This window comes from Nuphar pumila, chromosome 16, assembly GCF_984573655.1.
Source record: "Nuphar pumila chromosome 16, dmNupPumi1.hap1.1, whole genome shotgun sequence".
NCBI classification, from domain to species: domain Eukaryota; kingdom Viridiplantae; phylum Streptophyta; class Magnoliopsida; order Nymphaeales; family Nymphaeaceae; genus Nuphar; species Nuphar pumila.
Genome location: NC_143264.1, coordinates 8,709,499 through 8,853,677, shown reverse-complemented (window position 1 = coordinate 8,853,677; position 144,179 = coordinate 8,709,499). Strand labels below are relative to the sequence as shown.

Genomic DNA, 144,179 nt, shown 5'->3' with positions numbered 1-144,179 from the left:
CACAAGTTTTTATCATAGTGTCAGCCTTAAAAAAAATATTCCTACGAAATTGCATGATATTATCAAAATATCGGTGATATTTTGTGATGAGCACATGGAACATGGATGTAAATACATTTTTTTTTATCGCCAAGTGGACGGATTAAGAGCTACTTTGTATTGATGAAAGTGTTAATTTGCTCGACTTCTTTACAAGAAATCCAGTCAAGATGCTTGTCTTTTCCAGCGTGCATTCACCACTTACATTATGTTAGCTAACAATTATACCAAAGCATAGATAATTTTTATGAAAAATGATAATATTGTCCTTGTAAAATGGCATGTTCTAAAAAAAACTACAATTATGAGAAAATTTATTGCATGTCTAAAATAATTGTTTTTGACTTATTTAGGACAATTTTACCCTTCACAACATATTTGTGTGGACCTCCTGATGTTTATACAAATATGTTGCAAACCTCCAAATATGGTTAAAATCATTAAGGTTCGCACCATATTTGCATGAACCTCTTGACGTTTGTACAAATATGTTACAAACCTCCATATACAGTTAAATCATTGAAGAGGTTCGCACCATATTTGCGCAGACCTCCTAATGTTCACACAAATATCAAATATGTTGTGAACCTTCAAATATGGTTGAAATTACTGAAGAGATTAATAATATATATGTACGGACCTCCTAATGTTCGTACAAATATGTTGTAAAGTGTTGAATATATTTGTGCAAACCTGTGCAGATGTTCACATGCGAACCTCTGAATATATTTGCGTGGACCTCCTAACGGTTCCATGTGAACCTCCAAACTTTAATTAAAATCAAAAGGCCTACAATATATTTGTGAGAACATCAAGAGGTCTGCGCAAATATGTTGTGAACCTCCTCAGTGATTGTTAACCGTATTTAGAGATTTGCAACATATTTGTGTTAACGTCAGGAGGTCCATGCAAACATGTGAATCTCATCAGTAATTTTATCTATATTTGGAAGTTCACAATATTTGTGCAAATGTCAGGAGGTTCGCAACACATTTGTGAGAACGTTAAGAGGTTTGTACAAATATATTGTGAATGGGTAAAATAATCTTAAATACGTCAAAAATCAATGATTTTGAACATGCTAAAAACAAATTAACATATTTATGGTTTCCACGAGAACACTCCATTTTTAGAGGACTATATAATCATTTTTGGTACTTTTGAAAAAAACATGAGATTTTTGAGAGATATAGAGGGATCAGTTATATATGAGAGTATTCTTGGTAGGCAGAGGAGGAGCCTGGTCTCCCTCCATCTTTGGCTGACAGCCTTGTCAGTTTTGGGGCTCAACATCATATAGAAGACAGCCAATTGCAACGGCACACTCAAACTGTGCAATGTGATTGCACCTGATCTGTCGTCTAAGAGAAACCTTAAGGGTTTTACTAACTGGAGGCCTGCCAATATGGCGATCAATGAATTTGAATTTGAATTTGAATTTGAATTTGGAAGGGTTGATTGGTGTTTACATTGGCCTAGCCAAAGAAAGAAGTGTTTTTGCTATGCTACTTCAAGAAAAGCTTTTACACTAGATTCACTGAGTAGTTAGTATTACGTAACTACATATAGACGCCTAATATATGGTGAATTGTTTGTTTTCAAATGCTTAAAACAATTGTGTATGTTACTGGAATCCTTTAAATTTACTTGTTTACCCTTTAACAGGCAGAGAAGCTGAAAAAGTGACATTTAATAATTTAAAGAAAGAAAAAGGTCAAATTTGTCATCTTAAAGAGTTAACTAGAGAGGCAATATAAAAAGTAACTCAAGTGGAACAATTTATTTAAAAGGTAGGCAATTATCTTAAATATTTGAAAATTAAGGCAGTTAAACTCAATTTTACCATACATTAGGCGCCTATATGTAAAATTATTCTTTTCCTTGCGATGCCTATACATATGAAGACAAGCAACATGCGGCAAAAAGGAAACGAAAAAGACTTTCATAAGTGAAAAGATCAGGAGCAATGAGGGATTCGATCCTGGGACTTCAGCTTGACACAGGACCCCACTTACCACATGGGATACCAGCCCACTGGTGGCTTTTGGTTTCTTTGCTCGCTTAAACATCACTAAAATTTAGATTTAAAACGGTCATTGGAAAAACAGCCAAATGTCAGTTTCAATCTTTCGCATAATTTTCTCACGGAAATGTTTGAAACACCATGTGATTCTTGGATTTTCTCAAGATCAACATTTTGGCTTCAAGAAACCTTGTTAACTTGGTGCAGTGGTGTAAATTAGGGCTGGTAAACGTGCCAAACGAACCGAACAGAAACGGTTTGGGCTTCCACTTATTTAAGTCTAGACCTAGCTTGGACCCCTGACGAGCCCGAGCCAGATGACCTGAGCCCTAACTGGTTCATGCAAAAAAACTTTTACATTTGCGCCATGGAATTCAAACACAACCACATTCTTGCAAGCCGTGTACCCTAACCGTCTTATGTTGTTTTCTCTAACATATGTTACACTCCAATCAGATTTGGCATAGTGGGATGGGGCCTAGACCATTTGACGGGCAGTCTAGGGTCAAATCCCATTGGTGAAACCCCCGGAGTAAGTCGAAGCTTGGTGACCCCCTGGGGTCGAGGGGTAAGCCCTCGGAGTTTTATGCTGACATGGCCAGAGACCACGGCAGGCTGAGCCAGCACGGCTAGGTCTCTGTGCCTGGAGTGGTTTCTCCGAGTAAAAACAAATATGTTGCACTCAATCATATATATTATATTTACACTATCTCACATGAGCCAAGATGAGTGAAGCTGAACACCTTTATTCGTGCTTGACTCATTTATACTAAACAACTAACTCGTGGCTTGGCTAGCGAGCCTACTTGATGAGCTTCGTGCCAGCCAAAGCTGAGCCACCTAGTCTCAGGAATGCAATGTCATGATTTTTGGCTGTATATATCTTTTATAATTTCGTGTTCTCTTGACAGGTCAAATAGCATAAGAAATGGCTGTATTCTATATGGGGAAGTTAAGAAAGTTAATTTAACAAAAGAATTAGTTATAATGGGTTGAGAGGAGATCGTACATAGCAACAGGAAACGAATATTCTGGACGGTTGGAAACATGATCTTGCTAGCAAAGACTGAGTCATCATTAGGATGGCAAAATCTTATTTACAAATAATCAAGGTATTTTGGAACTCTAGAAAAGGTGGTCATGGAATCAATCACGGGCACCAAGCCCACCAGGTTGAACAGTACATAGCAGTAACATCACACAAGAAACAAGCATAAAAAAACAGAGAATATAGCAATCTGGATGTTGAAGTTACTGACTGAAGTTTATCTTTATGCTAGCTGTAATACCCTTATCTGGTAAAATATGCTAAACAACACTATGTCATGAAAAATAGACCTATCAAAATTTCTCAAACTAAAAACATTATCTGTTGTGCACTTTGGAAGCTGTAATGTTGCCTGACAGTCAACATCTTAAATAGTATTTTAGGCTTTTAACAAACTTTTAGAGAACATGTTAGTTACTTGTAATTACCAAAATAAAGCCAATAATATAATTTTTATCTACAAGGCCTTAAATATGCAATAATTAAGGCAAATCAGTAGTAGTAGTTCGAGGTGAGGCATATGCCTTGAAATGAAGCAAGTTGCAAGTATAAGACAAACATAATAGTCAATATAAAAAAATGAAAAGAATAGCCTACAAGTTTCTTGAAATTAACATTAAATAAAAACAAAATCAAAATAGACAGCATAATTTCATAAAAAAAGGTGAAGTTGGAGTCGGAATATTTAAAAGCAATCCAAACAATGAATAAAAACCTTATCAACCAATGAAGATAAGAAATCAAAACTGAAAGTATATACCTCGAGGTATAGAGATGCAAACATCTAAAAACAGTGTTTACATAAATTATTCAATTGCCCATAAAGGTGAAAATTGGTATGAAACTATTATGGTATTTCAAATTTTGTTACGCAAGAAAATCTGATCAACTCATGAAATTCAATAAGGCTGGGTAAGTTATAAAAATAGCCCTTATCTAATATATATCATTCGCTTTCTTAAGGGCCTGATAGTATGCCAAAACCAACCAATCGTAGAATGATGAATGCTAACAAATAAAGTGAATGGGTAGCAAACTAGTTGAATCTTTAGATTGGATCCTTGATTTGACTAGATAACACTATCCAATATCCTTCACTGTTTCTTGTGAGTTGTCAAAATCAAAACTTTGCCAAATGTGCAACAGAATCATTGGGTATCAATAATTCAACAGCAAATTTCCTTGGATGTTTGCATGTGATGGACAGTGGACTCTGTCCATTACATCATACACAGTGGTACCATTATCACTAATATTAAGTAGACCACCAATGTAAAGGACCACTCACAAAATCAATCACATGCATAAGATAAAACGTGTATAATGCATCTGTAGATCAAGTGCCAATGACAAGTATTCAAGAGCATTCTGCTGACAGTTACAGCTACAGCACTTGATGTTAGCAAAACATGAACCATAGATACATTCTTTTGGTATATGTTTGGGTGACATGCAATGTAAGAAAATAAAAACTCTATTCCTTTTCTGGATTATTACCCGCATGCATTCATGTCAACCCTATTGAAAAGAAATTGCAACCATGGGATCCACCCATTCTAGTGTCAGACCAATTGTTACAGTTTCCGTTTTCTAAAATTTCAGTAAGAGAATGAATGATGGTGTGGTACAGGCATCTTAAAAAACAGTCAACCCAATGCCAACTTGATTAGAGTTTGCCCCCATAGTAGTATGCAGTACCAAGCATTAGTGCGACAGTAGCACCCTGGGCGACCACACGAGCTTGCATCAATTTCTGACCAAGCTGAGAGTTTCCTTGTCGGAAACTAATCAAGCCTGCTGTTAGAACTCCAGCAGTCAAAAGTGCACCTACAAAATTAAAATCATCAATAACAAAGCCAAAGTTTTTTACATTATTACCTTTAATGCTTTAGAAAAAAGAACACCTCCTACATTATTTCTTGAACTACTAATGAAGCCAAATTTCCTTAATAACTTTGTTCATGTGGTGAAAACAACAAAGAATAAATAGACATAATGCTGCTAATAAATTCCAGTGTCATTTGCCTGTAATACCTCATGCAAGTGACTGAACATGCCAATTATGCAAGTCAGATATAGAAGGTTCATGTCATGCACAGAAGAGGCGAGGATTCAAAATCTATATAGAAGTAAAAGAAAATAAATAAATAAATAAAAGATGATGGATTAGAAAGAAAATTCATTGGAACCAAAATTCAGGTAACTATCTGCAAATTAATAACATAGGATTTTTTCTTTTTCACACATCACCTCCAGGAATTGCAGCCTAATGGAGGGATTAAGACTGGCTACATTACTCCTAGATGTGCATACAAGAAAAAGTGCATGTATGTACTGGATGTGCATACTTTTCTCAAGATGCGTTTGCATTTTCACCTCTTTAATGATCTTATGTTGGTGGTGTCCCTTGCTGCATGATCGAAGCTGGGTGTACTCCCCCCCCCCCCCCCCCGTGGGCAAGGGGGGACCTCAAGAGTTTTAGCAATCGGAGGCCAGCCAATGTGTGGTTGGTGACGAAGGGTATTTTTCCTTGGTCTATCCAAAAAAGAATTGTTGGGGAATTTTCCATTCACTTTTGTTCGAGGAATGTATACCTATTCAGTTTTAAGTTAGAACCCACTTTATTATGCCAATGTGAACATAAAATTAGGTTTCCTATCGCATTCTCCTCTTGAATTTACAAGCTAGAAAAATCAAGGACTTCAAAAGTTTGTTCATGTTGGACCTGGACATAGGTCTAATATGAGGTTATATGAAAATCCTTGAGAGTGGGAGGTGAGCCACTTCCAATATCTAATAAGAAATCAAAAGACATGAGGCACGTGGGTGGATACTCCCCCATACAACTTAACATTGTATAAAATTGGAAACAGTTATTGCATGTAACACACAAAACGGATGTAGAGAAGTATCCAAAATTGATAGGTGACCACTTGACCATGTTAATGGTATGATAGTATAGTCTCTCAGTTGCATATGTAAAACCATGACCATGGCATACAAAATGAGCAAAGAAAAAAATATACAAACACAGAGGTAGAGACCATGACCACCTACAACTCGGAGATCAAAGCTCTCATGACAAGGCCCTTGTTTCAGCAATTTGCTTCATAATAAATTGGTTTTCTATTATGTATATCAACCTGCTTAACGCAAAAACATTATTTTGGACTGGATATCATGATTTCAAGCTGGGTACAGGGCCTAGCTGCAATTGATTCTAGGATCCATTTTTTATATTTACATGGAGAAACTACCCCCAGGAACAGATACCTAGCTGATCTGGCTCTGCCTGCCATAATTACAGTCACTGTCCTGGCAGCGTAAAACTGTCGTACTTATGGTCACACGCGGACACTTCATTTTTTTCTCCGTACCCATGTCGACGTGTGTCCCCGTATCAACACACCTCAACACCAGGACATGCCATTTTACCCTTCGTACATACAAGTTTGCATTCAATTTAGAATTTATAGTTATATTTTCAGTTTATAACTTTATATTTTCAGTATAAAATATATATTTTAGATATAGCATATATATTTAGATTATATTCAGTCTATTTTGAATTTATTTTGTATTTATGTGATATTTAATAGATATAGCCATATCCCCATACCCACATTTTTTGGAATTGTTGTGTCATACCCTCTATACCCATACCCGCACACACACCCGTACCCGCACCCTCACCCGTACCCAGATGACATAGCTGCCCTGGCAGTGTAAAACTCCATGGCCTTACCCCTTACCCCCAGGAAGTCGCCACGCTTCGGCTAGCAGTGATCCACCATTTCTCAAAAATCCTTAACGGCTCTCATTGAGCCATTTTGCAAGCTTTCCACATGGTGCTGCATACACTACGCTGCAGTGCATCTGGCAGCTGGCCAGATCACTGGAGTCAACTGCCAACTCTAATTGCACCTTTGGCACATAGAAGGATGCAGAAACAAGACATGATGTAGATATTGTTGCTATGATATGCCAGTTCTTAATCAAAAGTAATATAAAGCATGAATGATGAATATCATCCCAAATGCAAATTCTTGAACAGAAATTCTAAATCACTATGATTAAGAATATCAAACGATAAAACTAAGTTGAAATTGAAAGGTAATGTAATTTATAATACTTTTTTTAAAATAGAAATAAATAATCAAGATCACAAAAGGAAATAGATAAAGTTAATGACACTGTTGATTGTTCTGACACTAGTTTGATTGTGTCCTAGTGTTTCCAAGTGTCGTGTCATGTCAACACGGGATACACACGTTAAATGAAGTCTGTGTGACATAGGTCTCAATTACATTTGTAGATACTGAGATCAACAACTTTTACCATCAATCCTGTTGTATATTTTCTCTTTTGAGGAGTATCATGTAGTTGCTATAAGGCCACATGTTATGCAAAGCAATCCATCACATGATAAATCAGAGGAATCTCGATTAGGTATCATGGTTACCATATTCATTTCCTTTTGCCACAAGTCTGTGAAGAGCGTCATAAAGTAGGCAACTGAACACTAAATTTTACACCTCTAATCTGCATCAGTTTGTTGGTTGTAAGTTTATAATTCATGGAAGCATGCTCACATCTTGTTGGGAGTATGGTAGAGACTAAAATATGTTTCTGATTTGCTAAATCATGAACCAAGAGATGGATCATGACCACAGCAGAAGAATCTCATGTTTATGTTGTGGATCATGGTATATCAAATAGCTTAACTTTCAATGAGTCCTCTGTAAACCATGCAGCTCATTTTGATTCTCAAGTTGATGCCTATTACAGTTCACTGGAGCAGGGTTGTAGTCATGCCAACTCTGGTTGGCTTGAGTTTTATGGGTAGAGTCTAGTTGAATTGAAATTGATGTAATCGGGTTTTGAATCTTTGGTTTGGGTCTATTATTTGTTTAGATTGGTTTGAGTGGAGTCCGGGTCAGTATCCATTAGGGTTCAGTAAAGATCCAAGTCTAATTAGGGTTAGGGATTGATGACACTTATAAATACTAGCATTGTAGTGTGTTTTTAATCAACGAATGAAGTTCTTTCTTATAGGCTGGAGCAATCCAAAGCAGGAGGCCTGGGTTCCTCAAAAACCCTAATTCTCTTCTTCTCCTGTCTTTCTCCCTCTCCCTCATTCTTCTCTTGATATGACCTTGAAGTTTGTATCAGTGCCCTATTTCTGGTTATTAGAAATAACAATCCTAACATAATACTAGGATAAGAGAAAATCAGCTAAATGGATTTCCTTGATTTGCTTGATCCCTAGGTCCACTTTAATTTTGGTGTAACAACTTCATTTTAGGCCCCGATTGGATGACATTTTTGAAAAAATCATTTTTGGTAAATCCATTTATTGCAAATGAATTTATTGACAATTTATTTTCTAAAATTAAGTTTTGCATTTTGACAACTTAATTGTGTTTGGGTGACAAATGCTTTTGGCAATTTAAATGCAGCACCTAAGGAATGACAACCAAGTGGAGAGAGACCTGACAAGTGGTATCAAAGGAGAGGGTGAAATGAATTGCAGCTAAAAGTCAAGCCATTTGAATTCATAGAATGTCATAAGGTTTTTGGGCAAGAATGAGTTCACTATATCTTGCTTCAATCAGGTAAACATATTTTAACTCAGTTTAGTGCAATCTCATCCCAAATAGATGACTATGATCTTTAGTTTGGAAACCATAAGGCAGTCTGTGTTAATGAAAATGATGTCTTTCCTTTAAGAAGGATGACAAAAGATTAATTTGTTTTCTTTGAGAACAAGAAACTCACCTAATATTCAGAAAAAGATTAAAGTAATTCTGGTAACCAAAGTTTAACACATGAACATATAGAGACCATTGCTACTGACATTCCAGTAGAGATAGATGTTGGTCTCTAAAATACATAATGGCTACAATAGTGAAAGCAGAAGTCATTGTGTTTATTCCAATAAAATGCCATGATTGAATCTTTTGAGATTAAGTTCTAAAGTCCTAGAAATGAAAACTTGATCCAAATTAAAGAATCAGTTACACACTACCAGCAAAAAGCATACTATACTTTTACCTCATCCTACAAGTAGATCTAGGCAAAACAAGCCATATCCAATTGCATTCCAAAGTTTGCAATAACTTATTAATACAAGTGAAGCAAATGTGAAACAAACAGTTTTTCAAGGGGTACCTGAACTCTCGAATTGTGCCAGCAATATTGCTGCTAAAGAAGAATGAAAAGTGGCACATAGAGGAAGTCTCAGCTGGAAAGTGTAAAGCATTTAGAAAGACTAATCACATTTATTTGTTGGGGCTCTTTAAGGAATTTGACTTTTCACCAGCAGTGTTATCAGTATTGTATGATACAAGAGTGCGTCATACCGTATGGTACGTTGCACCTGTATCATACCAGTTGATTCACTTTTTTTTTATTCGGTGCCGGAAAAGTGGCGACTAGCCACTTATAGGGGATCCTTTTTAAGCCTCTAGGGGTCATTTTGACTCTATTTTTTCACATTCTCCATCTTCAAACCTTGTTTCTTGCTAACCCATTGATTTTTTAAATCAAATCAACTCTAAAATTTGGGCTTTTCATAGATCCAAGCCCTAGAGGTGTGATTTAACCTAAAGCCATCCCTTTCTATCCCAGACAATCCTTTTTTTTTTCTACCCCTCAAAACCAAGCTATAGGGGTTTGCTTAAAGGTGTTTAAGCATGGCTACTTAAAGAGACTCAGCATGAGACTATCGCACAAAGGTTTATGAAAAGAATAGGTTGCTTAACCAGTGCAATTATTGTAAAAAGAAGATTCATAGGAATTCATGCTTGAACCTCTAGGGTTAGCATGAAGAGAGGCAAGAGGGAACCAAAGAAGGAGATGAAGATGCAAAGCTTCATTAACCAAGAATGAAAAAGAGATACATCTTTATGGGGGACAACCCCTCATGGTTACACAAAAAGACGAAAACTACTGACTCTCTAACCAATTACTAAAGTATAGAAATACCCTCATAAATAATCTTATGTACATAGAAAGGGAGGGTGCACACTTCTAAAGATACATATGGTACATCTTCATATCAAGAAACCTACACTATTCAACACTCTCGCTCAAACTCGAGATGATGCTAACAGAACCATCCCAAGTTTGGAAAGAAATGACTGAGTGCAGAGGAGCTAAACTATTGTTGAACATGTCGGCAATTTTCTCTTTTGAGCTCACATGCTCAAATGATATGATCCCATCTTTGTAGGCTCTCATAGTAAATTGACAATCAATTTCAATGTGATTTATCCTTTCATGGAATTCTGGGTTTTCACCAATATGAATAACACTCATATTGTCACAATACAAAAATGTCCTCTCTAAAACCGACACACCAAGTTCCTTCAAGAGCCATCTAATCTAAATAATTTCTGCAGTAACTTGAGTCATGGCTCTATATTCTGCCTCTGCAGTGAACAAGGAAACTCTCTGATGCTTCTTTCTCTTCCAGGAAATCAAAGAGCTTCCAAGGAAAACAAAAAATCTGGTAGTTGAAAGAAGATCTCTAGTCGATCCTCCAAAGTCTAAAAGAACATCCAAAGTGCATAGTATCTCGCACATACCGAATTGTTCTCAGTACAGCAGCAAGATGAACTGAAATAGGTGCACTCATGAACTGGCGGACTACACGGACTGTATATGTAATATGAGGTCTAGTGATAGTCAAGTATATTAGTCTACCCACAAGTTGTCTGTACACCATTGGATCTTTAAACTTCTCATTATCTGTTGGTCATAGCTTAACATTTGCTTCCATTGGAGTAGTAACCTTTTTTAAGTCATCAGTTAGTTAGGCTTCATCACCATATCTGTTGCATTGCATACTTATGTTGTGACAAATAGAGTCCTCTCTTTGAATATGCAACTTTCAATCCCAAGAAGTACTTTAAATTGCATAGGTCCTTCATTTCAAATATGTGGGTCAACCTTTTCTTAGTGTCAACAATTTTCTGCACATCATCTCCTGTGATGATCATATTATCAACATACAAAACCAAAATACACTTCCCATAATTTGAGGACACAAACAAAGCATGGTCATGATAACTCTGCTCAAATCCAAGATATTTTACTGCACTACTGAATTTCTCAAACCATGCACAAGCTACCTATTTAAGCCCATATAAGGCTCTGAATATCCTTGGGGCAATTTCATGTAGACTTTCTCTTCCAAATCTCTATTTAGGAAAGCATTTTTCACATCCATCTGCCAAAGATTCCATTCCTAGGAGTAAAGGTTTCTGCAAAGTCAATGTCAATTTGTTGGCTATAACCTTTAACCACCAATCTAGCTTTGTACCTTTCAATCTATCCATCTGCTTTAGTCTTTAACTTGTACACCCACTTGCACCCAACTACATTTTTGTCTGGCGAAACATGTACAAGATCCCAAGCATGCATTCTTTCAAGCACTTCTAGCTCCTCAGCTATTGTTCGTTGCCACTCCTCTTTGGAAGTTGTTTTTGTATAAGAACTAGACTCAACCTAGGAGTAGATTAGAACTAAGAAATCACGATGATGAGGAGTAAAAGACTCATAAGAAAAGAATCGATCCGGAAGAACAGAGACTCTAGTACTATGACATACTTGAGGGGGAGAAGAAGATGTGGAAGAAGACTCCAAACTTATGTGCTCTAGATCAGCTAGAAGGGGATCAAAATTGGCCTTTATATCTCCTACTTCCTCTACTTAAACCTAATCTAAAAATGGCATTTTTGTCACATTCTCTTGCCAACTAGAATAAGTCTAACCAAATCTACCATCTCTCCCTTGAATTATCTCCTCTTGATCCTCCATATTTCTCTCGACTTCCTTTTCTACCGGACATGGTATCAAGAAGGAGAAATCAACTGAGCTCTTTCCTTGGTCTTCTCTTGACCAAAGTAAGGCATGTTCCCATGAGATACATGTCTAGATATCCACACTCGCTTCCCCACCGGATCATAACATTTATACCTTTTTTTACCATAAGAGAAGCCCAAGAAACAACATTTTAGTGGGCGAGGAAAGAGTTTATCCCTATATCTACTAGGTAGCAATACAAAGCAAGTATACCCTAATCCAAATACAAATAGATTGGTGCCAGAGGGTCACACTGGCGTTGATCCAGATAGAGCTAGATCCAAATCGGGTCAGGTTTGATACATCCATACCTTAATCCACATAGATTCGCGCCAGTGAAACCCACTGGCACCGATCCAGTGGACCAGGATCTGGATCAAGTGAAAACCCGAGTCAATTTAGACCCATTCTGACACAAAAAATTGAATATAACTTGAGATTTATAAGTTCATTTGATGAGCGGTTTGGTGCGTTTGAAAAACTAACATCCTCGACTATAATCAGTCTTTTAGACTTGAAAACAAATTCAACCATTTGAAAGGTCAAAATTTCACTTAAAGTGGGCCCTACTTTCCAAACAGGTTATTTTTTAAACCAAAAACATGTTTTGGCTATAACTTTTCACTGTGATGTGGATCAAAGTGATTTGTGTCTTGCTGGAAAGCTAGAAACCTCTATTTTTGGATGAAAGTGGTTGAGGATGTTATTTCACGAGTCAAAATACGGCTAAAACCAAATTTCTTTCAAAAAGACCTGAAAACACTAAAAACATTTATAAATAGTCTTTGAAATACATTTTATCAAATAGGACTTTAAAAATACCATTTAGAAATGTATGTGTGCTTGATTGGGTTGGAGATGGTCGAGAGAATATGAATTTCCTTCTTTTCCAGAGAAATACTTCATATTCTCAGCGAATGATGAAGTATAAGGTGTTCACACCCTGAATGTGAACCAACAAATCTCGATTTCCAATGAGTCATGGCATGACTATGAGCCGAGGACCAACTAATGATGTTGGTTCGGGAACCAAAAAACTTTTGGGTGTCAACAATACCCAAAGTGGGGGCCTTTAGAAGGAAGAATGCAATCCAATTGTGTAACTCATTACAGCTAGATATGCATTTGAAAATCACTTTTATTGTATTTAATTATGTATTTTTGTGTTGCAAGTGCTAATTTTCATGATATGTTACTTTGTTTTCATGGTTCATATCAATGATGAAATAGGTTTGCTCCCGCATTATATATGTTTGCTCAACATATATTGATCTAGTGATGCACCACGAGTGGATGCGAGAGAAATTGGAGTTCTTTTTAGTGCATTTACACAAAGAAAAGGAACAAGCACTCAAGATTGAAGGATCTTGTATATGTCACCTGCCACATGAGATTGAGGCAAAGGCAACATTAAGATATATGTTAGTAGATTAACTTATACAACTTGTATTATAAATTGATATTTTAATGTTGTATAAAAAATAAAATAAATAAATAAAAATCTAAAAGACAACACAGGAGCATCTACGACCCCATCAGCATTGACAATCTTGACATATTGGATGAGTAGATAAAAAAAAGCCAGGAATAATGAATGATGATATAGATTGGAGGCAGTTAGATGCAGAGATGGAGGTTGAGCTAGACGATGAAAATAATGATTATGTTAGCCCAGAGCAAAATGAAGAGGAAGGAGGAGACAACTCGAAAGAAGAGGATCCATCATTAAACTATTGTCTTAGTTATGATTGATGAACATAGATAGACTAGGAAGTTTTCTTTTGTTTTGTTATGTAATATTTGACTCTTTGATAGTAAATAATCATGCTTGTAGACTTTTTAGTTGTTAGCAGTGTTACCAGTTTCATTTTGAATGTTTTATTAGTGCATGTGTCTGTTTAATTATTCATAATGCTTACATTTGATTTCTTTTCTTGGTCACTTGCATTCTATGATTTTTCTTGAATTTTTCTGATTTTTTGGATATTTGCCTAATTTGTTGTGTAATTTTCTCAGTTTCGGTTGTGAGTTTTTTTCCATAACTTACAATATGATACGATACACCCATACATCTAGCCCATGCGACATAGGTTCCGATATGATAATTACAACATTATATGCCATCTCAGTGAGTAGGATAATTTTGTTTACAAGATTGTGAAAGCTAAATCTTCAGCCCAAAAATGATAAGTGTAGTTTATACTGGACAGTGTCAATAAATGTGTAGGATCATTGTTTGGGCAAGCTCTGAAATCAGTTGGTAGGAAAAATGTCTACTATATGCATGTGCATAGATTTATTTGTTTTGCCAAGTAGGGGTAAATCAATATTTATAAGGTATTAAGCACTTAAAACATTATAAGTAGGTGTAACTAAGAGATGACGTGAAAATTCTAATGTAACTTTTGAATGGAAAAGAGCATCCCTAGCTGCCACTGAATTCAAATTGGAAAGGATGCCCCTTCCCCTTCATGATTTGCCCATAACCCTAGAATTGAGTTTCCCTCTCCCTCTCCTGTTGTCGATCATGTTTGTTCCTCTTGTTCTTATTTTATATCAAGAGCCAAATCAGTATAAGAATCAAGTGTGCAAAAGATACATCTCATATAGTGGAGTGAATACTAAAGTCGCCAACATGATAAATCAAATCATCTTGATTATAGAAGTTTAAATTAATCCAGACGAATAACACTATCGATGAAACCATGTAATGACAAGTGACAAGCAACGATCCCAATCACCTAATCCTTGAAACCATGAACTAGGACAATGTCAAAAATACATGACCAGTAACTTTCGAATTTTTCCATGTTTGTGGTCCTTTTCCAACATTAATGATATAAACTCCACACCCACCTCCTTAGCTTCCGAACAAGTCCTGGATTCACATAGTATAGATATTCTCTTAATTATGATTTCCACATATGCTACCAATCTTCTCTCCTAGACTCACAACAATGCGGCACTCAATTGTAAAGCTTCTTCTTCTCCCTTTCCAAATAGAACCCTCCTCTACATCGGCTTAATTTCTGCATAATATACCCATACCCCAAAACGCATTTCTACTTCTCCCCTCAAAGACTTGGAAAAAGGAGAAACAAAAAAGAAATCCGACAGCACCACCCATCCAGGTAGCCAATTCAATCAGGTTGACTCGCAACAGGAGGCCTCCTTCCGAATCATGGAACACCATCTTCACGATTCTACTCAAAACAGTATAAACTTACAAAAAAAAATCAAAGAAACCAACATGAAACATATGTGATCGTTCAACAATTCAAACAATCCATGAGTGCCCAAAGGCAACAAGAAGAAAAACCGAGTTAAGACAAAGGAATCAAGCACCAGAAAACCGAAATGTACAAATCAATGACCAACCACAAAATGGAACTGAATGGGCGTTGCAGAAACAAGGAAACGAGAAGTTTCTGGAGATTAGATGAAAGGAATTTAATGGAAAAAAGGGGGCATTACCAATCGGGACCAATGGATTCTTGATGGGCTTCTTGTGATCAAGTAGATCCTCAAACTCGGGCACCCCAGATTCACTCGACCCCATCTCTTCTTGCTCTTTGTTTGTGCTCCTCTGTGCTCAAAATTGTTGGATCTGGTGATAAATAATAAGACCCGATTAAGACTCGAGTCTGGACCCAAAGGTCTGAATGCATGAACCCGAGTATAGTTTGTGAAATTTTATACCAGACACGGACCTGACCCGAGTTCTGATTAAAACCCACAATTTTTTAATGTAAAAAATGATAAAAAAAAATATGGTTTTACCTAGTAGTTCTTATCGGATCGGGGTATGGTTTTTCTTGTAGTGAACCTGATTAAATCCAGGTCTAGACCTGATATCATAACTGAAAACCGAATCCAAGTTTGGTATCACCTGTTCCGAACCAAACCTGACCCGTTGACACCCTAACTGTAGATAGTTACTGCTTTTAAACGAGCCTAACAGAGGGTGGCCAAGCTTGGCTTGTTTCTTGTGTCGAGCTGAGCTGAACTTTAGCTCATAAAAAATGCAGGCCAAACTAATTGAGCACAAGCAATCTCATTAACAAAAAGATATATATATTTTAAAAGTTGAAAACAATAAAATTTGGACTCTAAACCCATTAAGGCTTCCTTTAAAGAAAAAACCTATTGAGGCAATTTGCAAAATAAATAATTATTTCAAACTTGTAAGCAATAGGGTTTGATCTCTAAACTTATTGCCAAATACTTCAACCATCTTCATTCTATAATATAAAATATACTTATTATTAATAAATGAGACAGTACAGTTGAGCTGCGACGTTGTTCATGCTCAATTCAGGAGTTCAAACAAGCTCTTTATGAGCCAAACATAAGCCGAGTCATGAACAACTCATTTCATTTCCCAGCCCTATAGGCAGTATGTAAACGGTTAGGATTCAGGTTGGATATCCGACGGAATCCCAATTCATGTAGTGGGATCTTGTAACCAAAATGAGATCCTATTAATAATTGAATTCAGATTCAGTATCAAGTTTTATATCCAAATCCAAATATGAATCAGACTAAAATCCAAACTGGAATACATGTAAAAGTCTGATATTAAGCAAGTCAAATCCATATACAATTTTAGCTAATCCCTATCAAATTTTGAATCTGATTAAACTAGATCCAATCAAGGCAAATGGGTAATTGCCTAGATCCTACCTGAGTCCAACCCATTACATCATGCCCATAGTTACCAGAAGCATCTAAAACCTTGGAATCTTGCTTTGAAAATATCATGTGCTTGTGAAATTTCATGAGAACTCATTTTCTTAAGTGAGAGTGTGTTCCATGCCCTTTCCTGTTAAAGAGGCTTTCTTTCGTAGGAAATAGGGCATATTTCCTACAAGAGGTGAAACAAATATGTCTATGAGAAATATATGGTGAAACCTGTTGGATTTAGGATCGAGGTGTGCGCATAGAGGACTCGAGGAGAAGAGAAGAGGATTGTAAAGTTGATTAACGGCATACATCAGAGGGGATCTTTGAACTTCTTCAGATAATTTGCAGAGGCAGGGGCTAGAGAATTTAACCTCCCCTGAGTAGTCGTTATTCAGCCTAACTGTCTCATTGAATTTTCAAACATGCTAAAAATCCAATGTGTAATGGGTCCCACCATGATCCTAGTGGTGCATATCTCAATGATTTACTAAGTAGGTCATTGGATTCCATGTGAGATCCATTTGGCCAAATTGGATCCATACCAAGATCCCACATCTCCCACTTGGCCATATGGGGCGAACACCTATATTTATCATAATCAGTGCATTATTTATTGCACTCATGACATTATGAGGTTTACATATGTTAGTTGGATTTTTCTTTCATGATATATCTCTATCATGAGGTTATTCATAAACTAGGTTATTTTTCCATCATGTCATAAATTTCAAGTATTCACCATTTACTGTATATTAAGTCATGCAGTTCATGAATATATCATAATGTGGGTCCCACATAGTCATGGGGTACTTTGGCTCTTTCATGATTATACCATAAGCATGCACACTAGTGAAGTACCATGAAATTCATAAATTCATGATTTGCCAAACATAGCAAATACTCTCACTTTCCATGTGCATTATCACATATTAATCACTACATGATCATTTCAAATCAGTATATCTGGATCCAAATAGTTATAAATGTAACTGGTCAACATCATTTAGTATTTCATACAAAACTTTAAAACATGAAAAATATTCTTTCATGTATTCATATCAGCATACTATAGGGAGCATTATGATTATTTATCATTATTACAAATAAATGTCCTCACATGCATGTGCAAAATTATAATTTTGCTCTCATTTTTTCAATGCATTGCATTTAAGCAATATTTGCATTAAATTATGACATCATGTGGTTTTACATACACTAGTTGGATTTCTTCTTCATGATGTATCCCTATCATGAGGTTAGTCGCAAACTAGATTGTTTTTTCATCATGAAATAAGTCATAAATCTCATACCCAAATCTAATTTGGATATGCACAAGATCCATATCCAATGAGAGTTATCTCATTATCATTTGGATATGTTAAAATATGATAAGCCAATTACCAGGCTTTAATCAAACTACTAGTTTGAACAAAAATCATTATCAGATCCATATATATATATATATATAATTTTATTGGATTTGAAGGATTCTATATTCAAATCCGACTTGAGGTGTTATCTATCAAATCCAACACGATCCATATTAAAATGGATCTTCATACAGGTTTAAATAAAAACATGGATCTTACAGGATTTGACTATAATCCAAATCCATATCCAAAATCATATATTTCAAATGCCAATAGATTCATATTACACATCCAGTATTCTACTTATCTAGATTTAACCGTATCAAACCGAGATCCATACTAAATATATATCATTATTAGATCCAAATATCTCGCCTGATACTATCCATATTCAACATGGATCAAATTTAGATCCATGTAGTATATGTATATCTATTTAGATTTTTCTATGGATCAATTTTGGATCCATATCCCATATATACTTATTCGAATCCATCACAAAACTAGATCAAACTAGATCCATATCCCATATCCTGGCATAACATTTAACCAGATCCAATCATAAATCTTGAATTAAGTCAAGATCCATATTCTCTATATATATACTTAATTGGATTCAAAACATGAATCAAATCTAGATCCATGTCTCATATTTGGGCATATCACTCAACCAGATCCAATCTGAATCAAACTGGATCCAAAACTAATTAAACTGAATCTATACTAAGTCATATCATATCTAGATCCATATAAAATTAGGACCCACAAAATTGGATCGATGCCAGATCCAAAATATGAATCATAATGTGAAGCATAAAATCAATGCAATAACTCAAAGAATTTCATGATTCAAAAGTTTTACCAGATCCAATGAGTTCTTTTATAAAAATACATGTACCAACTGGATCCAAACCTGTCAGGATGGCACTCTGGGAGGTATTCCGCTAACCAAAAGCATTTTTCTGCAAAATTAGAAAAGTTAGAAAAAGTTTAAAAAAATAGAACATTAAAAACATAATATCTCTGAGTTAAACAAAAAACTTCAACTGGTCTTCTGTAATTTCAGAAAATATGTCTTTGTCTCAAGTATTAACCAAAAGACAAGCTTGTTTTAAAATTTTCAAAAACTGAAGCCTCTATTCTATTCTAAAAATAATAATAGAGGTATCAAAAATGTAATATCACATAAAATACAGACTAATGTGAAAAATGATCAAAAAAAGAGATAAAGGGTTCTCGAGTTTTCGAGAAACCCTAACTTTTTTTTATTTGTTTTCTTCGCTTTCATAGATTTTTCTGCGGTCGACGAAGCGGCTGAGATTTCTGACGAGTCTGGTGGAGATAAAACTTCGTCGAGAGATACGGAAACTACACCACTTTTGGCGCAACCATATGGGGCCACCACCTCCTAGGGATGGCAATAGACTGAGGCAAGGGCGAGGGATAGGGTCTCCACCCCCGCCTCGTCTTAAGATTAGAACCGCCATCCCCACCTCCATCCCTGCACGGGGATGGATTTTAACCTCCACCTCCGCCTTCATCCCTGTTTCATGTCCTCCATCCCCGGTTCAAACGGGGATGAGGCGGGGCGGGGCCCCTTTTCTTCGTAGTCTATTACCATCCTTTAGAAGGACTGGGGATGGAACTGGGGCAGGGCGGGGCTAGGTGGGGATCGTGGTGGGGACGGACAGTGCGGGGAAAAGTGTAAGTCCATCCCCGCCTCCATCCCTGAACGGGGATGGATTTTAACCTTCGTCCCCGCCTCCATCCCCGTTTCATACCCTTCATCCTCGGTCCAAACATGGTGAGGCAGGGCGAGGCCTCGCTTTCCCCCAGTCCACTGCCATCCCTACCACCTTCTGGTGGTCAGCCGGTCGGAGCCCCACTGAGATCCCTCCCCGGCGTCGCCTCACTGTTAAGGTAGATGCAACTCCTCCTCCCTTGGAGACGCCTTTCAGTTTCTCCTCGACCCTTTGCATCACTTGAAGAAAGAAAAGGAAACACCAATGGCGTCTCTGCCACTACCATACGACACAGGGGATCTTCACCACCTCCACCATGGCCTCTGCATCCGCCGTTTGAGGGCAACCACTACTGTCGATGAGAGAAAAAAAATTTATTTTGCACACAGAGGGGGGTTTGCCTCCTCTGATTTAAGTCAGGAAGTCGACCCTCTTTGAGTATGTTGTTCCACTAAAAATCGGTTGCAAACACCGATTCACGATTTAGGATGATTTTCCCTATGCCTCATATGCAGAGGTTTTCCTTCCCCTTCAGATGCTAGTGCCAGTAGTTTGGCTTCGTACTCACGGACCTCGACCATCATCGGAGCTACAAAAAAGAAGAAACAAAAAAAAGAGGAAAAATGGGAGTGATGGTCGTAGCCATCGCTGTGAAGTTCGGCAACCGCTCGGCCGACACAACCACCCCTAGAAAAGGGGTTTCTCCACCACCTTCCGGCTTGTCCTAGTGGAAGAACCTTCATCACTCGGTCCACCGCTGCCACCTGCTTCGCCAGCAAACAGATCAACGACTGAACGTCAATCCCCTACCTCTGCAGCATCCTTTTTTCTGACGCCTGCATCTCCTTGAGCTCTCCAACTGGGCGAAGAGATCGGCCAATTCGTTGATGCCGTCTCCTGGCTCGACCAGAGGTGCACCGAGCCCAACCTTTGTGGATTCGAACATGTCTATGCCTTTAACTTGATATTTTTTTCCGAAAATAGGAGCATACCTCAGATTCTTGTCGCTCACTCGTTCAGGCTAATGCCGGCTCCGGCATCAAGATCTAGGTCCTTGACCTCTCTGACCAGAGGTCGTTGTCTTGCGGCTTCATCCTAGAGCTTCAACTGAATCGTCGGTTCGCTGGACGCAGTGGAGGCGTTATGGCTGACGTTGGATCCTTCTTCGTCTGTTGACTGGCTCGTCGACAAGAGCTTTGAGGGTGCCGATCCAGAAGATGTGAGTTCCCGACAGAGGTGGCAACGATTCGGCATCATCCTTCTTCTTTGCAGTGTTGACCAATTCCCTTTTTCATTTTGATTTTTTTTATTAGGTGCATTGTTCCCTTTCAGCAGCCTCTTGACTATCGCTGCAACACAATCCAGTGACTTGCAGATCGCCATCCATTCCTTGGCTCACGACAAGAGGAGCTTTAGCACCGCCTTTTCCACCGTGTCTCCTAACGTGCAGTATGGGGATTAGCGAGTGTTTCACAGGCTGTGTAGGGTTTTCTCTTTTCCTCTTTGTTTTTGTCTGCTTTTTTGGGGGTTTAGCCAGGGCTCCAGCCTCGACGGTGTCTAAAGTCGAGAAGAGAGGCCAGCTCTGCTACCTCCTAACTAAGCTTTCGCCAGGGAGGGCTCTCTTCCCACTACTTGGCAGAGAGCTTCGTCCTCTCCGGCGTCGTTGACGATGATGACGACAACCTCTCTCTTTTTGTCGGGCTCATCGGTGATCAGTACAGGATGAGTCCAAGGATGGGTCACCCGTACCCAGAGGCAATGGTGTGTCAGGGCGTTGATTCGATCTCATCGATCTTCTAGTGATAAAGGATAATTAAGTTTATGCGCATACCAGAAACTTGGCTCTGATACCACTATTGGATTAAGGATCAGGGTGTGCGCATAGAGGACTCGAGGAGAAGAGGATTGTGAAGTTGATTAATGGCCTACATCAGAGGGGATCCTTGAACCTCTTCAGTTAGTTTGCAAAGGCAGGGGGCTAAAGAATTTAACCTTCCCTAGGTAGCCGTTATTCAGCCTAACTGTCTCATTGGATTCCCAAACATGCTAGGAATCCAATGTGTAATGGGACCCACCATGATCATGGTGGTGCATATCTCAATAGCCCACTAAGTGGGTCATTGGATTCCATGTGAGACCCATTTGGCCAAACTGGATCTATACCAGGATCCAACAAAACCCATATGATAAATGCAAAAAAGCAACTTTCCTATCAAAATGAGTTGATAGCTTCTATGGGGGAAATCATTTTCTCTCTAAAATGGCCCAGTCAAAGGAAAGAGGCACCCCCTAATATAAAATCTAACTTTCATTAACCTGAGTCCAACCCATTTATATCATGTCCATAGTTGCTCGAAGCGTCTACAACTTTGGAAGCTCATTTTGAAAATATCATGTGCTTATGGAATTTCATGGTAAACTCATTTCCTTAATATAAAATCTAACTTTTATTGATGTTGGAAACACAATTCTCAATACTCACAAAAGAGAGATTTTGGTTGACCCTACACTAGATATGACTTTTCATGAGTGCCAAATCAGCATATACTATGACCCTTCGTGACACTTATCTATTTAAAAAAAAAGACTACATTCCTGGTCCTTTACATGGTTCAAACCTAGGTTCTGGATGGGGATGCAAACGAAATGGATCCGGTTTGGCTAAATACATAAGAAAGTCAGATTTGAATCAGGTTGAAACAACCAAAAAGTCATAAAAGTGGTATACTGGATCTGGTCTATTTGCATCCCTAGTTCTGGACCTGTTTATTTGTTTCAATTTTAATCTGGATCCAACTGAGCCCAACATTACTTATTTTAAGTCTCCCATTTTTTAAACAAAAAATTGTTTTTTGGACCATATCCACCTATTTTTCTTTGCTCAGGTCAGAATCAAATAAAGATCCAACCCACTTGCACCTCTACTTTTCATGTTACAAGATTTTTTTTCTTTTAAAAAACTAAACTTTAGCATAAAACCTACATATGATGCATATTTTTTGGCCAAAAAAAGCTTCAAGAAGCATTTAAGCATTGGTTTTATTTGCTATTTTTTATATGTTATTGCTTCTAACTCCTCGTGATAAATATTTCATGCTTTATACATTAAGTAGGGATGTGAATGGGTCAGATCCAGTGTGGAGATTTTGCAAATTTTTGCTTTTTCAAATTCGACTGGATCTGAATCTCTAATGTATTTAGTTGTTTCGAATCTGAACCCCCTAACATTAGGGCATATTTTAAGTACTCACTCTTGCTTTCATGCTTCATGGATCACTTCTCCCACGTAGATTTACTTTAGTAACCATAAGAATATCAATGGTTCAGATTTGGATCTTATATATGATCAATTCTTGATCTATCAAATCAAATATTGTAATGAAGCTGGCATTCGGGTAATGTTTAGATTTAGATTCAATTTAGAGTTTTACTTTCGAATCCAACTGACATTTGGGTTTGTTATTATTTTCTTTTTGTAGTCAAGCTGGAGGATGGTCCCATAGTGGACCAATTAGTTAGGTTGATCAACTGTGCTTAAGATGAGTAAAGGAATATGAAGTAAAATTTTTCTTAAGTACATTTGAGTTTTTTGGTTGCTCATTAATAAATCCAGCAACTAATCATTATTAACAACCCAGCAAAACAAATAAAGAAAAAAATTGCCAACCTCTACCTTACTTAAAACCAAGGTCAGAGAGTTTAACAGTAAGAGGTTAGGAATTGTGAAGGCATTCCTAGACTTGGAGTTTTGCACTACTGGCACAATGACTATGGCAGGCTGAGCCAGCGCAACCAGATCTTCATGTTGGGTGCGGTTTTTTCAGGTTATAAATAAAAAAATTTATGAAGGTGTGGTTTTATTTTTTGGGGGAGCAATTGACTGCTGGAAGCACTACAAGAAATCTGACCTTTACTGGCACTATTTTAGTGCCAGTAAAAGACTAATTAGTGCTAGTAAAAAACCTTTGTTGATGCTATTTTGGTGCCAATATATGGTGTTGTCGGTAAATCTTTTACTGACATGGTTTTTTTAGCATTAGAAAATGAATTTTTTCTAGCAGCATTTTTGCATAAGGAAAAGCTTTCTACAACCAGAAAAACCCTTTTTGGTGCTATTTTAGTATTAGAAAATGTCTATTTTTTGGCGCTTTTTTAGCATAAAAAATGCCTCTTTTTTGGCATCTTTTTAGCAGCAAAAAAAATATTTTTTTTGCTAATTTAATTTTTTTCCCATTTAACCTGCTCATACATTCATTTAATAATAAACTTGCTCATATATTCATTCAAAATGAATTTTCTCATTCATTTAATTCATTCATAAATGAACATGCTCATATATATTCTTTTATTGTATTCAATATGAATCAACTCTTACAATCATTCATTCATCACCAAATAAATATACTTATACATACATTCATTCAAAAATGAACTTGCTCATATATACATTCATTTCATTCATTCGAAATAAACTTGTTCATTCATTTCATCCATTCATAAATGAATCTACTCATACATACATTCATTTTTTGCATTCAATATGAACTAACTCTTACAATCATTCATTCATTAAAAAATAAACATGCTTATATATACATTCATTTCATTCATTCTATTCATTTATAAATAAACATGCTCATATATACATTTTTTTTTTTGCATTTGAACCAACTATTACAATCATTCATTCATTGAAAAATGAAGTTGCTCATACATACACATGCAACTATATATATTTCTTCATTCAATTCTTCATAACTCCAACCTCCATAACTTCAGCATTTACATTTGAAGCCCTACAAAAAAAACAATATTTAAAACATACATACACACACAACTATATATATTTTTTATTCAACCCTTCATAACTCTAACCTCCATAACTCTCACATTTACATTTAAAATCCAACAAAAAATACAACATTTAAAGCATATATACACACAACTATATATATTTCTTCCTTCAACCCTCTATATAACTCCAATATTCACATTTGAAATCATGCAAGAAATATAACATTTAAAACATAAAAATGTATACAACTATATATATTTATTCTTTTAACCCTCCATAATTGCAATATTCACATTTGAAGCTCTACATGAAATACAACATTTAAAGCATACATATACACACAATTATCTATATTTCTTTTTCAACCTTTTATAACTCCGACAATTATATTTAAAGTCATACAAGAAATGCAACAGTTAAAGTATAGATACACACAGCTATATATATTTTTTCTTCAACCCTCAATAACTCCAACATTCACAATTGAACTTAATAATTTAAAATATTAAAAAAATCATAAATTCATATGTTAGATAATGTCAACTAACAAAAACATTTATTTTAAATATATACAATTTTTTTTATAGTTCATGAAATAAGAAAAAGATGATATCTCATAACTTGAAGTTTTATTGTTCAAAATAATGCATCAATTGTAACTACTGATGATAAAGGATGTAAGGTGAATATACTATCAGGCACTCATCGAGAGTACTATGCTACTTGAATATCTTTTTAAGCTTGTACCTGAAATTTTGCTAAGTTTTTGCATTTTCCTTCAACACCCATGCTTTTATCATCTCAAGAATATCAACTTTTCCTATACTAACATATATGTATATTACCTATAGTTGAATGAATATATACTAACATTCAAAAAATATATATTATATTATATATATAAAAGAATATGCATACTAGTACTAAAGTCTATGCATCCTCCTTGTAAGAATTTTATAATGCATGCTAGGAAAAAAATGTAAAGGTGTGTGGTTAGGATTTCATGTGATTGTTCCTATGAAGATACTTAGCATGTGTGTGTCTCAACCTGTGGGATGACCATACATATTAACGTCAACCTTATGCTTCTCTAATAATAAGTTAACAATATTTATGATAAAATAAGCATTAAAAATAAACATGCATTCAATAATATATTACAAAATATGGATATCATAATAAAGCACAAACATATCACCAAATAAATAAAAATTTATCACTGTCATGTAGATATTCTTTCATGGGTGCGTCAATTGGGTTTTCAATGTTTGTTCTGGGATATTTGTTTTGACCAAATCTATATTGGCATTGCCATTTACACTTTGAGGAACTTCAATAATATGTGGTTCACTAGCTCAATATGGTTCTGGCTCATCATTATGCATATCATGCAATTCATCTACTTGTTTGTTCTATATATCAAATAAATCTTGAGGTTTTGTTCTAATGACAACATGTCAATCTATAACAATATGATCTTGCATATAAAGGACTTATTCTACTTGAGATGCAAACACATAGGGTTTGTTCTCCAAGCAACGTAAGTTCATGTTGATAAGTGTAAAATTAAATTTATCTTTCCTTATCCCATTTACATAAGTACTTAAGACATCATATTATTCACACTTAAATAGAACAAATCACATATCTCTAGGATATTCAACCTCAATGGCATCAATAATGTATCCATAATATATAACATCACCAATTGTCAAGTTTTTATCTATTGCACTTGAATAACTTGAAGTTTGGGCACTAACATTACTACTATTTTGGGACCTCTTTCTTTCTTCATGTTGTTTTGTATGAAACTGGAAACCATTTACTACAAAACCCGTGTATCTCCTTGCAACTTTTCAAGGATACCAAGAAAGTTATACTATCTCATTCTGAACTTCATCGTAGGTACCTCCATCATGTAGGTGATAAATCTATTACATTAAAAGTGCAATTAAACATATTATTTCATGGACGTAATAAAAATATGAATGAAAAGATAAGGTAATTGTTTCTTACGTGGTCTTGAAACCAATCCGCAAATTTGGCCTTATAAAAGAGCTCAAGTTCACGCTGACTCCTTGAGTGTTGACCTTGAAGCAATATTAAGTGTTTCCTACAAGTCCAAAATTTGCCCAAACATCATAAACTTATTTCAAGAAATTATAAATAATAATTGAATATAAAAATAATTGGAATCTTACTAAAGACATGACAATACATATTCATGATTGAATAGAATGTTTGTATGAACTCGAAGATTAAACAATTCACTTACGCCCTATATATGACCCCTTCACAACATTGAATTACTACCAACTGCAACACCAACATCTTTATAATTTCTTTCTAGCTTATTGAACCTTGTCTCCGCACCATGTACTTAGAGTAAAATGTTAAACTTTCAAAAGCCAAGTATCCCTCATTGATTGATCCTTCAAGCTAGCTTTTGTTACACACATATGCTTTCAACTTACATAAGTACTTAAAATATGTACACATATTGTAATCATTAGCAATACACGATTAGTTAAAAAATAGCAATAGTGTAGAATTTATAAAATGTTGTTGTCTATACTTTTCGATAGGATATATCCATTGATATGCAACTGTTCCACCCAACCTAAAATCTTGTGCTAGATGAACTTTTAAATGCACCATGATATCAAAAAATGAGGGTGGAAAATTTTTTCTAGATGACACAATATCCAAACAATACGCTCTTACAGTTGTTGCAACTCATCCTCGTTTACAACCTTAGATCACAAGTCCTTGAAAAATATGTAAAACTCAATAATCACTGCATTGGCCTTATTGGGTAACATCCTTCTTAGCGTCAAAGGAAGAAATTGATACAATAATACAAGGCAGTCATGACTCTTCATGCCAAGAGTATTACGCTCTTTCGTGCATACACATTATGACATGTTTGATAAATAGCCATCTTGAACTTTTAAAATTTTTCAACACTTTATAGAAAGTGCTTTTCTCTCTCTTGCTTATAGAAAAGCATGTAGCACGTATGAACACTATAGTAGAATTAGCATGCCTTCGTAAATGAAGTACATGTCTTATATTCATTGATTGCAAATCAAGCCGAGCATTGAGATGATCCTTTGTCTTCTTATCAATGTTTAATAACATCCCAATGATGTTATTGCATATGTTCTTCTCGATGTGCATGACATCCAAGTTACGACCAAGCAAATTATGCTTCCAATAAGGCAACTCAAAAAATTTGTTTTTCTTCTTTCAGTTTCATGGAAGATTAAGTTCACCAACGACTGAAATATGTGCATCAATCAATTCCTATAATACATTTCTGCTTGAAAGAGGAGATGGAGTTGTATTTGTTTCAACTGTGCCATCGAATGTATATTTGTCCTATCAAAATCTATGATCTGTGGGCAAAAGCGTGTGATGCCCCATATAACATATGTTTTTATTATTTTTTAGCTGCATAAAACATGTGGCCTTATGGCATAATGTGCATGCTAACAATGTCATCAACATGAGACCAAGTCTTTCTATCATAGGAATCAGAGACTTGTCATAAAAGGGTAGAATCCATGCATTGAAGGACTCTATTGCATTTTATGTTAAGCAACCTATCATTTTTTCTGAGAAATACAAGTTCATCCAATACTTTGGTTCCATGTTTGTGGCAATTTAATCATATGTGACTTGATTGTATTCTCGTTCATTCTCAATAAAGTATAAGCATTATTTTTTTGTTGTTGCTTGTGTTATGCTCCACTAAAGTGCAGTTATAAGTGAACAAAATGTTAATATGAAATTGGTTGTCAGGCGCTTCATGCAATATCTGATGTGACACATACCTTGCCACACTATGAGAACAACATAGAATAACCCTGGATGCTTGTCCAAGATCATTGTCAAAAAAAAAAAAGAATCAAAGTAGGCGAGTTATTGCTTTATTCCTTCCAAAAATCATTCCCATGAATCTTTGAACTCATTATCTGCTACTACAAAAGCAGAAAAAAATAACTCACCATACATTTATACCAATCACAGACAATAATGTCATCATGTATTTTTTCAGGAATGTGCCATCTACCATAAGAACGGAGGACACTCTTAAAGAAAACTATCAAAAAGATAAGAAAAGGTACTTACATCTTTCTTGTCTTTCTCTCTCGATGGCTCCTAGAGTTTTATGGTTCACTATCATCAAGTGATCCAAAGAGGCAGAAAGCTTCATGAAGGATTCTTTGAATATACCATACAATGCTTCATTTGCACGTTCTCTTCCACACCATGTCTGTTTGTAAGTAACCTCCACACCTTCCTCACAACTAATTAATGATTTATCTTGGAGTCTTGTCTAGGTTAACGTGCAACCTATTATGAACGATATTGAGATCCACACAGAAGGGATGTTCTTTACTCGAAGGTTTTCAGATGAACCGCCATAATTGTGATCACTTACATATATTTTTACTTAAAAGAAAGAAGATTCGTGAACCCTGATGCAATAGATCATCCATGTACAGTCCTCCTCTCTTTGTTGATTTTTCCTCATGCATACAACAATCACTCTCTAGTTGTTTGCTCATCACATATTTTGTTTTGTATTTATTTTTCACTATGTGATTTTCCAAAAATTTATGACAATGATGCACATCATTAAACCTTTGACCAATATTAATGTATGTATCATTAAAGTGTGTTGGTAACCATTGAAAATCTTCTCAATTTTTTATTTATTCAATTTGCTTCTACTCTATGATTTTCAACTCCTCTTTATTGTAGGAGAAGCTAGTGAAGGAAAACCTATGCAAACAAATGCATAAAATAATCTTAGAAGTCAACTTTCTTGTTGCATAACTACTCATATACCTTAACATACCATGCACTTGGCTTTTCAACTGCCAATGTTAAGTTATCTTTTTTTGGCACTACAAATGCATAATCATCTATTCCTTCTAAATATCCTATTATTTTAAAGTCTCCCTCATCCTCGACTACATGGTCACTATCATTTTCATCTCTGTCTTCTTAATCATAGCTACCATTAGGTGGTTGTTTCGATGTTAAACCATATTATTCAACATAGCATTTAACTCATCTTTTGCTTGTAGGCTCTCATTATACCTGCATTTCCATCATAATGAATAACCACATAAAGAACACTGATAGATCAAGAATTCAATTTATGGTCAAAACAAGTATATTGCATGCTTTGTGCATCCACATTTGAACCATAGTTTATACTATGGATGTTCTCCATGCTCTGCACAGGATTGCACCCAATATCTATGCCATTAAAATTTTGAGACAATTGCACATTCTCCACTCGCCTGAGAGGATTATCTACAATAGTGATTGACTGTGAAATGTGCACATCGTGGGCATTTATTAGCTCTGCATCCCTAAAATATTGAAAAACATGCATGTTCATTACATCTATGTTGTCTACAACACTAACATTCTGAGAGAGCTGAACATCCATATGAGGATTGCCTTAAAGTTGGATATTCTTTATTGGCTGGGATAACTCCATATTTTGTAGGCGAATACCATGATTATCTTAAGCATTGGCTAATTTGTGCACATTTTGTGCTGCTCTAAACACATTTTGTTCATGATCCACTTCTTGAACATCAATTTCAAAACTAGCAATATTTTTTATTTGTTGGGGTGACCTTCATTGTCTCAACATCTCATTTACCACAACTAAGACAATTAAGTAAACATCCTCACCACAACACATGGAATCTATATCATCATCATATATAATGAGTATCAATCATTTTTGTTTTTTATGTCTTCAGAATAGCTATACTGGAAGTTTATCTACTCTTTGAGGTACCCAATTTTATGCAATATCATCGTTGCAAACTGATTAAACTTACTATTATTGAGTATCATTACAAACCTCCATGCAAGTGGGTTCTCAAAATTGTATTATATTTTAACCCTTTTAGAGTCCATAATCAATTCCTACACTAGCCACACAAACACCTCACACACGCCTACTTTTGAAATCTTGCATAACCACCTTCATCCAAATGATTTATGATTTATTGCATTCATTCAACATAAAAGAAAATAAAAAACATATCAAAACAACAAAGAATACTTTGTGGAAGTCCAAATAATCAAAGAAACCAACAATAAAGAATCAACTAAGCACAAATAACCAAAAGAATAAAAAAATATAGAAATACAACATAACATATGAACTCACCTTTTAGATCTGGGAGCAAAGCATTGGTCATAGAGTCATTGTAGGGCAAAGTAATGGATGCTCCCTTTATTCAAGCATAGGAAAAAAATAGCCTAATGCTTTGTGCATCCAAAGTTTTCGTACTGCCACCTGAAAGACGAATATTCACCTGAGAAGAGTCGCAGAGTATAAGAGGAGAACAACGTTAATTAGGATTAGGCTTTTAGGATTTTTTAGAAAGACACATAAAAAAAGAACCACCAATGTAGATTTTTTTAGGATATGGTTTCTTTTAGTCAAATCCCATATTTTAGTTCAACTTTCTTTTTTGGATATAATTTTTATGTAAAATTAGAATATGGATTTGGGTTGAATTCGAATATGTTCAATCGGATCACTTTCAAATTCAACATAGATTCAATTCAGCATTTTATGTTAGATATGGGGTTGTTCCAAATCGATATCTGACCCAAATGCATTTTTTACATGAAAATAGCTTCTTTTGTTCTCATTTTTTCTGAATCAAATATTACCATCTCTTCAAATATGATTCAAATCTGACTCTGAATTTATATCTATTTTTTTAATTTTGGGTCAAATTTAGATTAAAATGAAACTTTCATTTTGAGAGCTAACCTATTAAGTACTATCATATCTGAGACTAATAGATGTAAATATTTTTAAGTACATGTTTAATAGCTGCTAAATACCTATAAACAAGTGACTGAATTTAGAACGATCCAATGATTTTGCTAACCTTCTATGCAAAAACAATCACATCTGAGACTAATAGATGCACATCCCCTCAACTACATGTTTAATAGCTACTAACCTCTTATGAACGAGTGTGTGAATTTAAAATGATCCAATGATTCTACTAACCTCATATTAAATATTATCTGACCTTAAACTAATAGATGCAAATCTCCTAATGTGTGTGTTTATTAGTTGCTAACCTTCTATTTAATTGAATCACTTTTAGATTAAAGATGAAAATACTTTCTTGATGATTGCTTTTCATTAAGACAATCTTTGACTTTGTAGAACAATAATTAAAACTTTACAAAACATATTCAAATACATAAAAAAACTAAAACTAAAATACCTAAAAACCACAAACTTTACAAATTAAAAACTTATGCATCTAAGAATCATAAAATGAAACTTTAGAAATTATTTTTTAGTTTTTTCTGAGTAGAGGGGGCTGGCTACTAACGACTGTAACTCGAACTAGTGTTGGGGAAAGTGGTTTGGGAACTAGTCTTCCCAAACCTATAAAGTTTGTTCGGCGATAAGTGGGGCAATGAAGAATGCTCGTCTATATCTATATGACTACCTATATCCTCTTCCTCGTGTTCCTCCTCCTCACCGTCTTCTTTGTCATCCACCTCCATCTTATTCTCATTCTCATTCATATCCTCCTCCCCATGACCCCCTCTGAGCCAGGTTGGTTGTTGCCTCTTGAATCATAGTAGGGAGCCGAGGAGGCTAGTTTCTTTGGGTGACCCTCACTGAAATAATTGTTGAGTCTCCCTCTTCTGCCCACAGAAGAATGTTTGTGAAACTTTGACACATCTTCTGCAATTCAAGTAAGAGAAATAGAGAGGATGCTCAAGGTCAAAACATACCCTAGTACCATTCTTTTTGTTAATACAGTCATCATTGAGGAGGTCTTTCCCACCAATGACACATCCAAGTTGCTTTAAAATGTCATTTTTATAAAATTTACTCGTGAGACCAACACAAACCAACATAGGATGAGAAAGTGCAAAGACAAATTTCTCCACTTGATCCTTGAAGGAACATGATATTATTGACCATGTACATTGCGTCCTTCACTTTCTTCGCGTCGTCTATATACTCAAACGAGGCATGGATAACACAGATGTTAGGGTTGTCCTCCTATATATCAAAGATCACCAACCCTAGCAGTTGAATCATTTCCTTAATCCTTTAAGGATCTTTTGGTCTAGGAACGTGGACGACAAATGGCCAATCAATCAGAATTGAAAACCCCACTTGGACTCAAAATGGCATGAAGATGAGATGTTGATCACCACACAGTCAACCCAAGCATAAGACTATCTTGGCGGGTGACAGTATCTTTGGTAAGAGTTGCCAAATCTTGACCTTGAAGTAGAGGGGGTTGAGTTAGAATCCATTGTTGAGGGAACACAAACTGAAAGAGGAGAGTCAAGAAGAGCAATGGAGAAAGGAGAACCAGGGAGAGCTTGAGTGAATGAAGCACTCCATGCTGATTCCACTTCTTGATAAAGTGCATCATTGAAACACAAAGAGGCATGTCTTTTAACAAAACACGGGGAGACATAATATGAGATGTATGGCCCTATCACTACACCGATTCTTGATGCTGCTGAATACTCAGGAAACTCATATGACAGTGAGTAATTCACGAAAAAAGAATAGAGGGAAGATGATGGGAGACAATAAAATCTTCAATAAATTTGCACAAAACCCTAGACATTTACTCAAATATCAGGTGAATGTTCAACATTCTTGAATTAAAGAACGAGATCCTCTCAAAAAAGGATATTCACAATTATTTTGTGTGTACCTACTGACATTTACACCAAAACCTTACGAAGAAGAGGCTCACAAGTACTAAAATGTTACATGTGTAATATGTAACATCAGCTGAAACAAGCTATGAATCTCTTTGGGGAGATGCATACTAAATATACATTGACTAACATACTCGAATTAAAGAATGAGATCTGCAATTATTTTTGCATATACCTATTAACATTCACATTAAAAACTTATGAAGAAGAGCCCCACAAGTACCGAAACATTATCTGTGCAACATCTAACTTCAGCTGAAATAAGCTACAAATTTCACAAGGGAGATGTGCACTAAAGATAAACACATCCACATGTATTTCTTGTAAATGTGTGAATCCACTTTGTGTAAGATTCACGTCATCCTGGCGTGTGCAAAACACCTGCAAAGGATAAAATGGTCCAAGAAAAGTCAAGAATCAACATTTTTGGATATGCACAGAATTTTGATGAAATAGTAGGTATTTGCACGAATGTTCCAAATTTCGTAGATTGTACAATCATTTCCTAAAGCTTAAAGATGTATTTAAGTAAAAATATAGGTTACTCCTTACATGTTTTTTCATTGGGCCCTGTGTGCATGCTGAAAAATATTCGGAGGATGACTTAGATGGCCCTCATTTTTATTGGAAATACCATTGCTAATCGCAAATTAGAAAATATAACGAACATGGCCAATTTATTTTTTACTTGACAACTTAGCCCTTTGTCGCCTAAAAATTTAGGCATCTGATTTTTCACGCGGCAACTTACATGGTGCGTGATTTTTCAAGGCAATAATTGACATGACACCTCATTTTTTTAGGCGACAATTATATGATGCTTGATTTTTCAGGCGATAATTACTTGACCAAGGTGTCTAATTTGTTAGGCGACAAAAGAGTAAAACTGACAATAAAAAAGTAAGTGGTCATGTTTGACATATTTTGAGTAGTGAATTGGCCATGTTTGGCATATTTCACTAGTCATGGCCAAAAGGAGTGGTGCCAAAGTGAGTACCATCTACATCATTTCCAAAAAAATATTTGGAAGAAAAAAAAGTATGATAAAACTTTTTTGAGAAAAAGTCAGATCTTAACATCCAACTTTTGTTTTCCTGGAAAATGAGCAAAAACTTATTAAACAGTTCATATTAAAGTTTTTCATGTTTACTAAAATCATAGAGAAATGCAGTGGCGGAGCCACGGGTGGGCATGGGTGGGTGGTCGCCCACCCTAGATTTCGAAACCGAGTCGACTCGCGACTCGGGAAACCGAGTCGACTCGCGACTCGGGAAACCGAGTCGACTCGGGACTCGTGAAACCGAGTCGACTCGGGACCCGGGCTCTCGATGAGTCTGGAGCCTGCCAAAAGGGGGCGAGGGGTAAAACCCTCGCCACTTTTTCTCTTTCCTATGTGCTCTGCCCTTCTATTCCGGCATTCCGTCACCGGCAACCCCATTCGTCGGCTCTCCTCCCCTGTCCTCTGCAGCCACCGGCGACTGTCGCCGGCCTCCCTTCGGTGAACCCGCGGTGCCCCCCAAGCTCCGACGAAGCGAGGCACAGGTGTAGCAGTCGGACCTTCCTCCTCGTTCTCCGACGACCATCGCTAGCCGGCGTAGCCGCCGACCGTCGCACTATCGCAGGTAACCTCCCCTCTCTCTTGCTTTTCTAGTCGATTGGCAGACACCGCTCCGACATTGGTACTACTGTTTCTTGGTTTATCCCAAATTAGGGACAGTTCATTTGTTGCCTTGCCTTTTATTCACGGCTTAATGCATGATTCATCTTTCATCAAGGAAGCAAATCTGTTCATGACATGGTGGATTCTTTTTGTTTGGTCTGCTTTCACCTTCGTGTGTAGTGCACTTCATCATTTTGGCATTATATTTGTTTCTTAATATATTTTATTATATTAATCACAATTGTCAATTCAAGAATTTTATCCTTGTAGCATTTGGTTTCTTACCTTGACCTTGAACTGTGGCAATGATTTTTTTCTGTCTAGATGAAATCTCTGGAGGTGATTTTCATTAAAGATGTTTGATTTATGTATAGGTTTCATGTGGTGGAAATTCATTCATAATTGATATAAAGTCAATATGTTATTTCAGTTGTTGATCGTACCAAATGTGATTGCAGTTCATAAAAGTCATTCAATCTTAACAACCAACAGCAACCAAAAGCATAACAGACATCACAAATGGCAAAAACTACAAATTCAAAGAACTATCAGATATTATGTCCTTTAGTTCATGTAGCTTAGCATGAAATAGAATTTTGACAAAGTATGCAAAGCTGGGCCTAAAGAACGTTTCCTGCATTGATGAAGAAAAGCTAGGATATAAGGGATTTGAACTGATGATTGTGTGGTTACAACTGGTCTGTGGCTTTCTCTTTTCTCATGCTGTTCAGATTTTGTCCAGTTTTTACCTTTTCAGCCTACAACATATGCCCATAAGAGAATTATTTGACCCCTTTTCTCTCCTTGAAATATCAAGTAGCTACTAGTTAGGAACTTGCAATGCTATCGCCATGAACTCATGACTCTCATTGCTTGTGTATCAAGAGTAGTACAGTCATGACCACTTGGCTATTTTGTTCATACTTTTGTTGGTTGATTGTTGTCAAGTTTGGTTGACACTTTTCTCAACCATTTGTGAATTCATTCCCTCAGATAACTTGAGAAACCCGCCCACTAAAGCCTTGCTATGCTGCTGCTTTTTCTGGTCTTTTCTCTTAAGAAGACACCACGATAATTCTTGAGGCTAGTCTAGTTAGAATTGAGGCTGCAATGATTGTGTGCGCTTAGAGGAAACCCATTTGCCAGGATTAATTTAGCTCTGGGCTTTTTGGTGGCAGCAAATTGCTCAATGTGTCATAGACTGGTGTTAGAATGGAGCTCCCTTGTCAAGTTTTTAGGCGAATTCTGTTGGTTCTTTTGCACAAGTAGACTGCCTAAGGGTCTGAATGTTGTAGGCTCCATGTTATCAAAACTGGAAGGTGCATACTGTAAAGCAAAAGAGGTTGACAAAATCTACAGAAAAGTTGAGGCCCAAATAACAGGTAACCAAGAACTAAATATCCTGCTTGGAGAGGTGCCTCTTCAAAAGGTCATGAATATGGGGAACTCAATGGAAATAACTATTGCAGCTTTCTATTAGTCATAGTGGATGACTGCTTATTATGCCACACTAAGTACTTTGCTTGTAAGCAAACTTAAGACAAATTGCAAGAAATATACTCGTTAATCGAGTCATGTATTTGTTTCCTATAGTATATACAGAGTTACAATAAGGTGTTTTTTTTCCATCTTTTTGGAAACAAAACCAAATATTATGTAGAAACAATCCCATAATGACACTTAAAATTTTTGGATATGACAGGCTAAAGATAATGGTGATAGCTTTGACTTTAAATTCTGATAACTTCATTTCATATCCCTTTGATTTCACCATTTGCTGAAAAGAACCAAAGCTAACTTAACCAAACTAAATCTACTGCATGAGATAATGATGCATAAAGTTTTGAGAATTGTCCGTGTGTGTGACCATGTTGTTGTTTCTCTTCTGTAGTCTCTTGAATTAAGTGCTTCATGTTATGCAATACATTGTCATTTAAACTGCCCAACTCCTGGCTTGATTGCAGTCAAGATAGTTGGCAGGGAATATTTCATAGGATTTATGCCTCAACGGGGTCTCTTAGGATAATACTAGTGTTGTTATTATGAAGGATTAGCAAGAGTTTCAGTTATCTCAGAGTTCTTGAATGAAAGGAATCGGGTACACATGCACACACACACACACACACACACACACAATTGATCCTTAAGTATAGGACTACAATTCTCTGAGACTTCTGCTAGGTACTATTTGTGGTGTCAATGTTTTGCTTGGGGCTTAGGTTGGCCAGTGTGAATGCTTTCTGCTTGGTTGTGCTATCTGAGTAGGAAGATGTATAAGATTTATCCTGTCAGGTCATTGAATGGAAATGGTAGTTCATACATCATCTGAGTCGCTTGACTTTCCCAACTTGTGTTTTTCTGGTGGGGAGCTTCATCCCCCTTGCCTCTGCGATCCCTTCCCGACAGGAGGCTTTGCCCTCTGTCCCTCGATTATTGGTTGGGGCTTTGCTTCTGATTGCCAACAGGGGACTTCGCCCCCTGCCTTGTTCTTGTTCTTGTTGTCATTTCATTTTACTCGATCATTTTTTGCAATGAGATTTGGCTTATATAACATTGTCATATTTTTTTTTCGTTGCGTAGGAATGGATAAGTTTATAACGAAAGGGTCAATCTTTGATAAATCTTCTGTAACTCGAGATGGAGAACCAAGTCAAAAAATATGCAAAACAGAAAATGATGAATCAGAGTTACCTGCAGACCCTGCACTTCGTCCTTCTATTTCTAGTTATCATCCTAATATCCAAGATAATGTTCGTAGATCATATATGATCCGAGGTTCTTGTCAACCTCGAGATTGTATGTTTCAACTAAACCATAAAAAATGAAGGTTCATTTCAGCTTGGTATGATGAGTATAAGGATTGGTTGGAGTATAGTACAAGTAAGCATAAAGCATATTGTTTGCAGTGTTATCTTTTCAGGCCAAAAAGCACAGAGAAGATTAGTTTAGAGGCATTCGTATCTGAAGGATTTGATAACTGGAAAGACAAGAAGAGGTTTGATAAACATGTTGAAAGCTCTGGAAGTTTTCACAATTCAGCACGAATTGAAGTGTCAAAATTTGATGCAACAAAAACAACATATTGATTCTATACTTTATCAACAAAGTGTTCGACAGAAAGATGAATATAGACTTCGCCTTTGGGCAACTGTTAGTGCAATCAGATACTTGTTAAGTCAAGGATTGACATTTCGAGGGCATGATGAAGCTGAAGAATCTCTTAATAGAGGAAATTTTATTGAGTTGTTGAAGATATTTGCAAAGATCAATGATGACATAAATAAAGTTGTATTGAAAAGTGCTCCAGAAAATAACAAATTGATATCTCCTGATATACAAAAGGATATTGTCAAGGCTGCTTCTATACAAACCACAAATGCTATTATCATGGAACTTGGAGATACTTTTTTTTCTATTTTACTTGATGATTCTCGTGATGTATCAACTGAAGAACAAATGGCTATTGTTTTACGGTTTGTTAATGAAAAAGGTCGAGTGGTTGAGAGATTTCTTACACTTGTGCATGTTCTTGAAACAAGTTCTATGTCACTCAAACAAGCAGTTGAAGAAGCATTCTATAAGAATAAATTAAGCATATCAAGTTTGCGTGAACAGGGTTATGATGGAGCAAGTAATATGAGAGGGGAGTTTAATAGATTGAAAAGTCTTATATTACATGAAAATGCATCTGCATATTATATGCATTGTTTTGCACATCAACTTCAATTGGCATTAGTTGGTGTTGCTAAAAAAAAATCATTGCTTGATGTGTTTTTCAATATATTAGGCAGGTTGTCAACTTTTTTCTCCACTTCATGCAAGAGATCTGAGCTTATTCGAGAAGCAGAATTTATGCGAATTGCTGAAGCACTTGCATTGGGTGAACTTGAAACAGGACGAGGATTAAATCAAGAAATAAGTTCCAAACGACCTGGTGATACTCGGTGGGGTTCTCATTACGATGCTTTGGTTAATTTACTCAGTATGTATTCTTCTGTTATTCAAGTGTTAGATTTCATTGCAAAAGATACATATTCAGGAAAAAGTTCAGATGCAATTATTTTATATCATCAGTTGCAAGATTTTGAATTTGTGTTTTGCTTACATTTGATGTGTAAAGTTTTGGGAATAACTGATGATCTTTCACAAGCACTTCAGCAAAAAGATCAAGACATTGTGAATGCTATGAGTTTAGTCACTATATCAAAACAATGCCTTCAAGGTCTAAGAGACAATGGATGGGACTCTCTCATAAACAAAGTGTTCATATTTTGTAAGAGATTTGATATTCTGATTCCTGATCTAGGGGACTCATATACACCTCAAGGACGTATTGATGTGTTTTATATTATTATTGATTTGCAACTTCAAGAGTTGAATGATCGTTTCACTGAAGCAAATACAGAGCTCCTCCTTTCAATGGCATGCTTGAGTCCAAAGAATTCTTTTTCTGCTTTTGATAAAGATAAGTTGATTCATCTTGCTGAGCTTTACCCTAAGGACTTTTCTAACGTAAACATAATTAGACTGGAAAATCAATTGGATATATATATTGCAGACATGCGAAACAGTGATCAGTTTTTAAATTTAAAATCTTTAGCAGAGCTAGCAGAGATTGATGGTAGCAACTCAAAAGCACATTGTATTTTCTCATGTGTATCTATTGATTAAGTTGGCATTAACTTTGCCAGTTGCAACAGCAAGTGTTGAAAGAGCATTTTCAGCTATGAACAATATCAAAAGTCGTCTACGTAATAAAATGGGAGATGAATGGATCAATGATGCTTTGGTTACTTACATAGAGAAGGAGACATTTGATACCATCAGTGATGATGCAATTATGAATTGCTTTCAAAATATGAAAAATAGAAGATGTCAATTGTAAAATTTTCATGAATTTAGTTGTTTGTATTTCTTAAGTGAACAATTTTTATTTTAGTTTAAAAGTACAATTTAAGGTTTTATCTTATTATGTTCATAAATTTAGTTGTTTGTGTTTGTAACAATTGTTATTTTAATTCAAAGGCTTATTTAAGTTTTATCTCTCCACGAATGACTGTTCCTCCAGCGAAATTTTTTTGGCTCGATCGGTCCGAATAAATGGATCGTCCTTCAAGACCATAGCATTGTCTCCGAGACCCGAAGTCTGCCCACCCAAGGAAAAACTTCTGGCTCCGCCACTGGAGAAATGCACGGGTCCTGCCATTTTGGAATAAGTTTTTCTTTATTTCAAAACTTTATCCTACAATCAAACAGTTTCGTAGAGCTTTTTCCTGAACTTTTCATGCTTCAACATAAACTCTAGAACTCAGTGTCGTCAGTATTGATGTGAATCGGCCCAAAACCAATTTGATAAGAGCCCCATTCAACTCTTAGACGAGTTTTAATATTTTAATTATTTTTATATTAAAAAGGTAAAAATGACCAATTCAACTGGATTCGGTTAGAGTCTAAGGCTATGTTTGGGACCATGGTTCCCACCGATTTAGTGTTGCATTGTGGTTTTTAGGATACACTTTGGGTGTTTGGGAGGCATTGTGTTGTCAAAACCATGCGTTGGGGTTGGTGTTGGCAACACAACTCCATCCCCAACCCGCCATTTTGACTCCCTCCAAGAGAGATGGTCGTCGGCAACACAACAATGGGATGCAACTCTGGAATGTTTCCAACACCCAGGTATGACTTCTCTCTTTCTCTTCTTAAAAAAAACTGACTATTGATTATTCTTCTTTCTCTCTCCCTCTAAGAATAGGAATGGTCAGAGAGCCCTCTTTTCCTTTTATTTTTCTTTTTCAGTTTTTCTTTTTCTTTTTGATTGGGGCAGTGGAAGAAGGTCTCTGGGCATCTCCATGAGTCTAGTGCAGACGGAAAGAAAGTTTTTTTGAGGTTGGTGATTGCTGAATTTTGTATTTTTCTCTTCCTATTCTCAAAATTATGGTGTCAAAGTAAGGCTTCTACTATTCACTTTTCATATTGTATACTCAATGTTTGATTATTTGTTTGAAAGAGTAAAAATGGAGGGTTGCTTACTAACTATTTGATGATTTGCCTGAAAGAGTTTGATGATTGCTTTATTTTATTTGCTTGATTTTTTGTGGTGGCTGAGTTTGTCAATCAGTTGACCCTTGTTTGATGTTGCCTTGGTATTAGTAGGCTTTGAGGTGGGAGCTTTCATTCTTCTCCAATGAGCAAGCATTGCAGGCTAACCAACAAAGACCCAAAAGCCAAAGAATGTTTTGACTATTTTTTACTCCACTCATCAACCTCATAAAATGGCTAGATTTGTCCAAATTATACTTAAGTTTTGAGTCTCATAACCCACTACTATGTTAAACTGTTGACCATTTTTTACTCCAAGAATGCACATCTATTTCGAAGCCAACACCAATTCATGAAAATGTCAAAACCACCTGAAATTCATGATAAGGTCCCAAACATCTTGTGGAGTTAGGAATACAATGAATCCCAACTCCATGTGTTGGCAAGACATGGAAACCATGTTTCCATCCCAACACAAGGCTTCCAAACATATCGCCGATTTCCTGAATCTTGGTTAACGTCCCAAACCAAACCAATACTGAAGACATTGCTTAGAAGTCACATTTTACTCTTTTAAGTAACTATGGTATAAATTGGCAGATGATGTGAAACAGTGGGGCCCTAAAAAAAAAACTGATGTTGTCGTTAAACAAAGATGAAAGCTATAGACGGATGGTGATAGGACATAAATTTTTTGTATCATTACACGAGGTTGAAATTTCATCTTTGTTTAAGGTGATGATTTCAAAACACAAACTTTCTCATGTGATCAACCGGGTCTTGTGTCAAGCCAAAGGCTCAGGATCAAATTTTGCTGGCGCACGGAGACTGCCGTTGCTTTATCACAGCTTTTCTGGTGGGACCTACTGTTTGTACGGTAATTATTTAAAAAAAAACGTTGTGTTGTGTTTTGAAAGTATTACCTGATCTGACCTCTCTCTCTCTCTCTCTCTCTCTCTCTCTCTCTCTCTCTCTCTCTCTCTCGTGCTAATGGGACTGCTGTTGGTCTGAAAAAACTTTTGGGGAAGATGGGTATCAGAGTGGAGGATATCCTGCCCATGGCAGACTGCAATGGTGGTGGTGGTGGAATGCTGCGATCTCACAGGCCAAAACAGGCCCTTTTTTCTTTAAGGTTGTGAAATCTTTCCATGTGTTACAAATGTGATTCATTTTCTCATGGCAAAATGACCCAAATAAACCCATAATTTTCACAAGTAAAATTTTTCTGTGGAAGTTCCCTCTCCTTGGAGAAAGAATTCTCAAATGTCTCAAGGGTGTGATGGATCCAATCACACTGGAATGGATTTGGAGAAAATGCCCTGAAAATAACACATGCACAGCTACACACGTATGTGTGCACACACACACAATACAAACCAGAATTTTTGACATTTCTGATGCTCACCGGGAAAAAGGCTAAGCACAATGTTGTGATTTCACGATCACTCGACAACTTGCACTTAGTGCCAGCAACACATTCAAATTTCTGTTTTTGGATGGTAAACTAGTGACCTAAAACTGCACAAGTGCATCATCCTGTGTGTGTGTGTGTGTGTGTGTGTGTGTGTGTGTGTGTGTGTGTGTGTGTCCACGCGCATGAGCTCACATTTCTATTTGTAACAATGGATGAAAAAAAAAAGAGCGTATAGCCTTTTGGAATAAAATAGCTGGCCGCATCAAAGCTAACAAAGTATGCCACTTTCAAGCCAAATGGATTAAGCTGCTCCTGGTGAAACAACCTGATCCAGTATAAAAAGAATACCAGTCTGAAGTCAAAATTGTTGCCTTTGCTTAATTTATGGATCCCTTTCTGCACTACAAAATTCTTCTCCCCAGCAGACATGATTCTTCTACATGAGGTCCCTGCATAAAAGAATCATATACCAGCAGATGCAAAATGCATGCAGTGATACATGCTCAACATCTGAGAGCTTTCATAGTATTACACTCAATCATTTTTTTGCCAGTTATTTTCTCCAATATTCATGAATCAAGAATGCAAAAAATAAACAGTATAGAGGAATCCAATTTAAGTTGTGCCGAGGATTGAAAATGATGCACCACAGAATGACCCATGTAGCACTATCTAATAAAGTGCCAAAGCTCTCCAATTATGAAATGTTAACAACCCACTTCACGTCCTTAGATCTTCTGACATTGCCGATGGAATACAGTGTGTTGTGAGAATGTCAAGAGTTGCCGCCTTGGCCGTTTTAGTTTCCAAAACAACCATCTGCAAGAGGCCATTGTACAGATGAGAGAGAGAGAGAGAGAGACAGAGAGAGAGAGAAGGAGAGAGACCTGTTGGTAATCCAGATCAAACTGCAAAAATTCACCATCATAGTTTTCCACCATCTCAGCCAGATGCTTTAGATTCTTTATGGACTTCTTGTTGAAAGCAAGAACCTAAAATTGTTCATTCCGAATAAAGATGAGAAAAACCCATTAATCATGTTATGAGATATAAACCAAATAGAGGGGTTTCAGTGAGGGTCTAGTATTCACCTGAGTATTGACAATGTCTTCATATCCAATGTTGATATCTGACACCAGCACCTATATTTTTGCAAGATCAAATATCATGTTATTCTTTAATATCATACAGTTGCCATAAAAAAGTAGACATTGAAAGATGAAATGATCACGATTTTACTAAGGTTCATATTAAGCAAATTATCCTAACCTGAGACACTACAACCAGTCGTTCATCTTCTGTCTGCGCCATTGAGTGTAACAATTTATCAAGCAGTTTGACTGGTGCATCATAGTCATAATCCTTCCCATACTGCAAAATGCAGAGCTACAACTCAATAATGCAAGGTTATATGGATTCACTCAACTGATTTATGCAAGAAAAAAAATGGACTATTACAAATGCATGCACCAAGAAGTAGACTGTGTAAATGCCAAAAATTAGCACCTATGTAGACATAAGGGCCATGATATATAGCTCAAACAGTGATCTGCTTTGAAGCTAAACTAGAAATTTCATCTGTTAATCAAGTTTTTTATGAAGCCCATGAGCATTGAAAGAGGCCTAAAGATGATGATGAAGATGCTCAAAGGTTTTCCTTTTCCTTTTTTAAAAAGCTCAAAGTTTTACGGTTGAAGTGATGTTCTGATTTTACATAGATGAAGATTGAAGCTTTTGAAACAAGCATTCCATCTGGAAGTGTGAAAACCAAGGTTGTAAAAATGTATTGTAGCCTGTATCGGTCAGGCCCAAAATAAGATACATATTGTATCATAAAAAAACATTATTTTTTTAATAAAAAATCCAAAAAATAAGAAAATTCAAGAAAAAACCTAAAAATTCATTACACATGAAACAATGATGAATTGCACAATATACAACCATAGAATCACATATCAAGCATTTATGATAAGACATCATCAAAGATCAAATAATAAAGATAATAATGCATGCATATCTCACAAGAACAATACAAAATATGAAATATCATGCAATTAAAAACATGTCACAAAACTCATAGTTTCATAATACATAAAAAAACAAAATAACCAAGTTTTTTCAAACTAAGTTTTACATAACCAAGTTTTTCCAAAATATAAACAAAAGCAAATGTATATGATTTCAATCATCATCATCTTTCTCTTCTGCTTATTCTTCTCCTCCTCCTCCCTACTCATCATCCACATTCACATCCTCCCCAATATATATAAGATCTTCATCAGCTACCTTATGTATGTTTTTCACATTGATTCACTGAATGTCTTCTTCATTTAAAACACTTGGTTCTTCTTGAACTCATGCATCCAACACATCAAAATGTTATAGACTGATGGAATCAAATTGCTCTTTATGCCTCCTTGATGATACTTTCTTAATTTGCCTAAAAAGATGACACGAAAATATTAAAATTAGTTGGGTTTTGTATGACAAAAAAAATTAAATAAACACGTGAAAATGATAAATAAATTTGATATACTTCTAGCTTAGCCGCACGTTGTAGTGAACGTAAACAAAGTCATTTAGCCTTTTATGCTCCAATCTATTTCTTCTTTTTGTATGAATTTGCTCAAAGGCGCTTCAGTTTCTGTCGCAAACACTTACACTACATGTTTGACTAAGAACGCGAATAACAAAAGTTCTCAAACGTGGAACATCACTCCCAAATCTAGTCCACCACATGTTTAAAAGTAAAAAAAAATGCAAAAACAATAATAGAAACAAAATATCATAAATAAATAACAAAATAAAATTAAAATAGACAAAATAAATTATCTGGACACATCGTGGAATGATTCTGCACTACTGCATGTCTCCCCATATCATATATTGCATTGTCATACATATTTATTTTTCGTGAATTTTATATTGGATGCAATGATTACGGATCATCCTCTTAATGCAATCTAAAATTCTCTTGTTCACTTGTCCAATTTAAATGCAGTAGAATATCTAAATGCATAATTCAAATAATATGTTGCAAGATGAAGAGGTTGATGAAGTTTTCAAGTCCACTTATGATTAATGATGTTTTTCAATTCAAATTATCTTTAGTGGCCTCTTTTGCCCTATCTATGGTCTATTCAAATTATCTTTAGTGGTCTCTTTTGCCCTATCCATGGTCTATTCAAATTATCTTTAGTGACCTCTTTTGCCCTATCCATGACCTTGTAGAGATAACTTATAGTTGGTATGTTTTCATTGTCAACCAATCTAAGTACTTTCACCAAAGGTATCGTGATTCTCAACAACTTCATGCAAGAGTCCCAAAATTCACTTCTAAATATACTATCCACAAATTCTCTTGATTTTCTTTTTGTTGCATTGGGATATGCATCCCACTCATCTAAAAACTTTTTTTTAAGCGTAGTTCTATTCTTTACTAGACTTTGCATTGTCAAAAAATTGGTATTAAATCTATTAACTACACTACGAATCAACTCAGCACCATTGGTGTATTTTCTCATGAAGCTCAAAATCCATGCATAATTATAAATAAATTTTGTAATTTATTGGCAACATTCAATTGTTTGTCTCATCTCATCCATGTTGTCAATGTTCTCAAGCATGAGGTCTATGCAGTGGCAACATATGAAGTTCAAAAAAATGTCCCATCAATTTTTGTCAATTTTTTACTTGTTGCCCTATAATTTGTTACAATATCAGTGATAAATTGAACTATATTTTCAGGCTTCAACTCTTCCACAACCTCATCAAACATCCTAAGCACATCGGTTGTTTTGGACGTATCAGACAGGTTTATAGATTTCAAAAATATAGTTCCTTCCAGGCAATAGAAAAATAAATTTATCAAAGTCCTTGTCTTTCTGTCAATCCACCATCTGCCAAGATGATACACCTAGTTTTCTTTCGTGACTGCCTCATCTCATTACGATATGCCTTCACTTCACTCACATTAATATCTACATTTTTTTCTTTCAAATCACCAAATGAAGGCATTTTATATTCAAACCCGATATTAGTTATGGCATCTGTCGTAGCCTGGAAATAAAATGAATTTGCCGCATTGAAAGGAATGCAAGCGTCATAAAGGGCACACAAAAGAGGCTCATAAAATATAACAATAATATTTTATTGATGTTCAAAATATGTAAGGAGTATTACATTGAGAGAGGGGGTTTACCCCTATTTATATACAACATGGGAACACCATAGAGACGTTGGGGCTGGTCCAACGTCTCTATTGACTAGTCAACTTTAAGTTGACTAGTTCAAAAAAAACTAAAAATAAAAGAAAAAGAAACTAAACTATAGTTATAATAATATATATAAATATATATAGTACACATATATATACATATGTATACAAGTACATAATACATTTACATATAAATATATACACATATCTACAATATATATATAATGATATATACAATTTAACATGTGTATCATATCCATGTTGAATATATCATATGATACACACTCTTATCATGTGATACAAGTTGTATCGTGCGATATAGGGATATAGGCAGTATCATATGATACACCTTCGGTGCACTTTAAAAATGACCAAATCATATTTTTTATTTTTGGGTTTAAAGACCTCTTGAGGGTTGACTTCCTCATTTGTGTAGAGGACATTAGAGGGGAACCCACATACCCTATGAGCCGTGAGAGAGATTTAAGGGCTGATCCGTGCGCAAGGGAGAAGGCTTTTGCAGTTTGCTAAAGTAAGAGTATATTGCCACCATTTTTTCACTTAAAGAAGTGGGTTAAGGTAAAAAAAAAATATTCTTTTCTTTTTATTGAGTTTTTTTTAGAAAAAGATGGCATCAAATGACCCAACATGACAATGGAGAACTCAAGTATTGAGTGAAAACCGATTGAAAATCAAGTGATTTTTTGCCATAATACTTTATATGTTGGTATCTCCTGGTTGAAGCATCATTTGGTCGGGACACATCACAATGTTGCCCCATGCACGTTAAGGAATTTGCCGAAGGTCGTAAAATGACATTGCCATAAGTTGCTTACCACTTTGAGACAAAAAAATAATGAAGCGAAAATGAGGTATGTGCAACCATATGATAATGTAGATAATGAGCTTCCTACTTTTGATCCTACAACTCTTAGCATAACATCAGAAGTAGGAAGCTTTGAAGCGAAAGGAAAAGGTGCTAGCAGTAGTGATAAGAGTAGAAAGAGAAGAGGAGGAGGAGGAAGATGAGGGAGTTCCTTCAGAGGAGGTAGAGCTGGAGGCTCTATTAGGAGTTTTTCCCTCGTAGGATCGCCCCTGGGTCACAACCCGACATTCACACTACTATAACTCTAAAATATTTAGTCGAAAAAGCGAATGTCGCGGTTGGGGTGAGTGAGTCATTTTGTGGCTCTTTTGTGTGTCCACTTCAGTGATTTGGTAGACTTTGTTGGAGGTCCTCATTTCCTTTCATGGTATCAGAGCTTAGTGGTTCTAAGCATGGTTGCCAGTCGAGGAAGCGGGAGCGGGAAGCGAGGCACTTTCAAAATTTTAGGAAGCAAGAAGTGTGGGACGACTTAGAAGCGAATCACGAACCGTCTCGGAAGCGACCTAGAAAGCGAACCGAAAGCGACCCAGAAGCGGAAAAAGAAGAAAAAAAATAAAAAATAAAATAAAATAAAAAAGAAAAAAAAAGAGGGAAGTGAGGGGGAAGCGCACTTCCCATAAAAGGGAAACGCGCTTCCCATTTATGGGAAGCGCACTTCCCAAAAAAAAGGGACGCTTCCCCGTGCGTTTCGAAAGCGCGACGTTTCACGCTTCCGAAACACGTATCGGAGAAGCACGCTTCCCCTATGGTATAGGCGCTTCCGGTAACTCCGGTTCTAAGCTCCTTGTTGATGTTTGTGGGATCACGGTTGCACACTTGAAGATTCAGATCCAAGTGTTAGTGTGATTCATTGGTGGTGCTAGATCGAGGTTGCCTGCAACTTCAAAATATTTGAACGAGAAAGAAGTTCCCCTAATAGAGGGTGAAAAAACTAAAACCCTTGCTACTTATGAGAAAAAATGGAAGGAATAGAAGATAGGACATGTCAAGATCATGTATTGGCTCATTAGTACTGTTGATATCAAGAAATGCTTAGTGAAGTCTTGCAAAATTTAAGCATGTAAATAAAGCTTTGGAATACCTCAAGAAAATGTATTCCCTTAAGGATATTGCACATGTATGCAACTTACAAGATAAAATTCATGCTATAACTCAAGGAGATATAAGCTAATTAGAGAATTTTATAGTGAAGTATCTGATCTTTGAGAAGAATTAGCTCTTCTTGAGCAAAGATGACACTGCCTCGAGGATATAGAACTCCGTAAAAAACAAATGGATGTAGAGTATTTCTATCAATTTGTGAATGTCCTAAGACGGGAATTTTAGTCCACAAAATCAGCCCTTCTTCATAGAGGAAATGTTCCTTCTATTGAGGACACAATTGAGGAGTTAAGCATAAAAGAAAATAAGCTTAAAAGAGTGATGATAACTCGGTACTAGCCGTATCTAGGTCGAAAAACTATATGTGAACCTACAAATCACCTCATTATGGAAAGCAAAGCAATGAGTATTATGAAAAACAAGACAATGAATACGATAAGAAAAAAATTATGTCATTATTGCCATGAATTGGGTCACATCAAAACATATTGTCCTAAGTTAAAAAAAACATACGAGAAGAAGGTTGCCTCGGTTGGCCCTCTACAAGTGTCAAATGATGTTAGAACCACACAAGATTCATCTATTGGAAACATGTCCTTGACTCACATAGTGGAGGCTCTTCAACCTCTCCTCAAATGAGCATCTTCATCAACTGGAGTCATTGTTCCATCCTTCTCTGATCCCAGTAAATATCTTTGGCTTCTTGACTCAGGTGTCTCGTTTCATATGACATTGACACCAAATTGTGATATTTTATTAGAATGTCATAACTCAAGCGGGTCAAATGTGTTTTCTGCCGATGGAACATTTCTTAAGATAAAAGGAATAAAAAATTTCAAAAATGTTTCTCGATTCAAAAAAAATTATTCCAAACATTAGATATGTTCATAAATTAAATTCAAATCTTTTGCCATAGAGGAGGCATGGATTGTTTTGAAAATACCCGATAATAATTTTTCTTGTAATGTTCAAAAATTATATTCAGATTTGTAGCAAAACAATGAGTATTATGAAAAACAAGACAATGAGTATGAGAAGAAAAAAAGTATTTGTCATTATTGCCATGAACTGGGTCACATCAAAATATAGTATCCTAAGTTAAAAAGGACATGTGAGAAGAAGGTCACCTTGATTGGCCCTCCACAAGAGTCAAATGATGTTAAAACCACACAAGATTCATCTATTAAAAACATGTCCTTTACTCAACTAGTAGAGGCTCTTCAACCTCTCCTAAAATGAGTGTCTTCGTCAACTAGAGTTGTTGTTTCTTCCTTCTCTGACTCCAGTAAATCTTGTTGGCTTATTGATTCGGGTACATCATTTTATATGACACAAAATGGTGATATTTTATTTGAATGTCATAACTCAAGTGGGTTAAATGTGTTTATTGCTGATAGAACATTTTTTAAGATAAAACACAAAAAATTTCAAAAATATTTCTCAAAGTTCAAAAAAAAATCTATTCTAAAAATTAGATATTTCCTAAATTAAATTTAAATCTTTTGTTTGTTTTTCAAATGTTTGACCATAGATGTAATGTTTTATTCTCCTCTAATGGTTGTTGTGCAGGATTGCCAGTCTGAGAAGCTGATTGTGGGACATAAAGGAGGTTTATACTACATGAATTTTTTGAAAATACCTAAGAATATTTTTTGTTGTAATGTTCAGAAATTAGATTTAGATTTGTGGCATAAAAGGCTTGGTCATCTTAATGCATTTAAAAATCAGTATTTTTCAACTTTGAAAAAATTTGTAATTCTAAAAACTAAAGATTATATTCTTGGCAAAATGAAGAAATTGCCATTTTAAGAAAGAATTTTTGTTTCTTTTAGATTGCTTGAGTTAATACATTTAGATGTTTGGGGCCGGGCCCAATGCTTGTGACATTTAAAAGTGGATTTGCTTACTATGTAAATTTTTGTTGATAATTTTTCTACGCATACTTGGATCTATTTTCTTAACATAAATTTGAAGTTTTCTTACTCTTTCAAATATTTCCATAATTTGGTCACAAAAAAATTTAAAAATGATATTTTTTTAAGAATTTAAAGATTACCTAAACCTGAATGGCATCACACATAAAAAATCTTGTTCGTACACTCCACAGCAAATGGTTTGGCCAAAATGAAGCATAGGCATATTATAGAAACAATAAGAACCTTGCTTATAGCAAACCAAGTACCAAAAGATTTTGGGTTGAAGCTACGTTGATTGATGTTTATCTCATCAACAAAATGCCATCCTCCTCTTTGCAAAATGTGTCACCGATTGAAAAACTTTTTAAATTAATCACTGATTACTCTAGATTGAGATTTTTTAGTTGTAAATGTTTTGTCTTTACTAACATAAATGATAAACTTTTTCCCCGTGTTATTTCTTGTGTTTTTTTGGGTTATGCAAATAACCAAAAAGGCTATAGATGTTTTGATTTTAGAAATAAAAAACTATATGCAGTGTTGTAAAAGTGTTGAGGCGTAGTGAGGCGCTCCACCAAAATTTGAGGCGAGGCATAAGCCTCGAGGCGCAAAGCGTAAGCCTAAAAAAAAATTAAAACTTAAAAAATTATAAAAATTATACAAATTATCTAAAATTATAAATAAATAAGAAATGCTTTATTAATGAAGCAACAACCAACAAGAAATAAAAAATTTCAAATAAGTACGAAAAAATATGAGATTAACACGTAAAAGTAACATTAATGCAACAACTTGATCTATGTAAGTATCTAATAAATAAAATATGAGCATTCATTCAATAAAAAATTAACATTAACAACAAAATGCATATTAACACTAACATATAAATGGTCATATGAATTAGGGCCTAGGCTATTTTTGTGTCTCGTCATCATCAATATTTAAGACTTCAATGTTATCATCTAAGGAATCCATATAAATAGGTTTTATAAATGGTCATATGAATTAGGGCCTAGGCTATTTTTGTGTCTCGTCATCATCAATATTTAAGACTTCAATGTTATCATCTAAGGAATCCATATAAATAGGTTTTCCTTCATCTTCATTCTCTGACTCTTCATCATCTGCACTTTCTTCCTCCACGTCCTCGGTAACTTCTTTTGCTTTTTTTTCCTTCAATAAAAAATCATGTATTAAATACTTATCTGATGTAATTAAAAAAATACATTTATATTCATAACAAGGTAAAAGGAATATAGTTTTACCTCGATCTCTTGAAGACTTGGCTTGCCTAGAACCACTTTGTTAATCATGAGGTGAAATGACTCTTTCAATAGGCACATGCTTAATGGCATTTATGTCAAAGTTCGGATCCAACCATGAATCCTCCAACCAATTGGGATCACTAGGCAACACTGGATCTTCCTTCTCCACAATTCATTCATCGTCTAAGTCTATATAATCTAGACATATAGGGTCTTTGGTAGCCCTCTTCCTCATATTTCTCTCTTAATTTCATATTGTACATTACAAAAACCAATGCATTCATCTTCTCTTGTTCAAGTTTATTCCTTCGTTTTGTATGCACCTATAATTTCAATTCATTAATAATCAATTATAAGATAATTAAACTTATAAAAATGTATTTCAAAAATAAAATACAAAGTCACAAACCAATGAGAAAGTACTTTAATTCCTCTCACAGCCTGATGCACTGCACGTCAAACTTAGTATTCTAATTACAAAATTCATCAACTTAGGATTTTCGTGCCAAATGAACTCCACCAGACAGCTGCATTCAAATAAAACAATAAAAATTTGATAAAAACATTAAGAATGTCATAATTAACAAAAACATAAAAAATTATTAACAAATAACAACATAATTGCAAACTTACCAGGACTTTTTAATTTTCTTGTTGTAACAGCTGCCTCTCTACCAAACAACCCCTTTGCCTTTTTAAATGCATCGATTTGTGTTGTAATTTTCAACCAAATATTTACATCAGAAACCAATTTTTCAACACAATCATAGAAACCACTTATAACTTCTCCATCCGGGTTGAACTTGTCAGCATAATGAAAATATGAATTTAAATAATAGGCAGTTGCATGCAAAGGCTTATGAAGTTGCAAGTCCCATCGTCTATCAATGATATCCCAAATAGGTTTATATTTTCTTTCAACTTTGTCAAGGTTTGAAGCAATTTTCTCATTTGCTCTATCAATTGCCTCATACAAAAATCCCATAGCAGGTTCATCTGCATCAACTAATCGCAACACTTTCACAAGAGGAAGTGTAGCTTTAATTGCATATGATATGGCGACCAAAACTTATGATCATTAAGAACAATATAAGAAATGTTCTTAGCATTAGATTTCTTATAGTAATTAGATGATCTAAAATTTGAAAACAAGAACATCGACTTTAACACTTTCTTATAACATCCAATACTATAAAGTGTGAGATATGTTATGGCAAAACAAGTGACGGCTGGACGTAGAAGTTCTTTCTTCTTTGTGAACTTTCTCATTAAATTTAATACCCATGCATGACTATAAATGTATCGTGTAATTGTTTTTGCCTTTTCCACTGTATTTTTAAAAATTGATATTTTTTTAATATCTTCTAACATAAGATCCAAGCAATGCGCTGCACATAGTGTCCAAAAACATGTTTTTCCTGCTGTTAATATATTCTCAATTGCCACATAATTTGGTGCATTATCTGTAATGAATTGTACTACATTATTTTCACCAACTTCTTTAACTTCTTTAACTTCTTCAAACAACTTACACAAATTTGCACCAGTTTTTTCCATGTCGCTGATGTCAACGGACTTCAAAAATATTGTCCCTGATGAGTTGTTCACAAGAAAATTAATTAAGTTTCTTTTTTTTCCATATGTCTAACCATCTACCATAATGCTGTAACCAACCTTTGGTCGTTCCTTTTTTAACTCTTTTAAAATTTTGTGAGTACAATCTACCTCGTCCCCACGTTCTAATCTCGTGATAAGAAGGCGGTTTGAACCCTCGCCCATAATCTGCAATAGCTTTTACCATTGCACCAAAATATGGACTCTTGCAAAGATTAAATGATAACGCATTTGCATAAAAAAATCTACCAATGGCACGACATACATTTTTTCTTTCTTCCCTTTTGAAAGCAATGTTTATTGTGGTTTGTCATGCTTTTTTATTCACAAAGAGGTTCATAGGACCACTTATGTTTGTTTTGCATCACTACATGATTCACTGGTTTCTTTATTCACATTATCGCCTGTTGATGATCCAAAATAACACTTTTCCCAATATCCAACTTGTTTTGTTCTTCCTCTTGTTTATTTTGCTTCTGATCCTTTAGATGATTCTGAAAAAATCTTTTCACATCAGGTGGAACCGCTTCGCACATGCTTACACCATGTTTTGTGTCAGCTAAGTGATGTTTTAACCTATAAATGTCTTCTGTAGTCTGTTTATGATAATAATTGCAAATTACATGTCCTACGAGTTTGGGATCTTTAGTGGGATTTGGAACTTTAACTCCATGATCCCATCGTACATCTTTTCCCATTGTTCAATTGCAAAAATACATATAACAAAATATATATTAACACAAAAAATTAGATTCATATTCAATAAGAATCAATATATATAAATTGAAAACTAATGGAAACACAAACACACGAAGTCAGTGAGAATGTACATGTCTTCACCCTCACAATAACCTATAATGATGCATTAAAAACATCATGTCATAATTAGAAAATGCATCTTAGTTTTCTTTCTTTCTTTTTTTAAGTCAACTGAGAAAGTAAAGAAACCATACCTGACTTAATGTAGAGAAAAATAGAGTGTCCCTGCCTGACTTAATATTGAATGGCAGGGGCCAAGCCCCTACCTGACGGAACTTCAAACGGCACAGGCCTTCATCGGGCCTCAGCCCCTGCCTGACGGAACTTCAAACGGCACAGGCCTCGACCACTGCCTGCCTGAATCATCGAATGGCAGGGGCCTCGGCCCCTGCCTGACTGAATCATCGAATGGGAAACAATAAATTATTGGGTCTGGCATGTAAATTCCATGCTCATTAATGGCATGTTGTAAATTCCATACTTTGTGTAAAGGGTGTTTTTGTACCCTAATAAAAGTGTACGTGTGTATATCTAATAGAGAATGCAGCAAACCCAAATTGAGTGGGTTTTCTGCAGCCATCGATATCTCTCTCCCTCTATGCTTCTCTTTCTCTTGTGTTGAAGGTGGGATACCATTTCTAACATGGTATCAGAGCAACAGATCCCTTGAAGATTGTGTCCAACCTCCTTGTTATTCTCTAAAGGTATTTTTCTCTTGATTCTCATCGTCTCTTCCTTTCTTCCCAATCCAACGATTTCTTCTTATCCTGTTTGTTTCCTCTTTCTCTATTCCTTTCTTCATACAGCATATGCTTTTCTGATTTCACCCATAAAATATTTTTTTCTTTTTTAACCCCACAAATCTGAATTCATGTTTGCATGATTTCAAAGTTTGAAATCACGTCAAACCCGTTCCTTATCTTTCCTCATAATTAACGTTCGATGTACTTCCTTGATTGATTAATATCATTCTGTCTACCTCTTAACTTTGGAATTTTCCCTTTTAGAAAGAAAATACGATTAGATAAAACACGCTATTTTCATATTAACGTGCCTTCTTACTAATTGATCCATATTTCCTTTAGAGCAGTTTCTTTTCTTTCTCACTGCATATTTTGTTTTCTGTCTCGGCTCATTCCCTTCTTCTCACTCTGGCCTATCTTCCAACTTTCTCAGTCAGCTTGTGTCCGAGAAACTAAACAATTCCAACTTTTTAACCTGGAAGAGACAAATCATCTCATTCATAAGGTGTCAGGATCTTTTTGGACATCTGGATGGCTCTGTTCCTGTCCATCCAGAGTTCTTATCACAAGAAGGCAAGAATGGAGAGGGTGAAACTTCAATTACATTTGTTAGAAATCCAGAGTATGTATCCTGGATGAAGCGAGATCAGGCTTTGGTTGCCTACATCACTTCTACTCTGTCACAGGAGGTGCTTGTGGCAATCCCAGATGACTGCTCAGCTATGCAGTTATGGCATCATCTTGTTCAGACATATTCTCAAGTTTCTCAAGCTAGAATTTTATTTTTAAAGAAAGAGTTTCAAATGTTGAGGAAGGACTCCACGACGATCATGGAGTACTTAAACAAAAATGAAGACTATCACAGATCAGTTGGCCATCGCAGTCAATGACAAAGATATGGTGCAACAGACTTTGAGCGGGATGGGACCCGATTATCACATGATGGTTACTTCTTTGTTGTGTTTGTCAGACTTACCTACTTTTGAAAACCTTCGTGCTAAGCTCTTATAATATGAGATGACCTTGAAGGGATTCTCTGAAGGTATTCACAGTCCCATTAGAGCATATGAGGTCCTTGCTACAGGTGTTACTTATGGTCGAGGATGTGGCAGGTGTGAATATCGAGAAAAGAGAGGTCAAGAGAAGAATGGACAAGGAGCCCGTGGAATTTTACCTACTCCCAGTATGTCTCCTAACCTGCAAAGGCAAAGGACGATACCTACCTGCTTTCTCTGCAACAAAATGGGGCACATCAAAGCAAATTGCTGGTATAACCTGCAAAATCGAGGGAAACAACTGGAGACAAGAAAGGGACCAGATACATTGAAGAATACTGGGGAAGTCAAGGAGTTGTTACCTGCCTTGGTTGAATTGAACATCAAACAAAATGATCACGATACTTGGTATGTTGATTCTGATGCAACCACTCATGTTGCCGGTGATGCTGGTAAGCTCCTAAATCTTGCTCCTTATGTTGGTAGAAATAAGTACTATCACTGGAAATGGGTCTCATCACCATATTTCGCACATTGGAAATTCTGTAATTCCTATGTCCAACTCTTCTCTTGCTCTTTCAAATGTCATTCATGCTCCTAATATCAAGAAAAATATTGTTTTGGTCGCTAAACTTGTCGATGACATTAATGCTTCAGTCGAGTTTACCCCTTTTTCTGTTCATGTTAAGGACCTTCACACGAGGAAAATGTTCGTTGAAGAAAACGGCAAGAAAATGTGTACGTGTTTCAAGAGAATCCTTTCTCTCATGTTCAACCTGTTGATTCCATCTTGAAGCCCACATCATCATCTTCAGCTTCTCCTAATAGTGTTTTTAATCTTTCTGAATGTATTGAGCCGAATCTTTGGCATGGTCGTCTGGGTCATTGTAGTAGTTGTTTTATTGATAAGCTTGTTTCAAGCAGTCATATTCCAAAGTCAAGTTTGAATTTAAGTGTCGATAATAAAAAATGTTTCAGTTGTCTTCAATGTAAGAGTCATGTTCTCTCATTTTATTCCATTAATAAAAGAGCTTCAAGACCATTTGAAATTATATGTTCTGATGTTTGGGGTCCCGCTCCAGTTCCTTCCATGTCTGGCACTAGATATTATCTCATTTTTGTTGATAGCTATTCTCGATATACATGGATCTTCTTCATGAAAACTAAATCTGAAACCTTCAAATTGTTTCAGAATTTTCATACCTTTGTTCAAAATAAATTCTCTGAGAATATTACGTGTTTCCAATGTGATGGAGGGGGTGAGTTCTCTTCAAATGACTTTGTTAATTTCCTCCGGACAAATGGAATAAGTAGGCAGGTGTTTTGCCCTCATAGATCTCAACAGAATGGGATTGCTGAACGGAAGCATCGCCATATTGTTGAAAGTGCAATGAGCATGATGCATGATAGTAATCTTCATGTTACCTTGTGGGCAGAGGCCTTTCATACAGCAGTCTATGTCATAAATCGATTGCCCATGAATATCTTGGAAAACAAATCACCTCATTTTTCTTTGCATGGTGTGCATCCAAATTATCACGATTTGTGTATATTTGGGTGTGTATGTTATGTTCATGTTGACAGTTCAATGTGACACAAGTTTCAGGGTAAAGCCTTACAGTGCAGATTTGTGGGATATGCTGATGATTACAAAAGATATAGATGCTATGATCCCGTGAGCAAACGCATCAAGATATCCAGAAATGTTGTGTTTGACGAATCCAATTTTGGTTATAATGTAGACACACTCCTGAAATTAAAACTTACCACCCTTGGTTGAACTCAGATCTCTTTTCTAGTATTGACGGTGTTTGCTCTACAGACTGTAATCAAAGAGATGAGGCAAACGCGTCTACTGCTGTGCAAAGAACTCAGGAAAGTGTGATCTCTGAATCATCATTGGCTCTCGAAAGGTATAAAGGCATTGTTTACTCTCGACATGAGAAGGAGATCTTCCCCAACCCTAATCAGGAGCTGAATTCTCCTTCTGCTTTCATTCAATCACCTGTACACAGAAGGTCTACCCGAACTCGGCATCCTATTGATAGGTGGGTTAGTTATGAGAACTTCACAATAGATTTTCAACTTTTCTTAACTGCCTTGGGCAAAGAAGATCAACCCACCACGTTTTATCAAGCAGTAAATTCTAAAAGATGGATTGAAGCTACGAACGAAGAAATGGAGGCTCTTCATGAGTGTGGCACTTGGGATATAGTTCCCAGACCACACAATCGAAATATGGTTGATTCAAAGTGGGTGTATAAGATAAAGTATAAGCCGGATGGTATTATCGAGCGATACAAGGCTCAACTGGTTGCCAAAGGCTTCACACAGGAGCCCGGACAAGACTATGATGAGACCTTCAGTCCAATCGTGAGAATGGGTACTATCCGCATTATATTGTCATTGGCTATTGAGCACCAATGGACTCTTAGTCAACTGGATGTAAAAAATGCTTTTCTCCATGGAACTCTGAAGGAGGAAGTATATATCGAGCAACCCACTGGGTATGCTGAAGGGAACTCCAAAGAATACGTGTGCAAATTAAAGAGAGCCATATATGGTCTGAAACAGGCATCTCGATCTTGGTTTGATAGTTTCTCTCTTGAAGCAGGAAAATATGGTTTTAGTCGGTCTCTTCTTGACCATTCCCTTTTCATATTCAAATGCAAAGATATAGTTACCCTGTTATTGATATATATTGATGACATTATTGAAAGTTTTTTTACCTGTAGAGAAAAGAGAGAGAGGGAGGGAGAAAGAGACGAAGAGAAAACCCAAAGCTTTCGACTGTTACGATTTTTTTTTCATCTCGAATCGTGACCTAAATAGTGTGTTTTATAATGTTACAACACATAGGTATGGATCCGGGTCTGGTGTATCCAGACCCGACAGTCAAAGTGAGTTACAATGCATAAGTATACGTGGATCGGATCGGATCCGGATCCTTTTTCACCCCCCTCAAGTTGATCATGGTTTTGTACCATGAACAACTTGCCTTTAAGCATCCAAAAATGATCCTTTGTTAACCCTTTGGTAAATAGATCTGCAACTTGTCTTTCAGTATTGATGAACTCAGGCTCAATCTCTTTTTCTTCAACCTTCTGTCTCACAAAGTGTTGGTCGATCTCAATATGCTTGGCACGACTGTGATGTACTGGATTGAATGACATGTTGATTGCACTTTGGTTGTCACATAGCAAAGTAGTGTGAGAAATCTTTTCTCCTACTTCAGTTAGTAGATGCCTGATCTATGTGACTTCGGTAGTAGCAGCAGCCATAGATCTATACTCAGCCTCAGTGCTTGATCTAGCGATGGCCTTTTGTTTTCTGCTGCTCCAAGAGACTAAATTTTTTCCAATGAAGACGCAATATCCTGATGTAGATCTTCGTTCAACAGGATCTCCTGCCCAGTCTGCATCACAATATACAGTGAGTTCGTGCTCATCTTTGCCATATGACTGTGGTGAATATATCAATACATCCCCAATAGTCCCTTTCAGATATCTAAGGATCCTCTTGACTGCTTCCATATGTCCAGTACATGACGCATGCATAAATTGAGACACTTGATTGACTGAATAAACAATATCAGGTCTGGTGAATGTGAGGTACTGTAACATTCCTATTATGCTTCGATACCTGATGGGGTCATCATACAGATCTTCATCCTGAGCGCTAAGTTTTTGATGAAGCACACTCAGAGTTCCCAGAGGTTTGCAGTCTTGCATGCCTGCCTTGCTGAGAACGTCTACGGTGTACTTGTGCTGAGTGAGTGTCAAGCCATGAGCCTGGTTATCAACTTCTACACCAAGAAAATAACGTAGAACTCCAAGATCTTTCATTTTGAACCTCTGTCCTAGTAAGTCTTTTACTTCTTGGATGTGTCGCAGAGTTTCCTGTGATGACAATATCATCGACATAAATTAATAACAGAGTGTTCACAGTCTGACTTCTAAAAATAAATAATGAGTGGTCCAGCATGAAACGTGAAAATCCATGTTTCTGAATCTCTAGCGAGAAGCTATCAAACCATGAGCGAGATGCTTGCTTTAGACCATAGATAGCTCTTTTTAACCTGCACACATGAGTTTTACAATTTTGTTCTTGATACCCAAGGGGTTGCTCCATGTATACTTCCTCCTTTAAATCCCCATGTAAGAATGCATTTTTTACATCAAGCTGACTCAACTTCTATCCATGTTCAACAGCCAGTGAAGTAATAATTCGGATTATTCCCATTCTTACAACCGGACTGAAGGTCTCATCATAGTCTTGCCCTGCTTCTTGAGTGAATCCTTTTGCCACAAGTCGTGCCTTGTATCGTTCAATGGTTTCATCTGGCTTGTACTTTATTTTGTAGACCCATTTACATCCGACAACATTTTTGTCAGGTGGTCTGGGAACAACTTCACAGGTTCCACATTCATGCAAGGCTTGCATTTCATCATCCATGACTTCTACCCACTTGGTAGAAGTGGCTGCCTGGTAGTACATGATGGGCTCATCTTCCTTATTGAGAGCAGTTAAGAAGAGTTGAAGATCCAATGAGAAATTGTTATAGCTAACCCACCTGTCAATGGGATGTCGTATGCGGTTTGATTTTCTGACCTCAAGAGTATGAGAAGTAGTCGGATTGCCGTCTGAGACATAATCTGAATGGCTTGATTCTGTCGGTCTCTGTCTAGAGTAGACAATGCCTTTGTATCTGCCTGGTACTTCTGTTGTATTCTGTGATCTCGACATCCCAGTGTCTTCAAAACTCTCTTCTTCTTGCTGCACGCAATATGAGGAGCATGCTTTATTCGAGTTAACAAAAAGTTCTGAACTCAACCAAGGATAGTAAACTTCAGTTGGCATATTCGTTGCATCAGCTTCGTCATCAAAGTTTTGTTCATCAAAGACAACATTTCTTGAGATTCTGTACGTTTGTTGGTGAGATCATAACACCTATATCCTTTGTAGTCATCTGCATATCCTACAAACCTACATTTCTGGGCTTTGTCCTGAAACTTGTTTCTCAGAGACTGATCAATATGCACATAGCAAACACAACCAAAAACACGCAAATCATGATAACTAGGATGGACTCCAAAAAGACAGTGATAAGGAGACTTATTTTTCAGAACAACCATGGGCAGTCTATTTATCACATGCATGGCAGAATGAAAGGCTTTTGTCCATAGGTTGATAGGAAGATTGCTGTCATGAAGCATACTCATGGCACTTTCAACAATATGTCTATGTTTTCGTTCAGCAATCCCATTTTGTTGAGGAGTATGGGGGCAGGACACCCTTCTTCCTATTCCATTATTTCGAAGAAAAGAAACAAAATCACGGGATGAGAATTCCCCACCTCCATCACATTGGAAAAATTGAATGGACTCAGAAAATTGATTTTTGACCAAGGAAAGAAAATTTTGAAGACTTCCGACTTATTCTTTATGAAATATATCCAAGTGTATCGAGAACAACTATCAACAAAGATTAGATAGTATCTGCTCCCAGATCCAGAGACAATTGGGGCGGGTCCCCATACATCAGAACAAATAATCTCAAAAGGTTTTGAAGCTCTCTTATTAATGAAATGGAAAGGCAATACATGACTCTTACATGAAAGACAACTGGAACACTTAAGACTGCTCTCATTCCCATTAAGACTTTCTTTTGGAATGAGATTATTAGAGACAAGTTTCTCAATAAAATGACTCCCACAATGTCCTAACCGACTATGCCATAAGAATGACTTATTACATTCAAAAATACTAAAAACATTAGCGGAAGAAGGACGGACACGACTCTAACGAAGGCTTCGAATTCAGGTGAGCAGGGCGGATAGCATGACATGGAGCTTCTTCAAAGACATACATATTGCCTCGTCTTTTTCCTTCAGCGAATGTTTCCCTCGTGCGTAGGTCCTTGACCTGCACAGAGAAGGGAGTAAATTCAACTGAAGCATTATTATCATCAATAAGCTTGGAGACAGAAACAATGTTTTTCTTAATGTCAGGAGCATGAAGAACGTCAGAGAGAGTAAGAGTGGAATGTGACATAGGAATGACAGTTTTTCCAACATGAAAAACAGGATGGTGGGATCTATCTCCAGTAACAATCTTACTTTTTCCAAAATAAGGAATAGGATTAGAAATCTTACTTGCATCACCTGTCACATGAGTCGCTGCTCTTGAGTCCACAAACCAAGTGCCTTCATCATTCTGCTTCAATTTCAACTCTGATAAGGCAAATATTAGTAGATCTTTGATCTCTCCACTATCTCTGGTATTGGTGAACTTTCTTTTCGTTTCTGTCTGTGGACCCTTTCCTTTATTCTCTGGATTGTGCCAACAATTCGCCTTGATATGCCTCTTTTTGTTACAAAAGAAGCAAGTGGGAATGGATCTTGATCCCTGTGCATGAGCAGACATATTTGGAGTGGGGAGCAGACCACGCCCCCCGTATCCACTTCGCCCTTGTCCTCCTCGTCCTCGTCCTCTACCATAAGTCACTCCTGTGGCAAAAACTTCTTGAGAATTTGTGTGGATGTGAGTTTCTTCAGAGAATCCTTTCAGAGTCATTTCATACTGAATCAATTTCGCTCGTAATGCATCGAAGGAAGGAAGAGTAGGGAGACACAATAGTGAAGTGACTATCATATTGTAGTCAGATCCCAATCCACTCAGAGTTTGTTGCACCATGTCATTGTCGCTTACGGCACATCCTATAACTGCAAGCTGATCTGTGATGGTCTTTATCTTGTTTAAATATTTCATGATGGTCATGGATTCTTTTCTTAACAACTGAAACTCCCTTTTTAGGAAAACCATCCTTGCTTGAGAAACCTGCGAGTATGTCTGAACCAGTCGCAACCAGAGTTGTAGCGCTGTACAATTGTCGGGAATGGTAACTAGAACTTCTTGAGACAGGGTTGAGGTGATGTATGCGACAACTGATTGATCTTTCCTTTCCCAATTGAGAAATTCTACATTTTTGACATACACGATCGAACTCACCCCTTGATCATCTTTCTCTTCTCTCGGGACAAATTCTGGTGGAACGAGAGTGGTTCCATCCATGTGACCTAAGAGACCTTCACTCCTTATAAAAGGAATAATTTGTCTCTTCCAAATCAAGAAATTTGAGGTATTCAACTTTTCAGAAACGAGTTGGTTGAGAAAGCTTGAAGAAAGATTTGATTGAGAGAGGTAAGGATCCATTTGAGAATGAAAAACAGTAAGAATGTCAACCAGAGTGTTCGCAAAAAGTTCAGCCCGTTTTCTTCCTCTCTTTTTTTTTGGAGAATCGCAGGCTGTCGGATTCAGGAAAATCAGTTTCTGTGATGAAGAATGCCTTCACACGTTGAAAGAAACCCCCCCCCCTTTTTTTGACAAGAATAGATATAGATACTCAAGGAATAAGATTCACGGCATAGCAGTAAAGAAACATAAAAAAAAATAGACGAATATGCAAAGACAGACTTAGAGGAGATTAGGTAAAAGAAAAAAAATAGGGAAAGATTCGTGAAACACTGTCACCCACAGTCTGTGTTCACGTAAAAATGGTGCACGTGAATCGCAGATTCACCAAACGTGAAACCCACGTGAATAGAGTTCACGTGGATCACGGTTTCTCAAAGAAAAGAAACCCACGTGAGGTGTGGGTACACAGGAGATTTCAAAAAAGGGCTACTGTGATTTTCTGACCGAGGAGATGTTGTTGAAGGCTGTGGAGCTTGGACAGGGAGCAGTTCGAACAATATGTGAGGGGGTGGAGGATTTGGTCAAGAGGTATGGAAATGGATTTTCAAAAAAGGGAATGAATGAGCAAAGAGGGGAGGAAATGGAGAGAAACAGAAGAAAAGGGAGAGGGAGACAAAAAAACCTTGATTTTTCGAACTTTGCTCTTGCCGGAATCCTTAAACTCGATTTTCCAAACTTCGCTTTTGCCGGAATCCTTATCAGCCTTAGCCGGATCTATGCTTTGATACCATGAAAGTTTTTTTTACCTGTAGAGAAAAGAGAGAGAGGGAGGAAGAGAGAGACGAAGAGAAAACCCAAAGCTTTTGACTGTTACGATTTTTTTTCATCTCGAATCGTGACCTAAATAGTGTGTTTTATAATGTTACAACACATAGGTATGGATCCGGGTCTGGTGTATCCAGACCCGACAGTCAAAGTAAGTATACGTGGATCGGATCGGATCCGGATCCTTTTTCAATTATCATTACAGGTAACTCTAATGAACATATTAAACAGGTCAAAAAACTTTTGAACCATAGATTTAAGATAAAAGATCTTGGTAAACTGCAATACTTTCTTGGAGTAGAAGTTGATAGGACTCCTGAAGGTATGACACTTACTCAACATAAGTACATTGTTGATGTTCTTAGCAAGGCAGGTATGACAGATTGCAAGCCTCTAAGCACACAAAGTGTACTTCATCAGAAACTTAGTTCCCAAGATGGATATTTATATGAGGACCCTACAGGATATCGTAGGGTAGTCAGAATGCTTCAGTATCTTACCTTCACTCGAACTGACATTGTCTATTCGGTCAATCAGGTATCTCAGTTCATGCATGAACCACATATTGGACATATGGAAGTTGTTAAACGCATTCTTCGATATTTAAAGGGAACTATTGGCGATTGTCTTCTGTACAGAAAGAGTATGCATGACCATCACATGCATGAACTTCTTACTTACACAAATGCAGATTGGGCAGGAGATCCAGATGAGTGTAGATCAGTCTCAGGATATTGTGTTTTCATTAGCTTAAATCTTGTCTCCTGGAGCAATAGAAAACAAAAGGCCATTGTCAGGTCGAGCACAGAAGTTGAATACAGATCAATGGCAGCTGCTACAGCCGAAGTGACATGGATCAGACACCTATTGGCAGAAGTAGGAGAATCGATTTCTAAAAGCATTCTCTTGTGTGACAATCAAAGTGCTATCAACATGTCATTCAATCCCATCTACCATAGTCGTGCCAAGCATATTGAAATTGATCAGCATTTTGTAAGACAGAAGGTCAAAGAGAAGGAAATTGAACCAGAATACATTCGGACTGTTGATCAAGTTGCTGACTTGTTTACAAAAAGACTTATCAAGGACAGATCTTGGATGTTAAAAGGCAAGTTGTTCATGGTTCAAAACCATGTACAACTTGAGGGAGGGTGAAAAGATTATCACGACTGATCCAGACCCAATCTCTTTTAGTTATATTTAAACACATGCTCATTAATGGCATGTTGTAAATTCCTTACTTTGTGTAAAGGGTGTTTTTGTACCCTAATAAAAGTATATGTGTGTATATCTAATAGAGAATACAACAAACCCAAATTGAGTGGGTTTTCTGCAGCCATTGATATCTCTCTCCCGTTGTGCTTCTCTTTCTCTTGTGTTGAAGGTGGGATACCATTTCTAACAGGCCCCTGCCTGACGGAAATAATATATGGCAGGGGCTTGGCCCTTGCCTTGCTTAAAACAACGGAAACAATAAATGGCAGGGGCCTTAGCCACTACCTGACAGGGACCACAATCGGCAGGGGCCAAGGGCCCTACCTGCCGGAATAAATCGCACGACAGGGGTCGTGCCTATGCCTGATTGAAGAGAGGGAGGCAGACACGAAGGAAAAAGAATGAAGGGGGTCGGGGTTACCTGTGGTCTGGCAAGGGTTGCCAGCGAGGAGGAGGTCGAGAAGGGAGAGACGAGAGAGAGGGACAGCGAGAGACGAGATAGAGAGGTGGGAGAGACTGAGAAGAGAGGTGAGAGACTGTGAGAGAGAGGGGATGCGAGAGACGAGAGAGAAAAGGAGAGACTGTGAGAGATGAGAGAGAGAGAGGGAGAGACTATGAGAGACGAGAGAGAGAGAGGCTGCGAGAGACGAGAGAGAGGGGGATTGCGATAGACAAATTAGGGCCCCCGACCCTCATTAGGGTCGGGGGTAACATTTTAATTTTGGTCAAATGAGGGTCAAAACCCTCATTTGACCAACATGAGGCGTGCGCGCCTCACCACGAGGCATACGCCTCAAGGCGTATGAGGCATACGCCTCGATGCTTTTACGTTTCATGCATGCGCCTCAAGGCACAAAGGCCCTCGCCTTGAAGCGAGGCACGCTTTTTGCACCTTGAGGCGCGTTTTTAATAACATTGACTATATGTTTCAAAAAATGTGTCCTTAGAAAATGAAATATTCTTTGAATTTGAAAAGTCTAAGGAAATAACTGGGTATTCCTTTTTGTTGGATTTAATTCCAAAATATGATGATTGTGATTTTGATCTTGATAAATGTCATGAGCTTAGAAATGATGTGGTAAGTGAATAACATTCTCATGATTATGAGATTAGAGAAGAGCAATCTTGTAAGGATCAAAATTGTATATAGTATTATAGGCATAGTGATTCTAAACATCCATGTGCACTTGAAAGATATTTTGATATTGAAAATCAGTCCAAACTACAAACTAGAAGGTCATCTAGAATCTTAAAACCCCCTAGGAAATTTGTGTCTTCTGATTCTTTTTCACCTAAGTATCAAGCCTACATTGCATTAATACATTCCTATATAGAACCCTGGACCTATGCTCAAGCAAAAGAAAAATCTGAATGAGTAGAAGCCATGAGGATAGAGCTAGAAGTTTTAGAAAGAGCCAATACATGAATTATTCAAGACATTCCTCAAATAAATAAACCTATAAGTTGTAGATGGGTATATAAGGTGAAAACCCGGCATAACGGAACTCTTGAAAGATACAAAGTCAGATTAGTTGCCAAAGGATACTCTCAAGAATATGGCATACATTATGAAGAAACATTTGCTCCAGTTGGTAGGATGACCACAGTTAGAACCTTAGTAGCCCTAGTTTCTATTAGAAGATGACCTATATATCAAATGGACGTTAAGAATGCATTTTTTAATGAAAATTTGGTTGAAGAAGTTAATATGGAAGCACCACCTGGGGTAACTATTCTTAAAGGAAAAGATTTTTGTTTGGATAAAATCCTTTATAATCTTAAACAAGCATCAAAAGCTTGGTATGACAGGTTTAGTCAAGTTATGCTTGATATTGGATTTCAATCTTATTTGACTGACTCGTCATTGTTTGTTAAAATTTATGACGCAGGTATTATTATTCATCTCCTGTATGTGAACAACAGGATAATCACCGAAGGAGACAAATAGGGAATTGAAAACATTAAGAAACTCCTCAAGAAGCATTTTTAAATGACTGATTTGGGTTTTTTTTAATATTTTCTTGGAATTGAAGTTGCTTATTCTCCTAGAGGTTATCTATTAACTCAGTCTAAATTTGTTCTATATATTGTTTTCAAGTATGGAATCTCAGATGATAAGAAGGCTAACACTCATGAGGTTGTCAATGCTAAGATGAAAATTGTTGACGGAGAACCACTTGAAAATTTGACTCCATACAAACAGCTTATCAGAGCACTTTCTTATCTTTCAATTACGAGACCTGATATAATGCATGTAGTTCACACAATCAGCCAATTTCAGCATACTCCTACTTTTGTTCCCAAAGTTGTGTTGCGTATTATTAAATATATTAAGACTTCTATTTATCGAGGCATTTTCTTATTTGCTCCTTCCACATTATATTTAATTGCTTATAACAAGGTTGTACGTATCGTATGATACGATTCAATATATATTGTTACTATACAAAAAATCAATACAATATGCACTGGTATCACGATACGAGTGCATATCATATTGTATGATACAAGCCCGTCTCATACTGTATCATATGATATGGGATGTATCGTACGATACATACTTTACGCACATTAAAAAGGGCTAAATCGTAATTTTTTGTTTTGGGTTTTAAAGACCTCTTGAGGGTTGACTACCTCATTTGTGTAGAAACCATTAGAGAGGTATTCACACACCCTAGGACTCGTGAGAGCGATTTCGAAGTCGATCTGTGGAGAAAGGAGAGGGATTTTGCGCTTTGTTAAGAGTGCATTTTAACCATTTTTTCACTCGAAAAAGTGGGTTAAGGTAAAAAAACCCAATTCTTTGCTTCTTATTGAGCTTCTTTGGGAGAAGATGGCATCAAATGATCCAGCATGGAAATGGGGCACTCGAGTCATTAGTGAAAACCGATTGAAAATCGAGTGCAACTATTGTCATACTGTTATTTCGAGTGTTATCCCTCAGTTGAAGCACCATTTAGCTGAGACACATCTAAATGTTGTGACCTTTACGTCAAGGAATTTGTTGGATGTCATCAAATGGCAATGCCAGTAATTACTTACTGGTCTGAGATAAAAAAAACAAAAAAAATATGAGTGAAGTAGAAATGGGGTATGCACAGCCCTGGGAGGACGAAGATGAGCTCCCTACTACGGATCCTACTGTTAGAATGGCCCACTCGATCTTGCTTGAACGTGAGAATGAGGCGTGAGAGAGAGAGAGAGAGCTGCGGCAGCAAAAGGGGACTTCAATAATGAAGTCGTGCCCTACTTTATGTTTATATATACATTTACAAAACAGTAACTGGGTTGGACCAAGTATTTGGATCCATACCCAGACATAAACTTACAAGTTACATTGGAGAACCCGACCCATACTGGAAAACCCGATCCAGTTTATGATACAGTCTTAATACCCTCCCTCAAGTTGTGCATGGTCCTGTACCATGGACAACTTGCCTTTGAGATACCAAAACCGTGCACTCGTAAGTCCTTTGGTAAGTAGATCAGCAACTTGATCTTCTGTTGGTACATAGACTGGAATAACTTCTTTGTCCTCTACCTTCTGTCGGACAAAGTGTTGATCGATCTCTATGTGTTTCGTTCGACCATGATGGATAGGATTGAAAGCAATTTGAATGGCACTTTGATTATCGCAAAACAGATTCGCAACCTTCACTTTTTCTCCTATCTCTGTTAATAAATGTCTTAACCATGTAACTTCGGCAGTGGCAGAGGCCATGGATCGGTACTCAGCTTCTGTACTTGAACGCGCAACAGCACGTTGCTTCCGACTACTCCATGCTATTAAGTTTTCATCAACATACACACAATACCCAGAGACTGACTTTCTATCGTCTGGATCTCCTGCCCAATCTGCATCTGCATACACTTCTAGTGGTCTATGTTCTCCTTTTGCCTTTGATTGACGATAAACAAGCCCATCTCCAAGAGTACCCTTCAAGTACCGAAGAATTCTTTTAACTGCATTCATGTGTTCTGTACGTGGATCGTGCATGAACTGAGAGACTTGATTCACTGCATATACAATATCCGGCCTCGTAAAAGTAAGATATTGAAGCATCCCAACTAAGCGACGATAATATTTCGGGTCCTCATAGATCTCCCCATCTTGAGCACTGAGTTTATGGTTTAACACGCTAAGAGTATTCAATGGCTTGCAGTTCTTCATTCTTGACTTCTCCAGAAGATCCAGAGCGTACTTGTGTTGGGTCAACAAGAGGCTAGTATTTTGTCGATCCACTTCAACCCCCAAGAAATATCGTAGGACACCCAGGTCCTTCATCTTGAACTTCTGATTCAATAGGATCTTTGTAGCCTCTATATGCTTGCAAGAACTTCCTGTAATAATAATGTCATCTACATATATGAGAAGTAAGGTGTTGACCTGATGTTCTCGAAAAATGAACAATGAATGATCAAGTTGAGAACGGACAAATCCAAATCGCTGTACTTCAATGGAGAAACTGTCAAACCATGACCGAGATGCTTGTTTTAGTCCATAAATGGCTCGTCGCAATCTGCAAACATGTGTCTCAGGATTGTTTTCTGCATAACCAAGAGGCTGCTCCATGTAAACTTCCTCCTTCAGATCGCCATGTAAGAATGCATTTTTAACATCAAGTTGACTTAGAGACCATCCATGCTGAACCGCCAAGGATAACACAAGTCGAATGGTTCCCATTTTTACAACTGGACTAAAGGTCTCGTCATAGTCTTCTCCATATGCTTGTGTGAAGCCTTTAGCGACTAGTCTTGCCTTATATCTTTCAATGGATCCGTCAGGTTTGTACTTAATTTTATATACCCACTTAGACCCTACAACATTCTTATCCGGAGGCCTAGGAACTATTTCCCAGGTCCTGCATTCATGCAAGGCTCCCATTTCTTCATTCATAGCATCTGCCCATTTTGATGACAAGGAGGCTTGGGAGAAATCGATGGGTTCTTCTTGTTTTTCAACCTGTGCAACGAATAACTGCATTTCTGTAGAAAAATTCTCATAGCTTACCCATCTTTCAATAGGGTGTCTGATCCTTTTCGAACGTCTGACATGCTCAGTTATGTGGGGTGTGTCCCTTCTTCTGACATACACTGCCCCTTTGAATCTTCTGCCATCTGGACGAGCAGTACCTGATGTCAAGGTTTCTTCTGCGATGGGAGGCACAGTAGATCCCTGAGCAACTGTCAACACGTTCCCACTAGGTTCTGCATTGGTTTCCATGGGCTCACACTCATCTATTACTGTGTGACATGGAGCAGAGTTATCCATTTCTAGCTGATCAAATAATTCATTCGCTAGCCACGGCTGATAGCTTTCTTCCTCCTTAGTAACCCTTGCTTCTTTGTTCGAGATCTGAACATTGTTCTCATCAAAGACAACGTTTCGTGAGATTTTAATGCGTCGAGTGTCTGGATCATAGCATCGATATCCTTTATACTCTTCAGCGTACCCAACAAACCTGCATCTACAAGCTTTATCCTGAAATTTATTACGTTGGGAACTGTCAATGTGAACATAGCATACACATCTAAACACTCGTAGTTGACTGTATTGAGGTTGGGTACCAAACAACACGAAATAAGGAGTCAAATTATTCAACATTTTCATCGGTAAACGATTTATTACATAAACCGCAGAGTGGAAAGCTTCTGTCCAAAGACTTAAAGGAATATGAGTGTCATGCAGCATACTTAGGGCACTTTCAACAATATGACGATGTTTTCTTTCCGCGACCCCATTTTGTTGTGGTGTGTGTGGGCAAGATATTCTACGCCTTATCCCGTTGTTTTGAAGAAATTCAGTAAATTCCTTTGATAGATACTCTCCCCCTCCGTCACACTGGAATTGTTGAATACTTGTCAAGAATTGATTGACAACAAGAGCATGAAATAAACGAAAGAATTTGAATACCTCAGACTTGTATTTCATAAAATAAATCCAAGTATATCTGGAAAAACTATCAATGAATGTGACATAGTAGCGACTACCAGACAAAGGGGGTTGTGGAGCAGGTCCCCAAACATCAGAATGAATAAGTTCAAAAGGAAAGGAAGCTCTTTCATTTATTGAATTGAAGGGAAGTACATGACTCTTACACAACTGACAACTAGAACAAAGAAAACCATCAACCTTATTATGCGGACTTGATCTTGAAATAAGACCACTTGACACAAGTTTCTCAAGAGAAGAATTATTACAATGACCCAAACGACAATGCCAAATATTTGGCTTATTGTACGAAGACAAACTCAAACAATCCTTAGATGAATTTAATTTGAATGGTTGACCAATTGACGATTTCGATCCAGCTCTGCGAACAAGTGAAGAAGTCTCTTTGAGGATATACATATTTCCCTTTCGCTCTCCCTCAACGAGCGTCTTCTTCGTGAGTGGATCCTTGATACAGACAGAAGAAGGACTAAATTTGACGCAAGAATGAATGTCATCAACCAATTTAGAAATAGAAATGATATTTTTGACAATATTAGGGGAATGAAAAACATTGGACAATTTTAGGGAACCATCGGAAAGAGGAATATTCACGTTTCCAGTGTAAGTTATTGGATGGAGAGCTCCATCTCCAGTTTTAATACTTGCATTTCCATGATAAGGGATAGGTTTCAAAATCTTACCAATATCACCTGTCACGTGGGCTGCAGCTCCAGAATCAATATACCAAGTTCCCTGATCACCCTGTTTGAAATTCAATCCTGACAAAGCTGATATTAAAAGACTCTTGACATTGTCTTCATCCCATTGAGTTCCTCCAGCTTTTCCCTTGCTTGACGATCCTGTGACATTCATTTTCCCTTTGTTTTGCGGGTTGTGCCAACAATTTGCCTTGATATGTCCCTTTTTGTTGCACAAATAGCAAGTTGGAACATTTTTGAAATTGTGATTTCCCGAAAAACTACCTGACGGCATGCTAGGCGTGGGCAACAATCCACGCCCCCCTTGATTATTTCTTATCTGTCCATGTCCTCCTTGAAAGTGGCCACGTCCTCTTCCCGAATTTGTCCCTGTAAACAATACTTCTTGGCTTCCTGAATTGTTGCCTACATCTTCTCCTTTAACAGAAATTTCATATTGTAGTAATTTTGCCCGAAGATCCTCAAAGTTAGGAAGTGAAGGAAGACACAAGAGAGATGTTACCAACATATGATAATCTGATCCAAGCCCGTTTAGCGCTTGTTGAACTTTGTCCTTATCAGAAATCACACAGCTCACCATAGCCAATTGATCTGTGATGATCTTCACCTTGTTCATATACTCTGTAACAGTCATGCTTTCTTTCTTTAGGAGTTGAAACTCCCTCTTCAAATGCATAATTCTTGCCTCTGAGATTTGAGAATAGGTCTTCGCAAGTTGTTCCCACAGCTCCATTGCTGAGCACTCATCTGGAATACCTACAAGAACCTCTCGCGAAAGAGTAGAGGTAATGTAGGCTACAACAGCTTGATCTCGTTTTCTCCAAGTGGTGAATTCAAGATTTTGAATCAACTTGTTAGAAGTCTCTCCCTTATCGTCCACAATTTCCTGCACAATAAATTCTGATGGTGCAGAGATCGTTTCATCTAGGTGTCCATAGAGATCGAGGCTCTTAATGAAAGGCAGTATTTGCCTTTTCCAGGTTAAATAGTTATTGTTATTCAGTTTGTCTGAGATAAGTTGTCCTAGAAAACTAGATGGCAGGGTAACAGAATCCATGAAAACTGAACTATAAAGTTGTTGACTGCTGACAAACACTTAAGGAATGACTTTAGATCTAAAATAAATTCAGACCAGATTAAATCAAGAATAAATGAATAGGTATTTTAGACCTTGAAGGAATAACCAGAAATCAAGAATAAAGGAGTGAAATTGGATCGAGAAGAAATAAAAATCAGATTCGCTTCAGATCTGGAGTGAACTCAGATCTAACCGTGACAGATGAAGGAACAGCAGCAACTAAGAAAACAGATCTGATCTTTGGATTAGATCTGATCTTGATTTCAGACTAGAATGAAATAGATGCAACAATCAAAGCACAATATATGAACCTAATCAGTTGATGGCTGTTTTCAACTTAAAACCAAATCTGATATCAGAACCCACGTTTGGGCAGATTCGGATTTCAAATAGCCTTTGGGTTCGACAGTCTGATCCAAATCAGACGTGATAAACAAAAGGAAGAAAAGATAGATAAAAAAGGACAGCAGTCACGCAGGGTCCAATCTATCGATAGATTGGAAGAAAACAAACAAAAAGAGGAACGACGACTAAACAGAGGGGGAAAATCTGGATGAAGGCAGAAAGAGGATGCAGACAGAAATAGAAAATAGAAGAGGTAGATTGAAGAACCTGGAAGAAGAAACACCTGGGACGTTGATCTCGCTGGATAGCCCTAGACGGAACAGCACCTGCAGTGTCGATCTTGCTAGACACGCCCTTCGGAGTCGATTCACTGTGCAGAAGCCTGCTCTGATACCATGTTAGAATGGCCCACTCGATCTTGCTTGAACGTGAGAATGAGGCGTGAGAGAGAGAGAGAGAGAGCTGCGGCAGCAAAAGGGGACTTCAATAATGAAGTCGTGCCCTACTTTATGTTTATATATACATTTACAAAACAATAACTGGGTTGGACCAAGTATTTGGATCCATACCCAGACATAAACTTACAAGTTACATTGGAGAACCCGACCCATACTGGAAAACCCGATCCAGTTTATGATACAGTCTTAATACCTACAGCCCCTAGCATAGCATCAAAAGTAGGAATTTCTATAGCGAAGGGAAAATGTGTGGTTAGTACTAGTAGTAGTGCCGTGGGCACAAAAAAAAGAGTAAAAGAGAGTTCTTCGAGAAAAGGCGGAGCTAGAAGCTCTATTATAAGCTTTTTCCCTCCTATAACTGCCCCTGGAGCGTAACCCGACATTGATACTGCTACGACTCAACATTTAGTCGAGCAGAAGAATGTTGTGATTGGGAGATAGTTCTATGATGCATGCATTCCTTTTAATGCAGCAAATTCTTTTCATTTTCAGGACATGGCAAATGTCATAACCAGTATCAGGCCTGAATATAAAATGCCTTTGTATCATACTTTGAGAGAAAAAATTTTAGATACTAATGTGAATGAAGTGAAGGCATATTGTTATGAGATGAGGCAATCATATAGAGAAACTTGGTGTAGCATCATGGCAAATGGGTGGACAAATAGAAAGTCAAGGAGCTTGATAAATTTTTTTGTCTATTGCCTCAAAGAAACTATGTTTTTGAAGTCAATTGATCTGTCTAATATGCCCAAGACAACATATTATTGCTTAGAGTATTTGATTAGGTTGTGGAAGATATTCAACATCAAAATATTGTTCAATCTATTACTGATAATGCAGCAAATTATAAGGCAGCAGGTAAAGAATTAACAAAAAATTATGGGTCATTCTTTTGGACCCCACGTGCTTCCCATTATATAAATCTCATGCTTGAGGACATCGGCAACATGAATGAGATAAAGCACACACTTGAATGCCGCTATGCTTTTTTACAATTTGTTTAGAATTCTTTTAAAAAATTTATTAAAAAATTATGATTTTTTTATTAAATGGTTTGCACCTTATTTTGGATTCGACCGATACAGGTAACGATACGAACATACAACCTTGGTTTATATTGATGTTGACTAAGGAGGTGATCCCAATAACAAACACTCAATCCTGGATTTTTGTGTTTTCTTAGGTGAATCATTGATCTGATGACAGTGTAAGAAGCAACAGAAGGTCTCCCTCTCTTTGATTGAAGTTGAATACCGAGTCATGGCTACAACCACTATGGAGGTGGTCGGGCTAAGAAGATTGTTGGTCGATATGGAAGTTCAGATTAAAAGGAGCCTCACAAATGTGTTGTGACAACAAAAGTTCTATCTACATTACCAACAATCGGACCTTTCATGTATACCAAACATATTGAGATGGACTGTCACTATGTACGAGAGAAGTATCTATATGGCACTATCGATGTTACATCAAAATACCAGTTGTCGGATTTCTTCACCAAACCTCTCGTTGCTCTTAGATTTCACTTTCTCTTAGGCAAACTTTCAGTTGTCCAATCGTAAGTTTGAGGGGAGTGTTAAATTGTATATATATATATATATATATATATATATATATATATATATATATATATATATATATATATATATATATTATTGTAACTATAGTTTAACTTCTTTTACTTTTCTTTTTAGTTCTTTTTGAACTGGTCAACTTAAAGTTGAATAGTCAATAGCGACGTTGAAGCTGACTAGCCCCAACATCTCTATAGTGTTCCCATGTAGATAAATAGGGGTGAACCACTTCTCTCAATGTAATGCTTCTTGCATATTTTGAACATCAGTAAAATATTATTTTTATATTTTGTGTGCCCTTTTGTGGCTCTTTTTGTGTGTCCACTTTGGTGACTTGGTGGACTTTGTTGGAAGCCCTCTTTTCCTTTCAACACACAGGTATTGCAATCCGAGTGTATATCATATCAAAAAACATAATAGTAACGATATGTATCATACCGTATCGTATGATATGGTACGATACTTATAACACTGGTGAAAACTATTGCTGCTTGTAGAGGGGCAGGTAGGTAGGTCGGTTCAAGCCGGGGTTCAGGTCAAGTTCCATCAGACCTTGTTTTGAATTGGGTCTGGAAACTAGACTCAAACGGAACTGATATGCATGAGGTTCAGATTGCAGTTATTGGTATACTATTTACTTCATTCATGTGGGTCATCAGGTTTTGCTATATATCAGGTTTGATAGATAAGACGTCAGGTCAGCTGGCTGGGTTAGGTTAGATTTAGATGTAAATCAGTTCAGTTCTAATAACGGGTTAGAATCTTCTCAAAAAAAATAACGGGTTAGAAATGGTTCCAGCATAAATCATTTTGAGTCTACAAATAATTCAAGTTCGCATAAGTTCATATACGAACCAAGCAAGTTGCCAATAGGGTTGGGTTCAAACTGAGTTAAGAGGGCTGCTCTTTGACTAGGAAACTTCATAAATCTACAGGTAGCTGGTGTTGAAAAAAGATAGGAGGAAGATTCTTATTAGGTAACTTCATAAAATTAGATATATGGGTTTATTCATGCGAGGCTTAAATTGGTTAACATATAAACTTTCTGGATTTTTATCTATTCATGTTTGAATTGATTATTGGTAAAGTCAGGTTCATGTTTAGCTTTGGGATCAATTCAGGTGCATATTGTAAAGAACCAATTGGGTTGGGTATAGAAACAGCACTGCAAATGGGTTCAAGTTTTCATGCCCAAGAACCAATCAACTTTTAAAATGGGTCCAACTTTTGGACCCAAGCCGACCCGTGGGACTATTAAAAACAGGCAAGTCAAGTAGGGTCTAATTGGTACACTTCCTTGGTTCCAATTGGGTTTACCCAACCCACTTACACGAAATTGTTTCACACTAAGCAACATGCTAACCACACAGAACACAAGTAGAACACACCTTGATGTAGATTTCTCCTTACTTTTTATTTCTTTTGTGGCTTATAGAGGTATTGAACTTGGAAATCAACCACAAAAGACTAAAAAGAACAACCATGGAGGTGCAGTTCAGTTGATGAGTTGCATACAGAAGTATAACACACTTAAATATGAAATTACTGATTCATTGCATACCTCAGAACGGAGATAAGGAACAGAGATGGCTGAAAACACAAATCCAGCAATTATGTAATATGATGGAGGCTTCCCCTTGATGTGTGCAGGAACAAGTCGTTTGTGGGTTGCAACCTCTACATTGAATTCAAGGGTTTTTGATTGACGAAGGACTTTAACTGCAGCACTTTCTCCAGTATACTTTTGAGAAACAAGGTAACTAAAGCCAATCCGCTCCCCATGCCTAAAAGGAACTGAAAGACCATAGACAGGATGAATGAAAAGGTTGTACATACAATAAAATAAGGGAATACATGATAATAAAATAATTAAATAATAACTCCAAAACCCATATTTAACTGGAACTATTATGACTTTTACTTTGAAGCAGAAATTGTTTTGTTTTTTATGCGAAGAGATCCGAAAGTATCTTCACTAGGGATTTTGGCAAAGGTTAACACAATGGTCAACAAAATAATTCAGTAGCATCACCAAGGCTAAGACCCATCATTAACCTAGCACATAAGAAAAATTGTACAAAGAATATTTAACATGGTGAAAATTTTTATGTGGACTGCGTACCCATAAAAATTGTACAAAGAATATTTAACATGGCTTGTTGCAGTAACTGCAGAAATTGGTGCAGTCGTAACTACTTCCTATCATATCACACAAACACCATATGTTAAATATTGGATTGGCCTGTGCCCAGAAGCACACTTTTTTAAGGGGGTGTCCGCTAAAATGGAAGGGTAATTCTACCAGGAAAAGTGAAGGTCCCACATTTTTCTCATGCACACGTAAAAAATCTTCACAAATGGTGGCCTTTTAGGCAAAAAAGTTGCATCTCAAGGAGTATGTCTTTTTTCTCTAGGGTTTTGCTTCCTGTAACATTCTCCACATCGCAATGCGTGTTTTTTTAGGCAAAAAAAGTTGTGCCTCAAGGGGTATGACTCTTTTTGCTAGGTATTCTTTTCCTCATTTGCAGCATAATGTAATATTGCCTTTTTAATCCGAACACAAAAAAATCCCTTGGTTAAAAGAAAAATCTAAGCATCTCTTTACAGTTATAAATGTCAGGTCAGAATGCATGGTGCAAACAGGCAAGACCAGACCATCAAATTTATTTGTATAAGTAATCATACTGTATCATAATAAAATTCCTACTTGTACTCGATAAAATTGTTTGCATGTCAGATCCAAATCTGCATCCTAATTTGACTCATTTTATACTGTCAAAAGAAAAAAAAAGTTTCAACACAACGCTGGTACTTGGTTCATAAACAGACCAGTTTGACCTAATGCATCTTGATGAAGATATCAACACCTATTTTTGGAGTTAGCAGACTGTGGACCAGTTTAGCAACATGGTCAGCTGAATTAACAAAAAAAGAAAAAACCTGATGTGTCAATCATCTGGCAGTTAAATCCATGTTCAATCCAACCTGCCTTAGTCATGGTCATCGGAGAATTTTTCAATTCAGATACATGGTACCAAGCAAAAGTCCAACCTGTCTTAGTTATGGTCATTGTAGAATTTTTCAATTCAGATACATTGTACCAAGCAAAAGTGATGTTTGATAAGATGTTACCATTGGCTCAAAAATGACTGTAGAAAAGCATCAAGAATCAAGCAACCTACCAGGGCATGAATGGACTATGTAAATCAAGTATGCAACATTGCATGTGCCTTGAATAAAAAATACAGATAATATACTGAACATGCTTACCAGTCCCATCATTTGCAATATCAATCCCATCAAAGCTGAGAATGATATCTGATGGCCACAAGAACCTAGATGCTGGAGCAGTGGGTTCCACTCTTCTCACACGAACCCCCTTCTGATTTGGTGCCATCCCCATAGCTTTTCTCAGATCAGGATTCTCCATCTTCTGCCACTCAACCCCAAGGATAGGGAACCCTTTCATGTAATATCCATTGACATTATAAGCGTCAAAATCTAGAAATATGATAAAGAGCCATATGATCCATGTGATAAAGAAAAGCAAAATGAATTTCTTTGTCACATTACATAATGGAAAAAACAATCATGTCAACTAGTTATAGCAAAAACAGTTAGAACCTCTTAGAGGTTCATATTATAGCATGGAACATCGGGATACCTGTATATTCCCCTGACTGCTCATAGTCTTTGATGAAGTGCAAAATGACAGGAGTTGGGATGACATAACCAATGTTTTCTACATCTTCATGTTTAAGAGACTGAAATGCAATTCCAACACATTGGCCCTTGTCATTAAATGCAGGACCACCAGAGTTACCAGAGTTTATGGCAGCATCAATCTGTGTAAGTGTTGCAGTAACAGAAGGAATTAGCGCATGCATCACATGAAAACACACAAAACCACAGACAAGTATCATTGCATTTTAACTCTTCTTTTCTTCTCCTTTTGAACTTCTGTACCAACTTAAATCCTAGACACAAGGATCATTAACCCAAAGTTTAGCTGGTACCAACAGTGAAAATTTTGCACGAAGTAAATATTGAAAGCTGAAAATCACATCACATGGAGGAATTTGAGAGTCTGAAGAAAGAGAATAGTATATCATATAAAAAAACCTGCAGGCCCAATAGCTCTGTTGATCCATGGACATAAGATAAGATCTCGATCCGTGAGACAACCCCACTTGTCACAGAAATTGTGTCTCCCCCGATAGGGTAGCCAACGACTGTCACAGCATCTTGTAAGGATGGTAAATAACCAAACTCCACTGGTGAAACTCCACCCCAGAACTCATCATCATCCACAGTTAGCATAGCTGCTACATCACAAATAGTATAAATACACTGAATGCTAATCATCCAAGTAATGCTCCTATTAAAACATCAAAACAAACATACAATAGGCTAGCAGAAAGTCATTTGCTAACCCCTCTAAATATGGTGTTTTTCCAAGTGACTGAGGACACATATCAGAACTTGGACAAGACCTGCCAAGTCACGCTATTTAAGAACCCACCAAGTTTGACTAACAAGATGAACTTGCCATATAATCACACGAAATAACAGAACAGGTATGTGTCACAAACTGAATTAATGATGTGGCTCACGTACAATGCGTGAGTGTTCCATGGCATTGCAATGTTTGTGACGATTAATGAATTTAACTGATCCAAAGTGAGGCATTGCAATGCCTAAATAGGTCATATATGACATTCTTGCAATAATTTACTGCATCTAAGATATGTAATCTAACGTCGGGACAATGTGTGAAATACTGTAATTCTCCAATTCCATCACATAAGAAATTACTTTTAGGCATAATTCATAAACCTAGTGACTCGTGACTTGGCCTGACAACCCAATGACTTGCTCAGGTTTTGTTAACTTCAATTTTTTATATAAACACAGTAATGTACTATTTAAATATTTGTGACATGAAAATATTAACATATAAGTAATAATTAGGTAACATATAGTGATGCACTAACATCAAAGTATAAAAAAATGAATGATAGAGTAAATTTACCATATTTATGAGTCACCAAACCATTATATCAAGCATCACAATCAACTAATCGTTATGATGCATATACCATCCAATTCTACAATTAACTACCACAAGAAGTTAGTTGTGAAATTGTGATTTTGATAAAGTAATCAAGATTTTTCAATGTCAAAATCAACATAAAAAATCCAAAATAGTAAACAATAGTAACTAAACTAGAATAACAGTATAAATAAAAACACGAGAATAAACTCCTGTACTCCATTTCCATCATCATAATTTCTGTATATGATGTTAATGTGTAATAAAACTAAAACATTGAAAATATGAAGATAGATATGTGTGGACTCGGTGAACCAACTCAGTTGACCTAGTAGAGGGTCAAGTTGGTGGACTCAAGCAAGTCATTGTGACAATCCACCTTTGTCACATGGATATGTGTGTGTGGAGCAAAAGTGCAAATATTGACAATATGCATGAAGAATATTATAAATTTACACAAATTCTAGTCTTTACTGATATTATGATAGATAGTAAGAATTAATAAATTTCTTTTTATAGAATATATGATTACATTGACTACCACTACAACAACTATTATAAAGTTGGTTATATTTTATATAAACATGTGTATAGTCAGTTTACATTTAATAAAATATTGAATATCTTAAATAAAGTATTTAAGTGCAACATAGGTTTAGATAGAACCAAGAAATAAATAAAAATATAATGTAATTAAATTAAATTTTTGAAATTTCTAAAATTTATCTAATACATTATATTATGTTATTATATAAAAACTAGTTTTTTAAATAAGTAATTAAAAGTTTTTAATAACACATATATCTCAACCTTTTATTTTAAAAAAATGTATTTAAGAGAAATACACAAGAAATGTACGGACAACATGTTTCCAAAATAAGGGAAACAAGTTTCCCATATAAAGTTTCTTATGTGACGTGAATGGGTTTCTCACTCATGGGAAACAGGTTTCTCATGCATTTTTAGGAGTTTCCCACAAATTTTAGAAATGCTAGGTTTCCGGTTTCGGAAATGAGTTTCCCACATGTAAGTGGATTTTTTGGTAACTCTAGTTGAATTATATTTTCATGGCAGTGTCAGTAGCAGGTTGGACTTAGATGAATGGATGGGCTTTAGTAATTTCACACTTAAGCATGTGTGTACACATGCACATGCACATGCACATGCATTCTGTTAAATTATATATATATAAATATATATATACATATACTTATATATATATATACATACGTATATATATAAGTATATATATACATATATGTATATATACAGTTTTTCTCTTTGTTCTCAAAATACCCGATAGGGGTAGTTTAGTAAATCCCCATGTAAACCCTTTTTCCTTTTTCTATTTTTCTTTTCTTCTCTTTTTCTTTTTTCCTTTTCTTTTTTCTTTTTTCTTTTTACCTTTTTGTAAGACCACAAGGGCCCCACTCATGTAGTCGTTGGGGCCCCAACGGTCATATTTATGACCATTGGGGCTCCCAACGACTACATGGGAGCCCCTTGTGGTCCCTTCTTCATTGCTTCCTCCTCTATAAATAGAGGAGGTTTCCTTTTGTATTGTAAGGGTTGTTCACCCTCTTCTTTCCTTCTTCAATAATATCCAACTTATGACTTTTGGTCATTTTTCCCTTTGGTGGGTTTTTGTATACACTTTTAGTGTTTGTGTTCTTGGCTCTTGGAATCACTCTTAAAGAGTGATTTGCTTTATTGGTGCTTCCGCCGCTCCCCCTTTTCATTACATGGTATCAGAGCAAGGTTGGTGATCCAGCTTCTACTTTTTTGTTGCCTTGGGACGCGTGCCTCTCAAGCTTTTGAAGAAGGAAAGAAGACCATTCGGCTCCTATGGAACGTGATTCTAAAGTTGAGCTTTCCTTCAAGCTTAATGGATCCAATTATCTTATGTGGGCCTCCGCTATGGAAAATCATCTAAGAGGTAAGAAACTTTGGGGTTTTGTTATGGGAACTACTCCTGAACCCTCTCTTGTTCTCACTAAAATTGAAAATGATGTTGAAAAAGCTTTAGATGGCGATGAACGCATCAAAGCTATAAATGATCATCAATCCAAAATTGAGGATTGGGAAAGTAATCATGCCAAAATTTTGGCATGGTTTATGAACAATGTGGACCTCAAAAATTATGCAAATATTGCAAAATTTAGAAGAGCCAATGAGGCATGGTTCTTCCTTAAGGGTATGTATATCCAAAAGGATCTTGCTAGACAATTTTTTTGTCAAGAGAAAATTTGTTCCGCTAGACAAGCGGATATGAGTGCCTGTGACTACTTTAGCTCTTTAACCCCTCTTTGGGATGAGCTTGTTCTTCTTGAGCCTAAATGGGTGGCTCCGGAAGATATTGAGTTAAGAAGAGAACAAATTGAAAAGGAGCACTTTTTCCAATTTCTTCATGGTCTACAACTGGAATATGAACAAGTTAGGGCATCCCTTCTCCATAGAAGTAAAGCCTTACCCATTAAAGACGCCCTTGCCGAAGTATGCCAAGAAGAAACTCGACTTGGCCTAAGTATCAAGAGTGATGAAGTTTTGGCCGTTTCTAGGCCCGGATCAAATGTAAAAGCATATAAACCTCCCCACTTTAACAAAAATAATGGATATAGAAAGGGAGTGATTTGTCACTATTATAATGAACCAGGTTACATTAAACCGGTTTGCCCAAAGCTTAAAGGAAAAGTGGTCGCGGTTGGAGAAAATTCTCTAAAGAAGGAAGAAGAAAGTGTCAAAGAAGGAGATATCAAAGAAACTCTTAATCATATCTCCGAAGTTCTCCAACATCTTCTCAAGACTTCTTCATCTTCAACATCCGGAGCCGCTATCGCCTACTCTTCATCACCTCCAGGTACGTGGATACTAGACTCTGGTGCTTCTTTTCACATGACATTTCATAAAAACTCGCTTTCTAATGTTTTTTCCGAACCCATATCTTCTTATGTTTCAACGGCCGATGGGACATCTTTAAAAATTGAAAGTATTGGAACACTTGATTTTAAAATTTCTCAAACCTTCTTTGTTCCTAAAGTAAGAGTCGTTCCAAAAATTAATCTAAATCTTTTTTCCGTTTCCCAAATCACCGATCATGGATGCCAAGTCTCTTTCTCACCTAAAGATTGCACCGTGCAGGATCTCCAGTCAGGGAAGCTGATTGGGCAAGGTCATAGAAGGGGTGATATCTATTTTATCGATTTTTTGACTCTTCCATCTAAGTCATCTTGCAATCTTGTAAAGGACAAAAGTATTGGAATTTTGCATGAGAGACTTGGTCATCCAAATTTTGTAAAAATGTCTCTTTTTCCTTTTTTGAACAATACTTGTAAAGACAATCACATGACTTGTAAAGATTGCATTTTTGGGAAATCTAAAGCTACTCCATTTCCTCAAAGAAATTATTTCACCACTCGGCCTTTTGAACTTGTTCATTCCGATGTATGGGGACCTTCCCCTATTTTGTCCAAAGGAGGTTTTTCGTACTATGTGGTCTTTATTGATGACTTCACTCGATTTACATGGATTTACTTCTTAAGTCGCAAATCCGAAGTTTTCTCCTTCTTTAAAGAATTTCATGCGATGGTTAAAAATCAATTTTTGGGAAATCTATCAATTCTTAGGTCCGACTCAGGAGGTGAATACATGTCCAATGAATTTCAAAACTATTTAAAAGAAAACGGAATTTGCCATCAACGTTCTTGTCCAAACACTCCGCAACAAAATGGTCTTGCGGAAAGAAAGCATAGACACATAATAGAAACCACAAGAACCTTATTAATCTCAAAAAATATTTCATAATCTTTTTGGGCCGAAGCGGTTCTAACCTCAACGTATCTTATCAATAGAACTCCTTCATCTTCTTTAAAATATCTTTCTCCATTTGAGAAACTTTACAATATGTCTCCCGATTATAAAAGACTAAGAATTTTCGAATGTAAATGCTTTGTTTTAACTCATAAAAATGATAAACTTTCTTCTAGAGCTACTGAATGCATTTTCTTAGGATATGGCGAAAAACAAAAAGGTGATGAAGAGTAGTAATGCTTTGACATATCAAATAATAAACTTTATATCTCAAAAGATGTCACATTCTTAGAAGAAGAAAATGGTTTTTCGCATAAACCAAATGAAGATATTGATTATTCCTTTTTATTTGACTTATTACCTCAAGAAAAGGTCATTGATGATGTTGAATCTAGTGAATCGCTCATAGACGATTTTTTTGAACCTCCAAATGATGACCAAAATTTACAAGAAAATGTACAAAGGCAAATACAAGTCTACTCTAGAAGAAATGAAAGTAATCCTCCTTGTGCCCTTGAAAAATTCTCTCAAAATGAGTCAACTGAAAAATCCTCTCAAAGAAGATCAAATCGTATTTCAAAAATACCAAATAGATTTGTATCTTATGATTCTTTTTCTCCAAATTTTTGGGCATGTCTGCTTGCTCTTCACTCAATTCATGAACCAACTCATTATAATGATGCTAGACAATATGCTCATTGGAATGAAGCAATGGAACTAAAACTTAATGCACTTAAGAGGGCTCAAACTTGAGAAATCGTTGATCCACCCAATGGCAAGAAACTCATTGGATGCGGATGGGTTTTCAAAGTTAAAACTAAGTACGATGGATCTTTAGAAAGATATAAGGCCAGGTTAGTGGCCAAGGGATATGCCCAAGAGTACGGGGTAGATTATGATGAAACCTTTGCCCCTGTTGCTCGAATAACTAGTGTTCGAGCTCTTATTGCAATAGCCTCTGCTAAAAAATGGCCAATTTTTCAACTAGATGTCAAAAATGCATTTTTAAATGGAAATTTAAATGAAGAAGTTTACATGGAACCACCTTCGAGTATGAATTTAAATGGTAAAATTTTGAAATTAAAAAAGGCCTTATATGGACTTAAGCAAGCTCCTAAAGCTTGGTATGATAAGTTTAGTAATGTATTAATCAATTTAGGATTTACTTCTTGCTATACTGACACTGCTCTTTTTGTTAAGAAAACAGGTAATCTCATTGTTATTCTTCTGCTATATGTTGATGATATGATCATCACTGGGGATGACAAAAAGGGGGTAAATGATGTGAAGTCTATGTTAAAAGAAACTTTTGATATGTCTGACCTTGGATTCTTGAGATATTTTTTAGGAATTGAAGTGGTTTACTCCCCGCGATGATACATTTTATCTCAAATGAAATTGGCAGCAGACATTTGTACCAAATCTGGAATATCTGATGAAAAGAAAGTTGAAACTCCTGAAGTTATCAATGCAAAACTGAGACTTGAGGATGGTGTTCTTCTTGAGGATCCAACTCCCTATCGGCAATTAATTGGATCTCTCACCTACTTATCCATCACCCGTCCAGACATAGCTCATGCGATTCATGTTGCAAGCCAGTTTCAGTATGCACCTACTACAGTTCATATGGCAGTTGTAATGAGAATTGTGCGATACATCAAAAATATCATCTCCAAGGGACTCTTCTTATCATCTTCCTCATCTCTTGAATTAACTGTTTTTACTGATGCTGACTGGGGAGGAAATCTCAATGATCGTATCTCAACTACTGGTCTTTGCATTTTTTTAGGTGAATCTTTCATCTCGTGGAGATGCAAGAAGCAACAAAAGGTCTCATTATCATCTACTGAAGCTAAATATCGACTATAGCAATGACAACAATGGAAATCGTGTGGCTCAGAGGGCTCCTTGGTGACATGGGTATCCACATTTCCTCTCCCACCAAGCTCTGCTATGATAACAAAAGTGTGATCTACATTGCAAGCAACCATACGTTTCACGAACGGACCAAGCATATCAAGATGGATTGCCACTACGTTTGAGATGAATACCTCGGAGGAACTATCACATTACCATACGTCACTTCAGAATATCAACTGGTTGACTTCTTCACCAAAGCGCTCCCAACTCCACGATTTATGTTTCTTCTTGGCAAACTTTCGGTCTTCTCCCCGTAAAGTTTGAGGGGGCGTGTTAAATTATATATATATATATATACATATACTTATATATATACAATTTTTCTCTTTGTTCTCAAAATACCCAATAGGGGTATTTTAGTAAATCCCCATGTAAACCCTTTTTCCTTTTTCTATTTTTCTTTTCTTCTCTTTTTCTTTTTTCCTTTTCTTTTTTCTTTTTTCTTTTTACCTTTTTGTAAGACCACAAGGGCCCCACTCATGTAGTCGTTGGGGCCCCAACGGTCATATTTATGACTGTTGGGGCTCCCAACGACTACATGGGAGCCCCTTGTGGTCCCTTCTTCATTGCTTCCTCCTCTATAAATAGAGGAGGTTTCCTCTTATATTGTAAGGGTTGTTCACCCTCTTCTTTCCTTCTTCAATAATATCCAACTTATGACTTTTGGTCATTTTTCCCTTTGATGGGTTTTTGTATACACTTTTAGTGTTTGTGTTCTTGGCTCTTGGAATCACTCTTAAAGAGTGATTTGCTTTATTGGTGCTTCCGCCGCTCCACCTTTTCATTACACATTCTCCCTCTCTCTCTCTCCAAATGGATCGATGTAGCAAGTTCTTCTCATTGAGAGAATGTTAATTTGGTTTATTGCAAGTCATATTTACCAAATTGGATAAGTGGGTAAAAGAGAAATATAAGAAACTTATAGATACAACAAACAACAACAACAACTACGCCTTCATCCCAAAACAATTGGGGTCAGCGATATGAACCAAAAAAGAAATTCATTTTGGGTCTTCCACATGAATCCTTTTCCTCCAATCATTTCTATCCAACGCCATGTCCTCGGTGAGGTTCAAAGCATTCATATCCTTTCCTATCATCTCCATCCAAGTCTTCCTAGGCCTACCCCGACCTCTTTTAACTAATATATTTTCCCATTTCTCCAACCTTCTAACTGGAGCATCATTAGGCCTTCGCCGAATATGTCCAAACCACCGTAAACGATTCTCTCGCATCTTATTTTCAATGGGTGCAACACCTACCTTCTTACGTATCTCTTCGTTCCGAATCTTATCTTTTATTGTATTTCCACACATCCATCTAAGCATCCGCATCTCAGCTACACTCATTTTTTGAATATGATGTCTCTTGGCAGCCCAACATTCCGTACCATATAGTAAAGCGGGTCTAATAGTCGTCCTATAAAACTTTCCCTTCAACCGCAATGGCATTCTACGATCGCACAGCACTCCAGTAGCACTTTTCCATTTCATCCACCCAACCTTTATCCTATGATTTACATCTCCATCAATTTCTCCATACTTTTGAATGATGGATCCCAAATATTTGAAATAATCATTCACCGGTATATCTTGCTCACCAAGCTTCACTACACTCCCATCCTTACTTCGTTGCTTACTAAACCGACATTCCATATATTCAGTCTTACTCTTACTCAACTTAAAACCTCTAGCTTCCAATGTCTGTCTCCATAATTCTAACTTAGCATTAACCCCAGCTCTAGACTCATCAATCAAAACAATATCATCAGCAAACAACATACACCACGGTACATTTTCTTGAATTGATCTCGTAAGCTCATCCATCACTATCGCAAATAGGAAAGGGCTTAAAGCAGATCCTTGATGTAACCCAACCGTTATCGGAAAATTGGTTGTCACCCCTCCACAAGTGCGGACATTGGTTACTACTCCTTCATACATATCTTTAATTATACTAATGTACTTTAGAGAAACACCTTTCTTCATCATTGTCCACCAGAGAACGTCCCTAGGTACTCTATCGTATGCCTTCTCTAAATCAATAAAAACCATATGCAAATCTTTGTTCCTCTCTCTATATCTTTCAATAAGTTGTCTAAGAAGATGTATAGCTTCCATAGTTGATCTTCCAGGCATAAAACCAAATTGATTCTCCGATATCATGACAACCTTCCTCAACCTAGACTCAATCACCCTCTCCCAAAGTTTCATAGTATGACTCATGAGTTTTATACCACGATAGTTTGTGCAATCTTGTATATCACCCTTATTCTTATATAAAGGCACCAAAGTACTCTTCCTCCACTTATTAGGCATCTTATTTGTTCGCCAAATCAAGTTAAAAAGATTTGTCAACCATTCTAAACCTTTCTCTCCCAAGCATTTCCAAGCCTCGATAGGTATACCATCTGGGCCAACTGCCCTTCTTGATTTCATTTTCTTCAAAGCCTCTGCAATTTCTTTCTTTTGAATCTTGCGCATGAAGTCACGATTTATCTCATGAAAAGGAATGGAGAAGTCTCCAAGATCTTGAGCATGACTATCATTAAATAGCTTATCAAAATAATTTTTCCATCTCTCCTTAATCTCCTCATCTTTGACTAAAACCCTTTGCGTTTCATCTTTGATACATCTAACCATACCCAACTCCTTCGATTTCCTATCTCTCATCTTTGCAAGCCTATAAATATCCTTCTCGCCTTCTTTGGTATCCAACTTGTCATAAACCTCCTTATATACCTTAGCCCTCGCGTTTCGAACAACTTTTTTAGCTTCCTTCTTTACTATCATATACTTCTCCAAATTCTCATTATCACGACTCTTACTTAGATTTCTATAACACTCTCTTTTAACCTTAATAGCTAATTTGACATCCTCGTTCCACCATGATGTATCCTTACCTAGTGGTGCACCGCCTTTAGACTCACCCAATACCTCCTTAGCTACTTTTCTCATACCACCCGCTATCTTATTCCACATTGATTCTGAATCCTCCTCGAGACACCAATCAACTTCCTTAACTACCTGCTCTACAAACATTCCTTGTTTAGCTCCTTTCAGTGCCCACCACTTAATTCTAGGATCTATCCTATGTCTATCCCTTTTGCGGCATTGTCTAGTTCTAAGAAACTTATAGATAAAGAAAGAAAAAGTTAGTATTTCAAAGGCAGGAAATAATTTACTTTTATTAGCTACAAATTTTGATAAAAAATAGGAATCTCTAAAAAAGAATTTGTGCATGTATTAAAAGTAATAATTTTGAGATTTTTTTTCCAAAATCGGCCCTGCTCTATAAGCCATACCCAAATGCATCTCTCTCTCTCTCTCTCTCTCTCTCTCTCTCTCTCTCTCTCTCTCTCTCTCTCTCTCTCTCTCTCTCTCTCAGCTTTTTTATAGTACGAGGTCGTGTTGAGAGGGCATGTTCAAAGACAGAGATTAGTTAATTATCAAAAGAAGACCACTAGTGGACCCTTCATGTCACCATTTGATCAAGTAGATTTTAACTCCATTAGATAAAAGATGAATTCTTTTTTATTTTCCTTTGCTTTCTTCTTTTATCAATTTTTTTGGGCATGCTTTAAATGATGAGTTCAAAGAGAAAATTCACAGGTGTTTGAAGAGACGGAGTAACAATGAGTTATATTGTTTTAGAGAAGCAGTACAAACATTGTTTTCTTCTTTTTTCTTCTTATTCTGAGAAAACTAAATAAAGTTCAGTCTTTCACCTGTAGTTCATTCTATGCCCTTGGATTGGAGGGACCATCTTCATCTAGCCGGCTAACACGTTTTCCTAGGATTTCTAGTGCTATGGAGATAAAAAGGAGTGATGATAGGCCCCCATTTTTGTCTCTATTTACTTATGAGTTCAAATTTTAGTTGTGATTAGGGCAAAAGTTTTGGTTTGTGAAATTCGGTTTTAGGAATGGTGGCAGTAGAGGAGTGGCGCTGCAAAAGGAGGAGGAGGAAGAAGAAGAGAAGCAAACGATGGATCGGTCCTTTATGGAGATCAAATCTATCAGGTTATAGTAGTTAATGGTTTCCGTCAAGGGTGTGGGACAGGAGTTAGGCTTAAGGCTGATTTTGGAAAAGTTAAGGAAAAGGTAAGGGCTTTTCTTAAAATAGCCATAAGGTAAGGGATGGACTTGGGTATGGCTTATAAGGCAGGATAATTTTTAGAAAAAAACTTAGTTTTTAACAGTGTTATTAAAAACGTGCCTCACCTTCTATGTAGTCAAAAGCATTGACTAGGCACCGACTAGTCTGCCTAGTTAGTCTAGGCGTAAGTAAAACACCTAGGCTTTGCAATTCCTAGGTGGGGTACCTTAAAAGGTACCAATTTTGCCGACTATGCACTGACTAAGGCACCTAGTCGACGACTAAGCTGCCTCCACCTAGGTAAGAGGGAAGTTTAGTGATTTATTATTCTTATAAATATTTTGTTATTTTTTTTATATATAATTATATGTGTGTGTTTGTGTGATTTGTTATGTGAAATCATGAAAGCATGCTTAGTTATTATGTGTGTGTGTGTGTGTTACTTTTTGCTTTTGGGATTTGAAAGCATGGACAATTAATTTTAATTGATTATGTTTTTTATATATGTGTGTGTTACTTTGTTGCTGGTGAATTTTTCTATAAAAGCCTGAAAGCATGTTTAGTATTATGAATTTTGTAATATGTTATTTATATATGTATGTGTTATTGTGCTTCTGTGAAAGGTTGAAAGCACATTTTGTTGATTATACTGATTATGTTATGAATAATTGAAATATATATATATATATTTGTCTATGTACAATTATATATATGTATATTCTGGTTATGTATATTAATATATTTTGTAAAAGAACATGTAATTTTGTACTTGTGTAATGAAAAACATCTTATTAGTAAAAGAATTAAACATATTTTTATGTATATTTTGTGTACTATTTTATATTTTAATTGGGGTATCGACTAGTCCAGCCTAGTCCTTGACTAGTCTTTTTAGGGGTCTACCGACTAGGCACTGCCTAGCGCTTTTGACTACATAGCCCGCCTTATGGTGAGACACTTTGCGCCCTGAGGTGCATGACTGTCGCGTAAAACCCCTGAGGTGCACGTCTCATGGTGAGACACACCTTGGCATGAGGCATGCGCCTCAGTCAAATCGGGGTCAAAGCCCCCATTTGACTCGAAATTAGGGCCTCTCCCCTCTTTCTATCTCAGAGTTATCAGAAACGCCTAGCCAAGTGGGGAAGCGCACTTTCCCGAAGCGCCCAAAAAAATGGAAAACGTGCTTCCCCCTTTTTTCATTTTTTTGTATTTTTATTTTTATTTTTGTTTTCTATTTTTTCACTTCCCCCTCGCTTCTTAGGTAGCTTCCTGTTCGCTTTCATGACGATTCTTGATTCGCTTCTAAGTCATCTCACGCTTCCCGCTTCCTAAAATTTTAAAAGTGCCTCGCTTCTCGCTTCTGCTTCCTCGATTGGCAACCATGCTCTCTCTCTCTCTCTGCATAAAGGAAAAAGAAGAACTACCGGCAAGTGCTCTTTGTATTTTAGTTCTTTTTTTGCTTTTTTTTGTGCTTGTGAATGTTGTAACACTTTTTTTTGAGATTTGGACAAATACATTAACATTTGGTTGTTTAATTATTAATGTTAATATGCATTTTCTGATGATGACATGAGTTGAGAAATTTGATTGTTAAAGATTTTATTACTTAAATTTTTATTAAATGTTCATATTTTATTTCTTAGATACTTACATAGATCAAGTTGTTGCACTAATGTTAATTTTACATGTTAATTTCATATTTTTCGATATTTATTTGAGATTTTTTATTTCTTATTGGTTGTTGCTTCATCAATAAAACATTTCTTCTATTTATTTGTATTTTTAGATATTTTTTTAAGTTTTTTTAAGTTTAAAAAAATTGAGGTTACGTTTTATGCCTTGAGGCCTCGCTTAAGCTCCACACAAAAATTTGAGGCTTACGCTCTACCAAAAAAATTAAGGCCTCGCTTCAGTTTTTGGTGGAGCGCCTCGCTACGCCTCAACGCTTTTGACAACATTGGTTTTTAACATTGACATTTCAACTCATCCACCCAAACCCAACTCTTTAAAATAAGGCCCCTTCCCCCCTCAATTTAGATTGAAGAATGTATGTTGGTGCCAACCTTAGTTGTGAAAAGCGACACCTAGGCATTGCAGTAAAAAAAAACATTGGTTTTTAACATTGATTATCATGGAGTACTTGAACAAGATGAAGACTATTACATATCAATTGGACATTGTGGGATGCGCAGTTAGTGACAGATATGGTGCAACAAACTCTGAGTGGGCTAGGATCTGATTACCATATGATGGTTACTTCCTTATTGTGTTTGTCAGATTTACCTACATTTGAAGATCTTCGTTCCAAGCTTTTACAGTATGAGATGGCCTTGAAGGGATTTTCTTTAGATACTCATGCTCATGTTGGAGCACACGATGTTCTAGACATAGGAGTTTCCTATGGGCGAGGACGTGGTAGGTATGACTTTCGGGAAAAGAGAGGTCAAGAAAGGAATGGACTAGAAAGTCGTGGAATACTACCTACACCCAATATTCCACCTAATTCGCAAAGACAAAGATCAATACCCACATGTTTTTTATGCAATAAAAGAGGGCATATCAAAGCTAATTGCTGGTTTAATCCTCAAAATAGAGGCAAATGACCAGAGACAAGAAAGGGGTCAGATAAATTGAAGAACAGTGGCGAAGTCAAGGAGTTATTATTATCTGCTTTAGCTGAACTGAATTTAAAACAAAATGATCAGGGCACTTGGTATGCCGATTCCGGTGCAGCCACTCATGCCACTGGTAATGATGGTAAGTTCCTAACTCTTATTACTTATGTTGGTAGAAATAATATAGTCACTGGAGATGGATCTCATCATTGTATTTCTCACATTGGAAACTTTGTCATTCCTATGTCCAATTCTTCTCTTGCTCTTTCAAATATCATTCATGCTCCTAATATCAAGAAAAATATTGTTTTTTGTCTCTAAGCTTGTAGATGACATTAATGCTTTAGTTGAGTTTACTCTTTGTTCCGTTCGTGTCAAGGACCTTCACACAAGGGAAACGTTCGCTGAAGGAAAATGACAAGATAATATATACGTGTTCCAAGAGAATCCTTTCACTCGTGCTCAGCCTGTTGATTCCACCTTGAAACTCACATCATTATCTTCTTCAATTCCTCCTGAGAGTGTTTTTAGCCTTTCTGAATGCATTGAGCTGAATCTTTGGCATGGTCATCTGGGTCATTCTAGTAGTAGATTTATTGAAAAGCTTGTTTTCAGCAGTCTTATTCCCAAGTCCAGTCTAAGTTTAAATGTCGCAACAACTACGCCTTCATCCCAAAACAATTGGGGTCAGTTTAAATGTCAATGATAAAAAATATTCTAGTTGTCTTCAATGTAAGAGTCATGTTCTTCCATTTCATTCTATTAATAAAAGAGCTTCAGGACCGTTTGAAATTATTTATTCTGATGTTTGGGGTCCAGCTCCCATTCCTTCTATGTTTGGAATCAAATATTATCTCATTTTTGTTGATAGTTATTCTCGGTATACATGAATTTTCTTTATGAAATGTAAATCTGAAACCTTCCAGTTATTTCAGAATTTTCATTATTTTGTTCAAAATCAATTCTCTGATAATATCCTTTGTTTCCAATGTGATGGAGGGGGTGAATTCTCCTAAAATGACTTTATTAATTTTCTCCAAACAAATGGAATAAGTAGGCGGGTGTCTTGCCCTCATACACCTCAACAGAATGGAATTGATGAACGAAAGCATCACCATATTGTCGAGCGTGCAATGAGCATGATGCATGATAGTAACTTTCTTATTACCTTCTAGGCAGAGGTTTTTCATTCAGCGGTTCACATCATAAACCGATTGCCCATGAATATCTTGAAAAACAAATCGCCCTATTTTTCTTTACATGGTGTTCATCCAAATTATCATGATCTACGGGTATTCGGGTGTGTATGTTATGTTCATGTTGACAGTTCAATGCAGCACAAGTTTCAAGATAAGGCCTTGAAGTGTAGATTTATGGGGTATGTTGATGATTATAAAAGGTGCAGATACTATGATCTCGTGAGTAAGCGTATCAAAATATCCAAGAATGTTGTATTTGATGAATTGAATTTTGACCACAATGCTAACACTTCTCCTGAAATTGAAGTTTATCACCCCTGGTTGAACTCTGGTATCTTTTCTAGTGTTGATGATGTTTTTCCTTCATAATGCAATCAAAGAGATGAGAGAAAAATGTCTGATGCTGCACAAAGGATTCAAGAAAATGTTATTTCAGAACCACTCTTGGCTCCCAAAAGGTATAAAGGCATTATTTACTCTCGACGTGAGAAGGAGACCCTTCCCAACTCTAATCAGGAGATGAATTCTTGTTATGTTTTTGTTTCATCCTCTGCTCCCAGAAGATCTACTCGACCTAGACATCCTATTGATAGGTGGGTTAGTCATGAGAATTTCACCATGGATTTTCAACTCTTATTAACCTCTTTAGGTAAAGAAGATCAACCCACAACATTTTATCAAGCAACAAATTCTAAAAGATAGATTGAAGCTATGAATGAAGAAAGAGACTCTTCATGAATGTGGCACTTAGAGATTGTTCCCAGACCACACGATCGAAATGTGGTTGGGTCCAAGTGGGTGTATAAAATAAAGTATAAGCCGGATGGCACTATTGAGCAATATAAGGCTAGACTGGTTGCCAAGGGCTTCACTAAGGAACAAGGACAAGACTATGATGAGACCTGCAGTCTGGTTGTGAAAATGAGCACTATTTGAATCATACTATCATTGGCTATTGAGCATCAGTGAACTATCAGTCAACTCTGGATGTGAAAAAACTCTAAAGGAGGAAGTGTACGTGGAGCAGTTCATTGGGTACGCAGAAGAGAACTCTAAAGAATATGTGTAGGTTAAAGAGAGCTATATATGGTTTGAAGCAGGCTTTTCGATCTTGGTTTGACAGTTTTTCTACTGAAATAGAGAAATATGGCTTTAGTCGGTTTCTTTTTTATCATTCTCTTTTCATATTCAAATGTAAAGATACAGTTACCTTGTTATTAATATATGTAGGTGACATCATCATTACAGGTAACTCTAATGAACATATTGAACAGGTCAAAGAACTCCTAAACCACAGGTTCAAGATGAAGGATCTTGGTAAATTGCGATATTTTCTTGGAGTAGAAGTTGACAGAACTACTGAAGGCATGATACTTACCCAACATAAGTATACTATTGATGTTTTTAACAAGGCAGGTATGAAAGATTGCAAGCCTCTAAGCACACCCACTGTACTTCATCAGAAACTTAGTTCCCAAGATGGAGATTTGTATGAGGACCCTATAGGGCATCATAAGATAGTAGGGATGCTCCAATATCTCACATTTACTCGCCCTGATATTGTTTGTTGAGTCAATCAGGTATCTCAGTTCATGCATGAACCGCATATTGGGCATATGGAAGTTATTAAACGCATTTTTCGATATTTGAAGGGAACTATTGGAGACGGAGTTCTGTACAGAAAAAGTATGAATGGATGTCACAAACTTCTTGTTTACACAAATGTAGACGGGGCAGGAGATCCAGATGAGCGCAGGTCAGTTTCAGGATATTGTGTTTTCATTGGCCTAAATATTGTTTCTTGGTGCAGTAGGATACAAAGAGCTATTGCTAGGTCGAGCACAGAAGTTGAATATAGATCAATGGCAGTTGCTACTACCGAAGTAACATGGATTAGACGCATGTTGACAAAAGTAGGAGAATTGATATCTAAATGTACTCTCTTATGTGACAATCAAGTGCCAAGCATATTGAAATTGATCAACATTTTGTAAGAACATTTTGCAAGACAGAAGGTCGAAGAGAAGGAAATTGAACCTGAATTCGTTCAGACTGCTGACCAAGTTGCTGACTTATTTACAAAAGGGCTTATCAAGGACAGATTTTGGATGTTAAAAGACAAGTTGTCCATGATTCAAAATCATGTACAACTTGAGGAAGGATGAAAAGAAGTCATTATCCATGACTGGGTTTGGATCTCGGATCCAGACCCAACTCGAGTTTATTTAAGTCACATGCTCGTTAATGGTCTTTTGTAAAATTACAACATATTCTCAAATGAGAATATACGTAAAACATGTGAATTTACATAAATACCCTTATCGGGTTTGATATATATATATATATATACATATATGAGATAAATATATGTATATGTATCTTTCTCTCTCTCTCTCTCTCTCTCTCTCTCTCTCTCTCTCTATATATATATATATATATATATATATATATATATATATGAATATATATATACAAGATACACCATATTTTAACACCCCCCCTCAAACTTAGGGTGACACAACCGAAAGTTTGACAAGAAGGAAGTTAAATCTTGGAGAGCACAGCGCCTTGGTGAAGAAGTCTGTCAGTTGATATTCTGATGTAACATAAGGAAGGTCAATGGTTCTTCTTAAATATTCTTCATGAACATAGTGGCAGTCCATCTCGATATGTTTCGTGCGCTCATGAAATGTGTGATTTTTAGCAATGTAGATTGCACTCTAATTATCACAACATAACTTTGTGGGCCCTTTAACTTGAACATTCATATCCTTCAGCAAGTTGCGAATCCAAACTATTTCCATGGTGGTAGATGTCATGGCTTTATACTCGGCTTCAGTGTATGAAAGTGATATCTTCTGTTGTTTCTTGGATCTCCAAGAAATTAATGACTCACCTAGAAAAATACAAAAATCAGTGGTGGAGTGACGATTATTTGGGCCACCTCCCCAATCAGAGTCAATATAAGCAATTAAACTTAATTCAGAATAGGAAGATAGAAATACTCCCTTGTTTATTGTACCCTTTACGTATCTGATGATGCGAAGGATGGCGCTCATGTAAACGGTGGTAGGCATGTATTGAAATTGACTGGCAACATGTACTGCATGAGAAATATCAGGCCTAGTAATGCTGAGATATGTTAGGGATCTAACCAATTGCTTGTAAGGTGTGGGATCTTTTAGAAGAATGCCATCATCAATCTTCATCTTCGAACCCACTATTTCAGGAGTTTCACAGACCTTATCATCTGTGATTCCTGATCTGTGAAGAATCTCACAAGCAAGTTTAGTTTGAGACAAAAAATAACCTCTGTGATAATAAGCAACCTCAATACCCAAAAAATATATCAAAAAACCTAAGTCTGACATCTCAAATTTCAAAGTCAAAATAGATTTAATACTTTTGATTCTTTTAGTATCATCTCTTGTTATCAACATGTCAACAACATATAACAATAAGATAACAATTCCTGCATCATATTTCTTAACAAATAATGCAGTATAAAAAAAACCATTTTCAGTCATTACATTGTTAGCTTGTTTCAAGCCATGGGAGCTTGTTTCAAGCCATAAAGAGCTTTACGAAGATGGAGAACTTTATTTTTAGGGATTTTCATATCAGGTGGAGCATCCATGTAAACTTCTTCATTAAGGTCTATATTTAAAAAGGCATTTTTGACATCCATTTGATAAATATTCTATTTTCGAATTGAAGCAATGGTGATAAGACATCTGACAGTAACCATACGAGCTATTAGAGCAAATGACTCTTCATAATCAATCCTGTATTCTTGACTATACCCTTTAGCTACTAAACGAGCTTTATACCCCTCAAGAGAACCATCACTTTTGGTCTTGACTTTGAACACCCATCGGCATCCTATAGTTTTCTTTCCACTGGGAAGCGTTTGAAATTTCCCTGAGTTAGCTTTCCTAAGAGCTTGAAGTTCACTCTTCATGGCTTCTCTCCATTCAATACATCGTTTGGCTTCTTCAAAAAAAATTGGTTCAAAATATGAGTGAATGGCACTTAAGCAAGCCCGATATTTAGGAGAGAAGGAATCAAAGGATACGAATCTGGAGGGAGTCCTAGTTCTTTCAGTTCTCCTAAGATTTGAATCATGAGTGGAAATAGATTCATTGGGTTCACTATATTGCTCAATAGCACTTCTAAAGGTGCTTCTATCTCTATGAGAATAGGTGATAGGGTCTCTAGATACATTTTCTTCTTGAGAGGTAGAAGGGTTAGAATTATTGTTGATCACAACCACTTCATTGTCATTGTTATATGTTTATTCATCATCACTAGAGATATCATCATCCTTAGATAATAGGTCAAAAAGAAAGGAATAGTCAGTATTTTCTAAATGAGTTTCATTCTTTTCAAAACCACCATCATTTTCCAAAAAAGTTACATTCATTGAGACATATAATTTATCATTCTTGGTGTCATAACAACGAAATCCTTTTTGGGTTTTGGAATAGCCAAGAAAAGCACAAAAAATGGCTTTTGATGAGAGTTTAGCATTTTTATCTGTAAGAACAAAGCACTTACAACCAAAAACTCTCAATCTATTGTAATCGGGTTCTTTTTCATATAGAATCTCAAAAGGAGAAATTTTATCTAAATATTTGCATGGAAGATGGTTAATAAGATAAACGGAAGCAAGAGTCGCCTTGGCCCAAAACTTTTTTGGAATACTTTGAGAAATAAGAAGAGTTCTAGTGGTTTCAATGATATGCTTATGCTTCCTTTCGGCCAAACTATTTTGTTGTGGGGTCTTAGGACACGATCTTTGATGGACAATGTCACAATCTTCACGATATTTCTTAAACTCATTTGAGAGATATATGGCTTCGGAATCGGTCATAAATATATTTAAATTACTATTAAATTGATTTTTGATCATCATATGATATGATTTAAAACATGAAAAGACTTAATGCTTATGTTTGAGAAAATATATCCAACAATACCGCGAAAAATCATCCACAAAAATCACATAGTAGGCAAAACCTCCTTTGGATATAACGGGTGTCGGTGCCCAAACATCCGAATGAATAATTTCAAAAGGTTTAGTACTAAACATAGTTCTTTGTCCAAAATGCATACTTCTCATTTTTCTAAGAATGCAATCATTACAAGAGAATGTATTTTTACAAAGATTTTTAACAAAATGCAAATAGGACAACTTAGTAATGTTGGGATGACCAAGTCTCTTGTGCCCAACATTTATGTCTTTATGTTGGGCAACATTACAGAAAGTGTTTTTAGAAATTCGAAGAGAGTCCACATAGTACAAATCTACCTTCCTAGAGCCTTCCCTAATCAATCTCCTAGACCGGTGATCCTGTATCAAACATTTATTAGATGAGAATTGAATGTCACACCCAAGGTTCGTGAGTTGAGAAATGGAAAGCAAGTTTAAATTCAAATTTGGTATAAGTCTAATTTTAGGAATAAAGAAGTTTTGGGTTTCAAAATTTCCAATTCCCTTAATTTCAAGAGAAGTACCATCCACGGTTGAAACAAAAGAAGGTGACATACTTTTAGAATATTCAGATAGAGAAGAAATGTTTGGGGTCATATGAAATGATGCACCCGAATCTAAGAGCCAAGAGGTTTTACCTGGAGGAGAAGAAATAGATACGGCGGCACCGGAAATAGCTCCCTTAAGAAGAGGTTGAAGAGCCTCCACAATTTGATTGAAAGATAGAGCTTCATTTGAAGATTCCTCTTTTGGTGGTTGAGATGTAGTTGCCATTGCTAGAAGTTTCTTCCATTTCGGGCAAACCGGTTTGATATGACCCGGTTCTTTGCAAAAGTGGCACAAAATTTTACTATAGTCTCTTCTTCCACCCTGACCACCTTGATTTTGGTTCTTAAAATGAGGAGGTTTATATGTCATCAAATTGTTACCGGGCCTAGAAACGGCATTAACACCATCACACTCCTCTTGATTTGTGGGCATTGCAAGCACACTAGGATTTTGCTTGCTAATCCCCATACAAGTTTACTCTCCACTTAATTTAGTTATAACATCTTCAAGAGAGGGAGAGGTGAAAGAGGATAGGAGAGAGGATCTTATTTGCTCAAACTTGGGCCTTAGCCCATTCAAAAAGTTAAAAAATTGATCTTCTTCTAATTGCTTGTGACGAAGCTCTATGGCTTTTCCACTCCACTTGGGTTCAAGCATGGCAAGCTCATCCCAAATGAAAGAGAGATCGGCAAAATACTCTCTTATAGTCATTTCTCCTTGAAGAAGGGTTAGCGCCCTCTTTTGGAGATAATACTTATGGGACAAGTCTCTAGAAGTATACATCTTCTCAAGGTACTCCCATGCTTGAGAAGCATTTTTAAACTTCATAATGTTGGCGTTGATTCTTGTCTCGGCGGAGGAAAAGATCCAAGACAAGATCTTGAAGTTCTTCATTTCTCACTCTTCATGTTTCCTACTATACTCCTCAAGAGCCTTAATTCTTTCATCTCCCTCAAGAATTTTGATTTTCCCTTCTTTAATCAAAGTGATTTTAGGCTCCGGTTCCAGAATCGAGCCTTGAACATAACCCCAAAGCCCTTTCCCTTTGATGTGAGCTTCCATATTTTCGGCCTACGTAATAATTTGAGCCATTTAGTTTGAAACAAAGAGAGAAATGGGAGTCTTTTTCGCCCATTAGAGAGGTAAGATGAGAGAAAAGAATATGTACCACAATAAGATTTTAAATCTTACTTGTAGTAATCTTCTAAAATATTGAATGAAGAAGAATCTCGACTCCAATCACCAAAATGGTGAAGGCATGCTTTTCGAGGCACTTGATATTGTGAATAACCACACCAATTTCTTTCTCCAAACAACCTGGCTCTGATACCATGTGAAAATATCATTAAAAAAAAGATTTTGTGTATCAACACAATACAAGAAAAACAAAGAGTGCACAAAGGCACAAAGGAGAACACTCACAAGTGCACAAAGGCACGAATACACGAACAAAAACATGAAAAAATATGAACTTCAATATATGAGATCCCAAGAGGGGCTTTACAAAAGCAATAAAAAAACCTAAAGGGGTTCACCCCTATTTATAATGATTTAGAGTCAAGGGGGGGCTCCAATACACATGTTGGAGCCCCTCCAACGGTTAGAAAAGTAACCGTTGGAGGGTGCTTCCAACTTGTGTATTGGGGACCCCCATGGTACACTATGAAAAAGTAAAAAGGGACAAAAAGGAAAAAAGGAAAAAGACAAAAAGAAAAATAGGAAAATAAATTAAACATATTCTCAAATGAGAATATGTGTAAAACATGTGGATTTACATAAATACCCTTATCAGGTTTGAGATATATATATATATATGAGATAAATATATGTATATGTATCTTTCTATATATATATATATATATATATATATATTCAAGATAGACCATATTTTAACAATTTAACCATATATACAAGTGATAAATTAATCTAATGTAAGATATATATGAGAAATAACATATGATACATGGCATAATTATCCACCAAGGGATGATCACAAAGGCCACTATGGGTACATAAAATCCACTAAAGGCATACACCAAAGAGGGCACAATAAAAATTAATATTTTATAATTAACAAGTATGCAATGAATCAAGAGCCTCCCATCAAGAACAAAAGTGTCTACCAAAGATCAAGTGGGCAAACACAACAAGTGTCCGCTAAGGGCACACCAACAAAGCCCACAAAAGGGCATACACAAGAAGGCCCAATTATAAAAATAAATATTTTATTCATTTCAACAAAATGCAAGAAGCATGGAAAACATATAATCATAGTATTTAGAATGCTTAAGAAATCATAAATTTAGAACATAATTTTTAACATGCTTTGATAATCAAAAGGATACTAACATACCCAAAATATACTTTGAATTAACATGTTGAGCCAACAAAACAATAACACATTTAAAAAGAGATTTTAAAAAAGTTTTAATTTCAATTAATTTGAAAACACGCCCAATTTTTCAACATAAAATATCAAAAACAATTTTTTGAAAATTTACCATAGAAACTTCTCCAATTAAGAAACACATACCGGAATATGAGAGCCTGGAGTCCAAGCCGTACATCAATTAAAATTTTCTTTAGAAGGACAAACACAAACAAGATACCAAGCTCTGATACCATGTAACGAAATAGTGTGGATCTCGATGCACTCCAAAATGAACTCCAAGAATCGAAACATAATGTATTTGGACAAAAACATAAGAACCAAAAAAGAAACACAAGGAATCTGAATGAATGAACGATTTCACTAATAAAAAAATTAAAAAATACACAATATCCTCACTATACAAATACACTACACACACATAAACCTAAAACTACACATCACTCTCACATTTTACAAAGCACACACTCACCCTTATTTATAGAGAAAAATGAGAGGAAGGGATAGAGGAAAGAGAGGATAGAGAGTCCTCTCCGGCTAGTTTGACTAGTCGTTAGACCTAGTTCAACAGCTAGAAAGGCTAGTCATTGGGCTTAGTTCCCAATGACTAGAAGTCAACTTTAGTTGACTTGCTTAATATATATATATAAAGGATACATTTATCTTAACACCCTTCACTCTCTTTTTCTTCTTCCTTTTTCCCCTTTTCTTCTTTTTTCCTTCTTTTTCTTTCTTTTTCCTTCTATTTTATTTTTGGTATTCACATATACACGTGTTTTTCACACACACACACATATGTGTGTGTTTTATGTTCAATGTTATGCAATTTTACGAATTTTGTGATATGTTACATTGAATTATACACTTCATTCATAGTTACAATCATATGTTTTTTACTAAATTTAACTATTCATTGTAATATTTTTGTTCCTCCAAATGTTTTTTTTTTGTCCCGCCTAGGCTCTGACTAGTCCTTTTTTGGATCTTCCGCCTAGGTTATGGCTAACGCTTTTGACAACTAAGGTGCCAACAATTCATCAACAAGCCAAGATTATAGGTTAATATAATAGAAAAGAGTTACCTTCCTTGAATTTTAAATAATGATAACCATTGGTTGAAACAATATAATAAAAGGCAAGATGCAACTTGACTGACATGATTGGCAGTTGGATCACACATTCATCATCTTCAATACAGATGCTATTGCTTGCCGCATTCTGTTATATTTCATTATTACTTCATAATGTTAGGTACAAATATGAATCACACATGATGGAGTTCAAGAATAAACCAGAGTTACCAGTCGAGGAAGCGGGAGCGGGAAGCGATACGGGAAGCGGGAGCGGGAAGCGAGGCACTTTCAAAAATTTAGGAAGCGGGGAAGCGTGGGACCACTTAGAAGAAAATTCCGAACCGTCTCGGAAACGACCTAGGAAGCGAATCGGAAGCGACCTAGGAAGCGAACCGGAAGTGAGGGGGAAGCGAAAAAAAATGAAAAAAATGGGGAAGCGAGGGGGAAGCGAGGGGGAAGCGCGCTTCCCATTTATGGGAAGCGCGTTTCCCATAAAAGGGGGACGCGCTTCCCATAAAAGGGAAGCGCGCTTCCCAAAAAAAGGGGACGCTTCCCCTCACTCTTCGGAAGCGTGACGTTTCGCGCTTCCCCTTTTTCCTAGGCGCTTCCAGTAACTCTGGAATAAACTATTATCCGAGGCAAGTATCCAAAACCAGATATTCATTTCAAATTTTGCTCCCCCCTATTCATCTTGCCCTAAATGCGAGGTTCGGCAAGATTTTATTCATTTTTATTCTTTCTGTTTGCATGCTCAACTAAAGTAATGTGTGGGTCAGTTAATAGAGGATTTAATGCTTTTGCCCACCAGTCGATAACTAGAGATAAACGTCAATCCATATGGGAGAAAAACAATTGATCTCTATTAATGGACCTGCTACTTTTGGTAAAAGTTAAGCCATGGTCCAAATAGGATAGCATTTCTCTTTTGTATGTCCATTGAGTTCCAAACATATTTGAGGAGAGATAGATAGAGATGCAAGAATTTGTCAAACAACCAGCCTCCTTCATATACATTAGGAATGCATTGAAAAGAAGGATATGTGCATGTGTGTACATAGGGACTCTCTGTTTTCCAAATTTCATAAAATTGGTCTGTTTGGATGTACCCATTTCGTGTCCACCACATCCATGTCCAAGTGACATAAGGAATTTTTGTTCATCTACCATGACAAGATTTAGAAAAAGGAAAAAGAAACAAATAACGAGACTGTGAATTACCAACTTAAATCACAAACCATTTCCGTCTTGATAGGAATTGCTAAAGATAGCTTTGTACATTCATCTTCAACAAACAATTGGTAAACAAGACATAAACATCATAAGATATGCTTGGTATGTCTTAAAATCTACATACTGTTTGACAGCACATTAGGTATCCCAGCATGCACATCAATAGGAAAAAATATAGTAAATTTTCAAAATAATGTTCAGAAAAGAAGTTTTTACCTATATCACACTCGGTGCCAATGGCGAGCACAGTCGCTAAGTACTTGGTATCCGACCCACGCTTCTTAAGCTTTACCTGTGTATGATGCTCTACAGAATGTGCATTAGTAAGCACTCTGCGGCCACCGATGATAAACCCGCTGCTGCTAGAGCTATACTGCCGCTTCCTCTGCCATGGCAACGAGAAATTCGGCTCCGTGTGGACGCAGAACACCTTAACCACCGCATCCATCGAAGGCACAACCTTGATCACGTTCTCCTTCTTGACTTCACCAACATTACCAGCAGAAACCCTCAACAACTCCCCGCCATTATCTTCGACGATCCTCATGCTCGTCCTAATTGGCGAACCAAGAACTCTATCGGCCACCCCATTCTCCAGTTCCGGTGCGGCCGACTCCCATGGAACGACCTCCGTCGAGTGTCCAATCCCATTTCCCTGGGAACCAACCGACGATTTATTGCTCGGTCGCCCACGTTTCCTACGCTCCAAAGCATCGGTATCAACCACCTCAGCGCTCGCCAGAGAGATATCTTCCACAGGAGGATCGGGAACTCCGCCGTGGGCATCCTTCACCTTCCTATTCCTCTTCCTACCTGACTGTTTCATCTTCCACGCAAAACTCTAATCCTCTCTCACCCAAAACCACCCAAAATCTGCAACACCCAATTCGAAACAACCCTTTCTCCGATCAAAAACCAACGAAAACCACCAATTTCATGCAGATTCCGATACCCTAGAAGACCTCCTATCTTTACAAGAACGAAAACCCACAAAGATAACGATTGAATTCAAACGAAATTCCGAACAAACACAAGCTCCAAATTTTCAACGACGAAATCGCAAAGAAACGAAGCTATCTTCTTCGATTTTAAGCGGTTTTGGTCGGGGTAAAGGAAAAAAAATATGAATTTCTAGTAGAAATTTTACCAGATCAAGGAACTCCTCTCCTCCTCGTCTGGTAATGGAGGAAGCGCGAGGAGATAATGAGCAACCCTCCTTTCTCTGCGCTCTCTGAGTGAAACGGAAGTTTTTGAGGAAAATAAGGCATTAACACGAGCAAAACTCTATTTACTACTCCTAAAGTTTTGCATCTAATTTCAAAAACGGGGTTCACTTTTGTGAATTTCTTGATGTAGGTTTCAGGTTTCCTGTAAACTGCCAAATAGAGACCTCATTATTGAATCCAACATGCTAGGAAATGTGACCCTTTTCAGTTTTTTAGAGTCCTTCGGAGTTGTAAAACACTTATTTTGACCACATAGAAAAGAAGAGGGTCGGTATCAATGTTGCAAAGATTTGGGTATGTCCACAGTTACCAAGAAACCAAATGGATCCGGTGAAGCGTGAAGCGTGAAGCGTGAAGCGTGAAGCGTGAAGCGGAAGCAGTGTTAAAAAATGGTTAAGCTGGATACAGTTAAAGAAGCTATTATACAAGTGCATAAAAAATGAAAAAGAAAAACATATAAAGCAGTATGAAGTATGGGCAAAAGCAAATAGGAAATGACATGAATACAAACATAAAGTAATATAAAACCAACACTAGCTTATTATAATTTTTTAATATGAAAAACATAAGTGATGGGGGAAACCAAGAGAAAATTTAAAGAAAGGAAACTAAAGGAAATCTATTTGAGAAATGAAAAGAAGTGGGCTTCCCACTAAAGAAAAACAAGTTTTCTATATTTCTAGTGGGTTTCTCAAAGCTTCTCCTCCTTTAAAAGAAGCAAGGAGTTTCTCATTTTTAAAAGAGCATCCTCACTTGGTAAGAAGTTTCCGATAACTATGGGTATGTCTGACACGCAATGCAATTACAATGCATAAACTTGAAAAGAGAGAAGAAAATAAACTTTTAAATTTTTAAGTAATAAAAAACTATTATGTATGTCATCATGTCAAAGCTTGTTGGACCGGGGATACACCAATGAAATAGCATGTCCCCACTAAGTAACTAGATCTTTTGATCATTTGATGATATTATTGGTATTTGATTTTGAATTAATGGTCAATGGTAAGAGTAGTTAATGTTTAACAGTTTCATAGGCAGATTTTAGAAAATTCAGAAACATGACGCTCTTTTTTTTTATTAAGCTCAACTGGTTGGCCCACAAAATGAAATTTTATGCAAATACTGAAACTGCATTTGCAAGCACTATGTATAATGTAAACAGGAATTGTTTTGAGGGTTACAGTGCAAATTAAAGTCTAACCCTTCATCCAAAATCAATCCTTTATTAAGTTGGCCCACCGGTTGGACTATCTATTCCATGAATGAGCCCAACCCGGGTTCGCCTGAGTGCAACCTTATACCCTTGGATTTAGATTTGGTCGTAAGAGATGTCAGAATCTAGCAGTTGGTGTCTTGTATTAGAGCGTGAGGTTTGAGGTGGTTAAATTTGAATCTTGATCCAGATTCATATCACTCATGTTATTGTTCATGACATTACTGTTCCCGTCCCCTAGTCTTTTATTGTATTTTATTATATATTGTGTTCCTAAAATAGTCTTTATTAGTCTTCTTCTATTTTGTATTAATAAGAATATTTTAGTAAAGATGTATTTTAGTGTAAAGTGAATATAAATAGTCATAATGAGGCACAATTTTTTTATATTGAAAAACATGAGAGTTCAACCCAAACCTTTCTCGTCTTCTTTTTCTCTGTAGGAATCTTTAAAAAAACCTAAATCTAACATAGTATCAGAGCCATAATCTGAAGTGGAGCTAACAAATCTCGGAGACCTTCAATATTCGATCTTTCTTTCTCTAGGTAACAGTTTAGTCTTCTATTATTTTCTTTCTTCCTATCTTTTATTTCCTTTTCTCTTAAATTTGTGTATCTTCTCTTGATTCTTGATTCTTAAATCATATCTGCATATTTCTTGATTCTTCAATCTCTCTTTATTTTTATTTTCTCGTTATTTCTTTCCCATCAAATCATATATGTATACTTAACACTCTCTTTTTTCTCTAAGATCTTGGATTTGAAATCTCTTATATAAATTCTGGCTAGTTTGTGTTTTGGGTCGCATCTGTCTGGCTGAACCAGATTCATCATATCTGAAAAATATATCATATGTGAAAAACAGATTGACGTCACCTAAGGCCAACTATTCATGTTTTGCATCATTCAATAAAAAAAAAGATGTCAAGTTAACCTTGACGCGTGATTTCATTAAGATATTCTATTTACAGGGACATGTCTGATTTATTGTTTACGTTCCTTTCTGCAAAAAAAAAAAAGAGGACGTAATTGTTATTGCTGCCAATTACTATCGCTAATTTTCTGCATCTTGGTTACTGACTATCTCATTTTCTTTTTTAATTATTTGCTGCTCTGTTTCGTTTCATTTGCATTGATTCTTTATTCATCTGTCATGGATTCAATTTCTTCTTCAAGATCCATCTATGCTAACTTTATTGGCCAATTAATTTTTGAAAAACTAAATAACTTCAACTATTTTACCTAGAAAAGACAGATTATTACTTTTATTAGGAGTCTGGATCTCGCTGGTCACCTCGATAGATCAGTTGCTACTCCATGTGAGTTTCTTATGCAAGAAGATAAAGATGACAAAAGGGTTGTAACTGCAATGAGGACCGTTAGGAATCCAAATTTTGTCAACTGGATGAAGAAGGATCAAGTCTTAGTGGTCTACATCACTTTGACCTTATCTTAGGAGGTATCGATGGGAATTTTGGACTATTGCACTGCAATAACGTTATGGAATACATTACAACAGACCTACTCATAGATTTTAGAGGCCAAGATCATTTATTTAAAAAAAATCTGATATTAAAGGAAGCACCATGTCTCTTATGAAATATTTCAACAAGACCAAGTACATTACAAATCAACTAGTGTTAATTGAATGTCAAGTGTTAGAAAAGGACAAAATTTAGCAAGCTCTAGTTGGCTCGGGACCCAAATTCTATGTGTTGTCCACTACTTTATAATATACTGGGACTTTTATACTTTTGATGATTTGAAAGTCAAACTACTCAGTTATGAGATGTCGTTGAAGGCAATGCCAAATATAGAAAAGACTAAAGCAGATTTCATTAATGTGTTGTTTACGAGATCTTTTTTAGGTTGTGGATATAGAGAAGAATGTGGTAGAGGTAGAGGTTACAATCAGGGAGGCCAAGGAATTCTTCATACTCCCAACATCTCTCCAAGAGGAAGAGATGCATTCAATAATATCATTTCTACATGCTACATTTGCAAGAAGAAAGAATATGTAAAAGTAAATTGTTGGTTCAAAAATGATCTAAGGTACAATTTTGAAGCTAAAGGCAAACATTTATCTAAGGATCAAGGGCAAAACAAGGGACAAACTGACCTTGATAAAGAGCTTGTGTTGGATGTTCCAAACTCAATTTCAAACAAAACGATCAAGGTATTTGGTACGTTGATTCATGAGCTACCAACCATGTCACAGGTGATGCAGGTAAATTCTTCAAATTGATTCCTTATTCTAGTAAAAATAACATTGTTACTAGAGATGGTAGATGCCACCCCATTACACACTCCAAAGACATTGTCTTTCCTATGTCTAAATCACATTTTGTTCAGTTGTCTAATGTATTGTGTTTTTTGTTTCTAAGCTTGTTGATGATACAGATTCGTATGTTGAATTTACTTCATCTTCTATGTATGTCAAGGATCTTAAAACAAGGAAGACGTTCGTTGAGGTAGAAAGATGTGACAATATGTACTTCTTCAAAAAAGATCCCTTAACTGCTTAAGCTACATTAGATAGTGACTTGAAGCCTGCGTCCTCTGCGTGTATTTTCAGTGTTTTAAAGTCCAGTTAGTAAAATGTTTGGCATAGTAGGTTAAGTAATTGTAGTGGATTTTTTTTTTAAAGATTAGTTTCAAATAAATTGTTATCCAAATCTGTCTTAGATGAAGAGTCTTGTAATAGTCTATGTCATAGTTGTCAAGTGTGTAAGAGTCATGTTTTGTCATTTAATTCATATAATAAAAGAGCTTATAGACCTTTTGATATTATTCATTCTGATGTCTGAGGACCATCTCCACTTCCTTCTTCTTCTGGTAGCCAATACTATGTATCATTTATTATTGATTATTCTCGTTACTCTTGGAAATTTTCTTAAAGTATAAATTCGATGTTTTTAGTATGTTTAAAACCTTTTGAGCCTATGTTTGTACTCAATTTTCATCAAATATTCTAAATCTCCAGTGTGACGGTGATGGTAAATACTCATCAAAGAAATTTATTGAATTTTTATAGAATAATAGAATTGGTTGAAGAGTTTCATGCTCGTGGATACCTCAACTAAATGACATTACTGAAAGAAAGTATTACCATATTGTAGAGAGTGTGATGTACATGATTCATGAGAGTAAAGTTCCCATAAAGTTATAGACCAAGGTATTTCATACAATTATATATATCATAAACAGATTGCCCATGAAACTTTTGCATAATAATTCTCCCTATTTTATATTATATGGGAAACACCCAAATTATAATGAGTTAAAGGCATTTAGATGTGTGTGTTATGTTTACGTGGATAGCCAACTGAGAAACAAATTTCAGGATAAAGCCTATGTTTATTATTTTATTGGATATGTTGATGATTAGAAAGGTTATCGGTGCTATGATTCCAAGTCAGGCATAATTAAAATATATAAAAATATTGTGTTTGATGAGTGCAACTTTTCGAGTGATCAGTACAACCATTATGTTTTGTAGGACAAGAATAATATTAAAGTATATAATCCTTAGTTAGATAATAGCTTATTTTTAGGCATAAATGATAGGGCACATCAACTAGATATTTTTTCTTGATCAAAGCCAAGATGTCTTAGAAGATCCACCAGCTGAATTGAATTATGATGCAAAAATCAATTTAGGCAATATACAAAACACATCAGAAAGATTAAAAGAGGGATGCATTTATACAAGGCGTAATCAAAGTCAATTGGTTCTACAAGAATAACAATAATCGTCAGATCAAGAGAGACAACTTCAGTAAATAAGAAGATAAAGTAGGGTGAAACATTTTATTGAAAGATTGGTGAGTTATGAAAATTTATGCATTGATTTTCAATGCTTTCTTACTCAAATCGGACTGCAGCAAGAACCCAAAATATTTTAGCATGCAAAGTAGTCAAATAGGTGGATAGAAGCTATAAATGAAGAAATGCAGACCTTGCATGAATGCCAAACATGAAAAATTGTAAAAAGATTGCTTGATAAAAATATAGTTGGTTTAAAATGGGTGTATAAAATAAAATATAAACCTGATAAAACTATCGAGAGATATAAAGTTTGCCTAGTAGCAAAAGGATTTACTCATGAGTATAAGCATGATTATGATGAGACCTTCAATACTGTTGTCAAAGTAGACACTATATAAATCATCCTTTCTCTAGCAATTGATTATGGGTGACAATTACGTCAGTTGGACTTGAAGAATGTGTTCTTACATGGGCATCTTAAGGAGGAAGTTTATATAGAACAACTAATAGGGTATAGTGAAAAGGATCCAAAAACTCATGTTTGCAGGTTAAAAAGAGTTATTTATGGAATATAGCAAGCTTCAAGGTCTTGTTTTGAGAGTTTTTCAGTTGCAATTCAATGCTATGGCTTTACTCGATCCCATTAGATCATTTACTTTTCATTTACAAAGGTAACAATTTTATCACCATGTTACTAATTTATGTTGATGATATAATTGTTACTGGCAGTTGTAGTGAATAAATTCAAGAAGTGAATAAGTTTTTGCATAAAAAATTTAAGATGAAAGATCTTGATCAGTTACGATATTTTCTTGAGATAGAGGTAGATCGGTAAGTTGATTCTTTTATTTTAACTTAGCGTAATAGATCTCTTAAATAAAACAGATCTGAAAGATTGTAAATTTGTTGCAACCCCCATTTTCATTCATCAGAGATTGGGCGCAAATGATGGAGAATTGTTTCATGACCCAACACAGCTCAAAAACATAGTTGGAATGTTGCAATATCTCACTTTCACTCATTCAGATATTGTTTTTGTTATTAATCAAGTGTCACAATTTATGCATCAGCCTAGAACATCACATATGGAGGGTGTGAAAAGAATTTTGAGATATTTAAAAGGCACTATTGGAGATGACTTTCTCTACGTAAATAGGGCACCACATGAATATATGTTAATGGTTATGACTTATTAAGATGTTGACTGAGCAGGAGATCCTTATGAGAGAATGTTTGTTTCTGGATACTATATTTTCCTTAAAAGAAATTTGGTCTTATAGAGTAGTAAGAAACAAAAGGTTGTTGTGAAGTCTAGTACAGAGGTTGAATATCGTTCAATAGTTGTAGTTACAGCTGAGATGACATGGATTAAACACGTTGCATGATTTAGGAGAAGTCATCCCCAAGCCACTATTGTTGTATGATAATCAAGGAGCTGTCAAGATTTCAGTAAATCTCATTCAACATGAAAAGACAAAAATGTATCAAAATTAATCAACATTTTATTCTTCAAAAAGTGAAGGATCAGGATATTACGACAATGAAGCCATATATGATACTTCAAGTACAAGGTTTTGATGATGAACAAGTGAATCAACTGCATTTCAGCTAAGGCAATGAAGAAAGATGACAAAAATTGAAGAATTTGATGAAGAATCTTTAAAGACTAGTGTGCAAATGTAAAATTCATTAAAAGTCTTAGATTCTTGTAAGAGCCTTACTTAGAATGCATATTTGGATTGCATTTCACCTAAAAAGTATTTAGACAAACTTTTCTAAAAGAACCCTTCATGAAAATCATTTTAAAAAACTCTTTAGTCAATTTTTCATGTTTATTAGTCAACCAATAGACTCATCAGTCGACCAACCTTTTCGCGCCAAATTTTCTAAGCAAAAATGTCATTTTTGTAAAATTAGTCGATTGAAGGTTTTATTAGTCGACCGAACAGAATGTCTGTTTTCTGAAAACTTTAGCAGTAGTCGACTGAAGGTTTTATTAGTCGACCAGACAGAATGTGTGTTTTCAGAAAATTTAACAGCAGTCGACTGAAAGATTTTTCAGTCTACTGATGATATTATCAGTCGACTAACTTTTTCTTTAGTTGATTAAGTTTTAAATTTCAGATTTTTTAAACGGCTCTGTTAAACACATTAGTCGACCGACGATAACTGTCAGTCTGCTAATATTTGATTTCAGTCGACTAACTATTGTTCCAATCGATTAATTTTGTCATTTTTCTGTAACTTTTAAAAGGCGTGTCTTTTTATTTTTCAAATGTTTTGATTGTTCAAAATGAACGGTTTTGAGACCCTTTCATACTCTCAACGTATGGAATCTTTCAAGTATAAATATGAGTGCATTCCACACTAAAAAATATTGAATCATATTGAATTGCATTGAATTACAAAGATTAAATTCTTTGCTTTTCACTCTTATTCATTCAAGTATTTGTTTTCTCACTCACTTGATATTTTCACTCCAGTTTTTCACTCAAATTCCTTTGAGAGATAGTAAATTCATGAGTTGAGTATTTCAACAACCTCAAAAGCCAATTGCATTCAATTTGCATTCATAAGAATGGCTCGTAGGTTGATTGTAAATTGATTATTTTATTTTTCTATAAAAAAAAAGGTCTCCTTGGTTTAAAGAAGTTGCTTGCTTTCAGTAGGATTGTTACTGAAAGTGAGACCGGATTTGGTCTGTATGTTCTTGTGGTTACACACAGTTGATAGTGAAAATCTCAAGCAGGTTTTGCTTGAAAACTGAATGTATGTCTGGGAGACCGAACCAAGTTAAATTCTTGTGTTCTTTGTGTGATTGCTTTGCGAATCTTAAAATCCTTCAAAATTCTAAAGACGCTATATAAAAGCACTATTCACCTCCCCTCTAGTGCTCATTGCCTCGATCATATAGCACTTTCACAGAAGATTGAGACCAATTATGTCTAGATTAAAGAACAAGTGGTTGTCTTATTCACTAAAGGCCTCACAAAGAACATGTTTTGGTATTTAAAAAGCAAGTTGTCCATGGTTGTTAACCATGTACAACTTGAGGGAGGCTATTAGAGAGTGAGGTTTGAGGTGGTCGGATCTGGATCTTGATTTAGATTCATATCACTCACATCACTGTTCATGATGTTATTATTCACGACACCTAGTTTCTATTGTATTTTATTATATATTTTATTCCTACAATACCTTTTATTAGTTGTGTTAATAATGGTATTTTAGTAAAGATATATTTGAGTATAAAGTGAATATAAATAATTACAATGAGACAATTTTTTCATATTGAGAATTGTGATAGTTCAACCCAAACATTTCTTTTATCTTCTTTCTCTTTGCAGGAACCTCAAAAAACCTTGTTGGTTAGGGTTATAGATAGCTTCAAAGCTTATGCAACAAGCTTGCATTTTAGACCAATGTTATCAGTATCGGCCTATATTGGACAATACACATCGTATCGATAGATAATATAATTCACCCTTGAATCGATTATTTTTTATTAAATGCAAAAAAAAATTTAAAAATTAATTTTTATCATTATTTTAATGGTTTAACATGTGTCATATTATGATTGACATGTAATATTTTTTTTTTGGCAGACACAAAACAATTCAGTTGAGTATCGGTATAGGCCATTACAACTGAATCGGTGGCCCAACAATTCAGGGTTGATATCGATACTGACAACATTGTTTAGACATCTTATTAGCGATATAAATGGTTTGGATTTGGGTCAGATGTTTGGTTTTACTGAATCCGATCTAACTAGATATTCGTTTAGTCGAATATGGAGTCAAATTTAAAAAAAAGGGTTAGAAGCAATTCTGGTCTTTACATATAATTGGATTCAGTTATAAAGCCTAAAACCATATCTGCATTGGCTTATTAATCAGTTGTGTCTTGCTTTACCAAATTTGGCTCTCTGAAAAGCAATTCTGTTTCATCAATAAAAATACATTTCAAGATGATTTCTTTTTTCATATTATTCAAACCATGCATCAGGAAAGGTAAAAAAAATACACAGTAACTTTTTAGATTGCCCTCTATCTTTATGTCCTATGTCTACATGTAGAAAGAGAATAATAAACGATCAAGTTATGAGTTAAACTTCCATTTGTTCATATTTTAAAAAATAGAATCCTTTTTTTTTCATTCTCATTCCCATAGAAACAATGCTATGATTGGCATTTTTAACCAGCATGGGTATAGGAATGGCAGTGGAACGGGGGGAGGGTCTCCACCCTGCCCCATCTCAAAATTTTGCCCTTCATCCCCACCTCTATCCCTGCACGAGTTTTGATTTTAACATCCATCCCCGTTCCATGTCCTCTATCCTCGATTCAAATGGGACAAGGCGGGGCGGGACCCATTTTTCAAATGCTATCCCTAAAGAGTATTTTAGCATTTTACTAATGGGGATCGGGAACGGGGTGGGGCGGGATGAGGGAAAGCGTAAGTCCATCCCTGCCTTCATCCTTGCACGGGTTTTGATTTTTAACATCCATCCCCATTTCATGTCTTCCATCCCCCATCCAAATTAGGTGAAGCGGGGCAAGGCCCCATTTCCCCAATCCACTCCCATCCCTACATGGGTACAACTTCCATCTTGATAGTTATTTGGGGTTCTCATACAATATCTATGACCACTTTAATCAAAGCTAGATTTGCTTTAACAAGAGGGGCTCCACGTGGTTGGTAGGAACTGTCAGTCCACGTCTCCTTGTGATGGGACGTTGCAGGTTCAAACCCAGTGGAATGTTGCAGGTACATTGAATAATAATTGGTGGGGGCCGGTCTTCCTAACCCCAGCTTGCCTTTAGAAAAAAAAAACTAGATTTGCTTTGGACATTGAATAAAATCCAAACCATTGACATCCGCATATCTCTTAAGATCCTACTTATCTAGGCTGGACCTTAGTGTTGTGTACCTTGGTGTGAGTCAAATAAAACTGGCAAATGAGCTGTAGCCAAACTGTGGCTGGTCAAGCCTCGCTCATACATGCTGAGCCTTAATAGTAGATGGTTGCAAGCTGAAATGAGCTAGACAAGCCAAGTTTAGGTGGTTCTGACAGTACAAATGTGATCTACGTGCTTGATTCATAAGTAGGGATGGCAGTGGACAGGGGGAAAGCGGGGCCCCGCCTCGCCCCGTTTGGACTGGGGATGGAGGGCATGAAACGAGGATGGAGGCGGGGATGAAGGTTAAAATTCATCCCCGTGCGGGGATGGACTGGCACGTTCTCCCGCCCCGCCCCACCCCGCCCCATCCCCGTCCCGGCCAGGCCCCGCCCCATCCCCGCCCCGCCCCGCCCCTGCCCCATCTCCGTCCCGGCCCGCCCCACCCCGCCCCCACCCCTTTATATTTTCTCTTATTGTTTACTAACCCTAACTCCTTAAGTTCCTAACCCTGGAGCCAGGCCGTCGTTTCTTTCCCTTCCCCATCCGCATTATTGTTGGAGTCGAACCGTCGCCAACCACAGTTGGCCGACACCGACCACCGTTGGCCGACGCCATCTCTCCCTCCTTCCATCTCTGTCGCTGCCCTGTGCCACTGCCGTGAGCCTCCTCTGTGGTGCCATCTCCTCCCTTTTTTCTTTTTCCTTTCCTCGTCTGTGGCCTTGCATCGTCGGAGCAGCGTCGACGCCGACCCCTCTCCTCACCTTCTTCTCTTTCCCTTTCGTCCGAACGTCGGCCATTGCCGACGCCCCTCCTCTTCCCATCTTCCGCACCTTCTTTTTCTTCTTCCCCTTCTTTCTTCTTCTCCTCATCTTCCTCACCTTTCCTTTCTTCTTCACCTTCTTTTTCTTGAACCTAAGAACTACAACCAATGAAGATTAAACTCATTTTCGACATTGTACATTTCAACTTTGAGGGAATATGTTGTTGATGGACTGTTGACACTGCCTTCAGTTAATGATTACGAAGGAACTATCATACAGGTTTGTTTTCATTTTCTTTTAAAATAATGATGATAACCATTGGTGGTATTCTGGCACATTGGTGGCTAATTTGGTTGAGCAACATCAAATGGTTTAATTTCCAGCAATTCCTAAGTTGAACATGGATAGGCAGATCTCAAGTTACAGTGCCATATTGATAACCATTTTCACTCAAGTCATTTAAAGTTTGCTTGTTATTACTTATCAATGGACTGACTTTTTCAGATTTAAGTCCAATAGTAACAAAATATGGTGAAGGGTGCTAAATATAGGACCCTGATATGTATTCAAATGGATCAGCATGAAAGAAGGCATCACTTCTCCTGTAGTACAAAAGCCTAGCTTCACCTGTGTACATGAGTGATACAATTGAAGAACAAAATTGCGTGCACTGCATGCAAGAAGAATCCTATCAGATACTATAAAACTTGTTCTCTAATTTTAGGTCGAATGAACATTTGGAATGAATGTCTTCATAAGAAACCTTTCATGAATTGTGAACATGGAATGTCTTCAAGTTATTGATTTCATATGCTTCCTAAGTCCTTTGTCCCATATTGGTGCCCTTTTATTTTCCAACACTAATATTAGTTACTTGTGATCCATTGAACCAAATATGAAAAAATAATCAAGTGTAGAATTGTTCTTTTGTGATTCTCTTCAGAAAAAGGCTGAACCCACATCACAAGTTGAACTATTACGAAATTCCAGTTCTGACCTCCTCAGGCTTTTCTGAGTAATGATATTGTACTTCATTATCTTTCATATTTGGTTATATATAGGTCAAGCATGAGATTTTATGGTCTGAACATTTGAGTGAGTTGCTTCTCTGGTATTAGCCATTTATATTTTTGTAGCCTTCTCTTTGATATTTTGTTGTACATATTTCATTTTTTTTCCTTTGACTACAGGTGGATTGCACAATCTTTGGACTTCAATAAGGAGTGCGAAGCTAGTGTTTTTGAGGCAACCATAAGGTTGCATTATAAGGTTTAATTTTCTAGTTCAATTAATTTTTGGATATCCAAAGTGTAGAGTTTTTATGTTGTGCTGAAATGTCATTACTAGGCATTGTAGATCTGATTCTCATTTGTTTAGTGTCTTATGTTTCCAACACCACTGGATTTCAGAGTTGTTGGTGGACTTTTAAGCACATATAACCTATTGAGCGACAAGATATTTCTTCAAAAATCCAAAGACATTGCCGATAGGTTGCTTCCTGCTTGGAATACTCTTTCATGAATTCCTTATAACCGGATTAATTTTGCAAGCAGACATGCATATAATTCAATGCCATATTGATGTCTAACGGTGCCATATCGGTTTATCAAATTAGTATTTTCTTTTCCATATTGGTCATATTTGTTCAAGTTGTTACTGTTTCTATTTGTTTCTTGCATTTCAATTTTGGTTGGTTTCGGTTGGTTCAAGTTGTTTATGTTTCTGTATGAAATTTTAATTGTGGAGAAATTAATTAAAGTTCATATCTGATAAGCAGTCTGGAAATTTGTTGATAGTCTCTTTTTTGTGAATGTTTTGTAGATCTATAAGTTGGTGGCCAATAATTTGATATGGAAGAGGAAGAACCAATAACCAATAAATTAAGTTCTCAACCTTCCAGTTCACATAGTATGTCTCAAGCTCTGGTTACACCAGTTGATAGCAACCATGTTTCAATGGAAGATAATTAAGATCAATCAACTGATTCAGGTAGATTTGCACTTGAACAGACAAGTAGGCATAAATTAGTTGTATGAAAACATTTCACTAGGAAAAAGATTAGTAGAAAGGATAAGTCAGAGTGCAATCATTGTCATAAATGTCTTGCTGGTGGTGCCAAGGCTGGAACTACTCATTTGCATGATCATATTAAGATCTGTCCTAGGCTTAAGCATAATAATATGAAGCAATATATTTTGGCTACAAACAAAGCTACAGTGAATGCTGAAAAAATAATAGAGAATTGGCAATTTGTTCAAGATGCTAGAAGAAGGGATCTTGCTATGATGATTATTCTACATGAATATCCTCTTAGTATGGTTGATCATTATGGGTTTAGAAAATATTCTAATACTCTTCAACCCTTGTTCAAAATGATTACTCGAAACATTATAAAGAAAAATGTTCACAAAATTTATAATGTGGAACGAGACAAGACAATAAAGTTGTTGGAAAAAACTAAGAGTAGAGTTGCCATCACTACAAACATGTGGACATCTTCCAATCAAAAGAAGGGATACATGGCTATCACTGCACACTTCATTGATAATTCTTGGAGATCGCAAAGTCGAATCATAAGGTACTTGTCAAATGTCAATCAATTTTTTTTTTAATTCTTACTAACATGTTTTTTCAATATCAATATTTAATCACCTTATTAAATTATGTTCAAGTTTTTATATCTACCTTATCGACATACCAAAGAAGTTCTTGCTGAGTGTTTGATGGATTGTTTGTTCGAGTGGAACTTTGATAGAAAGTTGATAAGTTTGACGATGGATAATTGCACCACTAATGATGCAATTGTAGATATTTTATTGGATAAACTTCTATTTGGTTCATTAATATTACATGGACGGTTGTTTCATATGCGTTGTTGTGCCCATATTCTCAACTTGATTGTCCAAGATGGTTTGACTGTGATTGGGGAAAGAATTCGTGATAGTGTTGCTTATTGGACATCATCTCTCATGAGAATACAAAGATTTGAAGAGTCTGCTCATCAAATGCATATTTCAATTACCAAAAAAACTTGCTCTTGATGTTAAAACTCGATGGAACTCAACTTTTATCATGCTTCAAACTGCTTTGCTTTATAATGATGTTTTTACTCGTTTGACATATCGAGATCCCCACTACAAGCGTTGTCCGACGGAAGAGGATTGGGAGGTGGCACAAGATAATTGTGAGAAATTAAAGTTATTTCATCGTGCAACAAAATTATTTTCAGGTACAAAGTATTCTACAACAAATGCCTACTTTCCAACTATTTGTGGGATTAGAGTTGAGATGACTAAGTGGCTAATTGATCCAAAAGATGTGGTGAAAAACATGGTGCTTAGAATGCTAGAAAAATTTAATAAGTATTGAAGTGTGATCCATGGTATTATGGGAGTGGCCACTGTTTTAGATCCAAGATACAAGTTGAGCATGTTGGAATATTATTACAAGAAGATTTATGGAGACAATGAGGCTTTAAATGAAATTATGAGGATTAAGAATCTTTGTTTGGAGTTGATTAGTGAATATGAAAAACAAGAAAACAACTCCAATGAACCTGAACTTTTTCCTCCTCCTCCTCAATCAAGTATTGGATCCAAATGTCCACTAATTGATGATCTTTCTGACTTTGATAAGTTTATACAATCTAAAGATATTGAAAAAGCATGTGGGAGATCAGAATTGGAACATTACTTAAAAGATGGGATGATGCCAAGAACTCCAGATTTTGATATACTATCATTTTGGAAGTCAAGTGGTCCCAAGTATCCTCTTCTACAAATGATTGCAAAGGATATATTTGCTATTCCTGTCTCCGCAGTTGCTTCAGAGTCTGCTTTTAGTACATGCAGAAGGGTGATCAGTCCACATCGTAGTAGACTTCTTCCAACTACAGTAGAGGCTTTGATGTGCTCTCAAAATTGGTTGTGGGCTGAAGCATGAGGTAATGAAAGTTCATTTTTTTATAATTAGTGAATGCTTATGTTATAATGTATAACTAATGCATTATTTTTGTATTTATAGGTTCATCATCATCGAAGGATCCACAATGTTACACATTCTTAGAAGATATGGATGTGGTAAATTTTATTCTTTTACTCACTTCTTTTATCTGCTACTATTACTTGTTAACAAAATCTATTTTGTTTGGTTCATAGGAAAGTGAAGTAGAAGATACAAATGCTATCAATGCTGATGATATTTAGAGTTTAATGAGCTAATGTTAATTCTTTGATGTTCAACAAAATCACTTAATGTTGTATTGCAGCTAATGATATGGTGCATTTGACTATTCCACAGGTCTTGGTTGTAAGAAATGACTTGAAGATGGGGAAAGGGAAGATTGCTGCTCAATGCAGTTAATGTAATACTTGATCACACTCGTTCATGTAATTCTGTTGCAACATTCTAATAAATTGAAAATATATTTATTACAAGAATCATTCTATCTACTGTTATATTCAAGAATCACATTTATATTCATCAAACTTTCTCACTTATATTCATAAATATGGGAACATTTTCAAACATTCATAAAATTATTTTTGACATAGCTTTCCAAGATTGTTTGGATATCTTCTAAGAACTCTGAAAATATCCACACCACAAGCTTTGCTACCATTATTCAAACCGTGACTGACTAGGCATAATTGCACATGATCACAATAGGATACCTCCAACATATCATGCTCACATGACATTGGCATTATCAAGCACAAAACCTCTCTGCAGTCTCTGCTAAAGCCTCTTGGGCATGAAATTCTCAAATAACTTCAAAAGTTACACCAATCATGTTTTATAGTAGATAATGAAGATTAGGATATATATTAAGTCTCAGATACTAACTTAGAATATATGGTTTGCTTTTTATTCTATTGACATTTTTTATAATAAATTAACCCACATGTAACATTTATGACAACCCTATAACTCTACCATGTAATGGGGTTGATTCACATACTATAGGAATTTATTTTTCACTAAGCAATTTGATTTATCAAGATTCAAAAGTATTGATTCAATAAATTTCTAATGCTCGATTAGCAAAAGGCAATCCATTTTAGAAGGTTGTATAGTTTATATCTATTCCTGCTTATTATGTCATACTTGGAGCCATGGTCTCAACTTTTTCAATGAGGGTTCACTATTTTCTTTTCACTCGTTCAAGCTGTCCAAACAATTTCTGTATAGGTTTTTGTTTTTTCTTTCTTTCTTTCAGTTTGAATGAGAGGAAGACACTATGGTTGGAACAAATACATTGCTAGTGCAATTTATTTGGTCTATTTTCTTTCTTGTTGACTTTATTAGTTTGCTTTCATTTAAACAAGTTACAAAATGGCTTCATTGTGCATTATGAATATCTTGGGCATGACAAAATGGCACTTGCAGCATCTGTAGAACATGCTAGGCTTGCTTTACTTGTATGCTGATTCACATCCAGCTCATCCCGAGATTTCATGGATGACTCAATGTTTCTCATCATGTAATCTAAAATAACTTTCACAGATGATATGATTGGGTAGGGTTGAGTCAGTATCTAGACGAGTTTGGTCCTTGTGGTCATAGTTAGAATTAGCATAAATACATCCAAAGGCCTCTATGGTGATAGCGGATGACTGACTGTAGGTTGTCTTTGTTGTCATGGAACTAATCATTCTAATACATGTAATCATTGACTATAATTACTGATTTTGTTCTGCATTGTAGGAGGTGTCAAACTTGCATTGATAGCCCAGTACTCTTGGCAGGCTAGGCCTTACCGACAGGTTAGGCATGTGCTTTGTGTTGAAAGCTTAGAGCTCAACAAAATGTATCAGCTTGCTTTGTGCAACTTTTGTAATGTGTTTGGACACATATTATCACACCAAACCTTTTGGCTGTGGAATGATATTGGCTTAGCTCCGACTAAGTGATATCCTATTCATTTCTGTATGTTGAAAATTATGAATGACACTGGTCAGATTTCCAATTAATGTTGAATAGTTGTGATAACAGAGCTTTGCTTGATGAATTGTTGGGGGAAAGAAATCCTCATATGGATTTTTCGCAGGGTGCATTTGGATTTTGAGATGAGCATTCTTGTAAATGAGAATTCTCACTGGCCCCCACAATTTTATTTTGTTTGGGAACTCACGAGAATCCCAATTTCATCATTTTCTCACAAATTCCCCAAATCAAGGACAGAAGTATACCTTCACCATTATAATTTAATTTACCATCTAAAGGTGGCAATTGTATTGTTTGAAGCTTCAGGTGTCATTAATTTTATCTTTTCTTAAAAATTATAGGCATACTTTGTTTTGGAGAATTGGTTTTCTTATACGGGGGCGGGGGCGGGGCGGGGACGGAGACGGGGATTAGAATGTTGAGACGGGGCGGGGGTGGAGGTCCAAAGTCTCCCCCGGGGTGGACCGGGGATGAAGGTTACATTTTAGAGACGGGGCGGGGGTGGAGACCTTGTCCCCCGCCCCGCCCCGGTCCACTGCCATCCCTATTCATAAGGATTGGCTTTTGGATCGTCTATTCCTACACGTTAGGTTTTTATAGAGTTTGAAAATCAATGGCTAGATTTTTTTATAAATTTTTAAGGATAAAAAAATAGTTTTTCATCGAAAAATCATGATCCAAGTGCAGATTCCTAACAAATTGATATAGTCACCAACTAGATCTCACCCTATAGATGAATTTGGCATGGTTTATCTATTTTGTTAACAAGCTTAACCATCTTTAATATACAACTAGATAATCAGCCTCCCCATATGGCCGGGACCTATAAGATAACTTAAATGGTAAAAAAAAGTTTAAATAATATACATTTATCAAGACTGAAAGGAAAAATAACGGGAGTCATAGATAAATTTAAAACATTATAAATTATTTTCATTTTACATTCTTAACACAATTGACAAGAAAATCAATTAATAAAAAGCTATAAAGAATCCAATATTTTGCACCTGATGCCCTTGATTCTGCTTTTATTATATTTAAGATAAGATAAGAATCATTTTACACAGTACTAAATGTTAGCTGCCAAGTTTGTGAAATGCTGCAAGTGTGGCCAAAGGGCCAAGGAACCTGTCCAGTAACATGTCATTAGGGCTCTGTGACAAATATCACTAGATTTATAAAAATCTAGCGATAATATTGCGAGAAATTGCCTGAAAGTTTAAAACGGTAATTTCTCGCAAGATTTTCAAACCATGACAAATATCGCGATATTTTTGTTTTTAGCAGATATTTATAATGAAAACCCTCAAGATTTTTATTTTTAAATGTGTTTTATTTATATTTTCTTATAAAATTTATTTTATATATTTTTAATTTATTATTTATTGCCAAGATTTTGCCAAAAAAATGTGAGATTTATGATTTTTTTTTTAAAATCTCCCAAGTTTTTGACTGTTGATATTTTGCAATTTTTAACTTTTGTCAATATGCATTAGGGATGTAAACAGTTCAGATTTGGATCGGATGTGGCCAATACCATATTCGACTGACTAATCGAATGTTAGCTAAATGGTTTGAATTCAGATTCGGATTTGAATGTTGAAAAGCTCATACCAGATCTTTTTTACATGTAAACAGATTCACATGTCCCTCAAATTCGGATATTTGTCAGATTCGGTTGCAAAAAATCAAAACCATATCGAGTTCCGATTACAATCAAATATGGTTTTGGCTTACCAAATGCAACTAAACAGAATCTAATTCAGCTGGATATAGGATAAAATCTGATTCATTGACATTCCAACATGTCATTACTAGGCATGGCCTGCACCGGATCTGCTACTACCTTGCTTGCTTGTTTCCCTATTCCTCACCCAATCTCAGGCTACGCATCGGGATCGAGGTCTCATCAACCGGAGAAGACCCTGGGCTGTGTGGTTTGGGTCCGAGCGTTTGTGGTTGGTGTACGAGAAGAGAAGCCAATCCGGTTTGGATACAAAGCTAACTCAATACAACAGGCCAGATATAGGTTTGACTTTAAGCTACCAATACTGGGTCCAGGTCTGGATCCAACCAGACCTATCATAAGCAGCACTAGTCTGGGTCTGGATATAAATCACATAAAACAAACCCAGTAAAATATTGTTTGTGTATTATTTATATTGAAAAATAGTGGATCTTAATTGAAACTCAGGCTGGACCCAGGTCAGGTTTGAAATTTTACAAATCAACCCGGTCTATATAATTCCTATGTTTCCGACCTAATCGAACCACGTTTATTGGTTTCAAACCCAGGTCCTATAGGACCTATTGGTTTCAAACCTATAGTTTCTGTAGAAGTGTGTTATAAAAACCATCAAAGTATTTTCAACCCTTGGCTCAGGACTCCAAAATTTTCTCAAGGTGTTTGAGGCCTAAAAGAAGGATCCAAGTATTCATTACCACAAATAAGAAAAAAAAAATAATCGTGCAACATTTTGTGGGAAAATTGTTTATTTTCATATGAAAGTGAGCAATTTTCTCATGGTGGGCGAAATAACCGCTTCACAATGGGGCCCACGTCTTTCACATGAAAAACAGATTTTCCTATGAGAACGGAGTCACACCCCCTATATTGGGGAAGCATTTTCACACAATTTCTTCCTATAAAAGTATGTTATAAAAGTTATCGACTTTTGACTTAAACCCTTGGTTGAATGCTTGAAAATTTTCTTAAGAATATGTTCCAGATAAGAGACTAAAGCAAATTGGTGTTTTCAGGTAAGACATGTCAATCAAATGATGCTCCATAACGCCACCAATTGCAAATCATCCCTCAAGGTTCACATCAAAAATATATTCAAGAACCACCCTTGGTGCCACTTTGAGATGCCCCACCCAGACCTGTCAAATCAAACTTTACATGAGAAACGTAGACCGAACCCACCTAGTGGGTGCATAATTGTACCATGCAGATCATGTAGGTTGTTTGGAATCTCGGCGCTGGGATGGGCATTTATGCATTTGGTGGTCCCGAGGTAAAATCTCGGTCAAACTACCTCGGATGTCTTGTTTGGAATCTCGGGGCTGAAATGGGCGTTTATGCATTTGGGATGGGAAGTGAAGCCCTTTCTCTTTTGTATTTACACTAAATCATGGATTTGGCAGCTGCCACTTTTTCAAATGCATAAACTCCATAAACGCCCATCCCAGGTACACATTCCAAACAGGCGCTAAATAACTTGGGTAGAATACCTTTGTTCTACATAATTAAGGAAGCAGATCAGGTCATGCTGAACATAAGCGTTTTTGCTCATGCCGACATCGTGGCCATCCGATTTGCATTTTAAAAAGCTCAAAAGTCAACAAAACCAAGTGGCATTCATCCAAAATGCAAACAGCCGGCCACCATGTCGGCATGAGAAAAAGCGCTCATGTTCAGCATGACCTGATCTGCTTCCCATAATTAGGGTGCATTTGCTTGCTGCGAATGAAACGGGTGATTATACTGACAGAAAATCACAGCATGCGGTAGCGATTTTCTGTGTTTTGTGTGGCCCGAGTACTTTATAAAGTACTAGGCCCGATCACCTAACCACGTCTCGTTTGCAATCAGTGCATCTTTCCTCGTGAAAAGAGAACATTGTGTTTGTGTTGCTACAACGGAGCTCATTAAAACAGCTTGTAGTAAGTATTTTTTCGCAAAGAGTCCCTGCTTTCTGTGGCATGCAAACACACCATTAAGGCCCATGACATTTCCATTGCAAATTGCCAATTGTACTCAATAAGGTAGAGCCAGACAAGTCTTGACAAGAACCAAGTAGGGTTTTCGCATGATCAAGCCCAGATCAAACCCATTGGGCCCTCTCTGGTTCCCATCTTAGAGTCTTGTCAAATTGGCAACTTGCCCAAACTGATCAAATGGCTCCTTTTTAATATTGTGACTTAGATTCTGCCTTTGGTTGAGGGAGCAACAAAAGCATTTTTCCTTTCATACCTAGGGGTGCACAATGAGATGAGTAGCTTGAGTTTGACCCCAGCTTGGCTTGAGCTTCTTCGTTGGAAAAACAAGCACTAACTCAAACACCAATTTATGATCGTTAAGGCTCATTTAAACTAGTTTTAGTATATATGAATATATATTTGCTACTATCTACTATAATCTAGTTATAAAATCATAAGTGCAAGTTTTATCCACTCAATCTGAGATGTGTTCAACATAGTTTGTTTGCTACCAATCAAATTTTGAATCACCTTTTTTTATTGAATGGTTTCATAATGTGTTGAGAAAGAGATCATGGGTTTGATCCCCAACCCCTCTTGTTTTAATGTTCACCAAAAAAGAGAAAAGTTTTATAATACTTTGGCTCTGGCTTAGCAGAGTGAGCTTGAACTTTTGCTTTAATGGCAATACGCAAGCCTTTCGAAGACAAAGAGAAGGCAATTTGGCTGTTGCAGGGGCTTGGTCCTGGTTAAGAATCTTTTGTGACCATCAGCATGCTAAAACCACCTATGCCGGCTTACAAGGATCTTGTCTTGCTTCTGCAGAATCATGAGGTGAGAAACAAGATTAATGGTGTTGATACTCAGCTGTAGATGGCATTCTACAGTTAACGAGAGCAGAATAAAAGGAGAGGAGGAAACCATTACCGCTTCAACTCAAGGGGTGACCAAAACAATGTTGATGAAAACCAGAAATCGGCTGACAACCAAAGTGAAAAACATAATAAAGTGCCCTCTAAAAAAAAGAAAGGAAGTGATTTGCCAAATTTGTAAGAAAAAGGACCACTCGGCTTTAAACTGTTATAACCATCTAGTGCCATACTCCACGAGACCAAATTCCTCTCAGACATCTCTTCAAAAAGTTGACGGGCACACCCACCAAACCTTTCAAGAAAAACACCGACTAATAATTGTGTTGTAACCAGGGGTAGCAATCGTGTCGGGTTGGCGGGTCGACCCGACGGGTTGGCGGGTCAGCATACCTCAACCCGAACATGACCCGTTTATTAAACGGGTCGGCTGTGGCAAACACGAACCCGGCCAGTTTAATAAACGGGTAACCGACACGACCCACCAACCCATTTAATAAATGGGTTGGATCGGGTAAACGGGTTCTCAGGTTCACGGGTCAGGTTGGCGGGTTGACCCACCCGCCTAACCCGTTTATTAAACGGGTCAGGCGGGTTGGCGGGTTGGCATACCCCTAACACGAACCCGACCCGTTTAAGAAACGGGTTAGGCGGGTCGATCCGTTTATTAAACGGGTTCGTTTTTTTCAAACCCAAACCCGCCTAAGAGGCGGGTTGGCGGGTCGTGTCAGGTTTTGCCACCCCTAGTTGTAACTCAAAGTATCTAGCTAAGGTATTTCATCAAACACTTTCAGTGAAACTTCTGCTCCTTGGCAATTTGGGTACATCTAAAGCAAATTGTTCATCACAAAAACATTAGCCCAAAAGAAGGTTCTCATATTTTGGGGATATTCACAACCATGAGTTGTGAAGGTGGTATTGTATTTGTTGCATGTGCCATATTTTTTTTAGTAAAAGGGTGTTCATACATTTTGTGGACATTCGCAAGGATTAGGTGCTAAAGTCATGCTATATTAGCAGAGGGGTGAAAAATATCTTAAAAAAGTCAAGAATCAAAATTTTGGACCTCAGGTGGATTTTAGCAAATTGTGAGGCTTTTTCCAGAACATGCTATTTTACAAGGATAGTACAATAATTTTCCGTAAATAGTAATTGTAGAGACTCTTAAGAAGGTTGGATTGAGATTTTAATTTCCTTTGATTTTCAGTAGTTTTTAGTTCATCATAAATTAGAGAGTACAGTAGTTCAAAAATTGTAGCATTGATTTCTATGATCCCACTTTGGTCTCTCTCTGCTAAACCGAATCTTCCTTCAAAACAAGTCAGAAAATCAGCCTGAACTGAATCGAATTGAATGATTCTGAATCAGAAAAAAAGTGATTTAGACTAAATAAATTAAAAGATTCAGAAAAAATATCTAAAAAAAAAAGAAAATACAGAAACAAAGTAAATGATAGCTTAGAGGTTCAATCAAATTCTAAAATATGCGTTTAATACTTAAAAAAATAATAGCAAACAAATATCATAATTATAAAAAGAAAAAAGAAAACCGAATCAGGCTGATTTTTTATAAATTGGTGAAGTGCCAATCTGATTCGATTTTAACAACATTCCACATGACGCCACACATAGAGACAACTGATAGTAACATGGTCTCATGCTCGATATCCAAGCAGCCATCGTTGTGATCATCTACAGGATCTTACAAGTCTGGTCTCGCACACTGACTGGAATTTGTCAGGCATGGAATTCCAACCTGATTGGGTCAATCTTTTCTTTTATATATATATATATATACATATTTTCAATTAAATTTCCTGTAGCTAGCCAGGACCACATTCCAGGACAGATCCATATCCTGACTAGAAAATGATCCCCAATAATACTTGCACCACTAATGCTCTTTGGGTCCCACAAAACTTATTTAATATGCCCATCAGATCCACCAAGTGGGTCTGGCCATGTCTGGACTTTTCTGGCTGTAGTTGTAACTTGTAAGAGTCAGTCATGAACTCTTACTACAACCTATTGGATTAAATTGACTTTTTTTTTATAATGGCGAGGAACCTAGGGCTGGCAAACGAGCTGAACGAGTCGAGCTTGAAGTGTTCAAGCTTCACTCATTTTTGTGGCGAGCCAATCCGAGTTTGAGCGCATAATGAGCCTGAGTTAAACTAGCTGAGTTCAAGCTGGCTTGTTTATATACAAAATGCATTGTTTTAGAGATGAAAGAAATAGGATTACAAAAAAATCATATTTTTTACTACCTAGCGAGTTTTTATGAGTTGAGCTGAGCTGAGTACCTATTGTTCATATTCAGCTTGTTGAGCTTATTTTACGAGTTCAAACAAGCTTCCTAGGAGCCAAACATTAGCTGCAGGGCCGTACCTGTGTTTTATGGGGCCTGAGGCGGAGGGAAAAAATGGGCCCCCTATTAATAATAGGAGTTCGGGGGCAGGACCTCAAAATTTTTTGAGCCCTTATTAAAAATGAGCTCCCTAAAAATAGGCCCCCTATTAATAGTAGGAGTTCGGGGCAGCGCTTCTGAATTTTTTAAGCCTCCTATTAATAGTAGGAGTTCAAGGACAGTGCCTCCAATTTTTTTGGGGCCCCAATTGAAAATGAAATCCCTATTAAAAATGGGCCCCTAATTTTTTTTTTTGCCCAGGGGCCCTGAGGCCCAAGTCTCATTGGCTTCTTGACAGGGCCGACTCTGATTAGCTGAGCCACGAGCGACTTGGCCTTGTTTTCGAGCGCCAGAGGAACCTGCCTTGAAAAACTCTGGGTGAGTGTCCTAACCCGCAAAGGACACCCATTGAGCAAGACACTGGTAAAATTGATCCAGTGTCCCTACAACTTGAGAAAATAATATAGTAACGGTTACTATAAAACATAAATTATGCTTGTCATCGGTATGCAGAAGCACCATAATGGACCTTACAATTTGACATGAATGATCATGCCAAGACAGCTGAGGGAATTGGCTGCATCACCATATCTACGAAATATCCAAAGGACATAATCACAAAATAGACTCCATGAAACCAGCATGAACTCAGTCGAATATATTATTCTTGTCTAAGGCTGGCGGAATTAGGGGTGTCAATGAGTCAGGTTTGACCCAGACCCGACCCGTACCAGACCCTATAGGGTTAGGGTTTGGTGAATGATGATAAACAAGGAAGTCCCATTAGAATCTAGGTCAGGCTCAAAGGGATTGATTAGCTCTGACAAAGATCTGCAAAATTTCAATGTAAAAAATTAAGATACACAATGTTATTTTACCGAGCATGGTTCGGGTCTGCTTCATGTAATCCTTATAGGATCTAGGTATGGTTTGATTGGACCCAAGTCCAGACCCGGTACCAGCATCTCAAATCAGATCTGGGTTTGGTCCCACCTGGGTCCCAATCAAACCCGACCTGTTGACACCCTTAGGCAGAATCCTGACTCAGCTAAGAGAAACACTGTGAAAATTGCAAGCTGCATTTGGTACTTAATGCCGTAAATGACCTGAGGGCTCCCATACCTCACGGATAATTTACAGAAACTGCATCATTTAAGATGCATGTCATGGAATGGGAGAATTGTGGGTTACTTCTCAAAAGTTGGATGCAAGTCATAACTCACAAAATCACCAACAGGACTGATTCCTAGATAATTAGGTACCCCCTCTCTCTCTCTCTCTCCAAAACTTCTGGTGGTATACTCTTGATTTACATAGATCTAATCTTCAAAAAAAAAAAACCAAAAGATTATGTTTAGCAAGTACTACTTAACAGTTTCATGTGCTAAACTTGACACTAACAAGATGATTTGGAACATTTTTAAACAATCCTTATCCGCATGTTGGAGATGATTAAAGCTATTAACATAGTAAACAAAACATGCTAAACCAGCTAAATGCATGGGAACCATAAAGCAAACCACTGTGGCATCGTGGTTCTATAAGATTCAACTTTCAAGATAGTAGAACAATTCATAATTCATGAAAGATGTTTTAAAAATGACCTAAAACATCGCTTTGGATCACAATAAGTGCCACAGCGAGTTCTGGCGGTTCCGTATCACAATAAGTGCACTATATATATAATGAGTAATGCTATGGTGCTCCGGGAGCATGTACTCCTACTTACTAGAAATCATAGTTGTAGGTTGCATCTTCTCAATCAGACCTTATAGATGTACTTAACATAGTTTATTTGATGGAGATCATGTTGGATCGTGTTTTTTGATATAAAAATATGATTTTTTAAGTCATAAAATTTTGGTACATTGTGAGCCTTTGATTTTTGAAAATCATAAAAACCTGCATGTATGTTATAATTACATTAACCAAAACTTGTTTTCCACAATAATGATTGTAGATCATACCTGTAAGGTCTGATATATCAACAAAGAATGCTCAAAAATTTTGAAAATTTGAACCCCATCATTTTTTTGTGAAAGGCAAGCTGGGGGTAAGGCAGACCCCTACCAGTTATACAACGATACCATGAAATTTGAACTTGCAACGTCCCAACACAAGGAGACGTGCACTAGCTGCTCCTATCAAACAAGCAGAGCCCCTGCTGGTAGGAGCACCTTATCATTACTAATATATAATATGGGGCTTATCTATTATGGGCCGAAATCACCATAACTTATGGTGGTACAGTCTTGATTTAAAGAGATCTAAACCCCCCCAAAGCCAAAACTAACCTTAGGATCATGTTTAACATGTTCTGCTTACTATAATCATGTGTTAAAGTTGGATCCAATATAATTTCATGAGCCATTTTTTAAATCATCTTTGTGTTCATGAAGTGTAAGCCGCTGACTTTTTACATGGGAAGATCAGATGTACTAACACAGTAAATAAACCATGTTAAACACATTTGCATAGTTAGATCTAATGTACGGAGGCTATAACCATGCAAACAAGAGTGTGTACCAACACACATATATATAAATCATGGTTGTAGGTTGTATCTTCTCAAATAAACCTTATGGATGTACTCAACATGGTTATTTGATAGGAATCATGATTTGGATCATATTTTTTGGACATAAAAATAAGATATTTTAAGTCATAAAATCGTGATACATCACTATAAGAAAAATGCTAATTAGCGACGGCAATTTGCAACGATTTGTTTTTATGGCAAATTTACGACGAATTAGCAAGAGAAAACTATTTGTTGCTAACATTTGAAATATTTATGAAATTAGCAACAGGAATATCTCCGTCGCTAAATTCGTCGCTAATTAGCGATGGATTAGCGACAACATTTTTCCATCGCCAAAACACTACAAAAAAATGCTAATTAGCGATGAAATTAGCGAGCGAATTTTTCCATCGTTAATCCGTCGCGACGGATTAGCGACGACAAAATTCTCTCGCTAATTTTGTGGTTAATTTTCGATTTAAACCGTCCCACCTGAGGCGCAAAATTTTCCCTTTCCCCGTTCAAAATTTTTGCTCCCTCCGTTTTTCCCTCCTCCCGTTCGATTTAAATTGTCCCCGTCTTTTCCTGCTCGGGCACCAATGGCACCTCCATCCTCCGCGTCGTCGTCCAACCCGATGCCTCCTACAAGTTCTCCTCCGTCAACCCTGGCTACGCCGCCTGCCTTGACCGCATAAGGAAGGACCTCATTGTCGCCACCGTCGCTTCGTCGCTCGTCGGTTGCCACATCATGGGGACCCTCACCAACCTCCTTGTGGCCCTCGCACCCGACATGGGCACCAACGCTTACTTCGCCTACACCGTCGTTGGGTTCCACGACTCCGGTAACATCCCCTACAAGAGCGCCTTGGCTGCCGTCTTCTTCAAGGGCCTGCTCTTCCTTCTCATCTCTGTTGTGGGCCTCCGTGCGAGGCTCACCAAGTTCGTGCCCAGACTCGTCCGCGTCTCCTCCTCTGCGGAGATCGGCCTCTTCAATGGCGTCGGCCCCCGGAGATCAACTCCCGTCCGCGTCCGCTGTGACTGGCTCGCTGTGGAAGAGCGTTCCGACGCTGGAACGCGCCGGTTCTGTGAAAAAAAAAATGCTTCCTGCCAGAGAACGCACCGACAGAGAACAATTTTTTTTTTTAAATTTAACGATGGATATTATCCATCGCTAATTTAAAATAGCGAAGGGCTCGTGATGGATCATGTCCATCGCTAATCCGTCGCAAATTAGCGACGAAAGTAGCGGCGGATAAGTTCTGGCACTACTTAGCGTCGAAAAAATAGCAATGAAAATTTTTCGTCGCTAATCCGTCACTAAACTGTTTAGCGACGGATTAGCGATAGATTTAGGTCATCGCTAATCTACAAGTTTCTTGTAGTACATTGTGAACCATTGATTTTTTAAATGTCTTAAAAAACATACATGTATGCTATAATCGCATGATCCAAAACTTGTTTTGTAATAATTAATTCTTATAGATCATATTTATAGGGTGTGAAAATCTAAATCTCTTATTAGGTGAGAGTAGGTATTGTGGGAGCACCTTATCCTTACCATATATATATATATATATGCAACATTCTTCAGGAGCACCTACTCCCACCTACTAAAAACATAGTTGTAGGTTGCATCTTCTCAATCAGCCTTATCGATGTACTTAACACAATTTATTTGATAGGAAGATCATGTTTTTTGGACATAAAAATAAAAAGTTTTAGGTCATAAAATTTTGATACATTGTGAGCCATTGATTTTTGAAGAACATAAAAGACCTGCATGTATGTTATATTCACATTATCCAAAACTTATTTTTCACTAAATAATAACTGTAGATTAATTATATGTAGGGTCTCATCAACAAAAATACTAAAGTTTTGAAGCTTTTATTAGGTGGGAGTAGGTACTCCCAAAGCACCTTATCATTACTAATATATATATATATATATATATTACAGTCGTTTTTACTGCAATCTAGTAAGAATACCATTTTTTCCCATAAATTTTTACCTTTTGTGTTGATTTAACTGTATAGGTGTAATGTATATAGTTTCTTTAGTAGAGAACAACTTTTGGATCATGTTTTTGCATCATGCAAGTTATTTTTCAAGGGCTTCAAAATTATTTTTACATGACTCTGGAAAACATATTTTTACATAAAAAAATGCTTATGAATAGGGATGGCAGTGGACAAGGGGAAAGCGGGGATGAAGGGTATGAAACAGGGATGGAGGCGGGGATGAAGGTTAAAATCCATGCCCGTTCGGGGATGGAGGCAGAGATGGACGTACCCTTTTCCCCACCCCGCCCCGTCCCCACCACGATCCCCGCCTCATCCCCGTATGAACCGGGGATGGAGGACATTAAATGGGGATGAAGGTGGGGGTGGAGGTTAAAATCCATCCCCACCGGGGATGGAGGTTCTAATCTTGAGGCGGGGTGGGGGTGGAGACCTTGTCCCCTGCCCGGCCCCACTGCCATCCGTACTTATGAAACAAATCATGCTAAAACACATCTATGAGGTCAGATTAAGTAGATACAACTTGCACCAATAATTTTCAAAATAGATTGTACATTTGTGGTAAAGAGTTGCATATGTATGTGTATATATATATGTTCACTAGCTTTTTAGTCTTTTAATAAGGGTGGTTAGAGATGGCTTTCATTCAAAAAGGCTAATGCCACCCTTACAGGCCATGCCACACTATCTTAAGGACAATTACCAAAGCGGTCATGTTACCATAGCTTGAACAGCAAGAGCAATTACCAAAACAGTCATGGTCAATGTTGTCAGTATCGGCTGATACCTATAGCATCGACTGAAAAATCTATACGATATTAACCTGAATCGGCTATTTTTAATAAATGTAAAAATTCTTAAAATTAAATTTTAATATTTTTTAATATTATTTTAATAGTTTTAACACATGTTGTTATATTATGATTGACATGAAATATTTTTTAATTATTTTTTAGCCGATCCAGAACTATTCATTTGAGAATCGGCCTGTTCACCTGAATTCGTTGGCCAAACAATTCAGGGCCGATACAGACAACATTGGTCATGACACAACAACTAGAACAGAAAATTCCTCAGCCTACTCAATTGAGTGATGCCTACACGACCAACAAAAAATGGCTAACTTGGGAAATGATTCATTGTTTTCTCTTTTGATGAAAAATTTGGGCCTCCGCTTGTCTGGTAGGAGGAGCAGCTAGTGCGCGCACCTTGTGTTGAGACTTTGCTGGTTCAAAACCCAATGATATAGTGTAACTGGTAGGGGTCTGCTTAACCTAGGGGTGGCAAAATCTGACACAACCTGCCAACCCGACCTGCCAACCCGCTTCTTAGCCGGGTTCGGGTTTGGCTTAAACAGGTTTGTGTCATAAATGGGTCGACCCGCCTAACCTGTTTATTAAACGGGTCGGGTTCATTTTAGGGGTATGCCGACCCGTTTAATAAACAGATTTAATAAACAGGTTAGGCCTCCGGGTCAACCCGTTTACTCCACCCAACCCGTTTAATAAACCGGTCGGGTTCGTATTGAGGTATGCCGACCAGCCAACCCGACCCACCAACCCCTAGCTTAACCCCAGCTTGCTTTAAAAAAAAAAAAAAAAAGCCTGAAGGCACTTTAAAGAAACACGTTTTTAAAGAAATAAAGACGAATATAGATTTCAGTGACGGGTCATTTCAACTTTAATTAAATAGTTACTTAATTGAACCAAGTCAAGGCCATCACAGTCACTAGTTTGAAAGGGCTCCAAAGCAGAGACGTGTTGAAGGAAATACTTAAATACTAACCGAGTCTCACGTGGGTTACATTTATCCATCTCATGCCTACTCTCACACCTAATAGAAGCTTTAGATTGTCAATTTTTTTAAACTTTTTTAAGTTGATCATACCCTATGGATCATTATTTAGTAAAAAACAAGTTTTGAATCATGTGATTATATATATATATATATATATATATATATATATATATATATATATATATATATATATATATATGTTTTTCAAGACATTTAAAAATCAACGGCTTGCAATGTATCAGAATTTTAAAACTTAAAAAATATTGCTTTTATGTAAAAAAAACATGATCCAAACTATGTTGAGTATTTAATTGAGAAGAAATAACCAGCAACCATGATTTCGAGTACGTGAGAGTAGGTACTCTCGAAGCACCCTAGCATTACTCATATATAAAAATCAAATATTGCCTACCCTTGAGTGTACCGTACCATCTAATAGAAACATATATGGTTCCATTACATTTTCTTGATTTTTTTTGTGAATGAAGTTTAATAGATATGATCTATATGGTTTATTTAATCAAAAACATGTTTTAGATAATCCAATCACGTTGTATAAGCAGATTTTCTAAAGGCTTCAGAAATTCAACAGTACAAATTTGTAAAAAGTTCATGATTGAGAAACAAAATGATGGCTATCCACTCAAGTCTTCCGGTAGGACCATTAGATCTTAAACGAGATGGAAATTCTCTGATTCCTTATGTACACGTTCCTGTGACTTATTGTTTATATTGCAATGGCTATAAATAGTTCCTTGTTTTCATTAAAGAAACACCCCTTTTTTTTAGGGGTGGCAATCGTGTCGGGTTGGCTGGTCAGCATACCTCAACCCGAACCCGACCCGTTTATTAAACGGGTTGGCTGTGGCAAACACGAACTCGGCCTATTTAATAAACGGGTAACCCGACATGACCCGCCAACCCATTTAATAAATGGGTTGGGTCGGGTAAACGGGTTCTCAGGTTCGCGGGCACTACAAGAAAATCGTGGATTAGCGACGGACTACATCCGTCGCTAATCCGTTGCTAAGCCGTCGCTAAACAGTTTAACGACGGCTTAGCGATGGATAGAGGCCATCGCGAATTTTTGCTCGCTAATTAGCGAAACAACTTATTTGTCGTTAATTCCGTCACTAATTTGCGACAGCTTAGCGACGAACATTATCCGTCGCTAAATTTCTAAAAGAAAATAAAAAAAAAATTGATCCCTGTAGGGCGGTATTCCGGCAGCAATAAGCCGGACTTATACCGCACCCGACAGGCATTGCACAGAACCGGTGCTCTCCAGCGTCGCCATCCTCCGTGAACCGGCGTCGCCATCCTCCGTGAACTGCTGCTCTTTGGCGTCGCCGTCCTCCCGCCTCCACATGATTCAGTGGCTCCTCCTGCCCGTTGACTGGCTTCCTGCCCTGCTTCTTCGGTCGCTTCTCAGGATCCACTCAGCAGTTCTTTGCCTCCCGCACCGATGCCTCGAGGTTAAAGTGGTTCGAGTCTCCCTCCGGCTTCACCCCGGACGGAAGGACGATCGCAAAGGAGAAAGACAGCATTCCGTCTTCAATATTGTCGTTCCTTGACAGTCCAGAGGCCGGCCACTTCTTCTCATCCACTGCAGCTGCTGGCACCGCCATCTTCGGCTCCAACGAGCTGCCAAAAGCTGAGGTTCCGGCCACCGCTTTTGCGTCTGCCTCGTCACCTTCCTCCGTGAAATGGCATCCTTCGTGAGACAGCATCCTCTGGCGTTGGCGTCCTCCGGCGTCGCCGTCCTCCGGCATCGCCGTCCTCCATCGTCCTCCGGCGTCGCCGTCCTTCGTGAAACTGCCTCGTCGCCGTCATGCTCTCCGACGTCGCCATCCTCCAAAGAAGTTGGTTTAAATCGAGCGCGGTCGATTTAAATTTTGAACGGGGAGAGAGGGAAAATTTTGCGCTCTTTTAAATCGAAAATTAGTGAGGGAATTTTTCCGTCGCTAATTAGCGACAGATTAGCGACGGAAAATTCCCTCGCTAAATCCCTCGCTAAAATGTTTTCCTTGTATTGAGAATTAGCGATGAAAAAATCGTTGTCGTTAATCCGTCGCTAATTAGCAACGGCTTAGCGATGAAACAACTTTCATCGCTAAGCCGTCGCTACTTAGCGACAGATTCATGAAGAAAGTTTTCTCTAGCTAATCTGTCGCAAAGTTGCGACGGAAAAAATCCGTCACAAATTTTCGTCGCTAATTAACATTTTTCTTGTAGTGGGGTCAGGTTGGCGGGTCGGGTTGGCGGGTCGGGTTGGCAGACGGGTTGGTGGGTTGACCCCCCCGCCTAACCCGTTTATTAAACGGGTCAGCCGGGTTGGCGGGTTGGCATACCCCCAACCCGAACCCGACCCGTTTAATAAACGGGTTAGGCGGGTCGACCCGTTTATTAAACGGGTTGGCTTAAGCCAAACCCGAACCCGCCTAAGAGGCGGGTTGGCGGGTCGTGTCAAGTTTTGCCACCACTACTTTTTTTCTTCGCTCTTTCAAAATCAAAACCGGAACAAAAATAAGTGCATGTTTTTACGTCTAAATACTTAAGAGAGAATCCCACAAATGGTCCCACTCTTTTACTCGGATGAAGTGTTTTTTATCTTGCAGGACAAGAAAGAATGTATCAATCATTTCATGGAGATTATGACTTAATTAGTTTGAGAAGAAGTCGGGTTTGCTTGTAAGCAAAGAAAAGTCGAGTTTTGTCACTTTCAATATCACAAACCTGGGGCGAGTGTGATCCTTGAGCAATGAATCTCTGGGAGACCCTGATGAGGATTAAATACTTGAGCAATGAATCATTTTGGGTGGCAGGTGGATCCTTCAGGTGGAAAAGTATTTGGTATAGAGCTGAGATCGCTCAGCTGGGGGTGGAGTGGATTTTGGGGAATGGGGAGGATACAGATTTTTGGACTGATCCATGGTCAGAGCAAGGGTCATCGGTTAAGCACTTACCCCTCAACACACAACATATATTTTACAGCTATCTTTTGGCATATCAAGGTTGCAGAGGTGATTGATCGAGCAATTGTTCCTCAAACGGTGATTACTAATAGAAGGGTGTGCCTGCCTTCAAGCATAATGAGGTCTCTCCATGGATGCAAATGGAACCCACCATCTAGATGTTGGGTCCAACCCTATTCCTAATTAATGATGTGGGGAAGTGGAATAGCCACTCACTTCTCATTAATGCAGGAGAAATTGAAGGGTCAGCCCTATCCCCTCATTAATGATGTGGGGAAGTGGAATAGCCACCTAACTCCCATTAATGCAGAAAGTTGAAGGGTTAAAACTCCTTCGGTTTCTGGAATGAGTCTAGAAGGCTCACTTGTAGAAGGTTCATATCTAGAAGACTCTATGCCATCTATAAATAGGGGTGCAGAGGCTGTGTGCTGGATGAAGAAGGGTAGAGTGGTTGTGTGCAGTGTGCAGAGAGAGAAGAAGTAAGAGAGAGAGAGTAGAAAGAAGAAAAGGAAGGAAGAAGGTTCGTCACCACGCATTGATCCTCAGAGAGAGGTGTTGGTTGTGGTGTGGGCTTTGACTCGGGTTGTGCACCCGAGAGGTAATCTTGTATTTATTTCTTTATGTGATTTTTTTGTTGTTATTATCTTTAGCTTTGGGCAAGCTATTGGACATTGTACTCTCTACATTGTACTCTCTACTTTCATTACAGTGGATTATTCTCTCCGTGCCCCATGGATGTAGGTCGTGTTGACCGAACCACGTAAACCCTTGTGTTGTGATTTGATTGTGCCTTTGTTAGATCCTATATTGCTTCCGCATATTTTTTGTTATCTTAATTTCTCTACAAGTGGTATGAGAGCAGGTTCGTAGAAAATCATGTCTTCTAAGTCAGTTAGCTCTAAGTTTGAGGCGGATGTTGATTTACCTGCAGGCCATGTTGAGCAGGAAGAAGTTAGAGAACAACCTCTTCCAGAACCCCAACTGAGAAGATTTTCCAGAGAGTCACAACCTTCCAGAAGGTATTCTTCACATGAGTATGTGATGCTTACTGATGCAGGTGAACTAGAGAGTTACCAGGAAGCACAAGAGTGTGAGCAGAAAGAGCAATGACTAATAACTATGCACGATGAGATGGATGCATTGCAGAAGAACCACACTTATGATTTGGTGGAACTATCAGAAGGCAGAAATGCCTTGAAGAACAAGTGGGTTTTTAGGTTGAAGACTCAAGAACAATGTTCTCAACCAAAGTACAAAGCTAGATTGGTTGTGAAAGGCTTTTGTCAAAAGCAAGGTATTGACTTTGAAAAGATTTTCTCTCCTGTTGTTAAAATGTCTTCTATTCGTGTTGCTCTAGGTATTGCTGCTAGCATGTTCTTAGAGATTGAGCAGCTAGATGTGAAGACTATTTTCCTCCATGATGATTTGGAGGAGGAGATATACATGGAGCAACCAGAAGGCTTTAAAGTCAAAGGTAAAGAAAATTTTGTATGCAGGTTGAAAAAAGCTTGTATGGGCTGAAGCAAGCTCCAAGACAGTGGTACAAAAAATTTGATTCATTTATGGCTGAAAATGGATACAATAGATTGATTGCAGATCATTATGTCTAAATAAAATGGTTCGCTGAAAATTTTATTATTCTCTTATTATATGTTGATGATATGCTTATCCTTGAAAAAGATATGTCTATAATTGACAGGCTTAAGAAGGAACTGAGTAAGACCTTTGCAATGAAGGACATGGGGCCAACAAAGGAAATATTGGGCATGCAGATCTCTCATGATAGAAAAACCAAAAAGATATGGTTATCACAGGAGAAATACATCGAAAGGATGTTGGATAGGTTCAGTATGAACAATGCAAAGCCAGTTGGTTCTCCTTTTGCAGGTCACTTTAAGCTGAACTCGGAGCAGAGTCCATCAAGTGACGAGGAGAAGGAGAAAATGAAGAAAGTTTCTTATGCTTTAGCAGTCGGAAGCTTGATGTACACGATGGTATGTACGAGACCAGACATCACATATGCAGTAGGTGTTGCTAGTAGATTCCTTGCAAATCTAGGAAAAGAGCATTGGGCAACAATAAAATGGATCTTTAGATATCTCAAAAAGAGTTCCAAAGTTTATTTAAGCTTTGGTGGTGGATCACCTGTCTTGACAGGTTACACAGATGCAGATATGGCTGGAGATATTGATACAAGAAAGTCCACATCTGGTTTTGTACTCACTTTTGCAGGGGGAGCTATATCATGGCAGTCAAAATTGCAAAGGTGTATTGCTTTGTCTACTACTAAGGCAGAGTACATTGCTCTTACAGAAGCTTGTAAAGAGATGTTGATGAAAAGATTCTTGATGGAGTTGGGTTTTGAGAAAGACAAATACTTGGTGTACTGCGACAGTCAGAGTGCCATTCATCTCGCCAAGAATCCGAGTTTTTACTCAAAGTCAAAGCATATAGATATCAGGTACCATTGGATCCGAGATGTGTTTGAGAAAAATTTGCTTCATCTTGCAAAGATCTCCACAAATGATAATGGTGCAGATATGCTGACAAAGGCTTTACCGATGGAGAAACAAAATACATGTCGGCAATTGGCCGGCATGAACTTCAGTTGATTAGTTGAATTTGAGTATCTCCTTGGGCTGGAGGGGGAGATTGTTGGGTCCAGTCCTATTCCTAATTAATGGTGTGGGGAAGTGGAATAGCCACCCACTTCTCATTAATGAAGGAGAAGTTGAAGGGTCAGCCCTATCCCCTCATTAATGATGTGGGGAAGTGGAATAGCCACCTAACTCCCATTAATGCAGGAAGTTGAAGGGTTAAAACCCCTTCGGTTTCTGGAATGAGTCTAGAAGGCTCACTTCTAGAAGGTTCATATCTAGAAGACTATATGCGATCTATAAATAGGGGTGCAGAGGCTGTGTGCTGGATGGAGAAGGGTAGAGTGTCTGTGTGCAGTGTGCAGAGAGAGAAGAAGTAAGAGAGAGAGAATAGAAAGAAGAAAAGGAAGGAAGAAGGTTCGTCACCACGCATTGATCCTCAGAGAGAGGTGTTGGTTGTGGTGTGGGCTTTGACTCGGGTTGTGCACCCGAGAGGTAATCTTGTATTCATTGCTTCCTTTGATTTCTTTGTTGTTATTATCTTTAGCTTTGGGCAAGCTATTGGACGTTGTACTCTCTACATTGTACTCTCTACTTTCATTATAGTGGATTATTCTCTCCGTGCCCCATGGATGTAGGTCGTGTTGACCGAACGACATAAACCCTTGTGTTGTGATTTGATTGTGCCTTTGTTAGATCCTATATTGCTTCCGCATATTTTTTGTTATCTTAATTTCTCTACACTAGAGACCAATTAAAGCAGAGTGCATGGGAGGTGAACATGATTTGTGTCCAGGTGTATAGAATCTACAAAGACATATGGCGCTATTTTATTCTCCCCTAGAGCAACGGTATTTGCGAGCTTACTGGTCAAAGACTGCATTCTAACCCGTGACAAGATAAAATCCTTTGGGTACAACATTGCTAATAGGTGTCCTCTGTGTAAAGAATAGGAGGAATCAATATCTCACATCCTGTTCCTATGCGCCTGGGCAACCTCGATATGGTATCAAATTACATCCTTTTTTGGGGTGAGATGTAGGCCCAGGAACTCTACAAAGTAAGCACTGCTAAGCTGGCTTAGTACCCTGATAACGATATGCTTTTCACGTAGTTGCATGGTACTTGTGGAAATGGAGAAACCCTATCATCTTCAAGGAATCCCAAGCCTCAAAGGAGCACATAACTGATCAGGTGACGATTCAAACAAGAGATCACATCTTACCTCTCATGGAATACTCTGCTAACTCTATTACTCTAAGGTGGAGATTTTTTGCGTTTGCGGGATCCTCCCCCAGCGGAATGGGTCAAAGTCAATATCAATAGCATTTGATATTCTCAATGGCATTTTGGCTTCACCGTGAGGTCTGCAGAAGGTGAAATTTGTTAGGAAAGCTGCAAGCAAGAAACAACCGAAGAAAACAATAAGCAAGAACAATCAAACTAAACACATCAAGAACACACAGATTTATGTGGAAAAACCTTTCCTCAAATCCGAGAGAGTAAAAAACTACGGCCACCTAGAGAAAAACTTTATTGATCTTCTTCGACTGTTACAAAAGAAAAAAGAAAGAAAGAATTTATACAAGGCAAATGCGACAATCCTAACCCTAAATAAATCGGATCTGATCTATATGAAACCGGGTCTCAAACATAAGCCCCTAAAAAAACCAGAACAATAAGGCAAGGGCGACAACCCTAACCCTAACCCAGTTCGGGGGGAGCCCCCGGACCCCCCTTACTGCAAGGGCAAAAACTCTGATTTTGGTTGCATGATGTAAATCAATATAGGGGCGTCTTGCAGACAAGGAATGGAGGTTCTGGGGTGAGATTTTGAAAACTGCATATGTTAATAATAAGGTGATATTGGAGTCTGAGAGAGCTGATAATGCGAGAGAGGTGACAACTGGCATGGAAGGTAATATGTCTCACCTTGTAAACATCTTGCATAGTTTTGATCAGTCCTATAGTTTTCAGATACTATAATTCATCATTTTTGTGTAAAGTGCTAGCCAAGTTAGCAAGAGAGGGCCTTAACCACTCATGGAAGGACAAACCCCCGGATTGGTCTCCCTTGTTATAAATGGGGAGTCTGTATAGCTCTATTGATTCTTCATTAATATATTGGTAGGGGTCTTTCTAACTCCAGCTTAATCTTCAAAAAAAAAAGTGCATCCTACTAAATGGACCACGCTAAATACATTTGTTGGATCAAATTGTTGAAACAAAACTCCCCACTTGTGAGTGTTAACTAAAGATTACAATATTCTAGAGTATACCCAATATTTTCTACACACACATACATATATACCTATATACACACACACACACACAGAAAAGTATGATTTAAAAATAAACTAAAACATCACGTTGAAATCAACTTTGACACACAAAAATAGTAAAATGATTTATGACAAAAATGATGCATTTTTTTTTAAAATATTGTACAAATTTCAAAAATCTACATGATGTCCAAATTTACAAATTTCTTACAATAAAATGACTTTTTTACCCTTCTTACAAGCAATTTTTTTTAGACATGCGAACTTCCTTTCAAATATCTAAATATGCAAGTTTTCTTATATATGTGATTTTTCTCTTAAATATGTGATTTTTCTCTTAAATATATGATTTTTTTTAAATATACAAATTTTCACTTAAATATGTGAATTTCTTCCTAAAGGTTTTAGTGGTGCTTTTGAAGTGTGGTAAATGTTTGTTTTTTACATTTAGCACACTTCAAAACCGTTGCTAAATATACAAAAAAAATTTGTAACACTTTTGCAAATATCAAGCATGAGGCCTTTTGCTTGACATGTCCTGACATTCGTATCCATGAGTTGCAAATGTCCCAAAAATGTGCAAACTTCTGAAGGAGTGTGGAGCTTAATTTCTATCTTGATTTATGTGGATCCAAATTTCACGTTAAGTTGACGGGGGGTGGTGAGGTGCAGGGGCAGCACCCCTTTTACTTGTAAAGTGGGGGTTTGCATTAAGAATTTTGTAGGGTATTTATTAAAAAAATATGCACACATTTTAGGAACCTTCGCAACTTATGGTTGCAAATGTCCCTAAACTGTGTCTTTTTTTAATAAAATCACGTAAGGGACATATGCAGCACAAGAATATTCACAAATGTGTGGGAGAAAATTTGCATATTTAAGATAAAATTCACATATTTGAGAAAAAAATCACATATTTAAACATTTGAGAAGAAGTTCACATATCTGGAGGAAATTCGTGTGTGCAAAAGGTA

The 144,179-nt window shown here is 36.9% G+C and overlaps 1 protein-coding gene across 3 annotated transcripts; it reads right to left on the bottom strand.

Annotated features, from left to right (window-relative positions):
* Window positions 1–42,900: 42,900 nt before the first annotated feature.
* On the bottom strand, window positions 42,901–105,435 carry LOC149812870 (protease Do-like 9). 3 transcript variants are annotated; one of them, XM_089992390.1, is made up of 10 exons: window positions 105,365–105,435; window positions 104,434–105,090; window positions 79,416–79,615; window positions 78,958–79,138; window positions 78,564–78,755; window positions 76,855–77,087; window positions 43,720–43,821; window positions 43,542–43,592; window positions 43,338–43,442; window positions 42,901–43,269 (listed from the first exon to the last, which is right to left on the bottom strand). In XM_089992390.1, the coding sequence occupies exons 2-10, from the start codon at window positions 105,041–105,043 to the stop codon at window positions 43,171–43,173; spliced, it is 1,773 nt and encodes a 590-aa protein (XP_089848516.1). In that variant the 5' UTR covers window positions 105,044–105,090; window positions 105,365–105,435; the 3' UTR covers window positions 42,901–43,170. The 3 variants fall into 3 exon arrangements, with proteins under 3 accessions (XP_089848516.1, XP_089848515.1, XP_089848517.1); XM_089992389.1 differs by lacking the exon at window positions 105,365–105,435 and having other exon boundaries at window positions 43,720–43,836; window positions 104,434–105,160; XM_089992391.1 differs by lacking the exons at window positions 42,901–43,269; window positions 43,338–43,442; window positions 43,542–43,592; window positions 43,720–43,821; window positions 105,365–105,435 and adding an exon at window positions 44,753–44,890 and having other exon boundaries at window positions 104,434–105,160.
* Window positions 105,436–144,179: the final 38,744 nt, after the last annotated feature.

What these genes read in the sequence shown, in the direction of transcription:
- LOC149812870 (XM_089992389.1), bottom strand. Translation starts at nt 105,043, where the DNA reads ATGAAACAGTCAGGTAGGAAGAGGAATAGGAAGGTGAAGGATGCCCAC. An exon ending in TGGCACCGAGTGTGATATAG is followed by an intron (nt 79,616 to 104,433) that starts GTAAAAACTTCT and finishes GTGATGTAGCAG; the next exon opens with CTATGCTAACTGTGGATGAT. An exon ending in GACTGGTTGTAGTGTCTCAG is followed by an intron (nt 43,593 to 43,719) that starts GTTAGGATAATT and finishes GCAAAAATATAG; the next exon opens with GTGCTGGTGTCAGATATCAA.